This window comes from Pseudopipra pipra, chromosome Z (genome assembly GCF_036250125.1).
Source record: "Pseudopipra pipra isolate bDixPip1 chromosome Z, bDixPip1.hap1, whole genome shotgun sequence".
NCBI lineage: Eukaryota > Metazoa > Chordata > Aves > Passeriformes > Pipridae > Pseudopipra > Pseudopipra pipra.
Window position 1 is genome coordinate 73499021 of NC_087581.1, and position 129797 is coordinate 73628817.

General features: G+C 39.2%; 1 protein-coding gene across 1 annotated transcript; it reads right to left on the reverse strand.

The window, feature by feature from the left end:
- Positions 1–43191: 43191 nt before the first annotated feature.
- Positions 43192–107528, reverse strand: LRRC2 (leucine rich repeat containing 2). The gene is made up of 9 exons (XM_064643259.1): positions 107379–107528; positions 97577–97722; positions 87353–87563; positions 78299–78455; positions 68560–68696; positions 50586–50731; positions 48383–48538; positions 45853–45989; positions 43192–44842 (listed from the first exon to the last, which is right to left on the reverse strand). The coding sequence occupies exons 2-9, from the start codon at positions 97699–97701 to the stop codon at positions 44793–44795; spliced, it is 1119 nt and encodes a 372-aa protein (XP_064499329.1). The 5' UTR covers positions 97702–97722; positions 107379–107528; the 3' UTR covers positions 43192–44792.
- Positions 107529–129797: the final 22269 nt, after the last annotated feature.

Here is a 129797-nt window from a genome sequence, read left to right on the forward strand (position 1 = left end):
CTTATAAAATTTTTTTTAAGTTGCTATTGTTTGGGTTCTTTGGGTTCTTGTAAGAGGCCTTAAAAAAAAAAGATGTGACTATTTTAACCCAGCCTGAAAATAGTCAATGTGATGACCTTGAACAGGGGGAATCCTCACTTGTCCTGTAAGGCATCCACTGAGTGTCACCAAGTAGTTTTACCACTGTGAATTTGAGTGAGCATTTTTGAGTATGTAATTATATATTTTTTTACTTTTATTAAGCATTTCAGAATAAATGAGAAGGGAATGTAAACATTTTTCTGTAAATTTTTAAAAGGCAGCCTCCTATTGCTTTGTGTCCCTCACAGATACATATTTAGAGTTACTGTATATGAAATGTACATGTTATTTGGAATCAGCAGGATTTTCTTACATGAGTTCTATGACCAAAAATAGGTCATGTTTGGATCTTGCAGATTAAACCATTTCCTTTTTTTTATGGAAAAATCAATATTAATTTTAAATAAGGGGAAAAAATTCTTGCTATGAACAAAATAGTGCTGAACACACTTATTTCAACAAAAAAAAATGCCTTAAGGAAAATAAACAGCAAGTAAAGTATTTTACCCAAAATAATGTATTTAAGTTAACCATGAGCCTCAGATCTTGACCAATATACTGCTAAGGATATAATACTTATTGTCTTTAACAGACATCAAATAACTGGAGTAAGACCTTTAGCAAATCCGAAGTCTTGCAGAGTAATAAGGAGCAAAAGTGCCTTTTAAAAGGTTGTGGTAAGGAAACAAATCCTTTCTTTGGGGCCCCACACATTTTCAAAAGGTAAATGAGTGTCAAAGACTTGGATTTATGCACCCACTAGCCCCTCATCTCTATCTGCTTGCAGTCATACCAACACAGTAAAGGATTTAACTGGCAGCTCCAAATAGCTTTCTACCTGTAGCATTGCTTGTCTCTCCCAAATTGGAAAAACAATCCCATAAAACATGCCTAAAGATTTCCCTGAGGAAAAAAGCATAACTGGGGAAAAGAAAGGAATCAAGGAATTACTCTGATTCCTGCCTGTTGCACATAACTGAGAATCATGTTGAACAAACACTGGGCATTGGCTTTGTTTGGCTCTTTGCTTGTTTGTTTTCAATGGAAGTTCCATTCAGATTGTCAATAATAACTGAACAAAAAAATTTTCAAGCCAGAGCACTTCCAGTCATAACAAACCTGAGGTGTGCTATCCCAGCACACGTTTGTGACACTCATGCTTTTCAAACTTTGAAACCTTTTCACAGATTTCAGTATCTTGAACATAACACCTTTGTCTAAAAATAATAAAACAAAACAAAATACATACACAAAAAGAACCCCACACACTAAAAGAATTTTTATTGGAACATTTAAGTATTCCTTTTTAAAACTATAAAAAATTGCAACAAGGCAAGACTAAACTGAAGCCTCCAACTAAAAACCATTGTACAGCACCAATGCATTACATCATCTAGTGCAGGTCAAGAAAGTTTTCTGAAGTAATGCTCTTACTCTGTTACAATGAACAGAATTATTCTGTACACAGTTGTCTTCATTTTTTAAAAAAATAGTCTTCCTACGTTTCTAACTCCACCACTTTGAGTCCACATACAACCTAGAAAAAGACAGGAGCATAACAAAAAAGGATAAAAACAAGTCTGGGAGTAGCTGAATAGGTAAGTCTGTTTATACAAAGATTTTACACTTGTACTGCACATCCATTCAGAGTGTTCTGTTGTAATTTGGCCCATTTTTGGAGCCTATTTGACTAAACAAAATCAATCCATAAAAGAAAACAGCAGGAAAATTACAATCCCCAGTGAAACAAGGACCCTATTCCTTCTCTGGCCCAACCTGCCTTCCACCATCATAAAATCTTTAGGGGATTAGTTCAAACAGCTCCTACCATGCCACAAAAATGTTCCTCAGCAACTTCACTGTCCCAGGATCATCAGTCCTGCCAGAACAGCTATTTTTTTTTGCATGTACCTCTGACAAAAACATCTGAAACTATGCACTGTTCCAGACCTGGAGGAGTCAGCGGTGAGCACATTGAATGAGATACCTCGTGTACAAGAATTCAGAAAGGAACAGTTAATATTCCTATGAACAAAAATGCAAAGGGCAGTGCAGACCTCCTAGGGCAGTGTAGACACAATTTGCCTAAGCAACCCACAGTATCCCCTGCTCCAGGGATGCACCCAGACTTTATTGATTCTCAAGTGTTTCAACCTCCCACAGCTGTTGATGGGTAAATTGAAGGGGGAAGTTAAAGGCCTCCATACTCTCTTCCCTTTACTGAGCACCCGTGAAATCATTTGCTGTGCTCAGCAGCCCAGATGTTTTGGGTGCACACAGACTTTGTGTGGGTCATAAAACAGGGAGTAATGGTTTTTATCGTTGTTTCTGAGGTGGTGAATAAGGCACAAATCCCACTGCTGACACCATCGGGTGCCAGAGCAAAATTCACTTTAATAAACAAAGCAGCTGTTTAAATACAGTGTTCAAACCTGTCACATGAACTACAAATCCCATAATTCCTTACCACAGTCTTCCCATCACATTTTCCCTCTCTCTATGTAATTAACAAGTTGTAAAACAATACATTCTTTAAACATTCTTGTCACAACCGATCTTATCTTAACCATTTATAAAAACCAGGACCTATCATCACAAGGCCTTTATTGAACTGTTTATAACTTTATTGGTTTGTGCAATATTCAAGCAACCTTAAATTACCTAGGGTTTGTAGATGTGTAAAACCTTTTATCTGAGGGTGATTTTGTGTGATTGGGTAAAGGCATCACCTTTATTTGAAAGGGAAATGGGTTGTAGATGTTGTGTTCAAAGCAGTGTTGGTTGAGGTAATGTTGTTAAACCAGTGTTTAAGATGTTTTTTCCATTCTTCTTTCCTCTCCGTGGCACATGTGCTCCTCCTCTGGTAATACCACTCAGTGGTCTCAAATTTTTCATCAGCTAGTTATCTAAAAGCTGACAAATATTTCAGCCACAGCTGGTGAGGGTTTTGCACGTATCCTGCTGCCTGCACTGGCAAAGCCCTCTCTTTAAATGTCAGATGGCTTCCTTAGCAGAACAGAGCATTAGGAGTTCTGGTTCAGGGCAAATAATAATTCCTGTAATAGAGATGATTGCTAGCATGAGTGAAATGGCAATTAAGTTTATGAAATTCATAAAGTGCCCAAATACATTTTATCAAAAAAGACATTGAGAAAGATAACTTTTATTACAGTGCAGATTTCTAAAAGGTCCATCAATTATAATTTTTGGAATATTGCTGAGTGATAAATCACCCTGTATGAGGGAGAACCTCTGTGACATTTTTATCATGAACTGATGATCATGAGTGATTAAGCATGAGGAATGCTCTTGGGTTTGCCTCCCACCTGTAGTTTCATAGCTGAATTCTGCACTGGAAATTAACCTCTGAGCTAGTTCTGACACTTTGCTTCACCTTCCTGTGAAGGTAGAAAGGCAAATTGCTCCTTTTGGAAGGTGTACAGGCTGACTTTATATTCGTACACACACATGTCATGAGCCCATATGTAAGTATATACACACACACACACATATGTATATAATTGAAAGTCTTTGACATTTCGTTCTGAACTCAATAGAAATAAAGGCAGAATTTCAAAAAGTAAGCAGAACACTGCACGCCTTGAGCAAAGACATTTTTACTGAAGAGAAACAGCACAGTAAGCTCCTTTTAGTCTCAGAGCTGCTGCAAGTGACATATGGGAATCCTTATTGTCCTGAGCATGCTCAATTAAAGAGTGCATTGCAATAATAAGTAACAGCTGCATGGGAGTCAGGAGTGTTGAATCAGGAAGGCAGAGAGGAAGTTTTTCATCTTTTTCTGGAAATGTTGACTGCACCAGAGAAGGCTAAAGCACAATACCTGGATGCTGGAAGGACTGCAGAGGGAGGATGCTTGCTCTTGTAATTAAAGAAGTGTAGCAGAGGGAACCTTTCCATCATTCCCCCATGGAGGAACACTGCCTTTGAAAGACATATGGTTGCCAGCAACCAGTGCTCCAGCAGTGCAAATCCTCCCCCTTCTCAGTGTGGCTCAGCATGAGGAGAGTCATAATTGAGTACTCACAGTATTAAAAGCAAGGCAAAAAAAGTTAGTCTGGGATCTGATCCAAAGCACACTGATGTTAATGGAAAAAATCCCACTGATTCCAATGAGATTATGGTCAGACCACAGCATATTTTAGACAAGATTTAAAAAAAAAAAATAAATAAATAAAATAATTCTTTAGCTGTGGAATTCACTATTTTCAAAAACAAAAGACGGGGACTTATGCAAGGGTGAAACAGTGTATAAATTACATTTTTAATCCAGAGATAAAAGCACTAAGAGAACAGCTTAGTTTTCTAGTGTTTGTGTTCATCCAGGTACAAGTTGATGGAAAAAACAGGGGAATCTTGTGACAATGATCTCTTCAGTTGATAAGAGAACCATCAATGACTTAAAAGCAGAACTCTTGTTGAGGGAAGTAGAGAATCTCTCATGGACAGAGGGTAGGAAGCAGGAAAGGATTGTTGAGATACAGACAGAAGAATGAGAGGTCAATGACTGTACAGGAAATGAGAGGAGGTAAGCTTTTATTTGAGAATGAAAAAAGAGGACAAAGGAAATTCTACAGAAACAAAAGTCCATTTGGCACATTTAGAGGAAAAGAAGGCAAAGATGCCATGGAATTTTTCCCTCACATGTACCTAGACTGTATAGGAGAGGAAAAAGGAGATAAATTAATGTAGGATGAAGCAGTTGATCAACGCTGTCATCAGATCAGTGAGGAGATTACTGAGGCTGGGAACACACTTAGCAGGGAAAACACCTCTAAATGAGGTGCTATGGATAAAATGATAAGAAGGTTTTATAATATCAAAGCAAAACCTGTGGTGATAAATGAGGATATGGGATGAGTCACTACACTCAAAACTGCTTTTATATTTCCTTCCACTAAAAGGAGGGATTACTGTACCAGAAGCTACACTCAAAGGTTTGGTGCTAAAGGTAACAGGAGCCCTTGTTGTGCAGTGAGATTGTACATTGCTTTATCACAGATGTTAATTACCTATATAACACTTCTTCCTCAGAAACAAATGGTAAAAAGCTGAACCTTGAGTCAAACCTGGTGACACAGCTTTCAGAAAGAAACCATTACTGCATCTATTCTAAGTATTTTAGGTACGTGTCTTGCAGTACATAATATTTTCACCTGTTCTTTACTTATTTTTTGGAGATTTTTTTAGTGAGTAAGAGTTTCAGTGTCAGCTTTACTTAATGGCAGTGCAAGAATGCAGCTCCAAATATTTCATCAGGATTTCCTGGGTGAACACAAAACTTTATACCTTTAAAACACGAAACAGTAGGCTGACCTGGCAACAGAAATTAGGCTGAATTTAAACCCTTTGTAACACCTCAGTTCCCAAGAACTACGAGCTCAATCTACAATAACTACACCCACCAACTCACCAGCACAACTCTGACAATGCAAACAGAAGATAACTCAGTTTTCCACACCCAATTTTCCTCTCAACACTCGGGAAGTTGCCACTGCAGAAGACCTGTCTGACAATACAGTCTTTACAGAAGCTTTACAGTTTCTGAATGGTACAAGGGGATGTTTCTCATATTGTCTTCAAGATTATTCTCAGAAGCTGAGAACTTCTTTAGGTAGCAAGAAGCAAACACATGATTGACTGATGCTTGTATGGAGGGAAAGAAATTGTTTTATAAAAGGCTGTCAAGTCAGAATTGATGCCCAAATGGATCTGACTACCAAGAGGTATTGGAATAATGTTAGGATGTATTGAGGCTTCATTCTCATTGCTTCTTTTACAGTGTTCTCTCTTGGTCTCTCTGAAACTCACTTTTTGGTTTTGAACAATTTTCATAGTCCTGTTCCAAAACTTAGCATGTCCATGGTCCCTTAGAGCAGGCCAAATTTTCTCCCCTTCCAGTAACCCATGTCTACTTGTCATTGTCAAAGAAATACTCCTAAATGACATAGAAAGAGCACCATAGTAAACGAAAATGAAATTTATGTGGCTAAACTACAAGGAACTGGAGTGAACACAGGCAATTACCTGTCTTGTTAACACACTGTATGAACACTTTAAGTATTCCACAGCATCATGTTTGCTTATATATCCCTTTACTGAAGAATGACTGGAAATATATCTCCTTTTTGAGAACAATCATTGCTCATTGAGACTCCAGTGGTGAACAATAATTCAGAGAAAGTTCAATGGATCCATGACTGATCTGACAGTGGATCTTCTAAAAAGGATATTGAACAACCTGTTTTCCTTCCAGGTGAACTGCAAGGAGCAGGATGGATTGCAACTGTCCAATATGAAGGTGAAAAATAGGTGAATCAACATTGCCAGACCTGCATCCAAGTGACAAATGCAGCTAAGAGAAGGGAACTGATGTTTTGGCTACTGCTGTGACCTGGGAATAAAGGAAAAAAAACCCTCATATTTGTTTATAGTGTCCTCTCCATCTGTGATGGAGTGCTGATGTTCCCAGAAACATCACTGAAGTGCAGATCATCCTGTTAATTGTGGGCTCTTCTATGGGAAAATCAGAAACAGCATAAGAGCAGATAATATCTCACGGACAAAGGAAGCAAAAATCGGCACGCATATATTTCAGGCAGGAAGCAGTACCACTTGCTTGAGTTCTTACACAATTTTGTAGCACATCTCCAAGCTTGCCTGGACAAAAAGGCAGACCACTGAAGATCCAGCAGAAGAGGAGTTTTCTAGACAATTAAATAGGTGACAAAATCAGCATTAAACATGGGCTTACATCACGAGTAATATAAAGAGAGTTTACTTGTGTACATGGAAAAGGAAGACAGTCTGAAGGATTTTTAGATATGTAAATCACAAAGGAACATGATTTATTCTAGTGAATTTATTAAATGTTCTACTTGTTTGATTTGAAGCTTACCCTTAAAAAAACCCCTCCTCTTCTATCAAGATAAAACAAAGATTTAGTCCTGAAAAGACATATCTTTTTCTGTGGATGTTTGATAAGCTCCCATTAGCAGGCTCTCCTATATCTAACAGACCAGAGTGGAGAAAACTATTTACTCCAACTAAACCCCAAACACCTTCCAGTAGACGTTGCAGTTCCTACTTAGGTCATATACACCCAGTGCAAGAATCTCCCCCACAAAAGCTTTAGAAAAAGGAATAACTGGACCAGTGTCAGCTTAACAAATCAAATCTTTAATCTGTTCCTTTATCTGCCTGCTCGTTCTTACATTAGCCTGCATTTAACTTCTGGCTCCAAGTTTGTAATTTATTTATCCCTCCTGAGAACAATGAACTAAAATTAATTCATTGGAAACACTAAGCATAAATTTTAGTATTATTTATGGTGGTTTAGAAAGAGGGGCAGGTAACTAACAGTTTTAAAGTTTCTTTCTCTAATTTACAGACTGTATAAAACAAACCCTCAGCCTTTATAGTTCCGTTATGTTCATTAAATTTTTTCTGCATTGGGTTCTGTATGAAACTAATATTCATCACCAAAAAACATTGATTTAAGCAAAAATTAAGGATCTGTATTGAAAGAGCAGTGAAATTTTGAGGTGACAGACCGTTAATCACTTGTTTTAATAAAATAGAGAACGTATGTACCAAGAATTTTTGATGCACTCATGTGATACTCCACAAACCTCTCTTTATTTTCCTTAAATAAACCCAACCAAAAAAAAGAGACATCACAATGTTATATTTACGCTGTGAAGCGTGCTCAGCATGACTAGTTAGAGACACTACAGAATTTTACTGATGGCTGAGGCCTCAAAAATATCACAATTGAAGTTGACACTAGTTGGTGCCCTCATTGGCAGACTGAAAAAAGAGACCATGGCTTAGTCAAAGATTGTTATGTCATCCACAGGAGATTGCACAGCTCTGTCAGTGAGGTAATTTATAATATAATCCAAAGCATCTATATGGATTTTTTCCCATCTTCTTCTAATTCCAGGTAAAGACAACAATCTTAAGAAACATTATTATCCTCCATTCTACATTAAGTACAGCACACCAAAACCAATCAGTTTGAGGGAGATGGAAGAATCTAGTCTGGGCTTTGCTAAGTCATAGTAAGATCAGATGATATCTGAGACTTTCAAATACATCAACACAGATTCTACCAAATTAATCTCATCTCTGACCAACAAGAACCATAAATTCACCTTCTGAGCTTCTGCTGAGTCTGATTCACCAGCTAGAGAGGGGATGTTGCTGTGGACCAGCTCTGTCTGTCAGCACAAAACTCCACATCCCTCTGAGATGAGTCCATCATTCCTTATCCTTCTGGCAAGTCTCATGTTCCAAGGTCAGCCTAAAATCCTGTGTCCAAGTTTAAAGCAATTGATAAAACATTCACTTAATACAGTGAGAAATGTGCTAATAAGCCCATTCTGCTTCTCATTATCTAAAAATATTTAATGATGGCATCCCAATTATCTTAGATATGCAATGGATTCTGTGAGGAATTTTAAATAATTGCTTTTCCAGTTACCCTTTCTATACACCTGCCCCTTGTATTAGAGTTCATTTAAGCTTAATTTCTATTAAGATATTTACCAAAAAATGAAAAGAATTTTCTTGATTAGACAGTTTTCAAATACATTAAACTTTCAGAGTTTAGCACATAACTTTTAATAACAATGATATTGGATCTGTAAATTATCTGTGTTCTTATATTTCTCAGGCTTTAGGACAGCACTTCAGTATTCTTGATTTGGCTTCTTTCCTTTTCTTTTGTCCTTTTTTCCCCCTTTTTTTAAACAACACTTGCTCCATCTAGTGGCACTTTCTCATGGGAAAAAAACCCCACACTCACAAATGCATATGAAATGCATGTAGGAACAGATAATTTGGGTTGTTTCAGAGCTTTTCCCTTTAACAAGTACACAGAAAGAAATAAAAACCAGATTAAAACATTTTATCCTTACCACAAAATAAAAATTTTAATTACTAAAATTTTAATTACAAAACATCTCAGTTTGCTGACCCATCAGGCTCTAATTGGTGGCTCATTTATTGGTGGTGTCTATTTAGCTGGGCCTGTTACCTGACAGACCTGTTTCAGGTACACAAGGGAGAGATTAATCTTAAACTAATTGCACAGACTGTATGATGAGAAAAATATCTTCTGGCCCACCTTTGTCTCTTGCAACATTCTCTTGGTGAGCAGCTGCGAGGAGATCTGTAAATTATTTTTTGATGGCAAGAACTGAAGTGCTAATGGCTGGAGATCACCGTTTCAGCAGTATTTTATTTATTTATTTATTTTAAGAAGTGATTTCCATATAAGTTACAAGACGTATTTTTCCCCGTGTGATAAAAGTAGTCATTCTTACAAAACAGAAAAAAAAAAAAAACCTGTCAGATGCTGAGGGCAGAATCAATTTTTTTTTAATATTTTCCTGAGACAGCATGCCCTGAAGAAACACAGGATTCATATTAGCATATTCATACTCATCTTGGTCTGTGGATATTCTCTCACTTCTCTGCTTGAAAAAGTGAAGAATTATTACCTACAATCCTGAGCTTAAAATAAGACATTCCATGCCATATATTTTGGCAAATTGGATTAGTCATTAAATTTCTCCATATATGTTTCCACATCTGTAATATGCACTAGTCACTGAAGAAATTAAAATTTGAAGAAGTGTTGAAACCAACTGGTATCCCCTCTAGTTTTTCTGAAGTAAGCTAAAAATGCAAATTTACCTAACTTAAAGCTTTAAAAAAACTTAAGAAAGGTTAACTGCTTCACATAAAAATGGATTTCTATATCGAGCCAAAAATTTTATGCTTGATTGCCTTGGGGATGTCACATTCAGAGAGCATCCACAGATTCCTAGAAATTCCAGCATACTGCAATCACTACAGTCAATAACTTCTTCATTTACCATCTGCAACCACTGCAAATTTGTTTTCAAACCCTCTCCCTTTCTGTTTTGCTTGGTAACTGAACATCTGAGAAACACAGAGACACAAAGAGAGAAATAACAGCCAGAAGATTGCAACCCTTACCACTCCTCAAGTCCCCAGCTACGATGAAAAAACTTACTGTTTGGGCCTTGACACTATTTCTTCTTTCTTCCTGATGGCAGAAAAGGAAGTTTTGAGATGGGAAAATGATATTTTAAATTTAAAAAAAATAGGAAACTGGTTTAAAAACATTCCTTTTGCAAACAGTCTGCCTTTTTAACAGCGATATTATAGAGCTTTGACGCCAACAATTAATTTTATTACACTAATTCTATTGGTTTGAAAAGGCACTTAAACAAAGTGTTTTTAATTGGTCAGTGACATGGTATTCAAAGAATTGTTTGGGGGGTGCTGGTGACCTCTACCTCAGGGAAAGGGATTTCTTCGCTGAAATAAGACAAATAAAATAGACATGTAGGTCTATTTTCCTGCCCAACTATTTTGGCAATAGTTGCCAAAAGCAAGTTAAAAGGGAAAAAAAAAATCAGTTTTACCTAAAATAAATTAAAATATTATTTATTTGACATGAATGTTATGCTGGTTATTAAAATTATTCTCCTAGAAGATAATGGAGATATGATGTACTCAGTCAATATCAGATTTACCTTAGCTTTACCCTCCTTCAAATCTGTTGGAGTACATTTTGTACAGAGTTAAACAATGCCAAAATCATCCTAATAGTTTGTCAGAATACCAGAATATCAAAGAATTGTTGTGTACAACAGGTATATCTGAAGCAGTTTAAAAATGGAAAAGTGTTGCCACCAAGACAATTAAGGCTACAGTCTGTTCCCATATCTCAGATGAATCTCCTAAACCCCATTTTCTTCAGGCAAGAGTGGCAATTCTCCTTCAAATTCCCAGTATCTAAAGCTGTGCACAGTCTTCCTATTAACTTTCAGCTGACACTTCATTGTGTTCCCACACCCACCAAAAAAAAAAAAACCAACTGTATATGACCCTGCTTACCTACTTACTACCTCTTTTACTTCAGGATGTATGAATTCAATTACTCCATCCTTGACTGAAAGAGCAATTTCTACCTTTTTTTCAGCTAAAATCTTGCAGTTTCTAAATCCAGCTGTGTGGAAAATGACTGTTTTACTCTCCCACGTGCACGTCAGCAAATCTGTGCATGCACAAAGGCCAACTTCTCAATCCAGGATGCAATTTTCAATTACCTTGTCATGACTTCCAGCTACTTTCTTAGTTGTCTGCCTGCATATAACCCCTGAACTGTTGTGATAAGAATCACTCCTCTCTCAGAAAATGACAATCTCTCATTATCACCGTATTTTTAAACTTCATTTTAACATCTCTTCTCCTCTTTACTTTAATTGTGGATGTCTTTCCTATTCTGGCCCTGTAGCTGAAAGACTTAATTTTTCTGCCGAGTAGAGTTTTTCTGCCACATATCTGCAATTTCCACCACATTACCAATTTGTCTCTTTCTTCTCATACACACTTTGACCACTCAAATGTATTATCCTAAGTTTTAATTTTGTGCATCTTAAAGTATTTAAAAATTTCACAGTGATTTTTCTGCCACAAATAAAAAATTTAAAAATACCCTTTACAGTTTAGCTTCTCTCTCAGTTTTTAAAGTTACAATTGAGAGATGACTGACATAAGCTCCCCAGCAGTATTAAAACAAAGTTTCTCAAGTGGCTTCAACAGTGTCAGTAGTGATGGGAGAGAAACTGGGAGATCATCATTACTCTCTAATTTACCATACATTTGGAACAGAATTAGCATCAATAGTGCTTTCCTTAACCTGTCAGAAATAAGACCAAAGTGTCTTTCACGTGTGATATCAGTTGTATCACAAAGCTCACGGAGGAGCAAGAAATTCTTATTACCAGACTCACATCCACATCCGGGGGGGTCGATATAAAGACAAAACTTTAAAAAACCTCCCTAAAACTCTCTGTAGTGAACCACTTGGACCTTGAGGCTAAATTTCGCCTTAAACAAGATGTTTTCAAACTAAAGGAGAAGAGGAGGGAGGGTAGAGGGGGTTGCTCTTGTGCTGTTCCCTTTCCCACCCTGCGAGGCACCACTGAGAAGCTGCAAAACTCAGAAAGTTTTCTCAGAAACTTTATGCAGAAATTGTCCAGGCACACCCCTGACACACAGACACACACACTCACCTCTCCACTTGATGACAACAAACTTCCAATCCCTTATGGTTTTTTTCCAGCAGTTTTTCCTCTTAGAATCTGTTGTTATATCGGTTGTTTAGCACCATTTCATTTTAATCCACCCCCAAAAGATCCATTAGCAACAAACCTGGTTGCCCTGCACCAGAGAGGGGTAGCAACCCTTTTCCCTTGGACCTTTTGTGTGTATTAACAGACTTTAGCACAGAAATGGACAGGTCAAGGGATTATTCAGATTTCAGAATGATGTCTGGTCTAAATTCCATACAAGATGTGTAAAAAACATGGCACCTTCTGGTTGTGAGATGTAATATTTTATTACCATTGATCAGACAAGAAGAAAAAAGAAAGGAATTAGATATCAATTTTTTAAATAGTAGAAAGTTAACTGTCCTCACAGCTTATAGGAAATCCTATGATTTTGAGAGGTCAGGAAACAGAAGCACACGAGATTGCTTTGAAACTGCAGGTAAGAAAGAGCAACTTGGATACATCACAAAAAGATGCCACGAGGAACTCCAGGGACAGCCTTACAGGAGGTAGGTGGAAGCTCAGTACAATGTTAGCCTACATGGAGTGACAACGTGATAAAGCATATTATGCTCTTATATTGAAATGGCTCACAAAGTCATTTAAAAGAAGTGCTTTTAAAACATGACCTGTAATGAGCTGTTGAATGCTAATGACACAGCATGTTGCAAAGGACAAGAATTTAAATGTTAGTGCAGTGAATGAAAAAGGATTATATATTAATTTGAACATCACAAATAACCAGTGCCACAAATGTAGGACTTTTGCCAAGCACTAGCTTGACAGAAAGGATTAGTTAATTTTGAGGGTTCCTTATTAAATTATGTAAGTAACAGTGGTTAAAGCCACAGCCACACAACATGGGATATTTGCACCACAGGCCATGGAATGTAGCACTTCCACACTGAATGACACAGTTAAAGAGGCTACAATATAAAAGAAAGGAAAATTATTTTAAAGAGGGTGAGAATGAACACACTATCTTGATTTGAACAAACTAATTCTTCCATACAGGATCAAATTCCCATCCCAGGTCATTCGTCTCAGTCCTACAAACATGGCTAGTCAGGCCAAGGTTGCTTTTTTTTTGCCATCATTCTGACCCCTCAGTTCTCCCAGCTCCATCTGTTGTTGTCTGCTGGGTCTCCTTTCACAGAAACCGTGTTAGTGTTTCAGGTCAGGAGTACAACAGCCTTGAGTGTTCACAGGAATCCCAATTTATTAATCTATTTTCCTAAAAAAAATATACAAACACAGACACAAAAGAGCATACACTGAAACAACAATCTCTTCTCAAGGACTACCTTTTCACATTTTCATCATCTCAAGTGTTCTCAGTCGAGGAGAAAGGGCAGACAATGCAGCTTTCCAATGTATAACTAAAAAAAAAAAAAAAAAAACGAAAAATTAGTGTTGTCACAAACCCCACCTTTGCTATACTTAACAGCAAAATCCTCCCCAGGATCTCAAACCAGAAATGTAAATTATGCCTGCAAAGGTGGGTTCACCGGATGGTTCTTCTGGTTCTGACTGTTCTCCATCAGAGGCTTTTTCACTTAATGGGCCTTCATTCCTCTTCTCACAAAGCTGATTTCCTCCTTTAAACTGGATAATATAACTAGTCATATTTAGTAAAGAATAGCAATATTTTTTACTTTTTAAAGCCAGTCTCTAAACAAAGTATCTGCCTAGATTTCTGATGAGGCACTGGAAGATATGCTGCAGCAGCTATTCAATTCTGTGGTAAGATGCCAAAAAATTGACCAGGAGATATAAAAAAAACCTTCATCACAGAGAAATTAAAGCACTTGCACCTGCATGAAGCATTTAGAAACTGCAGCAAACAACAACAAGTGGTCACTGCAACAAAATTTCTACCTTACACTCAAGGCTCCACATAGAAAAGGAAACATCTTGTATTTCTGTTAAATATCATTGAGAGGATCCCTGCAAGACTGTGCTTATCCAACTGATGCCAAGAAGTCTCTCACATCTCCATACCTTTCCATATTCTTCATGTAAGAGAAGAGTTTAAAGCAAACTTTATGTTGCATTGTATGTTTTCCAATGGGATAGCACCTACTGCAGAAAAGCTCCTACTTGTTTAGTCTTTCATAGGACAAAAACTTACCCCCAGTCAAATATTTAATGTGTCATATAAAGAAAGTTTAAGTAAAACACGTACAGAACAAAAGCAATCCTGGGGTTTTTTATAAGATACTGACAATGCACTGAAATGCTAAAGTATAGGTCAGGAATTGAATGCAGATTATACATTCCTAGCACTCCTGAAAACATGTGAAATACATGCACAGACATATATATACATATCTTTAATGACGACAGAAAATGCGTGGAATTCTGCTGTTTGTTTCAATTTTTGACAACTGTTGTAAATTAGGACCTAATAACTTATTCCCAGCAAACATGGAAAAATGGGTTACTACTCTGACATGAAAACTAGACCAGAAATACTTCTCTAAGCATGCCAGCTGATATTTTTGTGATAAACTTTATATTACAGCTGCAACTCACACACCAAGACTGCTCAAGAGATGTTCATTATCTTGGGCTTGAGAATTTAGTGGTGTGAAGATCAGGCCTTTTATTCTGTATTCTCCACTTCAACAAGACACATAGCCTGTGTCAGAGAACATCTAAAGTAGCCAATTAGCAATAGCAGAAAATTTATATTGATGTTGTTTCTACTGCCTAAACGTCTAGTTACATTACAAAGGGTTCATTAGCTTTAATAGACTCAAAGTAAATAAATTATTTAGAGAGTGAATCTATCTTAATAACTGAGTAAAATTAAGATATCTGGGGAAAGGATTTGGATTATTAATTAATTTGTATGTGTTAAAGGCAAAAGAGGATTCTGTGCATCTCAAACAAATGTCAATAGACATATAAAATTAACAGATGTCTGATCACGTGTTTTTTGTTTGCTTAGGCTGTGTTTTGGAGAAGTTTAGTTAATAAATGCCATTGGTACCAATGCTCATTCAATCCAGCTATGCAAAGCTTTTTTAAATCTCTGTAATCCAGTAATATTTTAAACCTATGCCTTGAAACGTGATCACAAAAATACGGATGCGCTAGAACTGCTAAAACAAAACCTTTTGCAATAAAGGAATCAAACTGGTCCAGTGCATCACGACAAATGTCCAGAAACACACATCACTGACACTAGAAAAAGCCAGATCCAAGTTTTTCATTGCAAATATTTCTAACACTGATCAACCATATAACGTGAGATAAAAGCCATTCTAGAGCAAGTTCTCTGCACAGACTAGGACTGGTATTTCCTGTTGAGCCTAGAAACTAACAGTAACTTTCAGAGATCGTTCTTTGCATAGATCTCCTATGTCAGAAGGAAAAAGAAAAAAAGACAAACAAAAAAGAAAGAAAAGTAATTCAGAGGTTTTCTCTTTTTTGTGTGTGTCTACAACAATTACTCCAGCAGAAATGTAGTTATGAGCAACTTCCAGAAAGGCAGGGAAAGGGACAACATGAATTTAACTGGCTGCATGGTTTTACAAATTGTACTGTAAGTGCAAATAAGGCTTTCCCAGAGAAACATATAAATTGGATCCTTTCTAAATTCCCACAGGGGTTGAAGAAAAAAGGCATCTGTATTAAACAAGTATCCAACTCCTACAGTTCGGTCAAGCAACAACATCCAGCAAAAACACTTTTGAAGAATTTGTGATAAGCTGGAAATCATCTCACAATTAAGGAGGGAAAAAAATTTAACAAGCAGAAAAAGGTTAGGTGTGAATACTGACTGTTTCCAAGGAATACATTCTGCCAGCATAGACATTAGACAGCCTTTACTGCCACATGTTTCATGTGTTAACAAACATCTGAATATATGCATTAACTTATAAATTAGTACAGGGAATAAAGCAGTTAGTGGGCAATGACAACTTAGAGAACCAGGCAATAGTGCAGGCTGGATTCACAATTAAAATATAACATTTATGGATGAAGTGCCATAGCTTGCAGCACTGGGGATTTCAGACAGAACATTCATTTACAAAAGGGTTGAGACTTCAGGATAATTGGAGGTAGAAACAAAGATAATTGACTAAGGTATTACAGAAACAGCAGAAAAATCACTATGAAGTGGAAACCACAGATATAAAAAAAAATTGTCCTAAAATAGGAAATCAAACCCAAATCTTCTTAAATAACTTTTGTTTTAAAACACATTTTGGTAGGAGTTTTAGGAATACTAAAGCAGAAAGAAAAAGCATTTATACTCAACAGTCAAAAATCTCACCAAACCCACATATATCTCCAGTCCTTATATTCTTTAACATTATGGGATGTCCTTTTTTTCACTTAAGTACGACAGACTGGGGAAACTTCTTTTATGAATTGACCCAAAATAAGTGTAAGAATATAACACAGATATTCTTTTTAAAATTGTCTCCAAGAAAAATGATTCTCCAACCAAAACAGCCAAAAACCTCCACACTGGCAATGTTATTAATAGTTCCCATACAACTTTTTCCAGGGTTGTGGCTCTAGGTTGAATTTCCTTTTGAAATAGATAAAAAACAATTTCAATGTCACAGGCATCAGTCAGAGGATTACAACAATCAAATAATTCATAAAATTGTCTCAAATTTTCATCTCAGACATCACTGTTGTTTATGTTTTATGTTTATATCATAACAGTCCTCCCAGGAAAATAAGATGTCCTCACATGCTCTTTCTCTAAAATCTTATAGATTTAGGGATTTAAATGGTTTCTGAAGCAGATAGGATACTGGTGACTGCCAGCAGCCCAGGAAAGCTCTAAAAAGTTCAAAGCTGAGCAGGAAGAATCACACCTGGGGTAGGTAACATGAGACTTAACAGGAAAAAGAACTTCGGAGAGCTTGAATGGTTATCCTTAAAGTTGCTTGAAAAAGAAAGATATCTATATAAAGCAATATGCCAAAATCAAAATTAACATTTTGGCTGAAGTGTAATACATTCAAGCTGGGGATACAGCCACTCATAGTGCTGCAAACAAAGTTGTAACAAATTCAGAAGCAAAAATTCAGAAAAACACAAACCAGTCAACTCCAGTGGTGATGGTCACTAACTCCTAAGGATAACTGTTTAAAAAATATTCCTCTAGGAGATTAAATATCAGATCCACAGGGGATCTTACAGCAATTATTGCTTCTTCATGTTCAGAAATACATACCTAAAAAATCTGACCCAAACTCATTTGATTTCCTGCAATAGATTCCACAGAATCCAGATGACCTACTCAGTTAAATTATTAGAAGGTCTTCTGCTTTGTTAGTGAAGAGATAATCCTCTGGTGAAGATTAAATTTTCTGAGACTGACAAAATACACCCTTCCCATCAACACTTCTGAAGGCAACACATAGACTTGCTGCAAACACTCATCTGTGTTTGCTTTATGTTAATGCACATAAACACGTTTCCTTTAACATCAATGACAACAGGTGATTTTGTCATCATGCTTCAGGATGAAGTGGCTTTTCTCCCTTCTACACAAATTCTAGCATTAGGAACTCAATTTCTGATTTAAATCACACCACCTTCTGACAAGCATTTGAACCCCATGCTTCTAAAAGCATATTCCCAAGTCAAAGACTACTGTAAAATCCTGGGAATGAAAAAAAAATGAGGCCTTGGCCTCACCTGTTGTATTTAGTTTTGTGCGACACTTCAGTTGTCCTGCAGTGGGGTAAGAGGACTCTGTACCCTCCCAGCATTGATCTTAATGCCAGTCAGGACATTAAAAGGATGGCACTTGTGACTAGGCAGCACTGAGCTACTCAGTGATGCAACCATGTAATAAATCCAGCTTAATTTAATGGTTACAGTTTGCTTACAACTAATACTTGGGACTGACAGAAACTCAATTGCAAGTTCTTTAGGCGAGGGACTCTCTTTTCCACAACATATTTTTTTAACGTGCAGGACAAAAAGGTTGAGATTCAGAATAGAAACCACTGCAGCAGCAGCAGACAGAGCCCACTTGTGAATCAGCTTGACATTTGCTCTAGACAGCTCTGAAAAAGAGCATTACTGTTTCACTTCAGGCCACCCAATTAAGTATTTACAGAGAGAGCCCCTGGTGGCTTCATGTCATGTCCACATCAGAGAAATGACAGGTATTTCTGCATCAGCTTTGCCAATGAAATATTTTTGGAGTCTTTAGAGTGATAGAGACTAGAGAAAAGAATTAAAATGCCCCTTCCCAGCCAGTTTTTCCTGTCTTGTTCTGAAACACTTTTGAGAGTTCTACATTTCAAGTATCAAATGAGCAAACCACACTTTTATTAGTCAGCAAAGCCCCTGTCCCTAAAGATAGGCTGGTAAGTTTGGCATTATGAAGAGTTAGCTATTGCTGCATCTTATGGAGCTGTAAATATCACTGTTACTCTTGCCAGCCTTTTCTAAATTGAATATGGCAGCTTTGATTTTTTTATATGAAATGTAACACAGCATCAGGTTGAACAGCTGGACAAGCTGGAGCTTTAACTGCCTACAGGGTTTTGTGAAATATTAAATCAGGAATTTATTTACAATGCAAGCTACACTCTTTCCAGTCCAGTCAAAAAATCTCCAACTTTGAATAGATATCATTTTTTAAAATAAATATATACTTGTGCATGTGGGATTGTGTGTGTATGTGTGCACACAGTTGTAATACATACAGGAGAGGGGATTTTACATGTATCCAAATATAGAGGAGTGTGTATGTGTATACTATCTCTCACATTTTTGTGCACAGAAATCACTGAATGCAGGTGCTTGGGGTTGGTGAGGGCTTTTTAAATTTCTGTGGAGATTCAAGATGCCTGTGGTCTTCCTGACTCAACATCCTTTTACAAATTCCTGCAAAACCTTCTTAGGCCTTATGCTGTGTGAAATCAGACAAAGAGGAAGAGGAAGAGGAAGAGGAAGAGGAAGAGGAAGAGGAAGAGGAAGAGGAAGAGGAAGAGGAAGAGGAAGAGGAAGAGGAAGAGGAAGAGGAAGAGGAAGAGGAAGAGGAAGAGGAAGGGGAAGGGGAAGGGGAAGAGGAAGGGGAAGGGGAAGGGGAGGGGAGGGAAAAATCAACTGCCAATCAGTTAGGGAAAAATATTGCAAAAATATTTATGCAGCACATTCTGGCCTGAGCACCAAGGAGAAGCACATTTTGCCTGGATCTACAAGCTTGCAAAGCCTCCTCATCATCCTTAAGGAAAATTTCTTTCCATTCTTTCAGGCTTGGCAGGACTTGCTCTCTGGGCTGTGAAGGCCCCACGTGGCACTTGTGCCACTGGAAGAGTAGCAGCCAAGAATCATCTTCCCACTGAGCAGGGTTCAATACAAGCTACCCAACAAACTCAGCCTGCCTTGAGAAAAAAACACAAGTCACTGGGTCAGCCTGCTTTTAGGAACTCTTTCCATTTATTAGAGAAGAGGGGACACGTTAAAGAAAAGAAAGAGCCTGACCAAAGCTCTGGACAGCTTCCTTTTCTACAAGGCAGAGTGGCACATCTTTGTCTCACCACTGCATCATGGAAGGCCCTTATGTATCATAAGATGCAATTATTCCATGATTTTGCTTATAATAATCATATAAAAGGTATCCACAGGAAATTAAAATCTCTAGTCCTCTAGTTTCATGGAAAATTTCACTGGTGATGGAAAATCTTACACAGAGATAGAATCTTTGACTGAACATCTGCATCCTCTTCTGACCTTGGCCACTTTTACCTGGGACGATCTTCATACTCACCTCATAAATATTTACATGATCTATAAAAATGCTTCTGGATTCACTCTCAATTCCAGCAGCATCTCAGAATACATTCTGCAAAACACCTTAGCCCATATAGTGCCCTGCAGCTTAGTGGCTAGCAGTGCAAATTTTTGCCAACCATAAAAAAGATAGATAAAAGATAATTTATTGGTGCATCTGTGCCTGTCATCGGAAGAGCATAAAGAGTTTTATGCAGAAGATTTCTCCGAAGACATTTTGATGGTCATAATCTCACTTAAGAAATGCCCAGACTGATATCCCATATTTTAGTTTCATCAGTGGAGAATCTGACAAATTATAATATGGAAATTTGGAGGGGAGAGGAGGAAGGGGGGGGAAAAAATAGCAATGAAAAAACACTCTTTTAAGTTAAATACTTAAAATTAAGTTTAATACTTAATATAAATTTAATAATTTAATTAGTTTAAATAAATAAACATTTAAATAAAAAGTTTAATTTAATAAAATTAAGTTTAATACTTAATACTCCCCTCATTCCTGCAGAATGGTGATCAAATTCCTTGGCTTCAGATCTACAGAGTCAGTTTGTGGGCCCTGAATCCTTAACACTGTGCTGGAATGTCAATAAGTCTGGGTCAACACAGACAACAGTTTTGCTCTTGGAACTGCTGCCAAGAAACTGAGTATAAGAAACGCCTTCAAAGCACTTTATCACAAATCAGACATTTCTAATACAAAAATTATCTTTGCATTATTAGTTCTAAAGTGAATTAAGAGAGCATTATAGCAGCAGGTGGTGAGGGAACACATATGGAAGTGAAGTTCAAGGCTGTCCTGGTGTGTTCAAGAGAGATCAGGATGTTAAATATGTAGCTCTCAGACAACATGTTTTGTACAGCTGCAGCACTGCTGGACACAATCTGGCTGTTGTGTACTTCATTTTTAAGGGTATTCCCTGTATTTTTATTTTTTTTTAGTCGATAGACTTCAAGCAAAATATAAACTAAAAGCTAAGATAGTTCATCTACCTGTATTTTCTCTTTAATTCGTAGCACTCACACCAACATAAAAGCAAGTCACACCAAATTAAGAGCATTGACTTTAATATCCACAAAGTGCCTATTCACACCTCACAAGTAGGATGGAAAGATTAAGAGTAGCCAGTCCTATAATTAATAAACACAGCAATCACACTGTTTTACACATTTGTTAGAAGACATATTCCAGATGGTCTCAAAGTTAATGAAACACTAGTTAATAAATCTACATCAACATGTCCTTCTAGCCTAGTTTTTTTGATAATACTTCAGCCTGTTGCTGTATCCCTGCATCCTTTAGTGAGATGCTAAGGGTGCATTTTCACTTCTGTACAACCTACCAATTCCATCTTCAGACTTTTTTTCTTTCTGCTGTGAATATCATCCACAGTTTCAGTTCAGTGCCATCTGCTATGTACCTTAGGACTCCCAAACAACAGCCTTTTCCTTCAAAACAGCAATCATTTAGAGTCATAAAATCCCCTACTGTGCCAGTATAATTTGGGAAGCATCACACAATCACAAATTCCATTTAATGTTTCTCTATTGACTATTTTACTTACTTCTTTTCCTTCATTTTTATTAGCATTTTGAGCCAAAGCATGCTGGATAGAATTGTTCTCTCTTTTCCTGCTGATTCGAAAGTAATAAAACACAAGGAGGAGGCAGCATGCTAAATTTTCTGTGCTGTGATACTCTGTTGTTCAGATGTTTACACCTTTCTGGAAATCTTTGTCATCAGTTCTTTAGTTCTTAAAGACAAGAGTAAATTCCAGTGCTGGAGTGGCAACTGGTTTGAAGACAACTGAGTGAAGACAAGGGTAGGTAGTGGTGGTTTTTCTTAATGTCCTTTGGAACAACATTTCAGACGTTTCAAATACCCAGATTTGAGAGGTCTGAAAGGAAATTATCTGTTTCAGAAACTTCCCCAAAGTTTGGGAAAAAAAAAAAAATTCACAAACCTCTAGAATATTCTAAATTGAAGAAATAAAGTATAGTCACATTTTCAAAACGCTTCCAGGATTATATCCTTTGTAACTGTGCATACTGAGGTTTTCCTGTTCCACAGTTCAGCATCACAGAGCACAAATGCTCACTAGACTAGACTGACACTGCTGTATAATTAGGAGTGTTGCCAGTACATTGCACTTCAAATGTCCCTCATGCACACAAAATTTTATATTTTTTTTGCTTATTTATGCAGGAAAATATTAAAGGAAAAATTAAATTAAAATTGATTCCAGGTCTGATAAAAATACATATGTGGTTTCCCCGCTGTTTTGTAAATTCCTGGCTGAAAATACACTATACTCTTTGTTATTATGAAAAAAGAACAGCACAAGAAGATTATGAATTAATGCATTGTTTGAGGAGATATGAGTGGCTGAGCTGACTCTGTCTACTTGAAAACAACCAGAACTGTGGTTATGGTCCAGCAAACTTACTTATAAAAAGCCAACAGTAGTCAGGTGTATTTGGACACAACATATGTAAAATTATAATAGCATTAAAATTATATATAAATTTATATATAAAATATATAAAAATAAATATATAAATTATATATAAAATTATAATGTCCATCAGGCCAGGGATTTTAATATTTTTATAGCTATTATAGAGGAATGCAGTTTGACTAAAAAAAGCCAGTTACATAAAATTCCAGGAATCACTGCACAGTTCTTGAAACCTGCAATAAGGTCAAACAGCTAGCATGGGATGAAACATAAAATTATCTCTGTTTGAAATGATTGCTCTAGATTTCCCCAGCTGTCATGGTGCAGAAATAGCAAAGGTATTTGTTTTTATTTTTCTTTTTTGGTTGGTTGGTTGTTTTGTTGCTTGGTTTATTGGTTGGTTTGTGGTTACACAAATCTACTACAACATGGAATTTAAAAGTTTTGTGTCTAAACATGACCTGTGGCGTATAACTTACAGGTTGTACAAGAATCCTTCCCTATCTTCCTTGCAGGCCTCCTTTAAGTACTGGAAGGCAGTTATAAGGTGTCTGAGGAGTTTTTCTCCCTGCAAGCTCGACAGGAATCTGAATAGCACAGCTGAAGCCTTTTGAGGTTGATAATTTGCTATTAATGAAACAGAATTTCCAGAAGCATGTGTGTATTTCGTGTTTGGAAATATTCGCTGAAAAACTAAATAAGTGCTTAGATATCATGACTTTTCAAAACTAGTTTTCCTTCAGCCGTGAGTTTTTTTACAAAGCTTCAGGACTTAGCAGTCCACCATTTAATTTAAAGACTTTTGAGAAAGCAAGTTGCTACCTGCTTTTGAAATAAGCTGCAACCTGGTCCTCTTGGTCAACTTCATAGTTCATCTGTGGCCCTTAACATCACCTGCTCTTTATCTTTCACTTCTTGTTGCAGGGCAGTAAAAAGCATCCTGTGTTGCTTCAGCCGTTTTTTCTTCTCATGTCCTGAGTAAAATTTTTTTCTCTGGGAATAAATATTTCTTGTTTAACGTTCTGATATTCTTCTTAAATGAAAACACAGCAGGAGTAGAGAAAGAGGAAACTGTCTGTTGGGATCAACAGCAAAACAAATTCTCCTTGATGACTGTGGACAAAAGCATTCAGAATACGAGGGCAGGGAGGGAATTAAATAGGAGACATTTTGGTCTTCTTTATGCAAAGAATGAACCTTTTTAAGTTTCTGTGTCACACTATCTTAACTTGAATGATTTCATAACCTACTAAGATTCATCTGGTTCAGTGGAAACTTTATAAAAATACATCTTACTTTAGCCATGGTGCCAAAAGACACATGGGATGCTTCTGCTCTATGACTTTGTAACTGCATTAGCACCATAAGGTTTTTTTTATATGTATTATGCCTCCTAAGCAGAGCTTTAACAGGAACTACATAACATGTCACTTTAAAGCAATAAACAAACTTGTTGTATAAAGCTTCACTGGAACATATTCTCATACCCAGTATCTGAAAGCCACTGTTTAAAGCAAAGAACCTATTAAAGTAAATTTGTATTTATCTGAAGTTGAATATGTGCTAGTCTTTTAATCTCTTTATAAATTGAAGGAGTTATGTTTTGGGTGTTGGTTCTCCCCGACATCAGAAGTCACAAGCATGTTTGCATGAATGCAAAACAGGTACCTACAGAATCCTGTACACAATAAGGCAAATCATCACATTTATAAAGAACATAGGAGCTGGTTACAAGAGGGAGAAAATTACACAGAAGAGTTTGAAGAACATGTGGAAAACAAACAAACAGACAAAATCCCAAACCAGACCAAAACAAAACAATCTAAGTTAAACTTGGATTATATTTTATGTGCAAAAACATCAATTTCCTTCTTTGATTTCTTTTTTACCAAGTTAAAAATATGAAAATCTTTTCTAAAACATGGGCCACCTACAGAGTAACCAATTCATGTTATGGATGAATTCTGCTTTTAAAAAAGTGATAATTAAAGCAGGAAACATTTCTGTCAGCTTCATAATAAATGTAGACTATTCTCTCTCATGTCTTTGGTTAGTCTTTTGAAAGCAGAAAAAGTAGGGAGGAAAAAAAATCATCTTACTAATTGCAAACAAGTCTCTCTCTCTCTCTGCTCAATTAAAATTTAAACTAAGTGGAATAATTGTACATATGGCACGCATAATAACAACAGCAATAACATCCTGTTCAATTCACTGTAATGGAAATCTTCTGCTGCTAATGGTATATAATAGCACCAAATTAAGAGAATTGAATGAAATAGCAGGTAAAAAAGCATGGTCCCTTAAGAAGCCTCATGCAATCAAAAAATCAGCACCTGACAGGATCTCAGAAAATAAGTTTGTGACTGGAAGATGCAAGAGGGTTTAGCGAAGGACAAAGTTCATCACAGAGACCTTGGTTTCCTGGTGTATAAAATAAATGTCTCCCAGCAGAGAGGGTGCAACATCCAATTGCAACAGCAACACATTTCTGAGCCTCATGAATTCCAGACCCAAAAAGAGTAGGAAAGAACCAGAAATTTTGAGTCACATCAGATTATACTGAATCTGGTGAGCTCTGTAATTAAAGGACACATAATACTAAACAGCTATTCACCAAAATCTGACATCAGACTTCATTGTAATTCTTGCTGACTGGCCAGTAAAAATTCTGCAATTCTGCCACAGATTAATATAATATCTTTGGTTATTTGGAACATCAGTAGCTATATCAAAATTGTCAGCCTATTTTGCAAATGTAGGCAGCCCAACTCCCAAGAAAAAGGCTTCAGTTCCTTGTTGATTAGAATGCTGTGAAATGATACTACAAAATTAATGGATATCACCAATGGGTATCTCATTCCTCAGTGTCTGGTTAGCTGACTGGAGTAATCATGTATTCTATGCCATTAGGCCTGAGCATTATGATATTTTCTTCCTTAATGTCCATTCTCTCTGATTTCTTTAGGCCTTAGGTAATACAGGTTCTAGAAAATAAAAACAACAAGCAAATTCCTTTTTTTCTTATTACCTCTTATTTGTTTTCTTTTGGGTTGAGGTTTTTTTTGCTTGAGACCTTTGATAGACAAACCAGGTGCATTCTTGAAATGCACAACATGGTCCTCTAGATCAGAGGGCTGAAGGGAGGGAGAAAGGAAAGGAAGGGAATAGAGAGAAGGACACATTAATTCATCACCCAGACAGTCTTAATTGATTAGGTTACCATCAAGACTTTATTTCTTCTTCCTCTTCTGAAATAGTGTTTTTTTCATGAAGATAAGTTGCATTTAAATTTCTGAGGCAAAGGGAGACACAGTAGGCATGGAAACAAAAAGTTCTGTCCTGGCTTTGGGGGAATGACAGTCTGATGTCTACATCAAGTTAACATGAAAATATCTGATAGACACTTCATGGTTATTCAGAAATAGCAGTCTAATAATTATGCAAATCAAATCCTCAGTCAGAGTGCAAGGATTTGCATAATTGAGAAATAAACATACAATTATGGGTCAGTGATGGCACAGCATCGAGGTACTTGAGGGGAAATGTTTCAGTACCACTGAAGTTAAACCAAAAATGTGGAGTAATTGAAGGGGAATAGATGCAGCCTGTTAAGCCTAAGTCTACAGAAATATGGAACCTATGAAAAATCTCATTCTATGCATCAGAATGAAGTACCAATTCTGGGCTGCTGAAGGCCTGCACAGTTTCACTGATTGAAATGGAATTACACCAATTTCAGTAGCAAGAAGCAGAGCACTGGTAGAATAAGTCAGTGTGCTGTGCAATCAAGGTAGAGACATGAAACAAATAAAAAACTTCTTAGAGAATTACAGCTCTTTTTTTTTTTTTTTTCAGTTTAGTCTGCATCATGAAACGTGATTTGGGATCAGGATTAACTCTGATATTATGGAGACCTGATTGATTCCCCACCACTACTGAAGGTGCAAGTGGAGAAAGTATCATATTCTCAGCATTCCTCTGCTTGTGCTACACACCAGCCTCCACAGGATTTTAAGGTTTAGGATTAGTGGTAGATGTTTGGGCAAAACATTTTTGTCCACAGATGGGATTCAATAACTTTGTATATATATATATAAATATATATATATATGTATGTACACACACCTTCTGGTATAACCTCTTTTCCAGTTACAACAGGTAAGTGCCTGGCCTATTTAGTTTGATTTCAAATTTCACAAATGCCTACACATTTCATTAACAAAAAGTAGGAAATAACACAATAGACTTGCCACATTTGTCTCAACAATATTTTTTAAAAAATACTAAAGGCCTTGATACAGGCTTCGTAACAGAATATGAGTTAATTTTTAGCTAAATAATGAAAGATTATATGACTTTCTCTATATCTCTTCAGATCCTGAAAGTTTGGCCCTCTATTCCTGTTCATGATGTTCAGATTTGTCTTTTCTTCAAGTAAGAACTTCATTAAGGTTTTCCAGTTCAAATATTCTACTTTCTGAATTATTTAGCTTCTTGCCAAACATTGCTTCCATCTCTCTTTTGCAGTTCATGCTGGAATCAATGCCTCCCTTTAAATGTCAAGCAGGAAAAGGGAATTAATGAAGTCTTGTAAACATGTCAGATGTTACAGACATTTCTTAAACTATCTAGCAAAAAGAAAGGAAAGCATACCAGTCTCAAGATAGAAACAAGATTGAAAAAACACACGTATGGTCTGTATTTGTTCATTGGGACAGGGAACTGGGGGAACAGGGAAAGATTTCCCTGAGTGAAAGATGACAATTAACCTTTGGTGGCACCTCATACATCATATCACAGAAGATGTAGGGATTCCCAACATGAGAAAAGAAGCTTTGTCCTTACCATTAGCACTTTTTATTTTCCTGTTGAAATTTCTTCCATATACTTAGCCAAAAGAGGTCTGTCCTTTCATTCATTTGTTTGCTTGCTTTTTTTGTTTGTTTTATAAAAGCCTAAGCAAACCCACAGGATGATTGCTGTTCAGGTGGCTGAAATATGTCTAAGGCCAACAGAAATAACACTATCATGTCAATTGTCAATGTAGTGTTGGGTTCATCTTCTTTATTTGCTCTATGAGGACTATTTCCTACCTGTTGGGTTATAAGATAGATAGATAGATAGATGTTTTCTTGAAAATCTTTCTTCTCCTCTGTACAATTTCTCCTCCAATACATTGTTATTTCACAAGCAATTAAAAACACACTATACAAAACATCACAGAAACAACACTTGTAAAACAATTCAATCAAAATGTGTGAGTGTTCTCATTTGTCAAGATATGAAACGTACTTCATAATTACAAAGTACTGGTTGTGATACAAATCTGCCATACCAAAATACTTCTGTAAGGCAGACTCAGAAAATGTAACAAATATAAAACAAAGGAATGATAGAAAGTGCTACATTAAAGCAGAGAGTGTATGCCACTCAGCATGAGTTACACTTTATGTCACCACCGATTTTGAAAGGAACGTATTTTCTCTTTTTAAATTGAAAGAACTTTATTTTTTAATGAACAGAAGAATTTAAGTATAAGAAAGGTATTTTGAACCCTGTGACTTCTTTTCCCACTGGCCCTATACTAGCATTTTCCAACTCATATTTTCATTACGTTAATTAATCTTACTAAGTGGAAAGATACTGCAATAAATTTAGCAGAAGCTATTCTTTATTTTAGCAGAAGCTATAAAATAAATCTACTTCCACTCTTATCTGAAAGTTTGTATAAAACACTGGGACTTGTTTGGCTTTCATTCAAGTTAGTTTGAAAACAAAATAAAATCCAGAACTGAATCTAAAAAATGCCTCTTCTTAGTTGCACAATTTGCATGCCGTGGCCCAGGAACCCTGTAATTCTCATATTCACGGAACCATAGAGTTATAGAATCATGGAACTGTGAAGGTTAAAGTTGGGAAAGACCTCTAAGGTCATCAAGTCCAACTGTTAACCCAACACCACTGTGGTCACCACTAGACCATGTCCACTAAACCAGTGCCACGTCCACACTTTTGAACACTTCCAGGGATGGTGATTCCACCACTACTTGGTCATTCTGTTCCAATGTTTGACCACTGTTTCAGTGAAGACATTTTTCCTAATATCCAATCTAAACTTCCTCTGGTGCAACTTGAGGCTGTTTCCTCTCATTCTGTCTCAGAAGAGCCAACCCCACCTCACCACAACCTCCTTTCAGGTCCCCCCGAGCCTTCTTTCCTCCAGGCTGAGCAATCCCAGCTCCCTCAGCTGCTCCAGACCCTTCACCAGCTCCTCTGCCCTTCTTAGAACTTGCTCCAGCACATCAATGTCTTTTCTTGCAGTGACAGGACCAGAACTGAGCACAGGATTTGAGGTGCAGCCTCACCAGTGCCAAAGAGAGCAGAAGGATCCCATTCTAGTCCTGCTGGACACACTATTTCTGATACTGGCAGTAACAAGAGCAAAATAACAACATGACTTGCCTGCTACACAAATTAAAAGCTATTAAACCTTTTTCTTCTTTTGCTTGTGGTGTTGCTGCCCATTTTGCACACCTCCTTAATAAGTACACAGCACTGGTAGCAGCACGAGGCTGCTGGACAAGAGGAAAAAAAACCTCCCCAGCTACAACAATAGTAGAATCCAGACCTTGACAGTAACTTATGGCAAAGCCAGTGAAAGTACTGGAAACTAGCACTGACAAAGGGACTTTAAATCACACCCTGTACGTTTTTTAATTAAAAGGGCAAGCTGGAATTTTCCTTCATGGTGTCTTCCTGGCTAAATTTTTTTAGACAAGCAAAATGTGTGATTGGGTTTTGCCATGTTTAAACAAGCTTATGTTACTCAAACAAGTGGCGTTATAAAGTGAATTAAGAAGCCACAGCTTAGAAATAAAAGTTTAGAATTAAGACCACATTATTAAAAGCACTTAAAGGTATTAAGAAACTCTCTGGAGAGAGAATGTATCTTTTTTTAACAGTCAAGCAGAGGTACCTACAGAATCAGTGTCTGAAGCCTCACACAATACCTCTCAACATCCTGCAGTATTCACTGTTTGTACAAAATGGGGTCTATTTGAAGAAGAAGCCAGATTGTAAGCACCTCTTTTTATCAATAGAACTCTTTTTCCAGGAAGTATTCTACCAAGAGCAGGACAGTCTGATGCTTCTGTAAAGCAGTTGATCAAAAGGGGCCTGGCTATATGAAAAATAAGTACTGAGAAAAAACAATTTTATCCAGCTAATATCCTTTGAACTAACATTTGACCCCTGCAGAGCACTGGATAATGAAAGCATAACTTTAAGTATGAATTTGCGGGCCTCACTTTAGTAACTAGAAAGGTTTCTTCAGATTTATAGAATAAATCCTAGACCATGTACAGGCAAAGGTAAAGGCAAACTACATTAAACATGACAGTGTAATGCAATGTAGAGAGCTGGAGACAACTTCACAAGTGCAGTGCACAGCTCCACATACGTGTGTTAGGGATGGTTTGTTGGTCTCCAGACTACAAGGAACACTTCAGTGGGTGCCAAAATGCTGCACTAAGCAGTTAATAATACCATACTATAGTTTCTTTTGTGAGGGAGAGCTACATTTTCAACAGCAAAAATGGCAAGAAAATAATAGATTCCTAAAACAGCTAAAATATGCTGAAAATATCTGCAAATTCAGCAAAAAAAAAAGATCTGGTCTAAAAGATATGAGTGAAAAAAAAAGAAAACATTCTTTTTTTTAAATTGTCAAGAAAAGCAGTACAATAACCTTGTGAAATTTATACACCAACTACATAAGCAGTTTACATCTTATGTGACATTAAAGCAGTAGTGATTATCACACTGTACTCCTCTGCCTTTTTGCTGTCGCACGATAATTTCTGCAAAACCTCCCATGTAATCGGGGTAGGTAAGGAAGGGGGAACAGGGGGATTGCTCGAATTTCTAAAAACAAATCTCAGCTTTCAAGTTAAATCAGCAAGTTTCAGAAACCTCATGGGAGAAAAGTTACCGAGAATGGTGTTTCAAGTGTTCTGATGAAAGCTGGTTTCAAAGGAGTGAGGCACTCCACAGAAGCAAGAAAACACAGAGGACAACTGTTCTACTACAAACACCCATTTAAAAACAAAAACACATAAAATTCATGTTATGTTCTTTAACTAAACTAATCTAGACAGACACTAAAATGCAGACAAGTGTATAGCCTAAGGCTTGGTGCTGCAAAAGAAATTGTTGTATATGAATGTATGTAATTTACTGAAAATTTCTACTATGACTTCAAAAGTAAAAGTGGATCTTGAGAATATCTTTCCTTTGGAAAAATGCCTCTGATTTCCTAGGTGTGAATTATATGGAATCAAAGTATAACTGCAATGATCTTTACTTCTAATGAGCCTTTCTTCATCTAAAGTGTCACAAGGCTTTAAATTAAAGTGCTAGATACAATAATCTTCCGTAGCAATAATGCTGGGGAGGAAAATCCCCATGTCCTAAAGTGTTCTTATTAAACATGATTCCTAATAATTTGATCAAAGCCTGTCTGAAGTAGCTGTGAAACAGGAGTAATGAAGTATGCAACACATATTTGTATACCTCCAGGCCATAACACAAACCCCAAGGATGAAGCAAACAGCAACACACCCAGGTTTTGTGCTGCACAAGCCACTTTCAGCACCTGTGTGCCAATCCTGGGCATACATTTTTTCTCAAGGAAAAGGACATGAAGTGCCAGTGAACCAGTGCTGGCCACCTGCTCTCTCCAGCCTGTGCTACCATCAGTGCATTTTGCAAAGCCACAACACAAGCAGGGTCAAATGAGAGACTTTGATGGGTTGCAGCTGTGCTTTGTGAATGTGGGAGGTGTCTAGGAACAGTTAGCCAGCCCCCCACAGCAAAGGAGACAAATGGAGTTGTAGAGTATAAGAGGGGAGAAGGGTCTGAGGGCTTCTACCTGCCTCCCACACACAGGATCATAGAATATGTCAAGTTGGAAGGTACCCACAAGGATCATCGAGTCCAACTCCTTGCCCTGCACAGGACCACCCCCCAGAGTCACACCCTGTGCTTGAGAGTATTGTCCAAAAGCTTCTGGAGCTCTGGCAGCCTTGGGGCTGTGCCCACTGCCCTGGGGAGCCTGGGCAGTGCCCAACCAGCCCCTGGGGGAAGAACCTTTGCCTGAGATCCAACCTGAACCTGCCCTGGCACAGCTCCAGCCGGCAGGCACAGCTCCAGCCATTCCCTGGGTGTTGTCCCTGCCCCTCCTCTGCCCAGGCAGTTGGAACTGCAGTGAGGTCTCCCCTCAGTCTCCTCTGCTCCAGCTGAACACACCAAGTGCCCTTGGTGTCCTCACACGGCTTCAAATCAAGGCCCTTCCCCATCCTCGTTCCCTCCTTTGGACACTCTCCAATGGCTCAATCCCTTCCTTCCATTGTGTGATTCTAGCTCTCCAGTTTCAGGTTTTATGTAGGTCTTTTCAAAGGTGAGCACAAGTTTTATTTTTCTAAACTACAAATAGACATTTTTTGTGTTCATTCTGACCAAAAGGAGCGTTCTGGAAGCCTGTATTATGCAGCAATTCTCTCCCTAATATTTACAGCCACCTGAAACAACAGCTGCCCACAAAACAAGGCAAAGCTTTGAAGCTTCAGATCCGTGCATCAATACAAATTAAAACCTTTCCAAAACTCTGAAGTGTACTGTCAAATCTCTCAGACAAGAGAAGGGTACTCATTTCATTGAGAAATACCTCAGTTTTGTAACCTTTTTTTTGGACTTTCCCTCTCCCAGAGCCTCAAGCTTCCCTCTCCCTTCACGCTGCTTAGCCTGAAAATACCTCATATTGCCTCCTAGAAATTTAGAAAATGGAATAGGAGAAAAATGGTATAAAACTGGAAGGTCTTAAACCTTGTACTCTGAATTGAAGTACTGAACCATATTTCAAAGTGCACGTGTATCAATGTTATCTTCCAATGAGCTGATACTTGATGCTGTACCCAAAATTAAAACCTTAAGCTTAAAAGCTAAAAAAAGTGTTGAGAATAGAATAATATTCACCAGTTTTCCCTTTATATAACTTATAAAATCAGTTTTGGTTAAATTAAAAGTTCCAACAGAAAGCTGCTCCTGAAATGTTTATCTCCCTACAAAACAAGTATTGGAATGATCAGTGAATTCTCAGTCAGTGGTTAGTTTGCCTTGGGTTTTCTTGTTTCTTATATTTTTATGTCTATATGGTTTTAAATAAGGTCCTAAAGAATTCATTGTGAGCTTTTGGGGAAAGGAAGTGAAACCATCACCCAGCTATGAAAGTCCCTGAAATTAGTAACTGCACAAAGCATGAGGGATGGACCACAATTCCCAGAAGATTGCATGCAAAATGCAAGACTTAAGTGTCACAGACGTGGCTTCCAGAGTTCATTCCTCTTTTGATATTACAGAGGTACCAATTACAATTGTTATTCTGATAGTTCACAGTGGCACTTCCCATGTGCATCTGCTACATCGATTTTAAATAGATCACGAAATGTCAGGAGCCAGGTCTAACCTACAACTCCTTCACAACATGTTTGCTAATGAGTCAAGGCTGTGGTTTGCTGAACATTTATCTTAGGTCATGCTAGAGGGTGTTTTCAGAGGAAATGCTCTCCTAAACCCCTCTGTGATAGTTGATACAGTCAAACAGATTGATCTAAATTAAAAATAACCCTCAAAAAACTTAATTCACATCAGTTCCCTCAGGTGGCAGAAAGCAATCTGAGAAACTAATTATGCTGACATACCAAAAAGAAATTACTGTCAAACTCTGACCAGGATATCTTATAAGTGATTTCAGAGATTTCCTCTGAAATTATTCTCATGTTCACTTGTTCTTTTATATTTAAAACTATTTTGCTTACTGACCAGAGCTTCTCAGACCTCCCCACATTTCAGGTTTGATTTTAAACATGGCAAAGAAGCTGCTTTTTCTTCACTGTTGTGTTTGGGTTTTTTTTTTAACACCAAAAGCAAAACACCTCTAACAAAAGCTGTAACATCCAAGCACACAGTTGTTGCAGCTGGTTGACAAGTGTCTAGCTTTAGTGTAAAGCTCTCTAGTGCTAAGGACAAAGAAGGGAGTACAGTAAAACACAGGGCATTTGCTGTCTAGGTTAATAGCAGCCTGGAGAAGAGAAGACTGAAAGGGAATCTCAGCAATATGTACAAATACCTCAAAGGCAGGTGCCAGGGGGATGGTGACAAACTCTTTTCAGTGGTGTCCAGTGACAGGATGAGGAGCAATCACCATAAACTAAAACACAAGAACTTCCACCTCAGCATGAGGAAAATCTTCTTCACTTTGCAGGTGACAGAGCACTGGAACAGGTTCCCCAGGAAGGTCATGGAGTCTCCCTCTCTGGAGAAAATCAAAACCCACCTGGACACGTTCCTGTGTAACCTGCTCTACATGACCCTGCCTTGGCAAGAGAGTTAGACTGGATTATCTCCAGAGTTCCCTTCCAACCCTAACTATTCTCTGATTCTCACCATTCAGCACCAAGAGATATGCAAGAGAGGCCTGAAACATTTCTACAAGTGTGCAAAATACCTGCTGGATTTCCTTACAAGTCTCACATGTATTAATCCAAAGATCTGATGCACAGTATAGTGATACTGGTTCCAGCTGATGTAGAGGGAAGTAGTTCCAGCACAGACCAAATTTCTCTGTTTATTGAAGTACCCTGCAATATCTGCAAATGATGATGGATGCCAGGCAGTATTCACTCATGACTTAAGATATCATTTTGTCTTAGCTCTCCTGAACATTACTGCATTAGAGAAATATTCAGTCAGGATTTATATTCTGGTTGTCAGAGTTGACAACACAGGAGATAACACCATTGCATTAAATCTGCCACACTGAACCTGCACACAGGCCATACAAACAAACTTCCAGTAGTGTCTAAACATTACAGATGGAATTGGCCACATGAAGCAAAACAGTTCTCAGGACAGCTGTGCTGTTCCTGGGTCACAGAGCTGTTGAAGATAAGGAACCTCTGGGCATCACCTGGTCTAATTTCTATGCTCAAGAAGGGTCATCAAGAGTAGAGGGCCCTGGACTATGTAGAGAAAGCTTTCTACTTTTTTTTATTCTCCAAGGATGGAAAATTCATCACTTCCCTGAAAACATCTGCCAGTTCTCAGTAACCTTCATAGTAAAAATGTGACTCTTGATGTTCAGGAAGAACCTCCTGTACTTGAGTTTATGCCCACTACTTCTTGTCCTGTCACTGGGCATCACTGGAGACAGCCTGGCTCCACCTTCTTTGCACCCTCCCTTCAGGTGTTTGTATACCCTGACAAGGTTCCTCTGAGCCTTCTCTTTTCCAGGCTGAAGAGTTTCAACCATCTCAGCCTTTCCTCACAGGGGACATGCACCACTCCCCTTCATTTGGGTGGCCCTTCATTGGACCCTTTCCAGCAAGTCCATACATCACCTGTAATTGGAAGCCCAGACCTGGATACAGAGGTACCTCACGAGTGCTGAGGGGACACGAATGATCCCTCCCCTCAGCCTACTGTCCAGACTCCTCTTTGTGCAGCCAAGAACACCACCAGCACTTGCTGCCTCGTGGCAGTGCCACGTTGCCAGCTCGCCTACAAGCTGGTGTCTATCAGGGCCCCCGTGGCAGCTCCTGCAAAGCTGTTTTCCAGCTGGGCAGCCCCCAGTATGTACTGATGGCTGGTGTTATTCCTCCTAAGGTGCAGAACTTTACCCTTCTACTCACTGAACTTCATGAGCCTCCTGTCAGTCCATTTCTCCAGCCTGTTTCTCCAGCCTTTTGAGGTCCCTCTGGATGGCAGCACAACCCTCTGATACATCAACTACTTCTGCCAGTTTTATGTCATCACCAAACTTGCCAAGGGTGCACTCTACCCCATCGTCAATAATAATGATAATAATTAATAATCTTCATTATTAATGAAGATATTAAACAGGATCAGACTCAATTTTGACCCCTGGGATCACTGCTTGATACTGGCCTCGAGTTAGACTTTGAGCTGCTGATCACCACCCTCTAGACCTGGCCATTCATCTGCCAGGCCAGTTATTCAGTGTGGAAGTTTATCAAGTTGGTCAAGTGTGAACTCCTCTTGGTAAAGCCACGCTAACGGCTCCTAATGTTTTTCTTGTCAATGTACCTAGAAATGGTCTGCAGGGATTCCGAGTTCTCCTTCTTGCCCTTCTTGAAAACTAGGCTGGCATTTGCTTGCTGCCAGTATTCAGGCATTTCTCCCAGTCACCATGGTCAGAGAATACTGGGGGTGGCCTTGCAATGACATCAGTCAGCTCCCTCAGCACTTGTGGGTGCATCCCATCAGTGCCCATGTTCTTAGGTGTGTTCAGTTTGCTGAAGTATTCCCTGACCTGATCCTCATCTACCAAGGGTACATCTTCCTCACTCCAGCCTTTCCCCCTCTCTGTGGGACCTGGGATACCTGAAGGTTAGTCTTTCTGGTAAAGACTAAGGCAAAGAAGGTATTCAGTATCTCAGCCTTTTCTGTGTCCTGTGGAACCAGGTCCCCACAACATTCAGCAGCAGGACCACATATTCCCTAGTCTTTCCTTTGCCATTAACAAATTTAGAGAAGCACTTCCTTTTATCCTTGACATTCCCCACCAGTTTCAGCTCCAAATGGACTTTTTCATTCCTAGCCATGCTTTCTTCTGCATTCTTGAACAGTGTCTCATTACTCCCCCAGGTTACCTTCTCCTGCAGGTATACCTTCTGTATGCTTTTTTTTTTTCTCTTAGAATTTTGCAAGGAGCTCATTGTTCATCCCCACAGGTCTCTCTGAGTTTTTACTTGACTTCTTGCTCACTGGCACAAACTGCTCTTGAGCTTAGAGAAGGTCATGCTTGGAGACCGATCAGCTTTCTTGATCCCCTATTTCTTCTAAGACCTTATCCCGTGGGACACTCTCAAGCACATTCCTGAAGACACCAAAATCTTCTCTCTTAAATCCAGAGTTGTGTTCTTGTTTTGTTCCCTCTTCTCTCAGAATCCCAGTTTCCACCCTCCCTTACTCACTGCTGCCAAGGTTGCCTTTGACTTTCACACCCCCAGCCAGCCCTTGCTGTTTTGTGAATACGAGGCACAGCAGAACACCTCTCCTGGCTGGATTGTCAATAATTTTTACAGCAGGAATTTTCCACTTATTTTCACCTGATGTCTTGTCCATCCAGTAGAAATTGGGGTGGCTGAATTCCTCCACAAGGCCCACAGCCTGCTAATGTGAGGCTGTTTCCAGCTGTCTGTTGAAGGCCTCTTTCACTTGCTCATCCTCATCAGGTGGTTTGTAAGAGAAACCTGCTGCAGTATCACCCATATTGGCCTACTCACCTACAAACCCTCTGCTGGCTCCTCATTCATCCCCAAGGAGATCTTCGTGCATTCCATCTATTCTCTCACATAAAGGACAGCCCAACCTCCTCGTGTTTTCAGGCTGTCCTTCCCAAAGAACCTGAATCCCTCCATTGCAGCACTCCATCCACAGGGGCCATCCCTCCACATCCTCCGGATCCCAACAAGGTCACAGTCCTGCAACTGCACAGCAGTTCTCTAATTCCTCGTGTTTACTCCTCATCCTGGGTGCATTAGTGTGCAAGCACTTCAAAGAGGCAAAACCACAATTACATCTAAAAAAGAAATTAAAGGGTCAATCTCCTTTAGTTCCCTGGTGGCATCAAGTGTTTTTCAGTAGTGGTTCCTGAAGATATGCAGAAAATGGAAAAGTTGTCTTAAAATTGGACATGGATTTTTGATTAGCTAACAACTGAACCCACCTTCTCTGAGTAGACACCAGACACACGACCTGCTCTATCTCTCTGGGGCCCGGGCAGCACCACAACAAACTTGGAATCAACTTATTTTCAAATATTCATCTTGACAGAAAGTTATGCAGAAACCACAGGTGAGATATCATTTCAGTCTTGTAAATCACCAAACACAGAGTAAGAATGAAACACTGAATAACATTTTATCAGCTTAAGGGCCTACAGTATAACATACTGGTTTTTTGTAAATGTGTTATTTTATACCATTACATAATACACAGGATCTAAGGCTGACTGAGCCTCAAATTGTCTGGATCTTTGTAAAAAAAATTAAAAAGAAGATGCAATGTTGTATATCTAAATTTGAACTTAAACATTGATTTTGTATAGTCTAAAACTGATTTTCAGTTCTGTAAGCTGATGTTCTTCCTTACAGATCTATTCACCAGGATTTGACAGCTAATTTAATTACTTTATAAATGTCACCATTGATTTTAGGAAAAAGCTGGAAGCATTAATGGAAAATAGAAACTCTGAACACAGCCAAGGCAATATGTCTAAGATGTAATTGCATTTTAGATATAAAATGCATCTTTACAAAGATTTTGCTGAACATGAAGCAGTTATGTTGCAGCTGGCAACAAGAAAACAGCAAGTTTCAGGGAGCAGTAAGAGACAGTAATGATCTTTTCATATTAATGCCAGTTGGCAGATAACGAAAACACCATGCAGATACCCCCTTCACAACAAGCAATACCATAGCTGTTAATGGACCAGTGGAGTGAAGAAGAGAGTGAATACAGTCACAGCTGGAATCAGCCCAAGTAGCAGATTCAGCTACTGAAAAGAGAGGAGACTCTTCCTGAACTGCTCAGGGTACAGCAGTCACCCAAGTGGGGCATAACCAGAGTCACGCTGAGTTACAGTTCTTCAATTTATTAGGACCAGTTCAAATGAGGTCTCGAAAGCAGGGGAATAAAAACCCACTTTCCAACCCCCTCCCACCCACTATGAAGCAGGAGCTAATCTGCACTGAAAGAGTGGCACCAAAAAGCATAATCACCTCAGTTGGTGACTTCTCACTGAGGGGCACTGAAGCACCCATTTGCCATCTGGACAACCACTCTGTAAACCATCCCCAAGGAATTAGGGAAGGCTCCTCCCAAAAGGTGAAGAGGTCCATAGCCCAGATTAAGTGTCTCTACACTGCATGCAGCATGGGTCACAAGCATGAGCTGGAAATTATGGTGCAATCAGAAGACTGTGACCTAATTGCTATCATGGAAACATGATGGGACAAGTCACACAGCTGAAGCAACTGCAGCTGAGGGCTACAGGCTTTTTGGGAGAGGCTGGGAAGAAGGGGTGGAGATGTTGTGCTCTGTGTTAAGGGACTGATAGAGAGACAGCCATGAACAGGTTGAGAGCCTGTGGATAAAAAGCAAGGACAGGACCAACAAAGGACACCATATGGCTGGGGTCTGCTACAGGCTGCCTGAGCAGGGGGAACCTGCTGAGGAGGCCTCTTGCTTCAGGATCATCATGCTCTCAAGCTCTCATCCTAATGGGGGATTTCAACCACCCAGATATCTGCTGGGAAAGTAATATAGATGTCTGTAGGTAAACCAGAGACTCCTGGACTGCATCAAGAACAAGTTCATGGTCCAGGTACTGGATAAACCAACCAGAGGAGAAGCGTTACTGGATCTATTGCTCACCAGAGCAGATGGGCAACCATGTCCTGGCTGAGACCATGGTCTCAGTGGGACATGGGCCTGGAAGAAGGACCCTCAACTTTGGAAGAGTGAATTTCATCTGTTTAAAGAATTAAAGAATGATAAGAAATAAAGAAAGAAGAGCTGACCAGAGCTGGCATCTCTTTAAGGACACTTACCTTAGACATCCAGAGTTCTCCATCACAGTGTGTAGGAAATCAAGCATGTCTGAGCAAGGATTTGCTCCTCAAACTGAGGAGAAAGAAGAAAATTCACAGCCAGTGGAATCAGGGACAGGTGACCTGGGGAGGGTACAGGAATAGAGTTTCGATGTGTAGGGATGGGGTCAGGAAAGCTGAGGCACAAATGGATAAGAAAGACTTGAAAAGGGATGTGAAAAATAACAAGTACACAGCTCAGAAAATAAAGTCCAAGGAGAATGTACTCCCACCTCCAATAAATGAGAAGGAACTGATATCAACAGATATGGAGAAGGATGGAGTACTCAATGAGTTCTTCACCTCAGTTTTCACTGATCACCAGGCTTCCCATGTCTCTGAAGTCCCCGAACATCTAGGTGGGAGCTGGGGGAGTGAAGTCCTTCCCACCTACCAGAGGAAAGCAGGTTTGAGACCACCTGATGAGGCTGAATAACCATCAGTCTATGGGACATGATGAGATGCATCCTGGGATCCTGAGGATACTGGCTGATGTTGTTGCCAGGCACTTCCCCACGATATTTGAAAAGTCATGGTGGTCAGGTGAAGTCTCCAGTGACTAGATAAAAGGAAACATGACTATTATTTTTAAAAAAGGGAGAAAGCTAGACCCAGGGAACTGTAGACTGATGAGCCTCACTTCCCTCTGAGAAGGTCCTAGAGCAGATCCTCCTTGAAGATATGCTAAGGCACATTAAAGATAAGGACATGTTTCGAGGCAGCCAGCATGGCTTTACCGAGGGCAGATCATGTTTGACCAGTCTAGTGGGCTTCTGTGATGGAGTGACTGCAACAGTCAACAAAGACCAACCAATGTCCTCTGTCTAGACTTCTCCAAGCCCTTTGACACAGTGCCACACAACATCCTTGCCTCCAAATTGGAGAAAAACTGGACAAATTGTCTTAAAATTGGACATGGATTTTTGGTTTGTAAGGAATTGGCTGATGGACGTAGCCAGAGAGATGTAGCCAATGTCCAGGTTGAGCTGGTGACAAGTGATGTCCTTCAGGGCTATGTCTTGGGACCGCTGCTCTTCAATATCTTCATCAGTGACACAGACAGTGAGATCAAGTGAAACCTCAGAAAGTCTGGAGATGACATGAAGCTGAGCACTGCAGTGGACACACCTGAAGGATGGACCTGGACAAACTTGAGAAGTGGACCCACCTTATGAGATTCAACAAGGCCAAGTGCAAGGTGCTTGCACCTGGGTTGAGGCAATGCCAGACAGGGGAACAGCCTGGGAGAAGAGGTCATTCAGAGCTGCCCTGCACAGAAGGACTTGGGGGTTCTTGTGGGTGAAAACCTGTGGGCTCTCACAGCCCAGAAGGCTGACCATGCCCTGGGCTGTGTCAAAAGCAGAGTGGGCAGCAGGTAGAGGGAGATGATTCTGCCCCTCTACTTTGTTCTGGTGAGACCCCACCCAGGGTGCTGCATCCAGCTCTGGCATTTTCAGCACAAGAAAGATGTGGACCTGCTAGAGAGGGCCATGGAGACAAGCTGGAGCACCCCTCCTATGAAGGCAGACTGACAGAGCTCAGGTTGTGCAGCCTAGAGAAGAGAAGACTTTGGGCAGATCTTATAGCAGCCTTCCAACACCTTGAGGACTTATAGAAAAAAGAGAGAGCTACTTTTTATGACTGATACTGGTTGGTCAAGGGAGGAAGAACTTTAGAATAGATTTAAATTATATATTCTAAGAAATTCTTTACTCAGAGCGTAGTGAGGCACCACAGCAGGTTGCCCAGGGAAGCTGTGGATGCCCCATCCCTGAAAGTGTTCAAGGCTACATTGAATTGGGCTTTGAGCAACCTGACCTACTGGAATTTGTCCCTAACCATGGCAGGAAACATCAGGAGATGGAACCAGATCATCTTCAAGGTCTCTTTCAACCCAAGCCATTCTCTGATTCTGCAAAATCTTCCTTGGACCAGGACTCAGAGGCTACTAAAATTGTCACATTATCAAGAAAAGAGCACTCTCTGTTTGTCATTTTGCTTGATGCTTCCTTTGCAGTAAATAAACACAGCAAAACAGTTCTGGTGTTGCATAAATGCTCGGGGGGGGGGGAGGGGGGAGAAAGAATATACCATCCAGTGTTAACTGTAAATTTTAAACCAATATCTGTTGTAAGACTGTGTTGTTCTTAGGCACTCATTAATTAAATTTCCCGTTATTTACTATCTTTATAAGTTTGTCTTCCTAGATTATATTTGGCTGTTCTTAAAAACTGGGCCACATTATAGAACAAGGGAAAATAACACAATTAAAAGCAATTATCTGATTTACTTTTGCACATTGAGCTGATATGTGTTCTAGAAGACATATTTCAATTACTCCCAATCTTGCTGCTTTGAAAGAGCAGCTACTTGCAAAGCAGAACAAAGTACTGAGTTTTAGGAAGTGTAGTGTTTGAACAGCTGTAGACAGTGCAGTGTAGAACTAAAAAACACATTGTTTTCCTTCAGGAATGTAAGCATTTGACCTCAAAAGCTTGTAAACAGCAGAAATTTCAATTGGCACATAAAATTCCTCTCATTCATAAAATTGTTCACCTTCAAAAATCAAAAAAGAAAGTATGAAACACGCCAATAACAGAAATCTCTTCTCTGGTGGTGCTGTTTTCTAGTGAAAGATAATAGTTTAAAACATAATTGCTAGTAAAACAGTGGTTGCATAGAAAAGCAATAAAATCAGACCTAATTCAAAACAAGCTCTCTTTTGACGTACAGATTTTTTACTGTGATGGACGACAGCAATAAAATTATATTTGAAATCATGTGATAAGTATGGTGTTTTTACTCTAAAGGACAGAGAAGTAGAACTCAAAGGCAGTTATGTTGAAATTAGGAAATTAGTAATAGCTGGCACTACCCATTGGACATCTCAGGTGTCATCAGCTTGGAGAAGACATGACTTGTTGCAGCTATCCAACATAAATTGGCTTATGAGAAAGAGGGAGAAAGGGTTTTTTTTTACCAGGGTTTGTAGTGACAGGACAAAGGGTAACAGTTTGAAACTGAGAGAGGGTAGAATTAGGTTTAGATTGGATCTAAGGAAGAAATTCTTCACAACAAGATTGGTGAGTTGTGGATACCCCATCATGGGAAGTGTGCATTGTCAGCTTGGACTGAGCTTTGAAAAACCTGACCCAGTAAAAGATGTCCCTGCCTGTGACAGAGGGATTGGGGTAGATGATCTTTGAATGTCTCTTCCAACCGAAACAGATCTGTTAGTCCATGAAAATTAGATTCACAGATGTCCAAAGTCAAGTTGGAGAGCACCGGCTGGATCCCCTGTGTACCACTGGCCTTGCATTTTACATCTTAATTATTACAGAACTTTTTTTAAGGGAAGTGCTAACCTGAACTTAAAGATTGCTAGTGGCTGAGAATTTATGAGTCTTTTATAAGTTGTCTCATGGTTACTTTTACTGAAAAACAGAGCTTCTGTTTCTAGTTCAGATATGTGAGTTCAAGTTTGTGCCTTCTCCCTTACATTTGCCACTGCATTAAAAAAATCCTGGGTTTAAACTGTGAATTTGCATTGAAAAATATTGAATAAATGGACTTGTGAACAACACTGCCCAATCAAATAAAAAATGCATGGGTTTTATTTATGCTATTTGTTTTTCTCTGACTGTCCCCCAGTTTATCTGCACCACTCTTACCTGTGAACAGCAAAAATCTCTTGAGTAAGATTAGCTGCAATGCTAAAAAGTACTTATACAATGTCTCTATCCAAGTACTTTCTGTTTAAATATCCAGCAATTCTGATACTAGAATTTGCACTAACATTTTTGGTTTTTAACTTGGTTTGCATCCCCAGTTTTTTGTAGTTACAGCTCCCATAATGTCCATCTCAGTTCTATAAGCACAGAGCTTGTGATTTCCATTCCTGTGATTTTCAGTGGATATTAGACTATGACAGAACTCTAGAAATAGAATTTCAAGCAATGTCAAAACAGATGTCTTACAGAAGTTTATTACACCAGTATCAATACTTAACCAACGAAATGTATAATTTCAATAAAAGAAATTTGGTAGGGTAGTTTCACATAGCCTGATTTCTCTAAGCCCACTTTGGTTGCCACTGTTTTATCCTCTTTCATTATCTAATAATAATTTAAAGAATAGTCTTCTATTATTCTAAGATCAATGTCATTTTTTCTTAGAGTTTTTTAAGTTTCCCTTTAATCACAATTTGTTTAAGATCTGCTTTAGCACCTGGAGACCAATTTGACTGGGTTTCATTTGGATAGTAATATAACTGCAGAAGCTTGCAATTGGGATAATAAGCATACCTATTCCCTTCTTTTAAAAGATTGAATGCTAGAATGTTAAAAAGAAAACATCCAAAGCAGTATGTTTTTTTCTATATGGAAGTCTGAGGAGCATATCCTTCATTGCTTTGTTTTTTTAAATATGACTGAGTTAAGTGGCATTCTACTGCACAAAGCTGAAAATACCTCATCTATAACAAAAAAAAAAAACAAGATGTAAAGATCATCTCACTTAACTGCACTCATAAGTTTAGAACCACTTCAATTCTTTAATTTGAGTCTAATTAGGGTCTAAATTCTCAAAATCTCAATCTTTTTGGATTAAAAAGTATTGATTTATTAAACAAAAAGTACATGTAAAACTAAGTTTCCGAAGGCCTACACTATATACACTTAGATAATCATATATAAACAGATTATTAAATAGCAAGCAACATAACTTTTTACCAGCAAACTTACTCTTACACAACTTGGAAAATGTCAATAAATGTCCACAAAATCCTGTAATCTGAAACCATTAATAGAAGACCTTTATCATCATTCTACTGGTAGCATTAGCTCATACTGCTTAGTCCTTAAAATCTTATTTAATGCACTAGTATATTATAAGACTGCTTAGCACAGAAGTTTCAATTACATTGGTACTTGAATTTGCAAACAGGTAAAATCTTATAATATGCTGGGAAAAAAAAAAACAGGAAAACTGCTACAACCTTCTACATAAACAGTTGTTGAAACTTTAAAAAGTGAACTTTTTAAAAAAGAAGGACAATTTTCTTGCAGAACAGAAAGTAAATGCAAATAACTATGGGTTATTTGAATATTGTAAATAACTAAATGTGTTATTTGGTCTTAAAAAAACAACAAGTCACATTCATTTTCTAAATTAGTCTATCCCCTCTTATAAAATCAAATCTCTTTATAAGATCATGTTTTATGTTTCACTGTTTCAACTGCAACACAGAATGTCTCCATCTTTCCTCTATGCCTGTTTGTATTTTATCAGAGTGAATATTTACTTTCAGCAGGTCTAGATGCAAATTAGTGACTGCTGCTGTTGAACTTGAAAATAAATATGTTGACTTAAAATGTGAAACAGCATCTTGTAAAGGCTCTACTGCCCCTTGTTTTTATCTGCAGTTAGTGGGAACAACTACAGTAATAAATAAATAATTCCTTATGATTTTGATGTGATTCTGGCCATTTATATTTTCCAGTGTTTACTATTCAGGTGGATAAAAAGAGAATTATTCAGATATCCACTAGTGATTTAGAGGTTTTTGATCTTCACAGCTGAAGACTGAGTAATACTTTCGTAGTGTAGGAAGGAGTAGACTCTGTGAAAAGAGAAAAAAGAAATACATCTCAGATTTTAGCTATGTAATCCAGCACAAATAAATGAAACTCTTAGGTAGAAACAGCAGGGCTTGGTTTTATTTCAAAGGTACTCTGCAAATGATCTCTGTGACTTCACTTTAGAAATAGAGAGCACGAACACTCAAGTGCTCAGATTATGGACATTAAGGAACAAAAGTCCAGTATCAGAACATGAAAACTATTCTGAAGCCACATCCTGTGGCCTTTCTTCATATTTCTCTTTTACCAGGTGTCATAGTACAGATCCCTTAAATTATTCCTGCAAGGAGTGGAAAGATAACAAAAGATTGATTCCACTAAAAGTCATTTCTACACACAAACTCTCAGAGGGATTAAAATAGAGCCTAGAGGTTACTCTGGCTCATAGGAAACTCCCTTTGTATCCTAACATTTTACTAAAGACTCAAGAGATTGACAGTTTCTTAATGATGGTAAATATAAGACAAAGTAGCAAAACAAATTAATATGCAAAGCTTCAGGTGCTATGTAATAAAGACAGAAGCAGAGATTTTACTATGATTGCACAGTGGTTAAACAGTTAGTAGTACCCTGCTACAGATAATATTATTAAAGAATATTCTACCAGTACAAAGAGCCTTTCATATATATACTGTGCCTCTTTTTGAGGAGGAGAAGCCCTTCTTCAGGAATTCAAAATCACTAATGTTAATCCCAAGTGAGGTAATTAAATCTGGAGAATGAGAATAATCTTTGTATACATTATTAGTGAATTAAGACTAATGCACGTACAAACACACAATTAACTTTGTATACAATATCAAGTGTCCCAATTAGAGCTCAAATTTTTAACAAAACTCATTTGGCATTTTCACTGTTGGTCTTATTCAATACCATAACAGACAATGCAGTTTAAGGATATATTGCTTGGACTCTCAAAAATAAATGGTCCCACCATATGTCTGCATTTATCTCCAAGGCAGCAGGAAGTTTACTGCAGGTTAACACATACCCCTTTCCTTTAGATCTTCAATGTATGCCTTCATAAACTCTTTCTCAACTTGCTCACGTTCGCGTTCGGTTTCTATGATTTCCTCGGTGTCTTCACATACAATAGTTTCAACAGGACTGTTCTTGAGACTTACGAATCTAGACAGAGATTAGCACAAGAATATATGCTACAGGCTGCTGAACATCACTGGCCAACAGGAATGACATTGTAGGAATTGCTACTAGAGCCAGAAGGAGAAGTGTAAAGAATATCAGCTCAGATTTGCATCACGGCATTGTTAGGATACGTCTATTATTGGAAACACAGATTTCAAATGGCACCTTCTCTATATTCCACTTTCCATATAAAAATTATCAGATTTATCCCTTCCTGTCTACCTACATAAATCATTCTCTGTAATAACAGGTATATTTCTTTATTATGGAACTTCTGATGGACTACACTGTAATTTCACATCTGTTGATAAGCAATACAAACTCCTTCCTAACAACCTTGCCTAGTAATCTGGAATTTTGCCAGGATCACTTAAGAAACAATACCTACTTCCACTTTTTGGTTGTTATTACGTTACTTCTCTTTTCCAATGCATGCCTGGACTTGCATTACATTGTATTTGCAAGTTTTCTAAAGCTATATGTTGCAGGTGGAAAACTAGGCAGTTACATACACAACTTGTGTAATGTCCAAATTAAGTGCACAGCATTCTGAAAAACTCTGATTTTCACTCCAAGAAAGGAAAAAACATCAACAGAATTGTTACTTTCAGAAGAACAAATGTTTCACCAAATGATACAGCTTTCTAAAATCTCATGCACTGCTGGGAGTCTGTGATCAGTTGACTTTGGCTGGCCAGGTGTCCACCAAGCAGCTCTCTCCCTCTCCCTCTCCTCAGCAAGACAAGGGGAGAATCACAGAATCATGGAATCATAGAATCAGCTGGGTTGGAAGGGACCTCCGAGATCATCAAGTCCAACCCTTGATCCAACCCCGCTGTGGTTCCCAGCCCATGGCACTGATGCCACATCCAGTCTCATCTTAAAAACCTCCAGGGATGGAGAATCCACCCCTTCCCCGGGCAGCCCATTCCAATGTCTCATTACCCTCTCTGGAAAGAAATTCTTCCTAATATCCAACCTAAACCTCCCCTGGCACAGCTGCAGACCCAGCCCTCTTGTCTTGCTGAGAGTTGCCTGGGAAAAGAGACCAACCCCCCCCTGGCTCCCCCCTCCTGTCAGGGAGTTGCAGAGAGTGAGGAGGTCTCCCCTGAGCCTCCTCCTCTCCAGGCTGAGCGCCCCCAGCTCCCTCAGCCTCTCCTCACAGCACTTGTGCTCCAGTCCCTTCCCCAGCCTCGTTGCTCTCCTCTGGACCTGCTCCAGCCCCTCCATGTCCTTCCTGAGCTGAGGGCCCAGAACTGGACACAGCACTCCAGGGGTGGCCTCACCAGCGCTGAGTCCAGGGCAAGAATCACTTCCTTGGACCTGTTGGCCACACTGTTCCTGAGCCAGGCCAGGATCCATTGGCCTTCTTGTCCCCCTGGGCACACTCTGGCTCATGTTCAGCTTCCTGTCAGTCCAGGAATAGCAGATGAAAAAGTTGTAGGTTGAGACAGCTTAATTAAAATAAAACCTCTGCACAGACGCAAAGCAAAGCAAAGCAGAAACCTAATTCTCTCTTCTCAACAAGTGATGTCTAGCCACTTCCTGGGAAGCAGAGACTCAATACATGTAGCTGGTTTCCTTGGAAGAGAGAAATCTTAATAAAGAATGGCCAACCTTCCTTCTCCTTTCTCTTGGCTTTATATGCTGAATATGACACCACATGGGTCAGCTCCAGCAGTGTCCACTCCCAAGCTCTTGCTCAGCCTCAGCTTATGATGCTTTGTAGGGGTGGGTTGGAGACACAGCCTTGGTGCTGTGCCAGCACTTCTCAGCCATAGCCAAAACCACCTTTCTAGCTACCAGTGCAAAGAACAGCACTATGAGGGCAGCTGTGAGGAAAGTTAAAAATCCGCCCGAGCCTGACCCAGTATAAGGTTCCATAATCAAAGACCTGAACGTTACTTGCAGAAATGCATGACCACCACACCTGTAGACTGAAAGGCCTCTTGGTCTTACCCTGCATGCAGCAATAAGGTGACATTTCACAGCAAAGAACTACTAAAATCATGTGACCTTATTTAACTTTTACCAGCCATGTCTCCCTCTCCCAGCAAGATGCTTTTGGCAGCACTGAGCTTATCCACAACTAACTGCCAGGCTACTGGTCCTCCTCTGAGACAGCTGCTGTGACTCCATCTACCCAGGAACAGCAGTTTGGGCAGATGTACAATGCAAATAACTGGCAGGTGAAAATCAGAAAGGTGCATATATATATATATATATATATATATAATTTCCAGTTGTTGTAGTGCCTCTTTACCACGCTTTGGCTCAGAACTTGTAGAAATTCATGCTCACGAAAGTGTTTCACTTGGTTACATGTACCTTATCTTCTTAACGACATTTTCCCTTTCTCTCTTACTTTTACTTACTTTAGGCCTGTGGTAGACTCACAGATGGCTGTGGGTACCTCAACCAGGTCGTCACCACTGACAACCAGCAAGCTGAGCTTTGGCATATTGACAAGAGCTCGTGGAAGATAAGTCAGCTTGTTTTTCTGCAAGAGAAGTGTCTCCAATTGATCTAACCTGTAAAGACATAAAAAGATAAAGATGGCTTAAAATACTTATTTCAGACAGGAACATCTATCCAAAACACCAATACTGACTTAATCTTCTGTATAATAGGATCAATTACGTGCAACATCTTTGGCTTCTCAAAAAATCACTCAAACCCCACTTTCAACAGATTTTCATCAACTTGAATGGAAATCTCCAGTCATGGTTCAACATTATAGATATTAATAGCACACCTCTGAAAAGTAATCAAAAGCATGCTCAAGATAAAAGGTTACAAAATTTACGGTGCTTTCATGCGGAAGGTGTTGACAGAAAATGATATAAAGCCTCATCATGTGCACCCTGGAACTAATGAAAAATAAAGGTCATCATCTCACAGCTTTGACCATTCTATGAACTATGTATGGCTGTGCCAGGCAGCAAGTCCCCATCTATTGTTTTTCACCAGTAATTAGTACTGTGGGGAGCAAGAGAAAGATTAGCTCCTAGTCATAATGCTCTTGCAAGCTGTCCCGCCGAAATCAATTCAAAGACAGTGCTTCATGGAGGAATTTTTGCTTTATTTCCCCTGGCTTGTCCTAATGCAATAGAAATTTGGGGCTCTGTGTTTATTCCTTGGAGTAGGCAGAAGACAAAAAGCACAGCAAATCGTTGAAGAAAGTTTGTCTTTTTTTTTGACTGCAAGGATCCATTCCCAAAACACCGTTGCAGGATATTGCTTATCTGGTCCACGTGGTCTATTTGAATTCAAGTGAAGATATTAAGTAAGGAGTCACAGTTATTAATCACAAACATTTTCATTAATCACATTACTTTTGTGGTAGTTCACTGAGGTTCCTTGACACTACAGGCATTGAAGTCGTGAGCCTGGGGCAGGTGGTATATCCTGACATTTTGTAGTCTTCAGAATGCAAATGAGCCCAAGGAATCTCAAAAATCAAAACCCAAAGAAAACCTTATTTTTTTGTGTCTGATTATGGTATCTCAGTATAAAGTCTGGCAACTCAGGGGGAAAATGCTCCTTAGTTTGAGTGGGTATCCTTCCATAAAAGAACAATGCCCTCTCAGAAGCATTTTGAATTTAATTAGATCTCTGGTCAGTCCCCCTGGAAAACAATGGCAGGTTTATTTTGTTTGTAACTAATGCATGTGAATTACTAACACAAATTAAGACTTCAGTTCTGCTGTCAGAATAATCTGTGATTACACAATGTCCCAGAAAAGCCTTTTTGCCCAGCAACAAAGCCCTTGAGAAAGTTAAGACTGAATGAGTTTTCTCTGAAATTTCTTCTGCCTCAGGGATTTCTATTCCCAGATCAACAAATAACCCAGAATATTTTTTTTAATAAATTTTAGTTAATAAGGTTTTTTTGTTTACTTTTGGCTGTGTAAAGTTTTGTAAACCAAGTCACCACAGGACTCCAGAACAAATAAATAGGCCCAGGAATAAAAGAGCTTTCTCAGGCTAACAAGTCCCATTAAAAAGATCAGTGTGATTTTGTTTAAAACTAGTTCTAGTGGGCACCTAAACTAAAAGAGTGAATATATGTGTGCACATGCATATGTACTTCAGAGTAGAAGGGGAGGATTGTCAGTGGGTTTTTTTTAATCTTATCAGCATTTTTCTACTTTACTAATGAAATTTGTCAGGTTGTCTCAGTAACCTGAATATGCTTTAGTTTATCTTTTCCTCCTCCCCACCTACCCTCCAGAGATTTACTGCTGCCAACTCCACATGGTGAGTCCCCTTTGCTGGACCTGGGGCAGAATAACCCTACAAGTTTCCCAAAAACCATTGCTCAGATATAATGATAAATTACCATGAAATCAGAGGAAAATGCATTTAGTTAACTGATTGCAATCAGTAAGCTAGAAAAAGCAGTTTCTGTTCTCTGACAGAGCCCATAAACAATAATGGAATGTTTACATGCAAAAATATCCACATGTGGGGGGTTTTTCACGTGGTTTTTCAATAATGGTGTTTCTTGGAAGCTTGTGAATTTTCTAAATGACTTAATAGTTCATAAACCTGTCAGTGAATTAAAACATAAACTACCTGTCTATGTCTTCTGGGAGATCTTTCAGGTTGTTGCTGCTGATATCCAAGCACTGCAAATTAGACATCCGGAGCACACAAATTGGAATAGAATGGAACTTGTTTGCTGACACATCCACGACTGTGACTTGTTTCAGGTTACTTAGCTGGAAAGAAGTAGTGCTCTATGTTAGTTAAATTTGGCAAATACAAGAAGACATTTCAGTCATCAACCATTTTTATTCCCCTCAAAGCACTGAGGAAGATAAGAATTTATTGGTTTTTTACTCAAACTTTTGCCGGCCTTATCTCTTACTCATCATTTCACAGGAGAAAGGGATTCAGAAATAGTTACTTCCCAAAGTGTTCATCACCTTTCTAACATCACAGGGGATTGAATGAAACGAAATCTTCAGTCTTTAAAACCCTACAGTTTTGAGATGACAAGTTGAACCAGAAAATTACTTGGTTTTGAATGACAAAACACAATTTATATAACTAATAGATGCCAAGTTACTGTTCTCAAAATCAGAGATTTGATAACTCCTATCAAAATTACATAGATTCCCATTGCTATAACTCTATTATACACTGAGAGTGCATTGCTAGGACACCATTAGAAAATTAAACTATCAATTTAAGCCAACAGAAAATTTGGTCCAATATTTTTCAAAGATCTTTAAAAATACATCTTCCGTACTGCAAACTAAGTATATAATAAGAGCTTTTTATTTGAATACTTTCCAAAGGAATTACATTTTTAAGTAATAAACCTTTAGTGCAATGAAGGTTAACTACAAATGTAAAATATACCTGTTTAAGAAATTAATGTGTTAAATTAAGTTCTCTCTGTACTGAATCAATTATTCACATTATCGGTGTTCATAAAGCCATGCAGCTAGCTAAAGTGAATATCAAAGGAATATAAATGTTAATCAAAAAAACTGGTTTAGAATGGAAATTACATTTCTGAGCTTCTAATCAGATGTCACCATCACCATCTAGCCCTACGGGTCCTGATACAGAAAGAACAGTAGCAAAAAAAAAATTCCTTGTCCTTTGCTGAAGGTATCTCAGAATGTAGAACACAAGTAGGAACAAAAACCCCCAAAATATTTTCCACTTCCAAAGTAAGCAGAATGCATGCAACAGCATAAATGAAGGGGAAAAAATCAAATAGTAATAAAAAACATCCTGAATAATTGAAAATTATTTTCTTTATTCGTATTTACTAATTGTTTTTTATACTTTCTGTTCAAACTCCTTCTTACTGTAATATTAGTAGATTTTCGTCTGAATTTGATCATTGCAATGTAGACTGTAAATTTTCCAGATACTGAATCTTTTTTCCAACAAACCAGAACCTCCTTTTGAACAGGGAAAGCACAACGACTATTCCGGATCGTAGCAGCAAAAGAACGTAGAAAATAATTGGCACCATCTTTATACCATGTTTTCTCTGTGGTTTCAAATTATCATCACAATTTCAAATCCCAAGTAAATATTTCAAATTTCTCTGAACAACCTGAACTCGGAGCAATTTGCTAAAACTGCTGATACATTTATTTTAACAAGCTCTCTCTCCACAAAAAATTTTGCAGGCACAGAATTAAAGCAATATCCCAGAGGCTTAAATGCCAAAATAGTCTCAAACCATTCCCAAAGAAGAAAAGCCACCTTCTCTAAACACAAAGCAGCAGATATAAATATACAAATATAAAATATTTAAAATATTTATATAAAATATATAAATATAAAGTAAACTGACATTACTGTTCACCCAAGTTCCTAAACACTTTGCTTTCACATGCTGAAATAACTTGGTAACATTAACACTATATGGTAAAATTATATTTCTTCAACAGCAGTAACTAGTCTTACATGTTTTCCTAACAGTGCTTTATTGAATTAAATATTATAAGCAATATTACCACAGCAGTATTTTTTTTTAAGAAACACAGCTGTTTTCTCCATTTTTTTGTATAATATGGAAAAGATATTATTTTAATACTTTAATATTGATTAGATTAAAACATACATTTTTTCAGGAGTTTGTATTCCCATAAAAATGTGCCAACAAAATATAAGGTCATGGACTCTACTGATACAAATTTTGGTTCACCATGCCACAGAATATATGGAACCATGATTATATCATGTATGCTGCAAGTCCTCAGCATTTGTTCTTTTAAGGTAATATTTAATAAAACCTGTCCATCTTCTAGAAACCTAATGGAGTTTTTAATTTAATCTGTTTCTGAGGTGTTACCAACAAATACCTGTGACAGACGATGCCTTGGAAATTATGGCAGCTGTGTATTATATTTCCTAATGAAAACCCTGTGTATTCTATTTCCTCTTGAAGAACTGATTGATTCCTGCACCTTTTATAACATTTCATTTTCAAACAAGCATGTCTCCCTTATCACATTTATGTTATCATTTATTTTGGCTTGATGTTGATTTTTGCTATTTTCCTCTATTATGTGACTTTGAATCAATCAGTATATGGGCTTTATGCAGGTTCTATTTTAAAAAAAACAAAAAAAGCTATATTTAATCATCTAGCTACCTGGACATACTTACTGTGGTATCTATGTTTAATCATTCTTGCCATTTTTATTTGACACACTGCTCCCTTTTACCTACCTTCATAGTTTTTTTTATAGAAATAATTCAAATAACTTGTAGAGCTCCACTGCTATTCTTTCCCTCTGGCAGTTAAACCTTCAGTTGAAAGAAAAGGACATCATGTCCTGGGCTGAAAAACTGTTTGATTAACGGGTGTAGTTTTATTTTTGTCCTGCTTTTTTTGCTATGAAAACAATTTACTGGTAAGGTTGGCTGAAAGTTTCTCATGAGTTGCCTACTACTTAGAACCAACAAATTAAAAGGAATAAAGTTGTGTCAAAATACCGTATTTTTCAGTTACATTTAAACATTCTGTAACAGAAACAGCAACCCACTAAGTAAATTATGAGAAGATATACAAAAGGTTTGACCCAGAAATGTCTATCCATGCATCACAAATGTGCTTTTGCCCTGAAATTTCAAACTCAGTGAAGTCAAAGACAATTTGTACCACTTCAGTAGTATAGGTTATCACTTATATTGCCTTCCAAAACACATTGATTGGGACTCAGCATCTCATTACCTTACTGAACACAGTGACAAAGGAGCAAAGTGCACAGTTGGCCACTTAGTTCTCTTGCATTCAAACCAAATTCCCAGCTTTTCTTTCACCAAGCTGTCAGTGCAACCTCTTCTATAACCTCCTTGATGTTCATGGAGAAAAGCACTAACACAGAAACAGGGCACAAGCCTCTCTAGAGGCAGAACATGTCTTTCAAAAGATATATTTGTGCAATTATAGCCCAGCCCACCATCTGACTTCCAAAGTGGACTCTTAAACTTAATGAGGCAAAGGCATTTCACAGTAAACCCCACGTCTTGAAAACCAGGTACCAATCCATGTATTTTGTGACAAAACCCTTTGAAGCCCAAAAAAATACGTGACATCAAAAAGGACTTCATTTGGTGGTGTCTTGGTAAGATAAATCCAAGAAATGTTAAGTGGAAGAAAGCATTCAGCCAAGTGGTGTCAGTCTGATTTTGCAATGCTAGAATCCTAAATCTTTTGTAGAGTTAATTCCCAAACAGAAGCTGTTATTCTTATGCCAAACTGTTTACTTGGAAGTTTAACATCGCCCCCTTTCACCACTTACCATTTCATCATTCAAATGCATTCTTTCAAGTTAATGTTTAATGTCCAATAGAGTAATTATAGCTATGATGATCTAAGCATAAGTTCATAGAAAGGAACTTCCCTTATTATTAAAGCAGGTTTTTTGTATACACAAACCTTTAATCAGGCCTTTAATCTTTAATCAGAAAACTGACTTTATTCAATATTCACAAAATATATGCAATAAATGCAACATATGCAATATTCACAAAAATATCAGATATTGGTCATTTGCAGGTGATTGAAGGTGACCACACACAAGGTTATCACAGAGCAATGGGAACAGGACTGTCATCACACAGTTAAAATCCCTAAGAATGTGGATCATGTGTTTAAATCCAAGTATAGTAGCTGTTCCAAGTCAATAGATAAGTGCATGAAATTAAGTACCCAATTAATGATTTCCTGGGTTGAAACCAAAACGAGTCTGCTGTCTCAAAAAATAAATTTATGTTGATTAGTTACATTAAATTTTCATAGCATTACTGCTGCAGCTCCACACAGTCTGCATACATTATTGCATTTTGCCATCATAAAGTCATCTCAGCTTCAAATCTCCAAAACTTGTAAATTAAGGACACACATTAGAAGGGAAAACTAGGCTCCCCCAAAAGTCAGTTACACATTTCTCATCAACTTAAATAGACCCACTTTGGGAATATACTCATCATATGTTTTAATTAAAACCATTAGAAGAGGAAGAACAGCAATGTTGGTAGCAATGGGCGTTAACTGACCTCTCCAGAATGTTTGGAGACAAACTGTCCTTGAATCTATCAAAAGACCCTTTTAAGATATATTCTGTGTTTCTTCACCATGAGATGACCAAAATTGCTCACTTTCACAACAGAATATAGACAAAGCCCAAAACCACTTTTCATTTCTGCTCTAAAATGCATACAATTGAAGAGATGCTATTCAGATTGTCATCTTAATTATCACTTAAACATGTACAACAATTCTGGTTTGCCATGACAATACACTGTAGCCTGTGAAGTTACCTTTCTGATTTTAAAAAAATGGAGTACGTTCATTTAAGCTTGTTCTGAAACCCAGAATAAATCACTGTTTTCCAAGATGTGGCATGGGAAAAACACCCAAAAGATAAAGATGTTTATTCTGTAGCAACTTAAAAAAGATATTATAAACAGAGATGACAGCTAAAATAAAGAATTATAACATACTGCCTCTTGTTTTTTGTTTTTTATTGACAGAATAGTAACCATTCACTTGAAAGGAAAAAATTATCAAGTGTGTTTGAAGAGGTAATATCAGCAGAAGAGGACCAGGTAACAATGTAAGACTGACAGAGACAAAATAAATAATCAGAAAAAATGTGAGAGAAAAACATCCAAATAAAATTAAGAATGTGGTTCTCTGACTAAAACAACATCATTTTAATGATTGATGATGGAATTATTTCACCACATGTATATGGAGGCTGACAACAATCTACATTCTACACCAGACTGAAGAGAGACGGCCTGACAAATTTGGAAACAAGATTTTCATTAAATGCCAGCCAGAAATCAGCTTGCTTGTAAATAAGGTGGAAGACAAAACATTAAGAGGAAAAAAAAAGATATTTTGACTTCAGCAGCAGAGGTCAGAAGGTTTGTGATGAGCTGCCTTTATGATACCAGGAATAAGCACCTCCATGGCTGTTTTTGGTTTGCAAACAGAAATGGTAGAAGTTCTTTTTGTCTTGGCACAGAGTAACTTCACTGAAATGTGAAGTGCACTAGAGGAGTTTGACAAATAATACTGGTTGTCTACCAGCAGAAGAACTCTGCAACTTGGAGCTGGATTTGTCTTTTCTTGAAGTAGGAGTTTCATAAAGAAAATTCTTTTTCTTTATGAAAAGATTCGGAAAATTCGGGAAAATTCGAAATGGAGATAAGACTGCTTTGCACATCTCTGATCTGGAATTAGACCTTATGTAGTTCAGAAAATCATTGCAATATTTCCACCTCTTCCCAAATGATTCTTTTCTCCCTGTATTGTAACAGTATTTCTAGGAAGTTTTATGTCTTACTTTGACACAAATGTGCAAAAAAATTGGAAATAAAACTAGTATTAGTAAAATAATCAGACGTGCGAGATGTCCCTTCCTGACCTGGACAAGAAAGCTGAGGAATGGCACAAATAGACCTTCTAAGAACTTGTTGGTGTAATTAAGAGCATGAGGCTGTGAATTCTTACAGTTTTTAGTGTTTTGTTGCTATTTTGCACTACTCCATCCAGCCTGTGACCAAGTAACCTCAGAGCATCCAAGTAATTTAAGATATAAATTATTGCTGTTCTTCTCGTGCCTGCTAATGAAAGTATAACTGAATACTTATTCACATGCACATTTAAGAAAGCTTGCAATGCAGCTGGGCTTTCAAGATGGATTTTAAAGGAAGAATTCCCCTACTACGATATTTAGGGAGATCTGGCACAGGCTCTGGACACATTGGAGCCCTCCAGTAATCCCACCCAGCAGTGTGGCCTTTGGTGCTCCCCCACAGGTGGAAACATAGTAAGTTTACAGACCTCATCTGCTTTTTACTGGAACACCCTCAAATTGTCCTCTTCTTGAGTTTTTTGTTTTGTTGGTTGTTTTTTTTAGCCACTGCATGCTAATGAAGGACTTGCTGAAATTGTCTTTTTAAAAGAACAAAAAGAAATGCCTGCAAAGAATATGTCTGCCAGGCTCTTGTATTTCTGGGAAGCTTCTAGGTCTAAATTATGTCAGGAGCTCTTCCATCAGCTCAGAGCACCCCAGGAAGAGGTAGGCACAAATTCCCACAATGCTCCTTGGAATGCTAAATATTGTTCTGTGGCTCTTAAACAACAAGAAAAAGATGTCTAACAAAATCAGTCATGTGGACTGTCCCAGAGTAGTTGCTCAGAAGATAAGTTGTGTAGAATCAGGCTTCATAGTGCTGAAACAGTGTAAGATCAGACACTTTTACTTCTATGCCTTATATATCAAAATGAGCGGGTTACAAATAGCTGTTTTACTACTCAATACCCTTCAGATTGAGTCCAAGCAACTTATCTTTGCTTAGCTTCATATTTCTCCTGGAGACATGTATTGCCACAGTAATTTTTAATAGCAAACAACAAAAAGTTCCACATCTTTGTGTATATCACGTGCAATGTCAGATAACATTTTCTGTGACCGTGACATTTTACAAATACCTGTGTAACACTTTGGGCACATAAAAATATTAATACAGCAAAGGAAACTATGACTGCTGAACAAAAACAGAGAAGGAGTAACATTTATTATTAATAGCACATATCTAAAACTGTGAAGATTTTCACAACTGCAAATAAAATCTAATACGGAGAAGTACAAGCTAATGCAAGAACAGTCAACCACACCACATTTCTTAAACTGACAGAAACCGGGAAAAAGATGGAAAGATGAAAAAAATTAACTCCATGAAAGTCTTGTGTTCAGTATGCACCAGTGGTCAAAAAAAGCAAACAAATAGTTATATGTGACATACAATAATTAACCCCAAGTTACTACATAAAACAGTCGTGCACTACATATAAAACACCATACTTGCCAGTTTTTCTCAAGGTAAATCATAACAGTATGTGGGATTCAGGTATAAGCAATGGACAGTGACAGAATGGAAAGATTTTACTATTTTTGTTAATTTTTTTAGTTTGTTTTTTTTTTTTTTTTTGAAAGGCCTAAATCAAGATTAAGAAAAACTGTACAGATTAACAACTGAGCAAGATATGGTAAATTCATGATGTGTTCTTCCTTTACAGTGTTGCTCACAAAAGCAACATAACCAAAAATCACTGCACCTCTCAATACAGTGAAACTTCTACAAAAATTAGACCACAGAATTTTCAACAGTGTGTTTTTTCAGCTTAAGAACTTCAAAGAATTCTGAGAGAACTAACATTTACACAAATAATGAGAACCTCTGTTTCTACGACACAGTTCAAACAAGCACAGCTCGAATTTTTTCAGCCTCAGAATATGGCACAAACACCTCACTTATGTTCTAGCAGAGTAACACTGAACACTGTGTTCAGCTTGCTTATTGAGCTTTCAAATGTGAAAACTTCCAGACGTTGAATTTTTTATAAAGCAGATCTGAAATTTAGCAGTGTATTACTGCAGTGACATTATCTTACCAGTGCACATAGTACTGCAAGCAAGTCTCTGTAATGCTACGCTCTAAAAAACACGTTAAGAGAGCTCTGCTGTGGGGTTTCAATACCATTAATTGTCAACACATGCAAATGAGAGAAAGTGAACAGAAATACAGCTGCAGGAAACCACCTACTAAGGTAAAAAAAATATGGCACTGGCCACATATCCCAAACATCCACACTGCACATGTAAACTGATGCATGGAGTGTCAAACTTTGAGTCACAGAATTTGGCAGACCTCAGAGTAGTCCAGAAAGCAACGATCTGAGATGGTTGGAGTAATGCAGGTGATGGGGAATCAAATAAAACATATCCCAACTAAAAATGGATAGGAAGAAAAAAAAAGACCAGGATCAATTTTGCAAAGTAAAAGATAAGGGGAAGTCTGGAAATCTTATTCTTGCAAAGAATTGTGTTTACGTCATAAACCATGAAGTTACTTTAACCTTTCCACAACCTTTGTCAATTTTTCTTTTATTGTTGTGCATTATATAATTACACATCTCCTTCTAAACTCCATCAGCAGTAAACAGCTCTATGACAAGCCATAACAGTAGAGAATTAGATGCCTTCACAGCAGCTGAAGAAATATCTCTTTCTTTATCATTTGTTCTGAGTTTTCCAGGCATTCATTTCTTAACCTGAAACTCATCTTTCCATTCTGTCATTGTCCATTGCTCATACCTGAATCCCATGTACTGTTATGAGTTCCCTTGAGAAAAACTGTCAAGTATGATGTTTTATATGTAGTGTACAATTGTTTCATTTAGTAACTTTATGATAAATCACATATAACCAACTATTTGTTTGCTTTTTTTGACCACTGGTGCAACTTGCATTGAAGCCTGAAAGAATGACAGAGGCCCAGGTCTGTGAGCTGGCATCTCTTTAATAAGAAAAGCAGGAGCCACTGGGACATAACCCCCTTTGAATTCCCTTGCATCGTCAACATCACTTCCACTTAACGTTGGGTATAATTCTATGCTCTTTTGCCCACTGCCAGTAAGGCAGAGAACTGACCTGAGTTTAATGTGAGACAAAAAAACGGGATGATTGCTTTCAACTGGTTGGGCTGACTCTTGTCTTTATGTCTTTCCCATTGATCAATGATGATGAATAAAAATCACAGTCAGGCTTACGAAATGTTTTTTACAGCTGTGAAGTTGATCAATCATGTACCTACATGTAATTATGTAACTACTCATAGGAATATGTTCAGCAATAAATAAAATGCATGAAGTTCAGTAATTTACTCTCCAACTTGATTCTTCTTACAGAATAAACAGTACTTCTCATTGTCTGCACTTTATGGAAAAACAAATAACATTCACCTACAAACTCCTTTTGACACTCAATGAACATTGGTACCACAGACATTTTTCTGCAAGATAAAAGAGGCAAATGTGATAGTGATATGTATTTGTTCTCATCTCTGCTTCTATCCAGTAGTTACATAAAATCTGCCTCAGATTATCTTGCTGGTGTATGGAGGATATACAAACAGAATGTTGAAAGCCAAAGAGATTTCAAACTGTTTTGAGAGAAAGCAGGGCTGGAGCAGTACCAAATGCTCTTTGCTACCACTGAATTCTTTTACAGAATTCTTTTTTTGTAACAACACAGCCCTGTTGGAGTGTTCACAATATGCCACTTTGGTCACCGTTAAGTCTTCCCTTATGCTGTAAAACTACTTCCCTGTCATTTCCTATTATAAAAAAAAAAAAAATCAGACTGTGAAAGGTGATGTTTCTTTTATTGAAGTCATGTGAAAGGTAAATGAAAGGTCACTGGCACCACAGCACAGAGGTAGCATGGGTCAGATCTCCAGTGAAGTGGACTGTTATTATTAGCTGCCGACTTGTTCTGATAATGAAGCAGTTTTGAAATGATGCTATATTAATTAGTAAGCTTTGGAAGCACAGTGTCAAAAGCAGGATCGACTGACATACTTTCCTCTCCCTAACTGCATAATCCTGTTTCCCAGCATAGATCCACATCCTCCTTTAGCCCCTTGTCTATTAAAACATTTACAAGAGCTCCTGCAGCAGCGAGGCCTTCATGAATCTCCTCTGACACCCAACACCTTTGCACCTGCTCTCTTGGGTTTCACACCCCTCCTGCTAATGCCTGATGTTACATCTTGTGCCAGTCCCATGAAGCAGCTGTTGCTGTGCATGGATTGACACTTTGGCTGGCGGCGTCGGAAAACAAACTCATCATGAGCGTTAAACGTGTTCAAAGAGACTGCAAGCCCTGAGTGAAGAAGGGCAAGGTGAAATCCTGTCTAACGGAGATGAAACCACGCCAAGCAATTGGAAAGCCATTTCTGAGGCTGAAAAATGTATGCACAGAAACATCAGTCCTACTAAAGTCAGCTGGACTTTTCCCAGTGATTTGACAAGAAGCTGAACAGGAGCCAGAGTGTGCCCAGGGGGACAAGAAGGCCAATGGAGCCTGGCCTGGCTCAGGAACAGGGTGGCCAACAGGTCCAAGGAAGTGATTCTTGCCCTGGACTCAGCGCTGGTGAGGCCACCCCTGGAGTGCTGTGTCCAGTTCTGGGCCCTCAGCTCAGGAAGGACATGGAGGGGCTGGAGCAGGTCCAGAGGAGAGCAACGAGGCTGGGGAAGGGACTGGAGCACAAGTGCTGTGAGGAGAGGCTGAGGGAGCTGGGGGGGCTCAGCCTGGAGAAGAGGAGGCTCAGGGGAGACCTCCTCACTCTCTGCAACTCCCTGACAGGAGGGGGGAGCCGGGGGGGGGTTGGTCTCTTTTCCCAGGCAACTCTCAGCAAGACAAGAGGGCTGGGTCTTCAGCTGTGCCAGGGGAGGGTTAGGTTGGATATTAGGAAGAATTTCTTGCCAGAGAGGTAATCAGCCATTGGAATGGGCTGCCCAGGGAAGGGGTGGATTCTCCATTCCTGGAGGTGTTTAAGGACAGACTGGATGTGGCATCAGTGCCATGGTCTGGGAACCACAGCGGGGTTGGATCAAGGGTTGGACTTGATGATCTCGGAGGTCCCTTCCAACCCAACTGATTCTATGATTCTATGATTCTATGAAAGTAAAAATTTTCACCAGAGGTTGGCTTAATGCTGTTGGCTTCCCAGTACCAAGTTAAGTCCTTTAATACACCACTCCTCTCTGCTTTTGGGTCCTGAAAAATGGCCACAAATAAAACTCCCATTTTAACAAATCTGACAAGTGAATCCTTTGAAACTTACAAAAAAAAATGTTATAGAAGTAAAGATTTTTACAGATTCTCTATGGCCCCATTGAATATGACAGGCAGTAGCTATGGGTGAGTTCTTCCAGTGCCTGACTGGATAGTGAAACCCTTGGGAAATTATTGTCATACAAAAATGTACATCCCCCTGATTGTATCTTTCATTTTATAATTGTCACACACATTAAAAAAAAAAAAAAATGGTAAGGAAAGAAACAGATGTGGAAGTTTACAGATTTGAAGAATTAATGTGCTGGTAAAACAACCTGATATTTTGCATTTGTATTGAGACTGCTGGTGTCCTGCCTATAAGATAATGGCTTTGGGAGGTCTTGGTCATGGATCACAAAGACAAGAAGTTACCTGAAGATGCCCAGTGTGGATTTATTTGAAGTCTCCCTACACATGCACAGAGCCTGTGCCTCTGTTCTTCCTGCTGAATGTTTTGTTTTGATGAATAGAACCGGACAGATAAACAAAAACAGAGCAAAAGAGACTGGAAATTTTCCAGCTGTTAAACCTCAAGTTTCAAATATCTGTTGAAATTGTATATAATGTCTAAAAAGTTATTTATGTCTGTTCTGGATACTGCTGTGTTTGAAAACCAAATGAGACTAACCTTAGTGCTTAATGAATCTCTAATCACATCAGCTGTTTTTTTTAGGATCACACCTGCTAGCAGATTTAAGAGACAACTATTTATAATTATATATTTCATGTAAACAAAGCAGAGAAATAGCAGCATCTGTAAACTCCTGTGACCCTAGAAAGCCTTTCCAGAGAGGATGCATTCCTGGACCTGTTGGTCTTTGATGCAAGAAAGCTAACTGGTAACATAAAGTTTAGAGGCAGCCTGGTCTGCAGCCATCACACTGGAGTTCACAGCCCTGAGTGATAAGGGTCAGCTGAAGGGTAAAGTCAGGATCCTGAACTTTAGGAAAGCAAATTTCCAGCTCTTCAAGGAATTATTGAAGACAAAGGAATTGTCATTTGGGTCAGCTTCCCATTAAGGTCTTCAAGGGACTTGTCCTTGAGCTGGCAGATCTATAGGGATGCCTTCTGTAGAGCACAAGAGCCCTGCATGCCCAGGTGTCAGTGATCAGACAAGGAAGGCAAGAGATGAGCATGACTGAGTAAAGAACTGCTGTCAAACTAAAGGGAGAGAACCAAATGCACAGGCAGTGGAAGCAAGGACAGGTAACCTGGGAAGAGTGTAGGAACACAGTCCAGTTGTACAGGTGAGGTGAAGAAGGCCAAGTTGTACAGGTAAGGTGAAGAAGGCCAAGTTCAGCTGGAGCTGAACTTGGCAAGGGATGAAAAGAAAAACAAGAAGGGCTTCTACAGGTACGTCAGCCAGAAAAGGAAGGTCGAAGAAAGTGCGTGCCCCACTGATGAGCAAGGCTGGCAAATTGGTAACAACAGATGAGAAGAAGCTGAAGTACTCAACAGCCATTTTACCTCAGTCTTCAATGGTCACCTCCCTTCTCACACCTCTCAAGTGAATGGAACTGAAGGCAGGGACTGGGGGAACAAAGTCCCTCCCTCTCTGAGTAAAGATCTGGTTCATGACCACCTGAAGTACCCAAAAATAGGTACCTCTGTGGGACCTGAGAGATGCACTCCAGAGTCCTGAGGAACTGGCTGATGTAGCCCCCAGGACACTCCCCAGGATGTTCAGAAAGTCCTGGTAGTCAGGTGGAGTCCCAGGTGACAGGAAGAAGGGAAACATTGCACTGATTTTCAAGGAAGGGGGAAAGGAGGACCCTGGGATTTGCTGAGCTCTCAGCCTCACCTCTGTGCCTGGGAATAGCACGGAACAGATCCTTCTAGAAGCTGTGCTGAGGCACAGCCCTCCCAGAGAGGGGATTTGAGACAGCCAGCACGGCTTCACCCAGTCCTGCCTGACCCCTCAGTGCCCTTCTACACTGAGGTGATGCAGCAGTGACTCTGAGAAAGGCTGCACATCTCATCTCTCTGGACTTCCCTCAGGCCTTGGACATGCTCCACCACATCACCCTTCTGGCTGAAGTGGAGGGACGTGGAGTGGATGGCTGGAGTGTTCAGTGGATGAGGAATTGGCTGGATGGTCTCCTCCAGAGTGTATTGAGTGTCTGAATGGACAGCAGGGAGCAGGGGTGTCCCCCAGGGCTCCGTCCTGGGACCAGTGTTATCCAATGTCTTCTTCATCCCCAATGCAGACACTGGGATGGAGTGCACGCTCAGCCGGGCTGCAGGTGACTCCTGTCTGAGGGATTCAGTGCCACTCAGAGAAAGCTGGACAAGCTGGAGAACTTGGCTCATGTGAATCTTACCAGGTTTAACAAGCCCAAGTGCAGGGAGCTGTGGCTGGGACTGGGGCAGTGCCAGGGGGATGGAGGGGTTGGGAGCAGCCCTGCCGAGAAGGACTTGGGGGTGCTGGTGGATGAGAGGCTGGACATGAGCAGGTCAGTCTTAAACTGGGCTGCATCAAAAGCACCATGGCCAGCAGCTTGAGGGAGAAGACTCTCCCCCTCTACTGTGGTGAGATCCCACCTGGAGTACTGACTCCAGCTCTGGAGTCCTCTGCACAGGAAAGACATGGACCTGTTGGAGCAGGCCCAGAATAGAGCCACAGAAATTACCAGAGTTATGGAACAGCTCTCCTATGAGGACAGGCTGAAAGAGTTGGGTTGTTTAACTTGGAGAAAAGAAGATTCCAGGAGAGGTCTCACCATGGCCTTTCAGTACTTAAATTTGGCTTAAAATAAAGACAGAGACACTTTGTAGTACAGCCTGTTGTGATAGCAAAAGGAGCAATGTTTTTAAACTAAAAGGTGTTATATTCAGTCTGCTATAAGGAAGACATTTTTTATAATGGGGGTGGTGAAACACTGGCCAGAGAGGTGGTGGATTCCCCACCCCTGAAAACATTCAAGGTCAGATTGCACAGGGCTCTGAACAACCTGATGTAGTTGAAGATGTCCCTGCCCAAGGCAGGTGGGTTGGACCACGTGATCTTTACAGATCCTTTCCAACACAAACTGTTCTATGATTCTATGATTCTGAAAGGTCCTCAAGTCTGTACTTGCTTATCTCAGGACTTAGCTGAAACTTTCTTTGCATCAGAAATACGAAACAAGATTTAATTTGATCTTTTGGAAACCGTGTGCACTAAAATAGCAAGAAAGCACAAGCTTCTCATTTCTCTGAGCTTCAAAGATCAGTTTAGATAGGACTGACATGAAAATGCAAGTATACATACATATACACTTTGATTGACAAAGTATTCATATGCTGTAACAGTCTCTGATTCCTTCCCTTCGCACTACCCAGACCTCACAAATGATACAGAAAACATTCAGATCACTCACTGGGACTGCTCAGATGTGGTACTGAACACTGTTCAAAGCAGAACAACTTAGAAAAAACTTCCTTTTAATTTATTTTCTGTATCAGAACCTCTCCTGTAAGCATTTCTGTCTTGTTGCTGGTAGCACAGAATGGCTTGTCTGTCCTGTGGCTGACAGCGTGTGCTGCACCAGATGGGACAGAGGGAAGAAATGAAAACTTCTTCATTTTCCCTCTCTTCTCATCCAAGTTCCTTTGGGTGACATCTATAGATACTCTTGGCTGCAGCAACATTATTGGCAGAAAAACAAAACCACAGCAAAACTGACTCTTTGAAATATCACACACAGGAAAATTTAATTGGGTGATTCAGTAAATAAGAGTAGAAAGTAATACTTTCTTTAGAAAGCATACCTAAAAGTAAGGTCAGAGCAGTTTTTCTACATACTTGTATGAGAAAATACATTATTTATAATACAGATTTTATTCCTGGAAGAACAAATTTATTGCACAGCGTGCATGAAAATATTAATAGGAACCCTGTCCAACAGCTAAAATACAAATACCAGCATCATACTAATTCTTAAATTCACACACAAAACATACAAGAAATTTGCAAATGAATTCATCCATCAATCCCCTTCTCTCTGCAGCTACTGATATGTGGTATCCAGTATAATCACACTGAGCTGGGAGATGGACTGGATAACATGCAAGGCATGCCTCTCAGGAGCATCTTAGCCAGAAGAACAAGTGCATCTCCATCTAAGAATCTTATGAGCCATGTATCGTATCAGGGAGGATTGTGCCCTAAGCCTCTCAGTGTACCCTCCTCTGCTAAATCTGGTTACTGAGGTTGAGAAGTATCTGTTAGAAGCTGGCTGTACAAATGTAACGTCATGTAGGTTACCTTTTCTAACATTTACATTTTATTTCAATTTATATTTTCATTAAGGTCCAGAACAAGGTGTTATTAATTTACAAATATGGCTAATATAGATTTGAATTCAACTGCAGATCCACAAACTTTTTCTGCCAAAGGACTTACTTTCAAGTAATACTGATCAAATACTGATGTTAACTGTAACTCTTTAATATCTAAAAATGTTAGACGTCCAACAGTAGAAAAGAGAAAAATAAATTGAGGAGTAGACATTCAAGCAGATTGCTCTTCCATAGTGTGGAATGGTATGAAAACATAAGCCTTGAGGAAGTAAAAGGTGAGAGGACACACCCTCATTTAACAGAGAATGAAGATTCTCAAGATTTAAGTTGTGCTAGAGCATCTCAATCAGAGCATACCTCAGCTTGAAATGGCTTCATTGAAAACAACAAAAAAAGAATTGGTAGGTTAAAAAGACAAGAAGTACAGTCAGTACACATGCTGGAAGCCTCCTTAACAACTGTAGTTACCTGAAAAGTAGTACAGGATAAAGGTGCTTAGCATCTTGTCTTTCCTGAAGTTTCCCTTATTTATAAAACAAATTCACAGACTTAACAGACACCATCACAGCCCGTGAACTTCTTATGTGGTTGACTGAAAAATTTAGGATCAGAAGCAACTGATATGGCAGAAGAAATTTATATACCTGTATGGTAGCTGTCTTCACCATTAGGAACTTCAGTTCTAAATGGGTATTTGATGACACTGCAAGGGTTTGTGAGTAGTTTGCATTCATCCTCTACCACTTCCAAGCAGCAACTACAGTCTTGTGTTACATGATCTATCTCATTAAGATTTCTCCCCCTAAATTAGATCATCATGTAATATTTTATGTTTTTATTAAAAAACAAAACAAAACAAACAAACAAACAAACAAACAAAACCACATAAACCACCAGAATTCTTTTCCTAAGAAAGCAAAACACTGAATAATCAAATAAAATAAGGGCTTCAAGAATTCTGTATTTTTTCCAACTGTCATAAAGAAAATGGGTAGAAAGGGAACAGGGAAAGTGATTACTGAAGATGTAATTCAGTCTCAGGTCTCTGATGATCTCATAATCTTTTATGGATGCATCAAAAATCGAATTGTTGATGGAATTCAGACATGGTTTGAATTCCAGGTTACTTGGTGGTTTCTCAGGACTCAGCCCTGGAAACACTTGCATGCACAGTTTAGGTTTACCTGCATGTTTGATTTCATTTTCATATATCTTTGAATTCATTTTCATATATGTTATCAGTGTCTGTCTGACCATTATTATAGGTAAAAAAAAACAAGGCAAAATTAGACTTAAATAATTTCTGCTGGGCTGCAGTTTGCCTTTATTTCTTTTGAGTAAGTTTTACACTGGAGAATACTGATGTGGCTCTCATACACTTCCTTAATCTTCCCAGAAGAAACTTTTAAGGATCTGAAAGTCAAATAAAAATTTAACTTCATGTACTGGCTGCAACTTCCCCTGCCTCCCTGCACTGCTCAAGAATGGCACAGGAGTCCCTTGGGAGAAAGGGAATGAAAGACAATGTTTTAGTGTATTTGTTTCTCACTACTCAAATATATATTCACAAATATTGATCTTCCTGAAGCATGGTCCATTTTGCCTACAAAAGTAAATGGTAAACAATCTCACTGTGTTTTGTCTCAAACCATGAGTTTTCTGAACCTGTTTTCTCCCAATATCTGTGGAGGAGGGGCAAGCCCACCACTGTCTTTCTGTTTTGCCCCTTTATATGGCTCAGACCAACTCAATATTTTAATATGTTTTAATTCATTAATATATTTAATATATTTTAGTTCATTAAATAGTTACCTACCAATCACTACAGCCGTTTGTCCATCTGAGGTTCAAACACCAGACACCCTTTATGTTAGCAAGGCTACTGATGCAATTGTTCTGAATAGCATGAGCCACGTGGAGCACACTGAAGACCAAACACTTTGCAGCACTTTAAATCATTTGATAAGTGTTCCTTTAATTGCATATTCAGCTGCCAAAGCTGCCCTTGCCACGTTGATTCTGTAAAACTAGTTCTATAAACTAAATCAGAAGAGCTTTTTGTAGCCTCCCTCCCAGACAACTGCAAATGTAAATTGAGTTCCAGCCTCCAGAGAAACGTGGAAACACAATAGATAATGCCAAGGTTTTCCTTTTTGACCTTTTATATCATGCTAACAGGATGTTGCTTCCAGTGTTTGCTGTTACATAAAGTTGTTTGCACAGATCCAATTTTTTTCTGCAGGGTTTAAGTGAACCATTACCCAGTAACCTACACTCATTTTTAGTGGCTTTCAATCTCATTGAGTAGGAGACTGTCAGAAGAATGAGCAACCTTCTGCTTATTCCAAATCCTTTTGAGGATTGTGTCTTCCTTCATATATCAGAACACATACAAGCAAAATTTAGTCACTTGAAAACCAAAACAAAGTAGTTTGGTCCCATTTAATTTCATTTTTCAGTGATATTACCACTAAACCATTATTGCTAGAAACTGCAAGGAATGTTATTTAATCTGTCAAGAAAAGACTTGAAGACTGTAATAAAATACTTTGTAAGCCAAATTAAAAAAAACACATTGATTGTTATCTTACTTCAAATGGGAGATCTGTTATGTCCATATTTCCAGACAAATCCAGTTTTTCTAGATTCTCACAATCACCCAGTTCTGGAGGGACTGACTTCAAATTATTGAAGCTCACATTGAGCACTTTGAGGTTTTTTAAGCAGCCTGTGAGGGTAAGATAATTCAAATCAGTGCATTAACAAAAAAAAAAAAAAGAAAGAAAAAAAAGGAAAAGAAAGAGAAAAAGGCATACAGGCATACTCAGCTTAGCAAAGAAAAAACTCATTATGGTGATGATGAATAAGATTAATAACTATTTTCTGCAGTGATCTCTAACTTTGTGGGTGGCAATAGAGCCCCTTAATCACCAGTGGTTTTTGAGAGAATTTGAAAGGAGGCAGCAAAGTCTTGCAAAGATCTTGATTCTTCCTCTAATGAGATACTTATTAATCTCAGTTGAAACTAGGGAAGTTGGCTTTTGGTTTTACCATTGTGGAAACGTGCCTGCTAACTGAAAAGCATCTTAGCAAGTTTTATAGAACCTGTTCATTAGGAACAGTCACTCCTACTAAACTTACTACATGAAGAATTCTGTCTCTGTTATCCAGCATTGCATATTCTTGATTATAAAAGATAATGGATGTGTGCATTTGATTCATTATTCTCTTTATTGCAATTTATCATCCCTGGTGACTTAATTTTAAGGCCATGATAATATTCTAGGCTGCATTTAGTCACAAAGTACTTTGTTTCTTCAAATTATAGCATTACATAATCTTCAGTAAAAATAGGTTTAAAAACATCACTAAAATGCAAACTGTATTATCCTGAAAAAATGCAAGTTATATTGTGATATAATCAAAGTTTTGAATGTATCAAACTGCAAAGGAATCATTAAATACATAACAAAATGAGACCATTCTATGGAAAGACCTGTTGCTGTATTACATGGACAATCACAGAATTGCAGAATCACAAAATGGTTTCAGTTGGAAGGACCCTTCAAAGGTCATCTAATCCAAAGCCCCATTCAACACAACCTTGAACACTTTCCATGATGAGTCATCCACAGTTTCTCTGGGCATACTGTTCCAGTGTTTCACCACCTTCATCATGAAAAACTACTTATGTCCAATCTACATCTACTGTTTTTCAGAGACTAATAAAACTGACTTAATGGTGTCAATTGTGAACTACCTTATTTTTGTATTTTTAAACATCTAAAATAATAGAAGTATAGCCTACCCATGAGGAATAAAGTCAAGACTGCTCTTTGAGAAACTCCAAAAATTATCTTCCTCGTGACCACTACCTTCCCTTTCCAAACAAGTCCCTTGTTGCCTCTGGTTTAACTAATCTTTTGCTAATTTTTACAATTATTGCATCAAAGTCCATTTTCTTAGATATGAACATTCATTTTCCATAGTTCTCCTTATCAAATACTTTATGGGATACCAGATGGACAAGATCTACTGCTTGAAGCTCAATCATCTCGAAAGATAGAACCCAAATGAGTTGGGAACAACTTCCTTTCCTTTATAAATTTTTTATTTCAACCTGATTTCCATTCAGCACCAAGTCTCTAATTACTCCTTCCTCTAAATAACTGTTTAAAATTCTCACCAGCAGCAATCTGCACAGGGGTAGAATTAGGCTGTAAGGGCTGCCAGAATCAGGTCACAGACAGATATCTTTTTGTTTCTCAGACAAAAAGAGTAAGAATGTTACTCTCCTTTTCCCCTAGACCTGTCTGCTGGGCTAATTTCCTCAGAAAAAGAGTAAAAATGTATAAGACAACATTCATGAAAAGATTCTCAAATCCAGTGTCATGATTGAAGGAGTGAAAAACTGGGGAACAATGAATCCCAAAGTACTCTTCAAATATCATAGACGTTGTCAGTGGGAGGAGGGGGGATAAGAATGGTGGCAAGGCACTGTGTATGATTTTCACTACCCTGAAATCTGTATTTAGAGTCCTATTTATGTCTTCTCAGTGCACAAGTTCTCCACTGCCCTTGGTGTGCTGCCCAGTCACCACCAGGCTCGACGGGCATGTAACACAGGAACTGAGACAGCTCTAGGTGGGGACAGAGGAGGTGACAACCCTTCCATGACTGCGCAAATGTAGAGCAGGGTTTGACTCCCCCACCTGCCACACGCACATTCAGATAATATCCCAGTACAATTTCCCAATTAAAACTAGTAATAGTAAAATCATTGCTACTACAATATTGTTGTTAACTATGCTTAATAGCACTGAATTTTCATTTCTATAAAATATGCAAATTTGGGAGTTAAACAGCTAACGTCTCTGTGTTTTCCATGGAGAGGCAGTAAAAGCTGTAATGAAATCCATGGCTTCCCTGGCAGTTTCACAATTAAAGTTGTGGGGTTTTTTAATGGGAGTTGCAATTCCATAGTTGTTGCCTACAGTTGCATTTATTCACAAATTAAAGTTTTAATTTATTTTAAAAAGCTAAACTAGCAATTAAACAACTTCACCTTTTACAAAAGCCTGCATTAGTCATCCTCATAAGGTGTCAGGGAAAAAAATACAGATGACATCACAGAATGCCTTTATTGTCTAAGGATGCCATTCAATGCAAATGCAGATCACCTTGTATTAACTTGAGTAAAACACTAGACAAATTTTTATATTGATCTTCAATTATAGAATCACTGAATTATGGTATGGCTTGGTTTGAAAAGGACTTTAAAAATCATCTAGTTCCAACCCCTCTGCCATGGGCAAGAACACCTCTCACTAGCCCAGGTTGCTCAGAGCCCTGTCCAACCTGGCCTTGGACACTTCAAGGGATGGGGCAGCCACAGCTTCTCTGGGCAACCTGTGCCAGGGCCTCACCGCCATCACAGGGAAGAATTTCTACCTAATATTTAACCTTAATCTACCCTGCTTAAGTTTACAGCCATTTATCTTGTTACTACACACTCCTGTAAAAAGTTCCTCCACAGCTTTCTTATAGGCCCCCTTCAGGTACTGGAAGGCCACAACAAGGTCACCCAAAGAGTTTTCTATGCTACAGGCTGAACAATCCCATTTGTCTCAGCCTGACCTCACAGAAGAGGTGCTTCACCCTCTAGTAATCCTTGTGTCTCTCCTCTGGACTCGCTCCAGCAGGTCAGTGGCTTTCTAACGCTTGGGCCCCCAGTGCTGGATGCAGCATTCCAGGTGGTGTCTCACAAGAGCAGAGGGGCAGAGCCACCTCCCTTGACTTGCTGACCACAATTCTCTTGGTGCAGCCCAGGGTAAGGTTGTCCTTTTGGTCTGCAATGCACGTTGCTGGTTCATGTCCAGCCTCTCATCCACCAGCACCCCCAAGTCCTTCTCGGCAGGGCTGCTCCCAACCCCTCCATCCCCCTGGCACTGCCCCAGTCCCAGCCACAGCTCCCTGCACTTGGGCTTGTTAAACCTGGTAAGATTCACATGAGCCAAGTTCTCCAGCTTGTCCAGCTTTCTCTGAGTGGCACTGAATCCCTCAGACAGGAGTCACCTGCAGCCTGGCTGAGCGTGCACTCCATCCCAGTGTCTGCATCAGGGATGAAGAAGACATTGGATAACACTGGTCCCAGGACGGAGCCCTGGGGGACACCCCTGCTCCCTGCTGTCCATTCAGACACTCAATACACTCTGGAGGAGACCATCCAGCCAATTCCTCATCCACTGAACACTCCAGCCATCCACTCCACGTCCCTCCACTTCAGCCAGAAGGGTGATGTGGTGGAGCATGTCCAAGGCCTGAGGGAAGTCCAGAGAGATGAGATGTGCAGCCCTTCTCAGAGTCACTGCTGCATCACCTCAGTGTAGAAGGGCACTGAGGGGTCAGGCAGGACTGGGTGAAGCCGTGCTGGCTGTCTCAAATCCCCTCTCTGGGAGGGCTGTGCCTCAGCACAGCTTCTAGAAGGATCTGTTCCGTGCTATTCCCAGGCACAGAGGTGAGGCTGAGAGCTCAGCAAATCCCAGGGTCCTCCTTTCCCCCTTCCTTGAAAATCAGTGCAATGTTTCCCTTCTTCCTGTCACCTGGGACTCCACCTGACTACCAGGACTTTCTGAACATCCTGGGGAGTGTCCTGGGGGCTACATCAGCCAGTTCCTCAGGACTCTGGAGTGCATCTCTCAGGTCCCACAGAGGTACCTATTTTTGGGTACTTCAGGTGGTCATGAACCAGATCTTTACTCAGAGAGGGAGGGACTTTGTTCCCCCAGTCCCTGCCTTCAGTTCCATTCACTTGAGACACATGATAGGAGAGGTTGCCATTGAAGACTGAGTCAAAAAATTCCACATAAAAACAGTCAACTTACAACACCAGCGTTTAATACTCCCTCTTCAAATGGGGATATAAACAAATTTTTTCTCAGTTGTATGCAAGACTGAGCTGTTGGACAAGTAACATTCCATACTTAATAAATGACAAAGGTTTTCACTTCGTCAGAACTAGACTGCCTTTAGACAAAGAATATTTTCTTCTCGAAAACTTGCACATTAGAACATTGGGAATCTAATTAACGTAAAAAGCTATTTTAGGTGTCTAGAAGTCAGTTAAAAATCTATTACTAATAGTTTTCCCTTTTGAGTTCTAGAAAATTGGATTAATGGTATGCACAAATGAAATTTCATACTGTGAGGTAGGGAGGAGACAAAAAAAAATCCCTGTGATTTCTTATTAAAGTATGTCTCAGAAGCACAGTTATTTTTAATCTTAAATATCTGGCAAACCAAAAATGTGAGAGAACATAATGAGGTACAAATATTTTATTAACAGCTCTTTGAGATGTTTCATGAATAATTTGTTGGACAAAAAATCCTGATATAGCCTTACAATCCCATTCCAGCACAAAAGGTTTGGGATCACATGAAAATGCAGTTCACTACTTCCTATGTGAATATGAGAAAATATTCTGCTGGATATTTTCAGTTATATCAATTACTAATGCACTGTCACTAATTTATATACAGGAACTGCACTGCAGCCACGTAGTCAGAGCCAGAACTGTAGTCTCACAAAGAAGACAAATAAAATCTCCCAGCTACAGCCCTGTTCATGAATTTTTCTGTTGTTCCTGACCACTTTAAGACAGACAGCTCCATTCTGCAGTTTTCTCCTCTTTTTCCTTTTTTTTTTTTACGTATTTCCATTAAAATATTCAATATCACACAAAAAGAATCATATCAATAGCATTCTCATCTATCTTCTGATAGAAGTTTGGTCTGCTCAAGTGCATAGGTGACTATAACTAAAAGTGTGATTTGAAATATCTGAGAATGGATCCGAGTCTTTCTTCTCCCTGATTCAGAGTGGAAAATTATCTTCTAAACCCAGCAAAAAAGGGACATACAGCTCAGTTCCTGCAGGCATTTTAGTCCAGACACTGCTATTCCAACAATACTTTTTTTGCACTGAAAATACTCATATCACCTCCTGTTCTTTCATACCTTTACAGCCCTCTTGTGAGAATCAAAAGGAGCCCTGACATGGCTCACCAGGTTAGTCTCTGCTGGATGACTTGTTGATCTAAATTTGGCTCAAATTCTGTCTGAAGATTAAAAAATCAACAAGATGTGTATCACAGCCAGCATCATCCATCTGTCATTACCGTCAAGTACATTTTAGCTGTGATATTTGTCTACTTGCTGCTGCTTTGTAAACAGAAAACAAAATGGTGAATATCTTGACACTTAACCTTTCTACACACCCTACCTTATCTTCTGATTTAGCAGCCTGTCTTCACTCCTTTCCTAGGCAGAGCTCCCAAATCAAACCCAGAATGATTATTTCCCTTCTGCCAATTTCGTAGCTAAGCTGACTGAAGTATGAAATGTTTCATGTTGAATCAGTATCCAAAAACTTCAAAATATCCAAGACCCTTCATAATAACGTCTTATGAAAATAATTAACATTTCCAATGCCCATCAGTGTCTGTCTCTGTATACATATACAGTACAAGAAATAAAAGCATAACCATTTGCAAGAATACCCCCTTACACATCAACAGTTACACAAAATAAGACAAAACTTCTCTGTAATTTATGCCATTAACAGCAAGGGCAGTGTCACTGCACTAATAGGTGATCCATCAACACAGACATTCAGTAAGACTGAAAACCTTTAGTAAGTTTTGGCAAAACAAGTGCTGAACAGTTCAGTTGCACAGTTCCTGGAGTGGCTTTTTTTGTATTGTTTGATTTTAAAGTACACCAGGGAACGTGTGTCTTTTTCTGCCCAGGCTAGAATTACTGCTGTGACGTAGAACTATTGTATAAATAGCATCTATGGCTTAGAAAACTTGTTGATTTGGTTATGCAGTGTCTAATGTTCAAATCTGTGTCTCTACAGATGAGTGCTTAGATTTAATGAATCTTGAAAAGAAAAATTCTGTATGTGCTTTCACATTTAAGAAGGGGATGGTGAGTGCCATAATACTGTGATGGGGGGGGCTACAACAAAACAGTTTTCTGACATTCTCTAGCTCTTCCAATCAAACATTTACAGGGAAAAAAAAAGGAACAAAAACATTGAAAGGAAGAAAGCAACACCTTGGGTATAAGCTAGTAGGATAAGCATGTTGGAGTGAAAGTGAGTAAATGGGAATAACATAAAAGCTGCTGATGAGCAGAAAACATATAATTTTATTGCAATTGAAAGAACATTGATTGCTACTAGAAACACTGAAACTTTCTTCCTTGTTTCCCAAGAAAGGTCTGATATGGCCTCTACATTACCCTCTACAGTGAATTAGTTGTACCAGATCAATCTACTTTGCCCCCAGTCACCAGTGGAGTTCCCCAGGGCTCAGTGCTGGGGATAGCCCTTCTAAAAACTTTTATTGTTCTGGATGAGGGAATTGAGTGTCCCCTTAGTTTGCAGACGACACTAAGTTGGGTGAAAGTATTGACCCGCTGGAGGGAAGGAAGGATGTTCAGAGGAATCTGGACAGGCTGTATAAATGGTTTAATGAGGTTAATTGTATAAGATTCAATAACACGAAGAGCCAGGTCCTGCTGTTGGGTCACAACAGCCCCAGGCAGTGCTACAGGCTTGGGGAAGGTTGGCCAGAAAGCTGCCTGGCAGAAAGGGACCTGGGGGTGCTGGACAAGAGCCAGCAGTGTGCCCAGGTGGCCAAGAAAGCCAGTGGCATCCTGGCCTGTATCACAAATAGTGAGGCCAGCAGGACCAGGGAAGGGATTGTCCCCCTGTACTCGGCACTGCTGAGGCTGCACCTTAAATTCCTGTCTCCAGTTCTCCCCTGTCCTGGTTCCAGTCAGGACAGGGTTAATTTTTGCAGTAGCCAGGAGGGGGCATGGCCAGGACCCAGGGCACTTCCCCAGGATGGGGGAAGGGGTCCCTTCCAGTCAAGGAAGTGTGGTGTGAAGCAAGGGGTCACGTAGCACCATTTCCCTCTGTTACTGATATTGTAGCTGCTTCCAGTAAATTGTTCTTTTAAAAGAAAATCTCAACTCGTAATCTTTGTCTTTTGTGCCTCCAGTTCCCGTCTCCATCCTGCCATTGGCACAGGGGAAGGGGGAGGAGGGGGTGAGTGAGCAGTGCATGGGTTGGACTGCTTCAATGGGATCACAAACTTGGGGAATATCATTCCTAAACCATGACAGCCCCTCATGAGAAGAAAGACATTGAGGAGCTGGAGCATGTCCAGAGAAGGACAACAAAGCTGATGGAGAGTCTGCAGCACAAGTCTTATGAGGAACAGCTGAGGGAGCTGGGGTTGTTTAGCCTGGAGAAAAGGCAGCTGAAGGGGAATCTTATTGCTCTCTACAACCACCCGAAAGAAGGTTGTATCAAGGTGAGGTTTTATCTCTTCTTGTGGACCACAAGTGACACAACAAGAGCAAATGACCTCAAGTTGTGCAAGAGGAGGTCTAGATTTGATATTAGAAAAAAAATTCTTCACTGAAAGTTTGGTCAGGCATCGGAACAGGCTGGAAACTGGTGGAGTTACCATCTCTTGGAATTTTAAAAAAACAAACTTGTGCATGTGGCACTGAGGGACATGGTTCAGAGGTGAACATGGTGGAGCTAGGTTAATGGTTGGACACGGTCTTAGAGGCCTTTTCCAATCTTAACAATCCTATGATTCTGTGATCTGTGTCTGTGCCCTTATTGTGGAAACAGACTTTAGCAGGATTAATAATATTTTTTTCCTTGGGGATCGTTTTCATTAACAGTGCATAATGTTTCGAGAAGAGACAACAAACTTTGTCCTGCCTTCATTGTTAAACAGCAATCCCTTAAAACCTTCTGTTTAATGCTTTAGGGTAGCCTGTGGCAGGAAGCTATATCCTTTCCCCTTCCTTCCATACTATGTCCTCTTTCTTTCAAACCACCTCTTGGAAGGTGTTTGTCCATTAAATTCACTGGCCTGTCCAAGTCCTGCAGTCAAAGTGCTGAAAAAACAGTGTTCATTTTATGTCCATTATCTCCTGCTTGTGTCTTGTTTATGATCTGTTAGGGTGTTTAGATGCCAGGTTGAAACTATAAAATACATCTCAATGTCTATGTAGAATTTTCTGTATGAAATATAGTGTGAGTAGATAAATCAAAAGCATGAGTGTTGCTCTAATGGAGCACGAAAACAGTAGAAAATAGGAGAAAATTTTAGAACTGATTTCTGTGTTTCAGGATGCTCTCTCTCTTCTTGTTTTTCTTAGTTAGACCTAGGGAGGTGGAGGCCTTTCTCTTAGAGTACATAAGGATTGACAATCATGGGGAAGGCTTAGGACTTTGGAAAGGCTGAGGTATTAGTACACTAGGGTCCATGGGCTCAACAATGGTGAACTCATAGGGCAGGATACTCACAGTTTCCTCAACTCCCAAAGATATCAGCAGTTACAGCAACTTTTTTCCTTGTAAGAGCAGTAAATCCCTCTCAATATCAATGCAATCTGTCGAACAAGCTTTTATATTGTCAGATCCGAAACCACAGGAGAGCCAAACACTACAATTCTTGCACACAATTCTTGCTTAAAATAACAAAGGCCAAAGTATGTAAACATTAACAATTTGTTTCTCTAAAACCCCTGATGTCATGGTGGGTAGATTTAGGTTAGATACTAGGAAGAAATTCTTCACTGTGATGGTGGGGAGGCCCTGGCACAAGTTGCCCAGAGAAGCTGTGGATGCTCCATCTCTGAAAGTGTTCAAGGCCAGGTTGGATGGGGCTTGGAGCAACCTGGGCTAGTGGAAGGTGTCCTTGCCTATGACAGAGGGGTTGGGAATGGATCTTCGAAGTCTCTTCCAATCCAAATTATTCTATGATTCAATGACTCTTTGTATACACTACTTTATTAAATGAAGATGATTACCGAGGTCTTTAAAAATTCAAAAGACAGATTTTATGCAGGATTATATTTTTGATTCCATTTTACCACAATCTTATGTTTCCATTCATCTTGTTTGAGGCTTACAGTTCTGTAATATTTCTATTTTTCTTAACCTGTAAGGAACATAAAACACCAGTCTACTCGAATGCAAGCAATAACTGCCTCACAGTCAGAAAACAAAAACATGTTAACTTTTTCCCGTGTTTGAGCCATGCTACATGCATGGTTTTGCATACAATTTGGCAAGTATAATTAAAGCCAGAGAGCTGTAAAAGTGTAGAGAGGACTGTTGGCTGTAAACAAGGAAGACAATTACCAGAAAATTAATAAGAATATCCACAGATGCTCATTTACCTGTAATAGAGTTAAATGGCTTGACTATAAATATTTGAATATCTTGAATTGACTTACCAATCTCCACTGGGAGATGGTGGATTTGATTTTTTGACAATTCCAGTACTCTCAGATCCTGAAATAATGCAATGTAGGCTGGAATGGTTTGTATCAATGTATTGTTCGCGTGCCATTCTTTCAGATAGGTCTGTTCTTTCAGAGAATCTGGAAGCTCCTGTGAACGAAATAAGAACAGGAAAACAGAAAGTGTGAAGTCAGAATTTTGTTCTGCCATGTTTCTAAACACAGCCAAGCTACAACACTTTGCCTTAATTATCTTGAGCAGAATAGCAGTTTGCCAAAGCCTCACAGGAGCTGTCTGCCTTCGAAGAGCATTGCAGCTCTTTTTCACCACATATTCATTTTCTAACTTCTAATGCAATCATTTGCTCTAAAACAGAAGCCTCTCCGAAGCTTCTAAACAACCTGTTTGGTGTCTCACACATTATCTCCTTTTTCCAGATGGAGGGTTTTTTTTTTAAAACACATTTCAGTGCTTTAATTCACACATCAAGATGTAGTAAAATGCAACACAGAACAGAAGAGTGAGTGTATAGAGAATATTTAAATAGGGTTTGTCAGCATAAAAAAAAAAAAAAAAAGGTGTGATTATGTTCTGAATACCTGCCAATATTTCAAATTTGTTTGGCAAGATGGAACAGAACCATCTCAGACAGGATACACACATACCACCTTTTGAAAGTCTTTTTCCAAAAAGAGTTACTTAACTTCTTAAGTTGTTACAGCAATGTTCAAAAAATTTTTACTAGATTTCTTTAGGAAGACTAGAAATACTTGATTTTTAGATCAGTCCACAATTGCAAGTAATTCTTGATTTAGTCATGCTTTGCTTTCAGAATTCCAATGTTTTCGAAATACACAGGACAAAAATGCTTCTGAGTAACTTTCAGACTATTCTATTTGTCAAAAATATTCAATGTAGCTGAAACTAAAAGTCATAAAGCCTTCAATGCTTACAAAATTGCTTTAGTTAATTGGTATTCACTTCAGATGTGCATGTATTTGTTTGAATTATGTCGCCAAATTCCTTGAACTTGAAACAGAAAAAAATCAATTCCTAAAGGTGAAGGTCAGATCATTTACGCTCTGCTTTCTTAAGCATCACATAATTTACCAGTCTGTCCTGGATTTTATAACACTGTGCACTGGTAACATCTGGAACCAATAGCCTGGAAGAGGTTCTGCCATTAACTTTGCTCCATAAGAAGCGATGTGAGAGTTTCAGCCTTTGATTCCTTTATGACTTTCAGACTTGTTTCCTGTACATGAAGTATATGACACAGTAGGAACTGCTGTTTCTTGTGCAAAGGATACTGCCTCCTTTTTCTTGTCTTCTAGATTTCATAGATCCTCCAAAACATTAGCAAGGGTAATGCATTTTAATTGGGTTTTTAATTAATGCTGAATTTCTGAACTAGGAATAGTGCTACTTAACATTTAGCTATATTAAAACATCCAATTGTAATTAAAGATATACTGGACTCTTGATCAGAAGCTGTTCTTTGTTTGGTGCTTGCTGCCTCTCTTTTCAATTCTTTCCAAATTTACACATGCAGATCCTTAGCCTATGCTGATGTAGTTCTGTCGTGCTACCTGCCCTTCCATATTTGATATGGATCATTTCATGTCTTGCTTCATTTCCCAACTAGGTGTATATTGCATTGTGATCCATCTTCTATATTTGTCACTTTATGGCAATTAAAAAAATAAAATGCCTGAAATGCCCCAGGAATGACAATGAGAAATCTCTCCAACGTTCTCGGGTTAGTTTCCATTTCTCCACTTTCATTGCTGCACCTTTTTCTGCAGCAAAATAAAGTAATAGATACCATTAAATTAAGCCAAAATACAAAACAAGAATTGCATATCATTAACGTATAATTTTATTCTGAAAAACCTTTATGTCAGCATTAAGGGTAGTTTGAGATATCCTGTGCAGCAACTAAATACATTCAGACACAATTTCAAAACAATGGAAAGAGATTCCATTCTTCTACCAACTGCCAACTTACTTTTCTTTCTTGAGATTATTTCTTTGTACCATACGATCATATTCACAATTTGCAAACGCAGGCGGGTGAATACTTTGCTATTATGTGGTTTTTCAACATTCTCCATTTTACAGTGCATTTATATTTGTGTTGCTGAAACATAAATTGATCTGATATTTTGCTTCATTTACAAAGTAGATAGGGATGGGAGCTGGAATTTGCACAAGCTCTGCGTTTGCTTTGCTCTCTGATTCCCTTGTGTTCTTTTGTAATCTTCTGCTGCCACTCTAAAGCTGGCAGCCTGCTGATAAATTGCTTCATGAAGACTGACACTTGGAGGATAGCCAGTCTTTTGCCTTTAACAGCAAAACAATACCCTCAAACTTGTTTGATTTTTGAGAGAGGAAAAAAAAGTTTTAAAAGGAAACTAATAACAAGCCTACAACAATTGCTGATTATGCTATTTCTAATTAGGAGAGAATTTGCCTGCTAGATGTGAGCCTGAACTAAAACTGTGATCAAAGTTTGGAGAAGTTTCAATTCTGCTTCTTTTCCAGCTCTGTAGTTTTATCTGTCGTGGTTTCAATCCAAATTTCCCACATCTTTAACAAGGTTTTAAGCTTGTTCCAGGAGCTCTCACTGCAGTTCCCCAGCAGGGCACCAGCACTGTCCCCACCTCCATGGCAGGACACTGGCACTGGCACCAAGCCCCAAAACATGTTCTTCACCCAAGTGTGCAAGAGGCCAATCCACACAGAGGCAAATCAAATAAAATACAACTGTTTGATTTTTTTTTACAGTTCTGCACAGAAAGGGATGCTGAGGTCAAGCCATAAACATTAACAATTCTATCAATAAGTAATTTATCCTCCTAACATCTGGACATCACCCCCAGACTGACACTTGGAGGGCAGCCAGTCTTCTGCCTTTAACAGCAAAACAATACCCTCAAACTTGTTTGATTTTTGGTAAAGGAGGAAAAAAAGTTTTAAAAGTAAAATAAATAGTGAGCCTACAACAATTGCTGATCTTAGACAAAGTCCCATGACCCAGAACAAGAAGATGACTGAAGAAAAGAAGAAAGCATGTTGAAAGCTGATAGGTGTAAAGATGGACATTAGTCATTAATAGGTAGAAATATGCATACTGTAATTTTATAGGGCCAAGTATTTTTTGTTGAGAGGTTGAAAATGCTCAGCTCACAGACCAGAAACAAAACTAGTTCCTCTATAAGTAGAGGCTTGAAATAAATAATAAATTATTCTCTTGCTGACCAGGGAGGGTGTCTGTGCCTCAGTCACTACACTTGGCCAAGACGGAGAAGGAGTGGAAAGATGACAGAGACCAAGGGCTGTTCCAAGGGGAAGGAAACAGAGACCAACCCCTGGCCCATGGAGAAGACAACAGTGGCCTGAGGATGAAGAACTCTGAGGCCTCTCCAGCCTTGCAGAGCTGGCCCCAGAAGAAGAAAACACTGACCAGTATTGGGGTACTGGGAATGAATGTGCCCCTCCCACACGAGGCATGGGCAGAGTACTTGGACCCTCAGCCAAGGAGCTGGAGCTGGATCTGGGGCAGTCCAGAACATGTCTCCTTATGACTTGAACCCACTAGTGCTTTACTTGGGCACAGGAATGGAGTCAGATGAAGAGGGTTTTTACCAAATTGGAGAAGATGTGAAGAGGGATTGTCTCACAAATGCCACTTACTGGGAGGACAACTTGCTTGCATGGAACAGGCAGCTGATTGAGTGTTTACAATGCAAGTCCTCACCTATAGCTGTGCCCATGCAACGACTCTCCCTCTTCAGGGGACTCAGGACCCTGCACAGGGCATCCTGGTACCCCTTCACCATGGCACAGCCAGAGCAGTGGTGTCCTCCTGCCAGCACCAGGCAAGTCCCCGGGGATGGCAGCTGGCCCTAAGCCTGTGCAGCATCCCTAGAATCCCAGAACATAAGGGGCTAATGTATATGTCTCATACACTAATATCCAAATGGCTGTGGAGCCAACCAAGGACTGTTGGTAATAAACAGGGATTGTTGGTAATAACATGGCATGGCAAAGAACAAGATGTGGGGGTGTATATTTATATATATATATATATATATGTATGTATAAATAACTAACAAAACTGCAGAATTGTTCCAATCCATGCAACCAAATTACTATTTTGAAGGCTGGAGCCCCAGCTCCTGGTTGATGACTGTGCTCCCATTACCAGGACTCACAGGGTGGGGCTCATGGTTAGCACAAATTGGAATGAAGTTGTTAATTGGTTTTATTTTCTTAAGGATTGCAATGGCATTGTTTGATATATGATTTCTCACATTATCTCTTCTGCTTCGTCCCTGTTTTCTCCCTCTGTTCACTCTGTGCACGAATGTGGAGGAAGAGAGCTATCAAAAACCATGACCACTGATCAGTGTTTAAGTCATGGGGTGGTGTAAGGAAAGGGTTAAAAACATTTGCAGCATATGCCTTAAACAAGTGCTCAGTCATGACTATCTTCTGGAGGAGAGACTACCTCTCTTCTCGTTCTCTCTCTCTTTTCCCTATACACTTATGCTGCAAAATAAAGTTGGTATTGTTGGACTGACATTTGGTCTCATTTACACCTTAATTTGGGCAGAGGACTTTAACATCAAATAGTAATTTACTAATAGATGTTTATGAGTTTTTGTGAACCCTCTGGCTTTTGTTATTCTTTCAACCATGAGCATTTACAAATCTTGGATGTTTCCTTCCCTCCCCATAATGTTACATTTGACACTAAGATTGTTTAAAGTAGGTGTGTATCCAGATCCTCTTCTTAGGTAAAGCAGCCTGGCCAAGAACAGTCCTGCTTTACATTTGAGGAGCATCATCAGCTTTCCTCTGCCAATATTGATGTCACACATTAAAAAATTTGTTTATCCTGAATGTTTTCTGAAAAGCATTTAAAATTCACCGATTCACTAGAGAATAAACATTCATTAGTTAGTAGCAGAAAGTAAACACTCAGAGGGGAAAAACAGAGTTAAAGTGTTTTCATTTAAAAATTCATATGAATATTCATGGCATTATTTTGCCTCAGTTTCTAGTTCTAGTAGCAGTGCTCTTTCTCTGAAGTACTAATTTAATTGAGTAGATACATGTTTATGTGTACAAAGGTTCTCAATTATGTGTTTCATCAACTCTGTATCATTCTTTCCCAGGCATCTCTTTCCAAACACAAAATTCAAAGGTCCATAGTCCTTATACAGCTGTTTTTCACAGCAGGTTTGCCTGGAAAACTCTCAGATGGCAAAAGTTTTTTCTGAAACATACGTCAGGAATATGAATTACTTGTGGCACTTTACACCATTCTTGTGCTGTCAAGTCACAAGTGTTTTGCAAACAGAGGAGGATTTAGGAGGCTCAGTGCTGGGGCAATGCAACTGGGTTCTGACCACTTTTTATAAAAGGATACAAAGAGAAAAGCCCGTCTGATTTCATTCACTGGTTGCATTCAAACATCAGACTGAGATTCTATGATTTTGAGACAAGTCCATTTGTTCTTACACGCCCTTTTCTTTCCTAACTATTAATTCATTACTGCTCCCAGCTGTCAGAAATGCATCACCCAGGGAAGGCAGCACTTGAGTCATAAATTTGTCTGATAGGTAAAAGGGAGGCAAGGATCCCTGAACCTTGAGGATGTTGTCACACAGCTCCGTGGTGAGGGAGCTCTGACAGACAAAGGTAAGACAAAGTTATCAACCAAACCAGTGCCCAGGTTACACAAGGACTTTCAGATTCAGAGGGACTTGCTGAGTGCCTGTTCTTCAAGCACAAAGGCTTGATGCTAATTCTGCTGACAGTGATGTTGATCTATAAGGAAACAGGGATCTGCACAAACAGAATACAATTCCTCAGAATTCATATACTGCAAAATTAAGCCCCAGTCTCTTTAGTTACTACCCTGTGCCTATTTGTCTGGCCTAATATTTGTAGTGTGAGCTTTGAACTTTTGTGTGAACTGCACAGAACACTGTAGTGTGTAGTTCACTGTTGCAATCTAACATATTCTCCTGCTTTCCTGCCATCAAAACAATTTTAATTTCCGTACTAATCACTCACAAGATTTGTCCAGTGCTAGCTCCATCCTGTAAGACTGTTCTTCTTTCTTCTAAGACAACCTGATTTATACTTGCATCTTCTTATTTCCAGTCTCTTTTCACTGATCTCCCTTTCACTGTAGCCCTGTTAAAAGTCCAAACTGAACTGCCTCCTTGAACACTGTGCCAAAATTCCATAAATCACTCACTATTCATCCTCTTCACATAAATATATACATCTAAGGAGACCTATAACCACTAACACATCCATACACTTAAAATTAAAATGCTTACCAGAAAGCATTTAGGGCTAATAATAATGAAATTATTACCCTGTTTCCCCCCACTATTTTGTTGCTCCTGAAGAGGTTTATCTTTCCTCAGGTATGTTAAAATAATTACTTTACAAGGTCTCCACCTAATGAAAATACATTATCATTTCAATGACATTTGAGAGGAGGGGAAAAAGTGGCAAGAGGTCCTGAAGGAAGGAATTCCTCTCAGTAATTCAAAATATGTGACCTGCTCTGATTTTCTCCCTCACAAATGTTCTCAGAAGGAGGTTGGATATTATTTTCAAAAGTGCATTTTGCAGATTATTTTCAAAATATTTGCCCAGGCTACCCCAATCCCTTTTGTTTGGGTAAATATTGCTGCTCTGGCCAAGCTGCTCTGGCCAAGCAAGATATCCTCAGAGATAAAGAGCCCATGTTCTGTAGGTGCCAGTCAGCCCATGGCTGAAGCACTGCCAAGGGCACTTGGTGCATCCCTCAGCTGCTGGGTTTGTGGTTGGTGTCAGTGAACTTAAAGGTCTTTTCCAGCCTAAACAACCCTATGATTCCACCACAGAGTGTTTTACAAAACCCTTTTATAACCTCCTACTCAACAGTGCAGAAACAGTGGGACAGATGCACTGTGGATATGGAGCATGAAGCAGCAGCTCCTTTCTAACCTGTCTACATTTTTACCATCTAGGCAGCCTGGGAACTGTCACACTGAGACCTGCGGAAGAGTGTGGTAAAGCCACTTGCTCTGATCTTGAAAAATCCCTGTGCTGAGGATTACTCCTCTGAGACTCAGCTTCACAGCATCCAGAAAAAGAACTGGCATAGCCCAGAAGCAAGCCCTGTTCTCAAAATTAAATCTGTAAATCATGCCAGTAATCTACTCAGATTTAGCCATCAGCTATCTAGAGGATATATTGCTGCTTCATTGATGGGAGGAAAGGGGAAACATAATAGAAATACTTATCAGCTAAAAGTGAGATAGAGGATTCAGCAGCTAGTCCCAAAATGGACAATTTAGAGGGCTCTGATGTTTGTTGCTGCCAGTGGTAAGTGGCCAGTCAACAGCAAACCCAGCTGTTCATGTGCCCATAAATTTGCACAGGTAATCCCAGCTCTGACTCCTCCCTGTCTCTGAGTGCTCACTCACTCAAACTTTCAACTCATATACGTATTTGTGTGCAAAACACATTCAGAAAACTAAACCCCAGCTGACACCACAGCTCTCAGCTACATCACGTACAGACTTCTCTGAGAAAACCTTCATAAATCCACAGATTTTTTTTTTTCACATGCAGATTGCCAGCACCAGGTTTACAATCTGAAAACTCGTTTTGCCTTTTTCACTTTGTTGTGAAAAAGTAATAGGGGGAAAGAGTATCTGAGACTCATGTCTGAGTCTGCTTTTGGTTTAGAAGCAGCAGTTGAGATTTTAAAAAGCAAAGCAAGTGGTATGATTTGTAAAACAGATATAAATTTTACTAAATTTCCACCATGAAGTTCTCTTGGAACTTTGTCAAGCGAATTTTCACAATTTTTAAATAATTTTCAGCTCTTACAGAGTGACTTGGATTTTGAAGGAGCATTGGTCTCTAAATAAAGCAGCTTTGATTTTCTCTTTGTCTGCACAACTTGAGCTATGACACGTTATGTTGTTGAAACACATACAGTACACCAATCTCTCTTAAATGTGATTTTTCAGAATGTCAGGTTAAAACTAAATGGTCTGGAAAACAGAACAAAACACTGATTTTGCTTCCTAACGTAAAACCTTCCTTGTGGTGACAAAGCAAAATTTTAGCGGTTTGCCAAAAGCCAGTAAGCAACAGAAAAGTTTAGTTATGCAGCTCTCTGCTCCCTGATGCACTGAAAACGAAAGTACCTTCATATTCAAGATCAAATCTTGGATAAAGTTACTTTGAAAGCCAATCCCAAAAAAATAAAAATTGTTCTAGTAAAATGTAACCATCTCATCAATTAACTTTTTAACTTTTTATAACGAAAATTTGAAAAATATATTTCAAAATTATAGACTACGCACAAGTCAAAATTATAATTTAACTTTATTATTAATAAAGTAGTATTTCTTCAAACTACACTTCAGTCAAAGCTTTTACAACTCTAGAAAACTTCAGAACAATGCTAATCCACCATTTTCTTAATTTTAAACTGGCAATAATTCAGAGTTTACTTGCAAACTACTGTTTTACATCAAACAAAACTGCAAGTAAAAAGTGGGGTTTTTTCAGCCAGACCATTGTGGATTGATGCCAACACTACTTTTGAATTGAGCAGAGCTTGAGAAAGTGTTATCACAGCACTGGAGCAAGAATAGAGATCTCTGATCATCAGCAGACATCAACAAGCCAACAAAGCTGAATATTTATTATTTTCATCTCTTTCCACCCACTGGGGAATTTTCAGAAAAAGACACCTTACTGCAGTGTGAGTGCTCACATCAAAATTTTTGAGAGGGATAAATTGCACGTATCAGTAAAGAACTTAAAATATCCACACCTGAAAACTAAACCACTAGTTCAGGCTAAAATAGGAAATGCTTTTGTCACTTCTAACACTGTGAAAAAGCAGCAACTTCATATGCATTGAGAGAAAAAAAAAAAGGGGGGAGGATTAAAAAACAGAGTGCTAAGCTCCCCAAACTCTTTAACAACAGAAACATATTTTCCACTGTATTTACCGTCCACTGCTCTCCAGAAAGCTGGAAAATAAACTTGTTTCTTTCCTTATTCACTTCATCCGACAAAGCACGTATTTTCTTGAGCTGAGGATTCTTTCCAGAAGTGTCCAGGTTCTTCTCACTGGTGTCTACAAAGCCATTTTTGAGGTATTTTGATTGAGGAATACCTTTCTTACGGCACTCTAGTATCAAAGTCCATTCCTGTTTTATCCTGAAATAGTACCAAAAAGGGTTTATGTGAATCAGCTGAAAAAAAAATATAACAGCTAAGTCTTAAAGCCTGATCTTTGTTTCCACAAGTACTTAACCAAATATAATTATTTATCTCAAATATTGATGGCTATTTAAAAAAAAAAAAAAGGCACATTCCTGGAGTCATGCAAAGATTTTGTAGACACACATATAGATTTCAAATGAGCAGGATTTCATTCACTGACTACAAAACAGTGACACCCAGAGAATAACAGAAAAATGGAGACTGAGCACACTGCCATGAAAAAGAATTGTTTTCATGGGATAGGAAATACATTCTCACAGAACAAGTTATATGCATAAACTAAATGAACCTGGTGATGTATGCAAAAGTTCTATCGTGGAAAAAAAAGGTCATTTTAGAAAATAAGTGCCCTTTTTTGTTCCAGCATAATGATTTATTTTCATTTTCACACCAACATCTTCTGAGAAGGTAAAGGTCAACGTTATCATGTGCCAACTAATTTCAGATTCCATTTCAGTGTAACTTTAGGTTCACCTCCAAGGCAAACTTTTTTCTCATAGAACTGCAGGTGCAAAGTCAATTTGATCTAATTAAGCATTGTCAAAAGCACGTGCTTTTTAGTTCTGAGAGATTTATTTCAGCTTAGTCAATTAACGAGCAGGTTGATTAAGTGAAGCAAGCCTTATTTACACCAAAATAAGACTCTGCAGAGCCCCTTGCACGAGGGGCTGATCTCACACTTTGAATCCCTGTTGTACATGAGACTCATTTATGTGATCTCCACCCTCCAGTAGAAATTTTAAGCTAAAGGACTGAACCAAACTGACAGCTGAAGGAGGACACAAAGTTCAGGATAAAGTGCCCTTAGAGAAGGTAAAAAATGTCATGTCCTGGAAAGAGAATCACATGCAAGTTTGTAAAGTTCGAGTAGGGAGTAGCAAAAATTGTACAGGTACTCCCAGATAGTGATGGGACTTTGCTTTACAATGTTAAGGTGTTAAAAAATGGCACATGAAACAGAATCACAAGAAGGATCTCCAAAACCTTTTGTGGAAATAAATAATTTTTGGACACTCATAACAAGGTGTGAGATAGAAACTGCGGCGCAGAATGTGCTTACAGGAATATGATAGAACAGATTAAAAGTCATATTTGTCTCAATGTTATCAAAATAAATCTTAAGAGATCAAAACTGCATGCCTAAATAGGAAAGGTGTTATTGAGACAGCTGGATGCACTGCGGCACTCACAGAAACCTCAGGGGATGTTAGAGAGACTTGAAAGCAGAGAGCACAGCAACAGCAGAGACAAACACACAGCACAGGCATGTGTTGCAGACACTTTGTACAGTTTTAGAAAATAAATATGACCATTTGTCAGGGAAAGGAGCCTGAGAGACCACTGGAGGACAGTTTCAAGGAGCAACACAATACACATGGGACCACCAGAGAACTGTAAAAAGCTTCTTCAGTAATAACAACTGCAATGTGTTCCCAAGTGACATCTTTATAAGGAGAAAATACCTTCTAAGCACCTTCTAAGATATTTCAGAAGGTGAATTAACAAGGAACTTGGTTAAGAGTGTAGCCTACTGGATAAAATTTTGGATGGCTGCATGAGAACAGCACAAATTCAAAGCACATTCTAATGAAGAGACAGTAAGGATATCTTTCTCCCCTCATTGCAAAAAAACGCAAAAATATTTAAAGAAAGATAAAATGGTATTTATCTTCCAACTAAGAAATTATAAGACAGTATAAGGTCTGATAAGGACAAAAAAAAACAAGTGAAGTTCCTTACTGCAGGTATACAAATGAATAGGAAAAGGATTTTGTAGCATATCAAAAGCAGGAAGCCCCCCAGAGAGATGATGGGAACAATAATTTATTGAGGTATGAAAGGAGCAGTGAAGGAATAGTTATAGAAGTTATTGAGAGCTGCAGAATTGGCTTCAGTTTTCATTAAAGAGATCAGAAAGTACCTTATGCGTAGACGCCTGGAGGACTTTCTGGTATTCAAAGTGTCAACAGAGGAGGCATGAGAACAGTAAAATATATATTTGAAATAAATCTCCCAATTTCTCCCAGTGTCTGCTGCAGTGTGGACTCCTTCATGCCACAGCAAGGCGTGATATGAGCTAGGAAGACTGGACAGACAGAAAATATGTCCAGCAACACGTTTAGTTCAGAGAGTCCCTAGAGGGGGCAGAAGCTGCTGGTACAATCAGGGAAGAGTCCACCAGCTATGCACACCTCCTAATCTCTTCTGAAGCTACTTGATATGACAAAGACAAGAAAGTAGGTTGGAGCAGACACAGCTCCTTAGCCCACATTGTGATACTTCAACAAGCTGCAGATGATATTTCTGGTTATAGAGACCCAAACACAGGATTGCACCAGGCAGCGCTACCAAGGGTGTCTCCTCCAGTTACAGTTTATAACTGCTCAGATGACAGAATTTTCCACATCAGCTGATATTTTCCATATCAGCCATGAAAGCCCAAACACCTTTTTCAGATGCTCTGACACGTGAGCCAATTCAATTTTTAGTGTTGATCTTACCTGTTCAATCTGCCATTTGAGCCACAGAAACCACCAGCACAAAAAAGGGCAGAGGTTGTAATTATCTGAACCAGACCTCAGGACCACAGGACCAAAGCCCTAAAATTCATTGTTTTTTTCCTAAAATACTCTAAATAATCTTAGTTTCACTTACCACCACTGTACTGCTGTTTCTCACATTCTGCTCCAGTCCTCCATATACAGCTTTTCTGTCCCTCTGTGAAGTTTAACTTTACATTACTATCCTCTCATTTCCATGGAATTCCTTCATTTTCCATCAGAGCAATAAACATTTGAGCTCAGTGCATAACTCCATGCACTAAAAAAAACTTGCCCACAAAATGGGGATTTCTTTTAATTCATCGCTTTTCACTCAATCACAAAAAAAAAAAAAAAAATGACTGACTTATTCCTCACAGTATAAATTCTAACAGTGTTAGAGACTTAAAAAAAAATAAAAAAAACAAAAACAGACAGGAGAGGTCAAAAAGTCTAACTCAATAAGAAGTAAGGCATTGAGCTGCACTACTACACCTCAGTGCTAGGTCTGTCAGGTAGACTCCAGGAGCACTGGAGCAGAGGGTTCAGATCTAAAATTTTACTCTCTCACAACAAGGAATATAGAAAATGGCAAGAAAGGAGCTACATTAAAGCTGAAACAATAAACTGCCCTCTGACAGTTTGCTGATAACAAAACACTGAACACAGGAGGGCATAGCCAGCCAACTAAAACAAAATGCACGTAACAAAAAATGGCTGTTAAGCAAATCAGTCAGTGAAATATTGACCTCAGAAGAAAGAGAGGCATTAAAAATTAAACCTGGTAGGGAATTCAATATGGATATTACACACCGATATGGAAATCCTGTGTCAAATTTCTTCTTTAGTCCTACATTAAATTATGGCAAAATGCCATAAGCTTTTAAAGAATGCAAGAATGCCCACTTATAGTCATCAGACTATGTACAAGCACATTTTGAACAGATGGAAAGTGAATTAATAACGGAGCAACAAAAGTGCATAATTTTGTACGGTACATTTCAGAATGAAAACATTATATTTCCCATAGGCAGAGGTTCAAATAATTTACAACCCCTGCCCGTATTCTCGGGTTACACATTAACCAAATGAATCCCTGTGAGCCTTCCTGGCCTGGAGCTCTGATTTACACCCCAGCCAGGACCTGTCATGAAGCAAAGACTACAAAGCTGCAATTTGCAGGTCCAGTTGAGATGAAACCAAAGGGATGTTGTCATTCTGCTCTGTCATTGTAAAAAAACTGAGGTGATGGTACTTCTTAAGGGATCTTTATAAAAATAAAGACCATTTCAAGTCTTTCTTTGGTGGCAATCCTCAAATAAGACAGAATTTCTGCCATGCTTGTCATATCTGAAGGCTATTGCATGAATCTTCTAAATCTTTCTGAATTTCCTGAAAGAAAAGGCTTCTAAAACAGTGTGGAAAACAGACACCACAGATATCCACAGAAATAAAAATCATCTTTTAAATACATAGAGATATTAGATTTCTGGTCTTGACACCTTGAAGGCTCCTGATATTGCAGAAACACATTTTCACAAATGGGAAATGAGCAGGTTACAAAAATCGCAGCCCTCCTAAAGTTTATGTCTTTTTAATACTATTCAGCAATAAAATATTTTGGTCTTCCTCTAGAACTTGAGCAAACCATTGCAGTCAGATTAAAGAAACAACAATCATTTTCAGTGTTTAAAATGCTGGAGTTAGTCAAGCCTAATTTAGGTGGGAGGATGAACAGAGAAAAATATTTTTCCTGGACAAAAGACCCAGATGAGAACTAAGGTTCCAACTCAATCATAAAAATAGTCCAAGTCATTTTTGAAAAGGCTGGTTGCATGCAGATTATGTTTGACAAAAAAAAAGAAAAAAAAAGTTAAATATTATACCCATATATCTGTAACACAAAAGCACACCTTTCGCTGAGGCAGACTGTATGTGGTGTAAAGCAAATTATACTTTGGCAAGTTATTTCCCAATACACTGTCTTTTTCCAGTAAGCTTTCAGGACCATACACTGTAGATATGAAACGGGAACACCAGGGAAATAGAAGATTCAGGTATTTCCATTTTGGTTAGTGCTGAATTTCTCATCAGGTAATCATTCCCCAAATGCTATTTCAGTACTGCAGTACACCTGCAGAAATGAGATTTCACGACACACAACCTTTCTATATTATTATTATTATTATTATACATATTACCTGCCAATAATAGGGCAGCTCCTTACCTGATATTTTAGTTTCTCTAATCTAATCAACGTGATGCAAAGAGTTACTACACAACAAATTCAGTGACTGGACCTTCCAAAGGAGCAACCACCTTGGAAAACAAGAATTGTGCGATGGTGAGAATTTCAGAGCCATCAAAGCAATCAAGGAGTAATTGGGTTTCTTTCAATTGTTGCTCCTCCTGCTGCTCAGGGTCTGACTGGGAGGCCTTGAGGAAAAAGCTATGGCTCTTTGGTAAAGAAAGGAAGTTTCGTTAGATGGCACTATTTACTCTAAATCAGGATGGACGAACTGGTCAGGACATGGTGACACCACTTTAGGCATCACCAGCCACACAGGATCATTAAATAAGCCCATGGAATTGTTATAATACCATCACAGTCAAACTGGAGCTCAGCCCAAAACAATATTCCTGATGGATGAGTAACATTTGCTTCAAACTCAATTGAATTCATCTAATTTAAACCTCATTGCCAGGCTTTTCCATGGGTTGTAAAGGGTTGTGGCTGAACAACAGCTTTTACCTCACAACACACTTCTGTGCATTATTTTACATGTAAGGCCTGCATGCCCAGGTGCCTAAAAACAAAGTGCTTATTAGTGCTGCACATCTAATCCCAGCTTGTTGTCTATAATTTGTATTTGTGGCCAAAGGACTTGTGGACAAAGTTTTAGACTTGCTGGGAAAGAGGTTTGAACTGAGTAGGAGAATAAACATCGCAAATAAAATCTTATTTCAGGTACAAACTTGAAGTTTGGCAGAGAGATAGAGACAAATCTTTTTTATTAAATGAACACGTAACCTCTCAGGGAAAAAAAGTCACTGTCTGCCTGTATAGTGTAGTTTGCTTCTTGCTTTTTATTTTTTGCTTTTTACTTTTTTCCTTTTTACTTTTAACATTCAGGAAGTGAATAACTCAGAAAAATAATTACATGCACATTTAGCCAGCCAGGCTTTGAGAGGAAATTTTTGGAGAATAGACACACTGGAAGAGGTAGCTGAACAAAGTTTTATCATTGCTGCATGTTTGTTAGTGGACAGAAGAGGCTGTGCCTTTTCACAGCAAAGATTTAGATAGCTAATCTGGGCAAACAGCTCTGGCATTTCCTCACTTGAATGCTTAATTTGTTAGCCTCCACTTTTATCTTACCTGCTTTCACACAGAAGGCAAACATGTCACAATCCTTAAAAAAAATAAAATCTAACTGTAAACTTTCACTCTCACTCCCTTAAAAAAAACGTATAAAGGAAAACTTGTTGAAGAAAACCATCATACCACAGCAAGTTAACCTGACAACATTCAGTATTTCAGGGTACAATATAAGACTGTTCCCCACTACCAGAATCAAGATTAAATATAAAACACTGCTATGAACACAAACTTCCTCCAATAATATGGACTTTCATAAACACAGTGCACATTTTTTTTAACAGTTTGTGTTTTGTATCCTATGGGAGATTTAGAATGGGCTTGTCTGGATCGATCAAGAACATGAAGTAAAATGAAATTAAACCTGTACAACACCATTCTATTTCTTTTTCTTTTATATTCAGCTGCTGGTTTGTGTGTGTTCTTTGAATTGCCATACTTCCACAGTCCCACAAAACCACGGGGGAAACTGAGGATTGAATTAATTCCACACAAATTGTGTGATATCAATACCTCAGAAGGCCAGATAAGAATCTCTCACAGTTGTTGGCTCTCCAGAATCAGCTTTCACTGGACAGTTGCTTCAACCTCTCCTCTAGACCTGCAAATTCCCAAAAATCTTTACGAGAGCTCACTGTTAATGCAAACAGAGTTTAAGCTTTTTATTCATTTGTGAGATTTTTTTCTCTATGAAAATCTCCAGTCAAAAAATATCTTACATGTGACTGTTCACTGATTCTGCATGAAGCAAATTGCCTTACCCCAAGGCAAGCAGATTCCCTAGAGGTTAACTGGGAGTTTGTCTTCAAATAATAGATACTACATTTCACTACAAATTATTAGGTCATTTTACATGGCAACATGGCTATAAAGGACCTGTGCAATCTCAAGGGCACTGGCAAATTGTAACTTCTTTGAGAAAAACTTGTTTAAAAAAAAAAAAAAAAAAAAAAAAGGAGCAAAACAAAGCAGCCTCAGAAGGCCAGACTGCAAACTCATCCCTTACATTGGTCTATTTGCAGAGAAAGTCTCCTAATTTCAGCCCTACTTAGGAATTCACTCTGGTTGCTGGCAAAAGTAGATATCTGGAATCTTAAATGCTAGAATGCAGTCCTCATCTGGGGCAACTAACTGCCTTCTTTAAATGTCTTCTTGGAAATATCACTTGGGATCAAAATCCTTTACAAAACACTTTCTTACTGTGACACAGTGTGTACTAACATTGATTTCTGTGTGTCTCCCTGACAATACTAGAATTGCAATCTCTGAGTGTTTTATATCAGAATTTAGTCACCCACAGAACTCCATAAAATAATTAAATGTATTTCTACAGGAAAACATTATTTCTATTAGGTATTTAATCCTAATTAAAATTTTATCTGTACTTTCAAGACAACAACAAGCAAAGTCTTGTCATATTTTTGGTCCAACATTTGAGAGCACTGAAAAGCACCTAAGAAATAACTCGGGATCTGACATTCAGGACCTAAATGCCAGTGGTCACTGCACACTTCATAAAACAAAGAGGATTTTCTTTTAACTGAATTTAGCATGTTATTACTAATATTCATGTTACTTTGCTTGTTATTCTGCCAGCTTTGTCTATTCTGTGAGGATGAATATGGACTTTGCCATTCATCACAGGGGATGAAACACTGATCACTCATACTCAGGAGACAAAAGCTAAATGTATTTCCTCCTTTTTCCCAGGAGCTCTAGAAGTAGAACTAACTGGAAAGCAATCTGAGAGCATGAAGGTACACAACCATCCAAAGCACAGCACGCAAATTGCAATTTAAAGGAAGAAAACAAAAACCCTCCCTGCGTGCTGCAAGTGCACTTGAGCCCTTTTATTTCTGGGCATTATGTTGGTACAGGAAGATACCAGAACGACTTTGGACCCCATTAGCAGAAAAGGTCAGAGCAAGCAGTCAAGCTCCCTTCTTTCAGGTGGAAGGGTGGCTACAGACAAATAACCACAGGCAGAAAAGGCAGGGAGAATGTATTGGTTTTATGGAAAAGACAAGTCACAGTAAGAAATTAGTCTTAACCTGTGCCACTGACTAAAAACATGGGAGCTCAAATTAGCTACCTCAGAGCACATAAGGTTACCCTCTTTCCCTCTTACAGGAGAAGTTGCCCATTCCTAGATCCTGATTTGCTTTTTTACTGGAGAACTCAAAAGTTATCTTCTGCACCACGGACAACCAAAATCAGGGAAAAAAACTGTGGCAGAGGGGTGTTGACATGTTGTCCACATTGGGACAGAAATAAGGTTTGATCAAGCTTCATCCCAAATCCTTTCAATTGTCTTTTCAACCATAATGGAAATAGGAAACATCCATATCCCAGCTGTCATGGTTTAACTCCAGACAGTAACCAAGTACCACACAGACACTCCCCAGCTCCCTGGTGAGATGGGGAAAAGAATCAGGAAAAAAAAAGTAAAAGTTTCATTGAGACAAGAACAATTTATCAACAGAAACAAAGTAAAGTGCAATAATATTACTAATATTAATAGCAATAATAATAATGAAGAGGAGAGAGAGAGAAATAAAACCCAAGAGAGAAATAAAACCCGAAAGAAACAAGCAATGCCCAATGCAACTGTTCACAACCTGTTGAACAATTCCCAAACCATCCCTGAGAAACAATCAGTCACTTCCAGCCAACTCCACCAGTTTATAGACTGAGAACAATGTTCTATAATATGGTATATCCAGCTTGGGTCAGCTGTGCTGGCTGTGCTTCCTGACAGCTCTTTGTGCTGCTCCTCACTGGCAGAGAACAAGACACTGGAAAGTTCTTGACACAGCATAAGCACTGCTTAGCAACAGCCAAAACATCAGGGTTACATCAACATTATTCTCATAGTAAATACAAACCACAGCACTGTACCAATTACCAAGAAGAAAATTAACTCTATCCTGAAACCAGGATACAACTCAGACCAAAAAGAAAGGTCTTGCTAGAGAATTCAACCTGTGGAATGAACTTTTTTTTTTCTTCTTTTTTCTTTTTTCTTTTCTCTTTTCTCTTTTTTCTTTTTCCTTTTTCCTTTTTCCTTGTTAGGATTACGGTTTTTAATTCAGGCTTTGGTAGAGATGGAAGAACCAAGACTGTTACTACAGATGTCTTGAAGAGAAAGGTCCTGCAGAAAGGACAGTCAGACCTTGTATTAAATCTCCTCTTAGACCAGCAGCTGTGTTGTCAGTGTAGCTACACTGGCAGTGAGAGAATCTATGAGTAGGAGTTCCCTGAGATCACCAAAACACCACATGAAGGTTCAATGCAACGATGCTCTTAAGAAAGGGCACTCTTTAACCCTGTGCATTTTATTTTTTAAAGTAGAAAGGGATTTTTATTCTTTTTTTCTCTTCTTGGAGGGAGAAAAACAAATCATAAGTTTCCGACACTGCCAGCACAGTGTAATATTCAACAGTGTCTTATGAGAAGTAAAACATTTCTTAAGGAAACCATAAATTAAATATAATAAAAAAACCAAAAATATTAGTGAACATAAGCATTATAATCAAGGACATCTTTAATACTTAAAAAAAAATTCTTTTATTCTATTCTTTATCTCCTATTCACAAGCAATTGAATATGCCAATTAATTTAATTCCTTTTGGTTCCCCTGCTAACTCAAGAAAAAGAATTTAAGTATTTCTTAATACTGAAATGAGCATGTTTTCATGAATTCCATAATTAACAAGCTATACTTTTATACAGCATATAAGAAATAGAAAGGCACAAAATATGTTACTTTTCCATTTGAGTCAACTAAACAATAAAATACACGATTGGTAAATCCCAACCTACACTGGAAAAGAGCAGGACTGAGGAAATACAAGCACAGTTTGTGCTGCATTTCTCTGACAATCCTCTGAGGAAAGGAGGTGAGAAATCATTGAAACTGAACCCAAAAAGCAAAATTTTAATCATTGAGTAATGCTTAGTACATGACAGTGTTAGTGGGTAATAAGAACAGATTCAGTTAAAATGAGCACCACAAAAGTTGGCTTTACCTCTCCAATGCACTTTTTTCTAATCTTTCTTTCTCCTTCCTCTGACGTTCTTTGTTCTTCTTAACTCGAGTTTCCCACAGTCCTCTTATGACAGAAAAGTCAAATATTATCACCTGATGCCCCATACTGTCGACATTAAGCTGCTCCTGTAAGAACAAGCCAACATATCAGGAAAAAAATAATGATGAAAACAAGGAACTAAGCTATCATTTTTCATTAAAATTGTCTGGGGAGAAGAGCTGAAGGCATAAGAAATATTAACATAGCACGCTTTCTATCTTACTCAATTTATCCAGGGGTTTTGTGCTGGCAGTAATCAATGCAGCTTACAATCAACTTCTACATAAAATCTATGGCAACAGCTACATGTTAAATTTCTTGTGTCCCTTACACTTTTCCCTTTCCAAGATAAAGACAGAGATGCAAAGGAATACTACTTGGATTAAGTAACACCAACAAAAACAGCTTTAAACACTTTGCATTTTTAACAATTTCTGTAATATTAAAACGAGAGCTCCCAAAGAATTTATCAATTTTTAAATTGTGCAAATTCATCTTGGGTTCTAGTTCACCTACTAAAATCCCTAATGTAAGCACACATCCAAATCTAGATAAAAGAGGTGAAGCTATACTATTTTTTTGGGGATCACTGGTAAGGGTACTATCATCACGATATAAGTGGCTTTCATGAAATGTAGCTAGATCACCTACACAGAAAAGTCACTTATTTAAACTTTGTGTGAGGTTTTATTAAAAAACAAGTTTATTATACCATTTCCAAGCTTATTAAAAAAATAAAGAAAAGAAGGAAGAAAACCCTGCTGGACTGTCTACTGATCAGTTAAAGAGCAATCTGCCCCTTCCTTTCCTGGGTGTTTTCAAGTTTGTATCTATATCTTTTTTACTTTATAGTGATCATTTTTTCAAAGCCTTACATTCTCCAGCTAGGGCCACTTATTATCTGTCCTTCTCTTATAATACTGAGGAGGAATGGGAAATTATTCTCCCCTTTGTATTTTTTTCTCTCGTGGCTTTGTAAATGTCCTTTTCTCTTTCACCCTCTTTCACCTGTAAGATGTTACATCTCTCTGTAAGACGTAACACACAAAGAATAATTTCTTCTGAGCCAGCAAAACACCCCCCTGTCCTCTGCAAAATGCACAGCATGGACACAAAAGGATTATGTACAGGTACCCCCACAGGAAAGTTTCCTACCTGTTTGCCTTATTAGTCATCTCAGTAAGAAAGTGCCCTACAAATACCTGCAGGTACTGGCACAGAGACTGGTCAGAGACCAGTATCTTTCTATTTACATAGCTTTCTGTACCTTAGGATGTTTATATAAAATGTTATCTTTGCTGTTCATAAAGCTGCTCCCGTTGCTTGTTTATCTTTGCAAGTACTAAGAATGTGGCAAAAATAGTTCCCGACCCATCTGGAACCAACTGCTGACAACAGCCAAGTCAAAACCCCATTAAAGCAGTGTAATTAGAACAGTGACCTTCTTCTCTGGGGAAAGGTTTACCTATAATCAGCTGACCCTCACAAAACATATTCACTGATAATTTACAGGAACTGTTTGCCACATAAAATAAAACATTCACCTCTGCTTACCAGAGAAAGAAACCCAGTGACAAGGACTTCCCCCCTCATAGTAACTGCAGACCAGCAGACACTCTGTAAGGTCTAATTAATTCTAATAGATCAGTTTATAGCAGTGTGTTTTGGTAGAAGGACTATTGCAGGAGCTGATTTGTTGCCAGACAGTGAAGTTGCAACTGAACACTTGACCTCTATTGAAACTAGATGGCCTTAATCAACACAGAGTCTGAGTAGACTGTGAAAGTGCTCTTTTTCCTTGACTTTTTCCCCACCTTCCATCTCACAGGTTAAGTCATCTGTTCTTTACTGAGGCACTGATTTATTAGACACTCAGGTTGGAAAAGTTCATACAGCTTTTATTCACATATTGCACTAGGCTGCCGTGCATTGGGGGGGTTTTCTTCAGTGGTAGAACAAGCAGAGGACGAACTTGGGTGGGAGGTGAGAGGTGTCCATCATAACTCCTCAGGACTAATCCCTTCAGAAGGAGCAAATCCACAAATCCTGATCAGATTAGAGGGTGACAGGCTTTAGAAATATTCATCAGGACAAACACAGAATGCTTTTTGCCACCTACAGCTCTGAAAAGGTCACCTAACAATCTTCACAGAGCTGTTGCTTTACCCTATATCCTCACCTAAAAAATGGGCAAGTATCAAGCATGCATTAGCCAAAGCTCAGACACTACCATTTTTCTGATGACGAGATGTTGCCCAGAAAAGAGAGCCTGGCAAACTGGCCAAAACTCAACTAATCTGATCCTAAGTGTGGGTTCTTCAGGGTACCTACTCATGCATGGCAAGAATTTATGACAGAAGAGGCAACTACCAATAATGATTTCCATTTCTAGAGATGCATGGGGGTGTACATGTTCAACATCACATACTGTGGTTGCTTTAATCTATTATTATTATTGCTGTTGTTATTGTTATTGATGTTGTTGTTATTGTTGTTGTTGTTACAGGTTGGAAGTTAAATTCGGGTAGAGAAATGTCTCATTATACACTTCTTTCTAACTTCTTCCCTTCAAGTGGAAACATTGCTGTGTATTATCCCATGCTTGAGTTCTTCACAGGTAATCACTATTATCACTTTACCAATTGCCAGGAAGCAGTGAAGTTAGAAAGGGCCTCTGGATGTCACCCAGTCCAACTGCTCTGCTCAAAGCAGTCATATGATTATTCACCCAAATCTATACTGCAGCCCCCTTCCTCTTCCAAATTCCCCATCCTTTTGTAATTCAACATTGCTAAATTATGCTTTAGATCACCAACACAACTTTGTTAGAGGATGCATGGTTATAACATTTATCAATCTTTTGAGTTATTAGTGAGATAGATCACAAAAGCAAGGCTATTCAGTAATGTATTCAATTTATGTACAGTGCTTTCCAGGGGAAAGGGGATTCAGAAACATAAAAAGAAGGCAAAAATATTGTTTATAGGAGAAACTAGTGTGGAGAAACTAGTTCTCTGTCTGTGAAAGCAAACAATCTTATCCCTAGCCATTTACACCTCCCAGGAAATAATCTACAAGGCCTTAACCAATATCCTTAAAAGGTAACATACTAGGTAGCCAAACTAATCTTATCTTCTCAGTTATGATTAGCTCAGAAACAAAGCTGGCCATTCATGATATCTTTTTTTTTTTTTAATTATTGCAAGATATTCCTTTATAAGCAGCTACACATTACATTTAAGGAAATATTTTAAAGCAATATATAATTTAATTAATTAATTTAATTTTTTTAAAAATAGCTCTTTTTTAATAAGTATTTCATTATTTGACAATGTGATAAGAGAGGTTGTGACCAGAGAGACTTGTGCTAGTGGCAGAGGAGATAAATTTCCTTTTGTTACACTCTTTCCACTCTTCATGTTTTTTTTAAGAAGAGAGAGAATTAAAAATCCTTTCGAACAGCGAGGCTTTTGCAACATCATCTCTTCCTCAGCCAGGAAGCTGTGTCATAGAATCATAGAATCATAGAATCAGTTGGGTTGGAAGAGACCTCTGAGATCAGCAAGTCCAACCCTTTGTCATCTGCAACTTTGTCCAGTTTTCATCAATAAGGAGCTCATAGGAATCTTTATAAACAGAATTTTCCCTCTATACATTCTAAACCACAAATTGATCTTTCTCTCCCCCAGGGCGGCACTTTCAGTCCAAGATGCTACAACCAGCAGGATTTTCTCAATTTCAGCATTCCAGAGTTCTGTGCCTTCACTGGAGCACCTCTCCTGCCAAGCAATTCTCTCAGACTTGTCCCACTGCGGGCCCCATTTCAACACTGAGACCCTTCTCCTTACCAAGTGGGTCTAATTTCTGGTTTCAGAAAGAATAAAACATCTTCCCTTAACAGTGTTGCAGAAACTTTATTCATTTAACTGGATATATAGATAGGCCTATTAAAATCAAATACAGTCCTCACGTGTATAAGGATAATGACACTCTGAAACATTTGGAGGATTAAGTGGCAAAAACCCCAAAATCTTAGTGATGATACTCATCATATGTTTTATTTAAATGATATAACATTAATGCTAAGTGTTATTGCTAGTAAAAGCATCTGCCTAAGTATCTGCATGGATTATTTTTATTTTATCATTTATTTTAACACCTATTTTATTTTATCATATAAATTCACCTGAAGGTATGCAGACTGTTCTCCAGCATCTACCTCAGACTTTCTTTTTTAAATAGCAGTAGTACTCAGGAGGCCTATAACCAGAATCTTTTCAGAAAGTTGAAAACAGAATGGAAAAGATATCTGCCTTGTGACGTCTATAATCTTTTTTATTTTTCATTCACTGTTTTTCATGCTGTTGCTACAAACATATGTGTGCTTCAGATGTCAACCCACCACTTAATTCATGTTTGTAATTAACTTAAACTAGAGCAACACCTGCACACTGAGATGTTTCAGTGTGTTGTGGGGAGGTGGGGAATCATTTTGACAAAAATATTGTCTTGTAAGTTGTGCTATTTTATGTGCTCATTATGAACCAGAGAGTGATCAGGTCCTGGAGAACAAACACCACCAAGGTGAAGCTTTCAACTGCCACATTTTGGCTGTACATTTTTGAACACCCCATGTCTTGGAGCAATTTTACTTTTTAGGAGGTAAATCAGGAATGGAATTGGCTCTGAAAATGACCACCAAACTAACCCCTTCCTTCATTCTCTGAAGAATCAGACCTAAATCACCTCAAAAAGAGACCCTTGAGAGGCTGAGGGGAGAGGGGATGACGACACCAACACAAATCCAAGAGACTGAGTTTAAATTTTTGGCTCATCACATAAGAGTTTGAAAACCACACATCAAAATCTCCACTCCAGGGTGAAACCTGTTTCCACCTTGTAGAGCTAAATACACAGATGAGATGTAAAACTAAGATAAAAAGAAAAATCAAACTTCCACAAGGAATAATCTCCATGCAATGAACCATAGCACAACAGCCTGCACAAGTCACTTACTTTTCTCCAAGAGTCTCCCAGAGGCTGCTCTGGAGTAAGGAAATTAATTGTTCACCATGTTGTGTTCAACAGATACCCATTAAAATATAGTTGGAAAACTGAGTAAATAACCCTACATGACACTTTCTGATACCAAATATACACAATTCTTTGTTTTACACAGAGATATTTAATTTATACATAAAATAATCTCTCCAGTAAAACTGGAGAGATTTAATGTGCTGTGCCTCCAGTAAAACTGGAGAGATTTAATGTGCTGTGCCTTCAATGCCCTTGCTCCCTTCAATACTGAACCTCCAATCCTTGTTTACAGTCCTGCCACAGACCACCCAGATGCATCCACAGCCATCCTTGATGGCAGCCAGTGATCCCCAAACCTCTTGGATTTGTTACCACTTGACCTCGGAACCCTGAGCAGGCACTTGACAACTTTTTTTTTTTTCTTTTCCTCCAGGGCTTAGTATAAAGGGAAGAAATGGTGACTTGCTGGACCTTTGGAGGTGTACCCAACCTGGGATACGGAGGACTCAGGCAACTGGGTTCCAAACAAACTGCTGACGAGTACGTGAGCTAAAAGCAGCCCTGAATTTTGGACAGAAGGCCTTCCAGAGAGCAAAAGGGCTTTTGACATCAGCAGCTTCATAGAAAGAACAGTTTGAGGCCTTTCTGCATTCATCACAGCACCTGAGAGACATCAATGTGTAGATGCACTGAGGAGCATAATAGAGAAAGAAAAAAAAAGGACAAGCAATGTCTTCTTTGGACAGAAAAGTAGCAGAGCACAGGAGAAGATTCACATTCTTAGATGTGCTGACTCTGTGGCCTGCCAGGATTAACTCCACCAACTCTTCTATGGCTTCTCCCTGTTCACCAACATTATCTGTCTTGTCTGCAGCGGGTTGAACACAGCCGGTCATAAACCAAAACTACATTGGCTTTATTATGCTACACCTCAAACTCCTCTGAACACAGGTGTTAATGCTGGCCAGCTTCTCTGTGCACAGTGCATTCTGTAGAACAAGACCTGTGTCTTCTCTTGAGTCTGGAAAGACTCCAGCATAGCTTTGATACCACAGGTACAGCCAATATTAGTCTCTGTTACCAGCCCTCCTGATTTCATGTGGTGCCTGGTTGCCCTCAATAACAGCACTGTGTATAGTTTCCTTTGCTCTTTTACAGGAGTCACTAAATTATTAATGGCTTGGTTTCTTCCATTTGCTTAACAGCCTGGTTCATTTGGGCCCTTTTTCTTTCAGATAATCACCGTGGGAGATCTGCTGCAATCTAATGAATATTACTGGCAGGATTACATAGGGGAAATGTGAGTGAAATATTTCCTACCAATCCTGCAAATAATTTCTTAGGAAATAAGATCACTCACACTGCAGTTCAGAATGATCAAGTCATTTATCTCACAATAATTCAAGGGAAACCAGACATTTGGGTAGCGACCGAACACATTTTCTGTGTTATCAAGATTAAATTACAGAAACATGCTGTGACTGAAAGAGCAATAGAGATTGTGACAGTGTTCATCATATCCCAGTATATTGTGCTAACTGTGCACAGCTTGTAAGTGAGGTGGAGCTTCCCTGTGCCACTTGGGGAGTAGAAGAGGCCTCCAAAATTGGAAGCTGCTCTTCCCTGCCTAGTCTTGCTACCAGTAACAGCCTCTTACTGTTCTACACCAGCAGGGAATTATACTCCCTGCTAATTTGGGTGGTTTCTCTGTCACTAAGCTTGCCAAAAGTGCAGATTTGACAGTTAAGAGTTTCAGGTCAGGGATCCAAGACAGACTGTGCTTCAGATCACATCTGCAGGCACGTGTGTGATGGCTGGGTCCTGGGGAACACGTGGCACACAGGGCAGTGCCAGGGATGACAGAGGCACTCCCCCAAAGGCCTGGATCCACAGAGATCCAGCTATTGTAGCTACACCACGGAATAAATAGAAGAAGAAAGGGACAAGCTGCTCCAGGGCTGGAGAAAGCAGTGCTGACACCTGGACGTGAGCCCAGATGTTTGGGGAGTTTGAAACGTTCCCTTTTGCCCTCTCAAGAGCACAGTCTCATCCAGCTGGCTCCCAGATAAGCAAACACAGACAGGCAGTGACACTCTTAAGCTATTAATTAGTCCAACTTTCACTGAAGTTAATTTCAGAAATTAGTGTCTTTGCATATCATGGAGCTTAATCCTGAATGTTCTGATGAATCAAGATCTTTTTTAGTTTTCTGACTTAAGAGGAGTTTAAGACCAGAACCTGACATTAACCTCTGTCATACACAAATAGATAACATTTGCATAGTTTACACAAAACAAATAAGAACAAATATGTCTTTTCTAGACCTAGTCCTTATGCTTCAGGTAGAAATAACTTTGAACACCATAAAATTAAAAAGAGATAGGCAAGGGCTAAGCTTGGTTTCCACACATTTTTGTGTGCATATTTCTCCCTGTCCAGTGCTGCAACACAATGTTTTACTGACAGTTTTCATTAATCAGTTCCTATTCCAGATGTAAATTAACCAGTCTCACAAACAAGATTCCTCTCTAGCACTGCAGTCTTCACATTTTGATTTTTAGACAATTTTTCACAGGGCTATTCATTAATTATGTCTTTAATTATGGATTAATTAGTAGCTGATTTACAATATTCCTCACACTTCCTCAACTCTTGTAGCAGTAATATGTTTGCCATCAAGCATGATAGATGTTACATATGCAAGGGGATTTATTACAGTAGTATTCTCCTAGTACTTCAGTGAGCTACTAATTATTCTTCCACTGACAGTAAAGGTAATGAAACACTGGATTGATGTCTGTGACATAAATGCATTCTTTTTTTTTTTTTACTGGGTATTGCTGAAGAGAGGTCTAATTCTCTTAAGATTGAGAGAAAAGCTATTTATTTGAAATGGGCGTGTATTTTAAAGCTGTTTCTTGTCAAAAGAAAAACAGTAAGCTCGAAAGTGTATTACATATTTCTTAAGGTGCTGATTGCATGAGTGTAGCTGTAGTCAGAAGGTCTAAACAATTGTCTTAGGTAGTACACAGCAGGGTCCTGGGAAATGCAGGGCATGTGCTAAGTACTGACTGGAGAGACTCCACTGGACTGCTCATGCACAGACCCATGGCAAATAAATTTGCACTCATTGCCACTGAACAAAACATGAAGACTTTGATACATAATTAGATTATATTAACTAAGCATAACACTACAGTTTCAGGTTTTTCAAACCTGTTCTTGCCCTTCAGTTTTTTAACACATCTCATTGACTTTTCTTATTTTTATTTTTGATATTTTATTATTTATTATTATTATTATTGTTATTGATATTTTTTATTATCCTTTACTTAAGGACACTCAACCACCCCCAGTAAGCAATACTACTACTACTACCTTTTGTGTCCCTTCAGAGGGTCCAGTTTCTGAAGTTATCTATGTGCATGACAGCATCAAAATTTTAGGCTCCCAGTTAGTCCTAATTGTGACTAATCAAAGACCCTCAAAATTTTGATCATTTCCTTCTGCTCCAGAGGGCAACTTTCCATTTAGAAAGCATTGCTCTAAGAATCCAACCCAGTCATCTGCCTCTAGTGCAGAAGGAGAGAAAAACCTATGTCTGACCTATAGCAGTCCTGTTTCCAGTGTTAGACACAAGATCATTAATTGTATACAGAGTGAAATGCTCATAGTTCCTAAGCTGTTAAATTCCGTGATTTAAGATATGGCAGTTAATTCAGATAAGCAAGAGACAGTGCTGCTTTCAGCTACTCCAGCAGCCAAGCTCCTTTAGCTCAAACGGTCCAAACCCCACCACAAAGTCATGTATTTTATCAGCTCTCTTCTCTCACCACATCTGTGTCTTTACTCTTTCCCACAAAACCTTCTCATGCCTACGGACAGGAGACACAGTTGGCATGGATGGACAGCTGGACATCCTCCTTTGGAATAATTCTCCACCTTCACCTTCTGCCTTAGAAGAGCAAAGTGAGTGAAACTCTTTGATAGGGTCTACCTCTTTGGTTAATAAACATTAGCATCCACCCCTGACCCTTGAAATGGTGCTCAGTTAGCTGCTGTTGGGAGGAAAAGCAATGGTCAGCCCTTTTTAGCCTACAGAAAGTAACATGTCAGTGATAGCACATAAATACTTATGGTAGCAACAACAACAACAACAACAATAATGATAATATTTGACTTTAAATTATAGGCTTTGTTCATAAAAGATTTAGCAGGTTATATATCTCCTATGCCAGTTAGATTAGCTGTAAGTAGCCTACAGAAACTGAAGTTCTATTGCTCTCTTTAAATTCCACTGTAAATTTTGACAGACAGCAAAGATAAATGGCCAACCTCTCCAACTATTTTTTTTATTGAAAATCATTCTCACACCAGCATATGCCCTTGAGATGTAACAGCAAGGGTTTATTATACTGAGTCACAGAGCGAGTCTTGAAAGATTTCCTAAATTTTAAAGTTTGGATTTGTCACAAGTGTAAATCTACTTAGAGGAGCTGTGTATGGGGTGAATCTTAGTCTCTTTAAAGGTATCCACCAAATATGCTACCTTGTACGAAACGCTCCATGCTCCAGTTATTTTTCCCATATCCATTAGCATGCAAAAATCCACAGCTCAGAAGCAGCAACAAAGACATGACAGCTACTTTCCCTGCCATTTTCGCACATCTGAAGAAACACAATAATCAGCAAAACTGTCACTCACCTACTGCTAAAGAGCACGAGTGTCCAGAGCTCCTGGGGGTGCTCTGTGGTTATTCAATTTGGGACACTGAGGTTGTTTATAGCAGTAGCACAGCTCGTGGCCAGCCAGACCTGTTTGAGCCCAGCAGCGTGACTGGCCTTCCAGATGTACTAATATTCTATATTTGTACAGTGATAACATGATCTGTGGTCTTACAGCAGAGGCACGGGCAGGATAAAGTGTCTGCACTGCAGTGACTCGACACAGGATGAGAAACAACAGCACCAGGACAGCAGCTCATTTGCTCCAGGGAAAGTGTGACAGAGCTAATGTTGCTCATGCTTATGTATTTTCTTTGGAAAAGGGGCAAGGAGAATAAGAAAAAAGATACATCTATAGTGTGCATTCCTCTGGTACAGACTAGGTCTTCATTCCCATGTCCATACAGTTCCAAGATAAACATGCAGACAGTCCCCATGAGTGATTGACCCAGAGAAAGAACTGAAGTGTTTCTAGTGAAGAGTTTGGGTCTGACATTTTCAAAATTGCTTTTGGTTAAATTTCCTTTTAAATTCAGCCTTTCAATTAAAATATTATTTAATTTTCTGAATTAAAAAAAAAAAACTGGATTTTTTCAACAACTTCTGTTTATTTTTCATCACTACCAGTAATAATAAGCATTAATCACTATAACTGGGTTTGGCTGAATCTTCAGATACTGGTTTTACATTTCTGCATTTTCAGTATCCTTGCTGAAATCATATTACATTGGTACCAACAGAAATGGAAAATCCGTTCTGTCATCTTAGTCTTCACAAACACCAGTGATAAAAAAGGATCACTGCATCCAAGTTGTCTACCACATTTTTATCTTCTGACACAACCACCCACAAATTTGCATATTTTTGCCAAATGGCTGTCTGGGTTTCCTGCAGCAGTGAGCATTATCAGACTTCAGCTGCAAGAGCTGACAATGCAATCAGTGATGGAGACGATACTTTGGAGCAGGGAAAGTGCATCCCTTCTGTGTTCAGAAGCCTGGTCCATATTTCTGCTCTCTCACACACTGCCTAGGAAAACTTGTTCCTGTATTTTTGTTCAGAACACAACAGCATGAAGTAATACTTAATTAGCAATTATATTAAGGAACATGTGACCTCCATCTCACTTTTTCAGGATCCACTATTGTTCTTTAAATGTTCAAATACAGAGATGTGTTTCAATAACAGAAAGCTGACCTTGCAGTTAATTCCCTGCCCCTAGCCAAGGACTCACAGATGACCTATCTCTCAAACTACAATCATAGCCTAGCCACGTGAAGGAGAGATTTGGGATGTTTGCTGGGAAGGGAATGAGAAAAAAAGGATCAGTTGGCGAAATAGGCATCACTTAATTAGAGCAAAAAAATAAAAGGCTGTCCTATTAAAGAGAAGGCACTAAGAAAGGAAAAACAACTGAGGAAGGGCATGGAAGATTTAGAGGAGGGATGAAAACTGACTGAAAACACATGAAGAGAGAGAGAGAAAGACAGAATATATAATATTGTTTACTTGCAGATCTCAGTGTACTCAACCAAAAAAAAACTAAGGAAAAGGAAAATTGTAAGTGTATACCTAAGTGTGTCTCCAAAATCAGCTTAATTCAAAAAGTATCTTGCATCTGTGGTTGCACAAATGCAGTCAAAGCTCAGTCCATCCCTGGAGCTAACAAGGAAGCTGCTGTACCAGCAAATAGCAGGAAAATCCAGCTGGGGTCCATGAGAACTGACTACTAGCAAACAAACCAAGGGATATTATCTTCTTCCACTTGTGCTTTAGCTGGAGCATATCTTCTCTAATTAAACAATCTCTTCTGGTGTTCCATTTTAGAGAAAACTCCCAAAGTAAAAGCAACAAAGATACTAACAACACAAATTATTGCCTCAGATAATCAATTGCAGTAGATATGCTTATTTTTCTGGTCTATCTTCATGGTTCATTCTGCTAGGGATAATAATATACAACTAAATTAGGGTCAATAGAAGACTTTGGAAATTCAGACAAGTGCCTGGGCAATACAAGCTCCTACCAAGACCTAGCATGGGTAGAAGTTGGAAGAGCATTTAATGTAGACAAGGCACCTTCACACCAACACTTCAGACCTAAAAGACTGGCAACAGAACTGGTTCTAGCACAGCTGTCATCAAAACACCTACTAGAAGGAACCACATGACAATTAACAGCTTTTTAGGTATGCATTTCCTATAAATGTACAACAAAGCAAAATCTATGTGAGGACTTAAAATCAGGCTGAAGGAGGATAGAACCTGCCAGACTAATTTATTGTGTACTGAACAAAACTGTTCAGCAAAAATAAAACATTTTTGCTTTCTGCTTTGTTTTCCCATTACCCATATGGCCTTCATTCTTGAGCTGCAGAATAACTGCAATAATGCTGCAGAATCCATAAGTCACACTGGAAATCACTTCAGAAGGTCACATTCTTTTATCTGTGACTTTTCAGTCTTAAAGGGTCAGTCCTTTCTGATGCAATCTAAGTATGTATGCACCAAAGAAAGATCCAATTTATAACTCATGACAGAGCTGCAGCCCAGAGATGACTGCTATGAAATGTGCCTGGAGTGTTACTGTGATGGGCAAAGTCTCAGGCAAGGTTCATAATTCAGGCCTTTTGTGCAGACTTCACTCTGCCATCACACAAGTGCCTCAGCAGACTTGGCTTATGGCTCATCTTGTATTTTTTGGGTTGAGGTTGCACAGCTCTGCTGAAAACAAATCCTTCTTCTGCTGTTGTTTAGAGACTTCATTGTTGACTTAATACATAAGCCCTCAAGAGCCAGAGCTCCCAAGAGATATGGGAATAAGCAACTCTCAAAGAACCACAAGATACCTATATATTTGCCCCCAGCATTTCATAAATGTCTTAAAAACAATTTCAACTCATTGAGACTGTTTGTCCAGAGGTAAGTTGATCTCTAGTAAATGTGCAAGGACTTTCAAAATCTTGACAGGAAGAATGTCTAAGAGTTCTTGAAGGATTGTGCAGGCACTGTGAGGAAGAAATATGAAACTTAAAACTCAAGAGTTCTACAAGACACCACAGACTTGGAGTAGACAAAAAGGCTGTGACTGGTTGAGTTCCTCCCAGGAGGTTGTTAACAAGGTTATAGGGGTTCCCTAGATGAAAACATGTCAGCACTTATATTAGAATTAGTGTCTGATGATCAGCCCTCCATGTGAAAGATGCACACATTTGTAAGTGGAAGCACAGCTCTATTCAACCTCAGGTTCCTCTTAGAGCTGCTTACAGTGGTACCTGATTTGAACTGAATCACCTCATTTAAGAGGCATTTTCTGAGCGAAATAATGGGCATGTTATCTATTGATCTCTTTCATTACATTTAATTGTGCCACAAATTAAAGGCATAAGACCCGCTGGTGTGAATGAGCAGGAATGAGATGTGTGTTCCATTTGGTTGACCAGGAATTGCTGAGAACAGGAGGCTTTTTGGCAGGAGCCAGGCTCAGCAGACAGCCTCATTAGATGTGTCATTAAGGGGAGCCAACCATAGCTATACCTCCACCCTGACCAAGCCAGTGAAGCAGCACAAGCTCTTTCCAGGGGTGCATATCTTCATCAGGGTGTAATAAGGCACTACTGAGGGACAAAACTCATAGTTTCCCAAGGACAATTAAACCTCGAAGGAGGGGAAACACAGTGGAATGCAGTTCCCTTTACAGCCACTTTTGCCTGCCTGGAACTCAGGAGCAAACAGACCACTGGGCTGTCAAATGCAACACTGCCCACTCACCTGTCCCTGTAACACCTCTGAAAGGATGAGGCAACTCCCTGTACTGTGAAAGCACAGCACAGATCCCCAGGGATTTATGGCTCATGTCCCATTGCACTCTGCTGTGGGGCACTAAAGAAAAACAAAGAAATGTTTCCACTCTGAGCCAGCTCTGACAAGAAGCTGAACAGGAGCCAGAGTGTGCCCAGGGGGACAAGAAGGCCAATGGATCCTGGCCTGGCTCAGGAACAGTGTGGCCAACAGGTCCAAGGAAGTGATTCTTGCCCTGGACTCAGCGCTGGTGAGGCCACCCCTGGAGTGCTGTGTCCAGTTCTGGGCCCTCAGCTCAGGAAGGACATGGAGGGGCTGGAGCAGGTCCAGAGGAGAGCAACGAGGCTGGGGAAGGGACTGGAGCACAAGTGCTGTGAGGAGAGGCTGAGGGAGCTGGGGGGGCTCAGCCTGGAGAAGAGGAGGCTCAGGGGAGACCTCCTCACTCTCTGCAACTCCCTGACAGGAGGGGGGAGCCAGGGGGGGTTGGTCTCTTTTCCCAGGCAACTCTCAGCAAGACAAGAGGGCTGGGTCTGCAGCTGTGCCAGGGGAGGGTTAGGTTGGATATTAGGAAGAATTTCTTTCCAGAGAGGGTAATCAGCCATTGGAATGGGCTGCCCAGGGAAGGGGTGGATTCTCATCCCTGGAGGTGTTGAAGGTGAGACTGGATGTGGCATCAGTGCCATGGGCTGGGAACCACAGCGGGGTTGAATCAAGGGTTGGACTTGATGATCTCCGAGGTCCCTTCCAACCCAGCTGATTCTGTGATTCTATGATTCTGTGAAGCACACACACTGTTGTCACCCCCCTCCTGCAGACCTGCTGCTCTACAGAACCACAGCAGAAGAGGATACTTTTTTAAGAGTGAAACAAAGGGTATCACCTCCTGTCCATATCACGGGGACAGTCACCTTCTCACATTTGCAGCGCTGAATCCTGGGTTTTTTCTGCTTTTGGCTGCACTCCTACAGAGAGATGAATACAAATATATGCTTTTTCCTTTATTCCCATGTGTCACACGGAGCCTCAGAGATAAATCTGCTTTGGAAGTCCATTTTACAGAGTGCAGGTACATGCAAGTGTCTGTTACTAGAACATATAGAGCTCTGGCATGACTGTCTCATCCCACGAGACCCACTGCACTGCCATCCACATACAGTTCACAGGGCTCTATGTCTCTATTACCAGGCTATACTCTGTAATTTTCCTAGGTGAACAGCATGTAGGAGTACTAGCTACAGACAGAAAACAGAGAGAGGAGAATCTTTTTCTGCCCACTAATCCAGAAGTGTTTTTATTTTTAATTTATGACCTGCTGCAAGTAAGCTAAAAAGTTCACCAATAAACAACAACCTTCGATATTTAACTCTTTTTTTTTTTTTTGTAGCCCCCATGCCTCGTAAGCATTCCTTAAATATCTCGTGCTTGGAATTAATTGTCACAAGAAAACACAAAAGAAAATAAGAAAATAGGACCGGCCTTTTCAGAGCACCTGGTCTAAGGGGAATGAACTTGAATTTGATTAAATATAGAAACAGAGACACGAAAGGATTAAAAAAAAACAAAAACAGCAAACAAAAATCAGTGAGAACTCATGAGGCTGTCACATGGGTCAGGCCTGCAAGTGAGGAAAACTGTGACACCAGAAAACAAATTTTGCCTTCAGTGCCAGGTGCCCACTCCTGTCTTTAGAGGGAAGAAGTGTAAACTGACCTCATATCACCATTCTGACTCATGGTTAACCAAAGGAGGCTGAACTAAAAGTTCACAGGAACTTTGGGATTCTGACTCATGAGCAAGGATTGCCTACCAGAATAGCAAACCCCCTCACACTGCCCATTGCCTGCTTCCCACCAGCTGTGATGATGTAAGAGCAGACTACGAAGGGTCTCTGAAGCATGTTTGCAGGCAGGATTTTGAGGTTGGCTGGCACTAGTTTCGATTTTACCTAAAAACACCAGGGAGTTTTAATGTTTTGCTCACTCAGATGAGCCAAAAGAAAGAGTTAATTACAATAAAGGTGTAACCCCGGGTGACTTAAACAGAAAATTTGCCTTGAGAGTTTTTAAAACTTGTTTCTTCCTCATGTGCTGCCAGCCACCTCTTCTGCCCCTGCCTTCTCGATACTTTTTTTTGCCGAATTCTTACCATAACATTACAATGTAAGACAGAGCCATGGGAAAAAGAGTTTTGGTCCATACCTACAAATTCTGAGCAGAGGAAGTGTAAATATCGACACGACCTTCTTCAAGAGAAGCATCTTTCAGAGGAACACATTAAAAAAAGAAAAATCACTGAGTGACTTCTCAAATCAAGCTACTGATTATAGATTAAATTGAGGCCACACTGGCGTGACCTAATAAGCATTACAATAGTTCAAGTGAATTTCTTACACTTGCAACCCAGATGAGTGAGCCATCAGACAAGGATAATTTTCAGTTTCAAAGCCACACATAAGAAGCTGGGTCAAACTAGGGCAAAAAAGCTCAATATAGGGTAGTAATGAAGAGTTTGTGGGCACTGCAGATCCTGTCCCATCAGAGTTAAGCTAGTGTCGTAGTGCTTCTCTCTGTGATTTATTTTATTCTCTGTACTGCAAACGGAGCTGAAAGAGATTACACTAAATGAAAGTTCAACCTCAAAAGACACCATTTTAACACTGCAGTTGTAAAGACTTCAAAGAGAGCCCTGAAAGGAAGAGAAATAACTTCATTGTGCCAGTCTGATGGGTTGTTAATGGTTTTCATTCACATGGAGCACAATGTTTTTTACCTTTATAGGAGGGAAATGCAAAGAACAAGAAGGGTGTCCTGAAGGTGGACAAGGAGAAGTTTTAATTTTATGAACGTTCTTAGTGCACATTAATATTGATAAGGTAATTCACTCAGAAACAGTCGGGCATCTCCTCTACACATGACTCATGGGGCTAGTTTTCAGAAGGTGGATGCCACTGAATCACTGAATCAAATATTTAGCCAGAGCAAAGCACAGGCTCTTTGCAAAAGGACCTCTACACTGGAAGGACAGGACACCAAGTCTGCTGACCCTGCAACCCATAAATCTTCATATTACCAAAAGCCACAAGATATAAATCCCCATGCCATGGAGAGCCTGGGGGTCTGGGGAGCTCTGTGAAAGGTACACAAGATGTAGATGACACCCAGTTCCAGAAGTCTCACCACTCACCTACAGAATCATAGAATCACAGAATCACAGAATCAGCTGGGTTGGAAGGGACCTCCGAGATCATCAAGTCCAACCCTTGATCCAACCCCGCTGTGGTTCCCAGCCCATGGCACTGATGCCACATCCAGTCTCACCTTAAAAACCTCCAGGGATGAGAATCCACCCCTTCCCTGGGCAGCCCATTCCAATGGCTGATTACCCTCTCTGGAAAGAAATTCTTCCTAATATCCAACCTAACCCTCCCCTGGCACAGCTGCAGACCCAGCCCTCTTGTCTTGCTGAGAGTTGCCTGGGAAAAGAGACCAACCCCCCCCGGCTCCCCCCTCCTGTCAGGGAGTTGCAGAGAGTGAGGAGGTCTCCCCTGAGCCTCCTCTTCTCCAGGCTGAACAGCCCCAGCTCCCTCAGCCTCTCCTCACAGCACTTGTGCTCCAGTCCCTTCCCCAGCCTCGTTGCTCTCCTCTGGACCTGCTCCAGCCCCTCCATGTCCTTCCTGAGCTGAGGGCCCAGAACTGGACACAGCACTCCAGGGGTGGCCTCACCAGTGCTGAGTCCAGGGCAAGAATCACTTCCTTGGACCTGTTGGCCACCCTGTTCCTGAGCCAGGCCAGGATCCATTGGCCTTCTTGTCCCCCTGGGCACAGTCTGGCTCCTGTTCAGCTCCCTGTCAAGAAGAACCAGGTCTGGGTGTGGCATTGCCTGGTTTCAAGGGTGACTGCTGGTACTGGGTGCAGCAGCCCTTTCTGGGTCCCAGTGCCCAGTCAAGTACATCAATCACTTCTGTCACCCCACAGACCTACCAGCAGGAAGGTGGAACACACACCTGAAGGTCTTGCCAGCCTTTGCAGATGAAAAGCATCACATTAACAACCAGTTCTGTAGTGGCAGCACAATAGGGACAGTGTTACCCATTACCAGTGCAGCTTTATGGAGCTGGGCTTTGTACTGAGACAATTGCAGATCTTAAAGGTGCTTACAACCATTAAATATATATTACCTCTCAGTCTGTCATGCAAACATTACAAGAGGGGGCAGTGGCAATTACAGAAGGTAATTACAAGTGAAGACAAAGCAGTTTATCACAGCAGATGATGAATTGCACAAAGGATGAAGGACCCTTGTTCTCTCTGGGCAATTCATACAGATTAAACAATAACTTTAAAATAATTAACCGAGTAGAATGTAAGGGTTTTTTAAAATACTTTAAATGGTGTTTAATTTGTTTAAATGAACTATCCCATTAAGAGACAAATTCATCATTTTGATTTGGAAGGGAAGCTTTAATAAGCCCAACCTTTAGCTCAGCTTTAATAATTGTATTACAGATTTATAGATGAATGTCTGGGGTGGAACAGATCATATTACATTGAACTAATAAGTAGGGCTGGTAGTCATTTCTCAGAAAGTTTAAAATCAGAGACATAGAGAAAAATTTTGATGGAAATAGTTTACCAGCAAAAGATAAATGTGCATTTATAGTAGGGCACAGGTTTCTAACACAGATTCATAAAATCATATAAAGTGCTCAGGTACTACTACAATGGGAATAACAAAACACCCAGAAAAGAAGAGGCATTATTGAAATAGCATTGTATAGGTAGTCACTGTGGTGAAAACATCTTTTAAGAAGGCCCTTTTAACTTCAGGGTCTTTTGAATTGAGTCCACTACTACTGCAGGCACTAGTCAGACAGTGTTTTTCACCAGCTGATAAAACTCCTCCAGTGCTGTTGAAAAAGAGGCTCCTGCACCTCATTCATTTGGAGGTGAGTAGCCCTCTCCTTGTGTCCTGCCCATAATTACTCACAGACAGTTTGTGCTGGTTGTGCAAAGGTTTGCACAGCCTTGACCCACAACAGCACAGTTGATGAATAAAGGATAGCTCAGTCAGATTTCTTGCCCCTGTGAAAATTAACAAACACGCACACAGGATGCCAGGACTAAATGAACTCGGGAAAAATACACGCTGTGTGAAAAACAGGGCAATTAAAACCTGCATTTCTCAGTATGGGAGGAGGAAAAAAAGGATTTAAGCAGCACTTTCTTCTGTATCCAAAAGTGGTGGGTGCCAAAAAAAAATGGGGAATGTTAAGTTGTTTTCTGACTGTCATTGATTCTTAGGTAGTTTGTGTTTTAAATGGTTTTTCATTTGATGTGATAAGGCTAACTGGAAGACTGCATTTCAAAGATTTGAGACTGTAAGTAATGGAGGAGCAGGGAAAATGAGATGAATGTTTTTTAAAAGGTGAAAAGACACTTTGTGACTGATTCAAGTCTGGAGAGCCTGGGTTTAATCTATTGGAGGGCTACACGAGGCCCCTGAATAGGAGACAGAAGAAGCTGGGATAAAACCTGCCAGCTAAAGGAGAAAACCTGCCAGACCTCCTTCAGTCATTGTGCCATTTTCTCTGCCCTGGACACTTCCATCTACCCCTCTCTTCTTTTGGCACTGGTAAGTGCATTGTTCCAGACACAGCAGGTTTGGGGAGCTAGAACACATACAGGTGTCTGCAGGCCTTATTTCTCTATAATGGCATGTAGCCCAAGCCTGAATGTAGCATTTAAGGTATTATTTCATGAGTCAGGGTGATCTGAACTCAATTTCATTAAAAGGGGGAAGTTTTTGTGTTCATTTTTACCTTACATGTTCAAGGCCAAAGCTTGAGGAGCTTGAGAGCTTGAGGAGAGGCAAACTTCAGCCTGGAGACAACTTGATTGAAGAGCACAGCAAACTATATGAAAATCCCATTAAAATCCTAGTTCTGGTTCTTTCCCTGTTCCAAGTTGAATATTTCCATCCTTTACCTTGTACCAGCTCTGCCAATAATCAGTTCCTCTCTGTGAACTTGTAATTAACCCGGAAGAATCTATTCCAGCCAAATATATCAGAAGCTTTCTGAGAAAGAAATTAGTTTAGAATAGGGTTTCCAGATCTAACACATACCATTGCAGGTGGGCTGCTCAGAAGGGAGTGAAAACTAAAACCAGCAGAGGGGTAGGTAGAATGAATAGAATAGAATAGAATAGAATAGAATAGAATAGAATAGAACAGAACAGAACAGAACAGAACAGAACAGAACAGAACAGAACAGAACAGAACAGAACAGAACAGAACAGAACAGAACAGAACAGAACAGAATAGAATAGAATAGAATAGAATAGAATAGAATAGAATAGAATAGAATAGAATAGAATAGAATAGAATAGAATAGAATAGAATAGCAAGTTTTTATATCCAGTTCATCAGGATGCAAAACTAGTTTAAAATAAGGGAAGGAGTTGGAGAATGAGAGGTGAGGGGACAGGGGTGGGAGGTGAGAAAGGATGTCATTGCACTATTAGTTTTGTCTTTAGTCATAAATGGTCAAGACCTTCTTGGAAGAAAGTGTATGCAGTTTCTCCTCTGGAGTCATGTTAGTTTACTACCTAACTCAGCATCATTTCACACTCCACGTACACATAATTCCCTAGGATTTAAATGTATTTACAGTTACATAAGGGGAAAACTCACAGTCTATTTACTGGCACAAGTTATTTTGCTTGGATTTATACCTTGGCAATTTCAAATACAACCGTGGCTAAGAGAAGAAACAGATTTGCAGGATTTGTAACTTTCTGCTGATGTTTGATACATTCATGGCATCCTTAATCTGCTTTCTGGAGAATACAGAAAACATGCAGAGAAAAACATAGTTTATTAGATTCCAGTTTACACAGCTGGGAACTTAACTTATGTAGTTCCATCAATCTCAGCACATACCTCGTCTAGATTGTCTAACCAGTCTAATGCAAAATGGTAACACATCTTGGCAGATATGTTCCATTAAAAAAAGCTGTTGGCCTGCTGGCCAGTCCTTGCACCAGCATATTCACCTGGAGGTCTTATTAATTGTGTATTGTCATCACATTGCAGATGAGAGAAGTTGTGATGTTTCTGACCCAGTTTTTGTGCTCAAACATTTCACCTTTACATATTTAGCCAACTCAATTCCCAAGGTTCATTTCAGTGGGATTGCTGAGTTGGTGGTAAGCTGGCAACAGAATTCATGCCTTCCTTTCCAAATCCCCTTCCAACTTCTCCTGCTTTTGACTAAGAAACACCTAATCTGTTGTCAGATGAGCCAGTTTAAGTCACAGATCAAAGAAAGAACAAAACATTTTGTCTTGTTATTCAATGTGTTTTCTCTCTGAAGGGATGAGAGGATGTGATCAGCCGATGACTGGGAGCAGTTCACTGGAGCAGCTCATATATTGCCTATTAAACAGCATGACCTGCCCTCCCTAATCCAGAAAGAACTGCATCACAGCAATAGTGAGGAATGCAAAGGGAAGAAAAAAATCTCTGCCCTCACTCACACGTGAGAGACTTCATACACTTCCAACACAATAGGAATGATGTTCTGGCTCAACAGTGAAATGATACAAACTGCTTGTAAAATAGCATGAGCATGTCCAGTCCAAAATTTTCACAGCTGTTTGAAATCACAGTTCACCGTGGGAAAAGGGGTACATTCAAATGGATACCTGTCTGAATGGTTATAACACAAATTTGTTCATAAATATATACATATATATACATATATATTTATATATAAAGAACATTAATCCCTTTTTAATCAAACTTGAAAAGGCTCACACAGCTGGAAAACTCAGGACATTTGTGTGGAGGAGCTGATAACTGCTATCACTGCCTCCTCATTGACTCTTCATTGGCAGCTTCACACTTCTCGCTGTTCTGCAAGCATCAATTTAAAATAGCCTGCAACACTGCCAGCTCAATTTAACACCAAGAAGCCGAAGCTGGTAAAAAAAGATGGTATGGAACAAACTATGCAAGTGCTGCTAGGGAGTCCCTGACTTCAAGATAGTTCTCAGTACATCCTGGAAGAGACATTGCTGCTGCCTTTCTGTAGATTTCTCTTTTTGCTTTATATGCATATATGTATCTTATATATATAAATAGCCATGTATATGTGATTATATGCATAAGCATCCAAGGAATGTTAGTGCCCTAGAGTAAAATTTTTGTAACCACCTACTTATATTTGGCCTTTAAGTACCATTTTCCCAAGTTACCTGGCAAATCAGTGCACATTTTTCTCACCTAGCTTTGGACACGAGAAAAAGAAGATGCTTTTTTCTCAAAGGCTGCAGTACAATCATTCTGTTGTAGGAAACTGCACAAATTCTGTGAGATCTATCCCAAATAGCTGCAGACCGTGGTTCAGTCAAAGCACAAGCAGTGGTTACCCAAGGGGCCACCACTAATTTCAGTAGTAATGGAATTTACTGATTATTAGCCCCTCTACTGAAATTTTCTTGAATGTAATGGAGGTATGGCTTCTAATTCTTTATTCTCTATTGCCTTGACCTTGCCGTTGTGCCCTTGTGTTGCAAAATGAGTGCATAAATCCATATCATCAAACTACTTCTCCCCAAGGGCTGGGCCCTTTGACATGGCAATTTATGTACAATTTGCAATGCCCACAAAGCTTTGATTACTTGTGTTTAAGACTTAAAGAGCCTTGACCACTTCTCTGACATTCTGCCCGATGATTTGTTCAAGTTTAAACTTTACAGGTGCAAATTTCCTTGAGGCAGGGCACCATCTGCATACAAGGCAAGGTTAGCACACAAGGCTTTCTGTTTTGTGCTGGCTTGGCAGATCCTTAAGCCTACCCAGAGATCTGTGATTTCATGAGGCTTTGGCAGGACTAAATGACTCAGTTTGGTGCAGCTTTCATGACAAAGTAATGGCTAGGAAAGGAAGGGATTGGATCAAAATTGTCTGCTTCTGCATGGCTTAACCTTATCAGGCATCCTAGGCTTAATGTAATTAGGAATTCTTTTCTATGTGAGAAATCATTTAACTAATTGCTGCAGTGTTTCAGTTTTTTTAATTAGATATTTCCTTGAACGTGTTAAAGATCGGTTTGTTTGTTTGTTTTTCTTCATTTACAAAGATCTTTTGCGCTTACCTGCCGGCTTTCCAAAGCGTTCCCGGAGCGATTAGGCCCGCGTAGGTACCAAATAAATCTTCATCCCGCGTATATCGGTGAAAATACATCTGCCTCTGACACCTGCTGCAAAATGTGTGTAGGAGCGGGGCAGGATGTGCCAGAAACGCTGTCAGCCTGTATCTGCCGTGACATATGTTCGCTCAGGTGAGATGGAGCCGAGATATCCGGGCTGGGAGTGGGGGGTAGGCAGGTGATAATTGCCCTTCGATTGCTTATTGACCGACTCGCTGGGCAGGAAAGCAGAGGCAGCGGCATTTAAGCCTTACATGACATAACTTGGAAAGCTGCTCCGAGCTCTAGCAGTGAGCTGTTCTTGAAACAGCAATAACTAGAGGAGCTTGATAACAGAATACGTTGTTTTTTCTTCCTTGCTTTTGAAAATATACCGAAGGATAATGAGTAAAGAGCCTCCCTACTAGGCTGGAAAGGTCAAGATCCTCTTTACAGCTCTGTTAGTGCTCTTGCCTGATTTTTTTAGTAACTGAAGAGGAAAGATTTCTCTGCTTTTTCAGCGGATTGAATTTAGTTAAAGCGAACATTTGCTAACCTTTTTTTTTAATCGTATATAAATCATATATTTTTGAGGGATTCCTCCACCCTTCTCACCTGTGCTGCAACTTAATCTTGCCCTTCATGCCTCTGCTGAGCTCCCTTTTGTGTCTTGGATTCACTTGTGTTCTGCTTCTGTTCCCTGACACGGTGAAGCTGGGACTGGGATTTGGCAAGAGCCTGTGAGCATGCTAGGAGAGATTTGAAAGTATCTTCCCTTTGTTTTTATTTATACAACATTTCCAGTTTTTTAAAATAAGAGCACAACAGAAGACATCCACAGAAACGGACAGACAGTTACACTAAGACACAATCATACCTGAGAAATGTTGGATTCTCCCATCAGTCAATTAATAGAACAAATATAATTTCAAAGGTATATACTCAGCTCCCTCTCCATGGCCTTACAGACAGTAAGTTCCTTTGCCACCCTATAATTAAAAATTATGCACTGGAGCAACCTTTCTGCTATAGGAATTGTGGCAACATGGCTGAATAATTCACACTAACTACCTGAATGACTTTTCCTCTCCCTCTTCTTTTGCTAATTGTCTGTGAACAGATTTCATTACTCCTCAACAAGTTATTAAAAAACTGAAGTCTCCACCTCTATCTAACTTCTAAAATTTTATTTGACCACCATAATTCTCGGTCCTTAATTTAGATGACTTGCTCTTATTTTAAGATAATTCCAACTCAAATACTCAGGTTTTCTTTCTTGTTGGAAAGTCTTTCTGCTGACAGCAAGTTTTCTCACATCAGAAAGCTACAATAAAAGGAGGACCACCAGTTATGACAATTTAAATGTGTAACCTTGCTATGTATTAACCAACCCCTACTTAAAGCTGTTAAAAGTCTTTCATGCTGGAAGCCAGGTAGAGGTTGCTATTTTCAAAGAACCTGTTTTCTGATCACTTGAAGCAAATATTTTTTAAAAGGGAGAAGTCACTCGGGAAATGAACTGTACATGCTGTGCTTTGAAAAATATCCTTTTTTGTATTAGAAGAGACTTGATCCGGATAGGAAAAAGGCAGTAATGGGTGAGGGAACCAACCTAGCCTTTTATGATCATATTTTAAAACTTCTGCAATATCCAAAATCCCTTAAAATAATTTTTTTTAGGTTCACTTTTATTTGAAAAAAGACTCATTAGTTTTCTTTGTATCCTTGCCAAAGTATTGCTGGTTATAAATTAATAGAGCTCCCTGACCAATGGAGACAGGTGATTTTTTAACTAAAACTGGTGTTATAGAACCATTTCCTCCTGTCACCCTGACTTCAATCTGCATTAGGCGATAACATAAGGAAAATAAAGTACTGAAGGACAATCCTGTTTCTTAGTTGCTGCTGAAAGAATATCAAGCAATTACACAGCCACAAAGAAACAGGGAAGGCCAGACCTCAAGAGGTTATCTACCATCCTGCCCTGTGGTCCAGGACAGGATGAAAAGTACCCAAAGGCGATATAGTCTTCGTAAAGCAGACATTTCCAGTATTTCTGTATTTTAAAATATTTTTCCTTTACTTTTTTTCCCCTTTTTTTTTTCAGTACGGTTGGAGGAACATCACTGTTTGTAACTCTCAGGCCATGAAACACAAAAAAACACATGCACGTGTGAAAGAAGGGTTTGGTGGTGGAGAACTGCTTTTAACAGAACTTCACAAGCAAGCTGTTAAATTTGCTAAACTTAGCTGCAAAAAGTGAAGAACTTATACCTTGGGGAGTTTGGGGTTTTATTTGTTTGGGGTTTTATTAAAATATCCTAAACACTTCCATTGTTGGTGCTGTGACTGATGAATAAAAAACATAAAGGAAATTTTTTAAAGAAGTCTCTATTCTGCTGGTTTACCAATAGGCTCGTTTTTAACCCAACACTGTATTTTTCTGTGCTTAACAGAGGCTATTATGCTGTTATCCTTCGTAGAAAGGAATCGGTTCCTCTCCATACAGGTGTGTTTATAGGATTCTGCATAGTATAGCACATATTTCAAAATGACTGTGGTAAATAAATTAGCTTCAGAGCCTGAGACAGCAGATATATACTGTGCTTTTTCTCACTAAGCAGGATTTTAAACTGCTGGGTTGCAGAAGGCTGCTGACATCAACATTACAACTAGAACAACAAACATGGCAAAAAAGCGTCTTGGAGAAACCTGATACCACAGGACAACTGCCAGGTTAATTGAGGGGGGGAAAGCTAAATCAAAGGCCTGTGGTAATAAAACAACGCAAAAGGAAATATCTCGGTTTATATAAAGATTATTTTTAGAAAGCTACCTAGAAATCCAAGAATCTAACTTTTGCCTGCTAGGTAAGGAACAAACTGCTGCTCTAGCTTTTCTGGCTTCCACTATCTCCTGTCTTCCGAATGCAACTTTTAACAGCTATTCACAGCTCCTTTCAAATTTCCTGTGCTCCTGAGTGCCCGCCAGAAATGCATTCCAATGGCTCAAAAAAGGTTTTCTCAACAGAAGAAGAAAATGTGCATGTTCACCGCTGAAAGAATTCCTTCTTTGTAGTCAGGCTTGGCGAGGAAAGTAAGGACAAAGAGGAGATTCCCAAAATACCTTCCCGGTGTGCTACCACCAAAAAACGTCTGTGGTTATTTTCACACTACTTGCACTCTGCCTTCCAGTGTGGAAGCAGGACAGAAGTTTCCCACTTTTCTTTGGGCTTTAAAGTGTGAGCTCAGAGTAGGGCTTTCTTTTACAGAATTATGTTTTGGGGTACCTAAGTGGCAATATCGGCCTCTCCCGGGTGTTTTAACAGCCCTGAGGAATTGAAGGCGGTATTGTGTCTAAAGCTGTGGTTTTCTGTACCTGTAGGGCTCTGCTTCTGCCACCGTGGAAGGTGTAACAGAGAAATCAAGCCGATTGTCAGTATTATCTCCAGTCACTATCCCAGGATCTTCACACTCTTCTGTGAGGGTGGGGAGATTTACAAATAGAGATTTTTACACAGGATGTCATTTTCTGCAATTGTGTAGAGAAGATATTTGTTTCCTTAACTATCTGCAGGTTTTTTTCATGGACATCTGACAAGTCTGTTAGTATGTCTCTAATTTCCCGAATTACTTTCCTTGAGAGGAATGGAATTTTTAAAGCAATGTTTTTCCTCCCAAGCAGTGCAAGGTAAAGGAGAATATATTTCATTTGGGAAATATTCAAAGGTTATAATATATTGGTTTCAATGACTAATATGAAATATAAAATGGCAAATTAAATAATGCAATACCCACTTACAGAGTTCAAATAATTATTTATTAGACCTCTTTTTCCTAGGAAAATAGATTACTTTCCTTATGACTTCATCAGATAGCTGAGGGGACTATTTCTCACCTTGGAAATTTTGCTTTTTCTGTCTCATCAAGAACTTTAATTGCAATGCTTTACTTTAGACTTTTATGTGTATACATGTCTCCTTCTCTGGTTAGAAACGTTCCTGCCCATGCATGTGCAAATGTGGTGGAAGAATTACAAATCTAATTGTGTTGTAACCTGCTCTTGTAGCTACCTCAATGTCTGAGCTTCAATCATGGCAAAACAAACAAAGCTCAAACACTGTCCCAGGGCCTCCCTTAAATCATTTACCTCTTATTGGAAGCTTACACCTTCAGTACAAAAAAGGCTCAGCATTTTTAGAGGCTTTAGTTTCCCCTGTTACTCCTTGAACTGTTTACAGTTTTCAAACTTCACGTTGTCTGCAGTTGATACCTACTTTTTGTTTTAAGAATATCTTCTCTGTGTTTTTGCAGCATAACACTTGCTGGACTTTTTTGCTGAGCAGCAGATTTTTAAACGCGGTTGATTTTGATCTCAGGCTGCGATCAAATTCCCTGATTTGCGATTTGCATAGCCTAGTGAATCAGAATTTTCCTCTCCTAAGAATGGCTGTAATGGGCAATAGCTTGTGCTCACAACTGCTAATAGGCTGCGGTTTTCCATGAAAAACAAATTCCCTCCTGCTGCAGGGCTCTAGAATGGTCTGCCTTTGTTTCCAACAAAGCAATGGCAAAATATAGCCACAAAGACCTATTGTGGAAGCCCTCTGATCCCCAGCTCCCAAACTGCTGGCCTGAAGGAATTCCCTGCGAATTAGCAACTACAAATTTCACATAGATTGGTCCAATGCAAAGAAAGGGAGAAACAGATGCTGTGTTGTGAAGATGACAACTTTTGTAGGACGAAACAGATAAAAGTTAGGAATCAGGAGTGAATTACAAAATTAGGAATAAATTAAGAAATTAGGAATAAATTAAAAATCACCAATGTTTAAAAACTAAAATTTATATCCAGAGGCAACATGGCTCTGAAATAAAAGGAGAAAGCAGCACTAGATTTTCTGAAGTCCAGAACAGTGGCTCTGCCCTAGAGCAGTGGCTGTCAAGTTAAGAGCCTGATGGAAATTTAATGGCCGAAACAAGTTTACGCTTAATGTCCTCGGTGAAAGTTTGGGAAGTACAGCTTTCAGATCTTTGTAATGCAGAAAAACTAGTTTTCTTGCAAACACAGTGCTCCCAAGAGCTGCAGTTAGCCTGTGAGGAGATGTCACCGGGGAGAAATGCATAACATCTTCTAATAGTTTTGTGTTATCTTGGCATTAGCCTCATTTAGGATCTAGCTAGAACATGACTGTCTTTAAAGGATTGCCTCATATCAGCTGGCCAGACTCACTTTGGCACAATTTGACCCTTATTTCTGGTGCTTTCATCAAAAAAGTACTGAAATTTTAACCTGCTTTAACCTGAGTTTCTTGACTCCTCTCTTCCCCCAGTTTTCTTTCTGGTGTCTAATCTCATTACTACCTTAGATACCATCTAAATAGGTTAATAGACTGCTGCTGTGGAGCACTGAAAATCGGTTTAAAGCAGTCAAGTGAAGGTTTAAATTAAAGATGGGGCCTGAATCAAAACGTTATGTCTAAGCACCTTTACCCAGTGGCCCTTTTCTGAACTGTTCAGTTCTCCTGCCTCACAGCCAGCAATGAGGGTTTCTCATTTGCTGTTCAAGTGTTTCTAGCAGAAAAAAAACCCACCCAAATATTCAGGTGGACGTATATTAAACAGAAATTACCACTGATTAATTAATTAATTAATGTCAGGCCTAATCTTTTCAGCAGGCGAACTGAAAGTTTCAACAACATGCTTATGCATCACATGGATATAGGTCCAAATTCTCTTTGGTGGTTAGGCATTGGTGGCCTTTCAGTTCAGGTGGAAAAGAAAGGCATATGTGCAAGCCTTTGGATGACCCCACAAATTACGTCAAAGAATGCAGCAGGCCCAAAATGTGAAATCAAAGGGGGCTTTGCATCCCTGGTTGTCCCTAGATAAACCTTTTTGTGGTGGGCACCCCTGAAAAGGAAGTAGCCACACTGGCACAGTGACACTCAAACATCATTGTGTGTTAGATTTAGTTTCCAGAGTAGTAGCAGGAGGAAGAGGAAAACAGCAACACTATTTTCTGTGCAGCCTTACACTGAATACTGAGGGATGCAAAAAGCCTTATGGGAAATTACCCATAAGGGTCATTGATTAACAGCATCTCTGATTTAAACCAAAACAAAGAAGCTTCCATGGACAGGGTGATAATAAGCCTTTCTTCAGCAATTTCCTCCAGGATATATAGCTGTAAATTCTGACTATGATGTACCTTGTAAGAGTCTTGTGATGAAGCAGAACAAAACCTGGAGGACCCCAGGCTAATACTCCACACCCAATCTGCCCTTTGTGAGTGCCACAAAGTACCTGAATGGTACAAAAATGGCCAAAACTCAGCCATTCTCTTTGTGCTTCTCCAAAAAGTATCACTGGGACACATAATATGTCGAGAAGGAGGTAGAAAACCAGCAGCAACCCTACTATGAACATGGATAAATGACTGCAAAGACATCCCAAAGTAACACAAAGCTTGATCTGAAGGGATTTTGGGAGCACTGGTCTGGCTGAAGAAACTCTTTCAGACATCTCTCATCCTGACCTATGAGTTTTGCTGCCTGACAAAATTACCTTCAGCAGTACCTGTGAACTTTTTTGCTGCACCTCTGACCACATTGTGGTTTCTGTGTTGCTTCATCTCTCTCTGAGGTAGCTGAAAATAGAAGTATGAATTTTACCGATTCTCAAGCGAAAAAAATAGAGTATTTTGCTGGTATGATTACACTTACAGTGGATTTTTCTCTTTTCCACATTTCTAAGAAAAATCTCTGTATCAGCAGAACTTTTACCCATACAGAAAGAGAGAAGGAAAGGTAGAAAGAGAGGAAAACGACTTTGCAGTGCTTTGATTGTTTTTGTTGTGTTCACTTGAATTTCTGGGGTGAGCTTTTTTTGCTGGCAAAACTCAAGAGCAGCATCTTTAACACTGAATCTATGTCTGTGTTGTTGCTTATATATGCTTTTTTCAATCCCATTTCAGGATAAATCTATATCCTCCTGACAAAGCCAGAGGTAATACCTGTTCCTCAAAGAAGGATCAGGAGAAATTCTGATCCTCTTTAGTGTCTTGTGAGAATATGCTGCTCTAGTTTGTAGGGGAAATGCCTGCTGTGCACAGCAGGAGCTGGTGCCAGGCTGCATTTTTTGCTCACAGCATTTTTTGTGACAAAGTTTGGGTTTTTTCCCAGGTGTTTAAAATTAACATCCCCCCTGCAAAATCTTGGCAACTGGCCTTATCATTTTCAATCTTTCCTTGTAACTGAATGATATGCTGATGTAATTATTTGTTGTCTGATTGGGGTGATTTTTCTTTCTACTGGTCAGTCACAATTTGTTGTTGTTGTTGTTTTGTTAATGAGTGGCATCTTTTTCCAAAATCAACCTACAGATAATATCATCCATCTTACACGTTGACTGTCTCTTTGAAATGACTGAGTGATCATCTTGAACTGCTGATGCTGCTCTAAAGACTTAACATAAATTGTTTGCTTGACCTTTTCAAGACTGAAAGTCTCATATTTATTTTTTTTTTAGCTCATAGAAATATATTTATTTTGTAAGTAGAGAGAAGTCTTCCCCTCCCATTCACCCTTTGCTCCAGAATGAGAAAAAGGGATATATGCTGAGATTTTGCAAGTTATATCACTCTAAATACCTCTTTATAGATTGGTTCAGGCTTTCCAAAAAAATGTAATCTTTCTTACAGAAGTCATTATAATTTATCCTCCAGTTTTGAGAGAGGTGTCATATTAATATTCATGTATTACCTAGTCTGGTAGGCTAAAGCAGTACCAGTGACTTAAAGCAGATCAAGTTACAGCAGTAAAAAAAAGCATTTATAATTATTTCTGAACAATTCTATAGTATGAATATCTATGAATATCTTCACTGCATTATAAGTGCACAAGCATGTAAGGATTTATATGAGGCAATCACACCCTTCACCCAAGTGATTGTAACAAGAAAATACTTAAAAGTTTAGGCCTCTTAAAATTATCTTACTGAGAAAAAAAATATTAGTAGTCTTATTCCTCATCCATATTTTATTTCATTTTGGTCATGAATGAGGTTCAAAAATTTTGAACAGGGAGAGGTTGAGGGCCAAAGACCCTCCTTCTAAAACACGAGAGATCTACTCTTAAATACCTGCTTCTACTGGTACTTTTATGTCAGTATGACCCAGCCAGTATCTTCAGAGACTGGAAAAAAAATTCCCTTTATATTTCCATCAGTTATGATCATCTGGACAAAAATATTTATGTATCAAAGCTTGATAACATATCCCTGGGAATGCTTGGTTTTGAATGAATGAGCCTTGATCTGGGAGCAGAAACGAAGGGAAGGGGAAGGGGAAGGGGAAGGGGAAGGGGAAGGGGAAGGGGAAGGGGAAGGGGAAGGGGAAGGGGAAGGGGAAGGACCTCCCAGTCCTTCCACCAGGTCGTTGCCCTCCTGGAGACCCTTCAAGGGCCTTCTCACCCTTTCCAAGCCGTGGGGCCCAGCTCTGCACACAGGGCTCGGGGTGAGGCCACCCCAGTGCTGAGCACAGCGGGATGATCCCTCTCTGGGTGCTGGGGATGCTGTGTCTGATCCTCCCGGGATGGGGTTTGCCCTCCTGGCTGCCCAGGCACACTGTTGACCCACACTGAGCCCACAGCACCCCAGATCCTGCTGTAGGGCTGCTCCCAGACACTGCTCTCCCAGATTATCCTTGTGTCCAGCAGTGTTCCATCCAGAATCCAGCATTTTTCGTGTTACATTTTGTGCCACTGATAATTGCCCAGTGCTCCAAGTTATCCAGACAGCTCTAGAGACCTCAATTCCCTTGAGAGAAGGCACCTTCACCAGCACCTTCACCAGCACCTTCCAGTTTGGTATCATCAGCACATTTGCTGCTGGTGCACTCAACTCCTGCCTCCAGCTCCTGGATAAACATGTAGAACAGAACTGGTCTTATAATCAAGTCCCAAGGAACACCACTGGGCACTGCTCATCAGCACACTCTGATCATCTCACAGCTGCACAGCCTGTCCTGGATGCTGGGAGGGACACTATCAGAAGCAACACTAAAATCGTGACAATTTACATCCACCCCCTTCCTTTCACCCATTAGGTTAGTGACCTTATTGTAGAAGGATATCAAATTATTTAGGCAGGACTTTCCCACTGTGAACCCATGTTGATGGTGCCTGATGGTCGCATTGTCCTTAAAATGACTTTCAAGAACTGTGACAGCTTCACAGTGATGTATCTTAACCTTTTTTTTAATGGTTAGTAGTTAAATACTAACATTTTTCAGCTCAAACTGCCTTTTTTTTCCTTTGCGTCTCCTGAATTTTGTATACCATAATTCATATCATAATTAATTCAGTCCTTCTCCCTGTTAGGCAATGAACTGAAAATGGCAAAGGCTCAAA

What these genes read in the sequence shown, in the direction of transcription:
- LRRC2 (XM_064643259.1), bottom strand. Translation starts at nt 97,701, where the DNA reads ATGGGGCATCAGGTGATAATATTTGACTTTTCTGTCATAAGAGGACTG. An exon ending in CCATCTCCCAGTGGAGATTG is followed by an intron (nt 68,697 to 78,298) that starts GTAAGTCAATTC and finishes TTACCCTCACAG; the next exon opens with GCTGCTTAAAAAACCTCAAA. An exon ending in CTCCCAGAAGACATAGACAG is followed by an intron (nt 48,539 to 50,585) that starts GTAGTTTATGTT and finishes ATGTCTTTACAG; the next exon opens with GTTAGATCAATTGGAGACAC.